The sequence below is a fragment of the Populus alba genome, chromosome 13 (assembly GCF_005239225.2).
Source record: "Populus alba chromosome 13, ASM523922v2, whole genome shotgun sequence".
Taxonomy (NCBI): Eukaryota; Viridiplantae; Streptophyta; class Magnoliopsida; order Malpighiales; family Salicaceae; genus Populus; species Populus alba.
In genome coordinates this window covers 3,343,550-3,485,049 of record NC_133296.1, presented here as the reverse complement: position 1 = coordinate 3,485,049, position 141,500 = coordinate 3,343,550, and the positions used below count along the sequence as shown (strand labels likewise).

The window sequence follows — 141,500 nt, the reverse complement described above, 5'->3', positions numbered from 1 at the left end:
AATTTAGTCTTTCAGTTTTTAATTGCTTTCAATTGTATCCCTAATTGACCTCGAACTTCTAATTTTATGCAATTTTACACCTATCGAATTTCAACATGAGCCCTGAATTTCAGTGCTTTTTTTTTATATTTTGGTCCTTGATCTTGGATTTATGCAAATTGACCATTAAACTTCAAATTTTCTTCAATTTTACCATTGTCTTTAACCAAATTGAGTTCCTAGCATTCAACGACTTTTCCATAAAAATTATTGGATATTAACTTCTTTAATTTAACCTCTAATTAATCGTAAACTTTGATTATTTTTTTTATAATTTTACCCTTGATTTCAAGCAATTGATTTTGTAAAAATTAAATTTGATCCTCTAAAATTTTAAGTTTCTCAATTAAGCACATATTAGACCCCCAAACTTAATTTTTCACCAATTAAGTCCATAATAAAATTAATTTGACTCATTAAAAGTATAATTAAGTTCTTGTACCTAATTAAATATTTTAATTGGATCCAAATTAATTTTTAAACATAATTAAACTTTTAATTTAGCCCATGATTAAATCAAATTGACCTGCTAAAAAACAATCTAATTATGTTTCTGGATTTAATTTTTATTCAGATCCATTCAAAAATCATTTGATTTGACCTTAAATATTTATTGTCTCTTTAATCTTGGATACAATATGATATAATTAGGCTTCAAATTTTATCCAAAACTTCAACTTGATATTTCTGTATATTTACAGAACCTCTCCAAGCTAACTTTTGCCAAATTATCAATTTTCATAGAGAATAATCATTTTTATTTTTTTTTGCATTTTTGCTCATGTTTTGCCCCTTTGCTGTCGGGCTTGAGTTTAAACCCATATTTTCTCTTCTTGAACTTGGTTTGCAGCCCTTTTATCTACTTCATTAGGCTCAGCCGTAAGCCCATATTCTCTCTTTCTCACTATGCTCGATGCCTGATGATTTATTAGAGAAAGGGATTTTATAATCATAGTTTAAATAGTTTTTTGAGTAAATTATAGGTTATTCTATTTTATTCTTTCTTTAATTCTTGAAATTACAATATTGTAATATATTAGAGGAAACTGATATGATTTGAAGTATTTTCAAATTTTAATTTAGTTATTCAAGCACACGATTCTATTGACAAAAAAATAATAGTTTCAATCAATCTCAGTTTTGATCAATCTCTTTGTATGTAAAAAGATATTTTTTTAATTTTGAGAGATATAATTTAATTGATCTGATTCTAAATTTGCTTTTTAAAGATTACTGATTCGAGTTTCACAAACCTTAGAATTATTGGAAGTTCAATGGTTGTTAACTTCAGGACATGTAAAATTAGTCGAGACACACACAAGTTAACTCGAATACCCACATTAATTTTTTTAAAAAATTCTTCAATCATTCCAGAACACTCAAGTCTTAACATAAAATATTAATTCTATAAATAGAAAAAAATCATTAAAATACTATAAGAAAAATTATATCTTCCACTTAAAACTCTTAGTAATTTTCTGTTATCCTTTCTCGGGATATTTCCTAATTAACTAATATACGCATCCATTTCTAGGTTCAAAGAAATATGAAAATTGATAAAAAAAACCCGATACTAATTCATGAAAAAAGTTATATACAACCGATCGAATTGAAGACACTTTCCAAGCCAGGGTTTATTTTCTGCTTGGTTGTTAACATTCTAGTTTTCCTGGCACATGTTTCATATCTGTATTATTAAATTATTCTGTTGTATTTTTCTCTAATCTAATAGGATGTTTTGAATTATGTATAAATGAATAAATTTGAAAATTTATTAAATTAAAATGTTTGATTTTTAAAATTTAAATTTATTTTGTATAAAGTTTGATAATTATAATAAAGTTAGTATGTTTGGTTCTCAAAACATACATAATATATTTTTTACTAATTTATTTATAAGCATAGTTATAAATTGAAATAATAGTTTGATATTATGATTAAAATAAATATAAACAAATATAAAATAAATAGTTTAAATATTTTTTTTAAAATTTTCATCTTGATCATCACATATATTTAGAGTGTGTTTAGAAGTGCGGTCGAACCGCGCTTCTGAATTTTTTAAAAAATTTATTTTTTATATATATTTAGATTATTTTAATATACTGATATTAAAAATAATTTTTTAAAAATAAAATATTATTTAATATATTATCGAGTGAAAAATATATTTAAAAATAATTTTTATCACAGTTTTAACAAACCTTAAATAATATTTATAGTTGAAAACTTAGTTTGAAAAAATAAATCAATAAATTAATGAAAATTATAATTACAATTACATTTACAACTACAACTACAATTATGTACAACTATATTATTATTGTTATTATTATTATGTTATTAAAATAAAATCTATTAATGTTGCTAGATAAAGTGCATCATGTAAGAAATAATTCTTTTCAACACCCATACGTACGTAATTTCAGTAAGTATAAAATCTAGCAATGTTAGCATTAAATTATATGTGGATCTTTTTAGTTTAAGGAGTACTTTTTATTTATAAATGACATAAATAGAAATTAATAATATAATCATGAATAAAAATTCTATGACTCCTTTTCGTTTATTGATTTTTTAAAAATTATTAGTTTAGACGATTGTCAAAAAGAATGGTACAAATTTTATGAGTTTTTCCCCCTAAAGGATTCAAAAGTAAATTAAGACAATGACAAGATATCCTCCGTTTTTTTTTTAAAAAAAGACTATAACTTAATAATTTCATGAGTTTTGATATAATTGTATTATTTCTAAATTTTAATATTATTAACTTGTTCTTAAGCATTGTAATATTTTTATAGGAAAAAAAATTGAGAAAATGAGATTAATTTATTTTCAGAAATTAATAATTTATTTTTCTTAATTAAAAAGGAAGTTGATGATTTATATTTTAATTTTGATGTATGTTGCAATGTTAGGATTATATTAAGAGTGTTATAATAATAAAAAAAAATGTTTAAGGAATTTGTTCTTTTACTTGTGTATTATGGAAAAGTTTTTTTGTTTTCTATTTAGCATTGTATTTTTATTTATATTTGGGTGTATTTTAAAAATATTTCTAACATGAAAAAAAAATATTAAATTGATATATTTTTAGTTATTTATTATGATTTTAATATGCTGATGTTAAACATAAAAAAAATTAAAAAAATATTTTAATATATTTTTAAATAAAAAAATATTTTTGAAAAGTATCATGATCATAATATTAAACACACATGTTTAACATTGCAACCAAAATATTATTTGTCAAAAATTTGATTTTTTTATTTAAAATTACATTTTTAATATTTTTGAATCGTTTTAATGTGTTTAAATAAAAATAAATTTAAAATATATAAAAAAATATTATTTTACGCATCAATCTATGTTTTTTTTTTACGCTATTATCAAGGCACAAAGCTTGGGAGTTCTAAAACAAAAACAAAAGAGAGTACAAAACCAAATTAAAGATGGTTAGTTAGTTGACTGTCTTACTTTCTCATACAAAGCAAAACAAAATGGATACAATGCCCCTTGAAGCCGCAATTATAAAATTCCCAAATAAAAAACATTAATTCCAAAAAACCCAAAGGGAAAAACACCCTTAAAAATTTCATTGACACAAATACCCCGTCTCTCTCTTATCATCCAGCTCTGTATTTCCCTTCTCAGCCCTTACAAACCCTACACTCCCTCTTCTGCCCTTCTCTCTATTTTCCCAATCTCGCCCTTCTCTCCTCCTTGCCCTTCTACTCTCCCTTTGTATTATTTTTCCCGATCTCTCCCTGCTCCCTTACCCGCCTTTTTTCAAATTCTCCTTCTCTATTTTTTTTCTCTCCGAACACATAATTACAGACAGAGAACCCTAATTTTATTTTTGGGTTCGATCTTTACTTGTACCAGTGTCTACACTTGACAAGTTCAGATTTTGATCGATTCCCACTTCATGTTTTTCCATGTTTAGAATGTTCAAGGTTGGTTTTTCTTTTCTGGGTTCTGATTATATTGTTTTGCTTTTGAGCTAGGGTTTTGTTTGACTTTTTTTTGTGATGTTATGGTTTTAGGTAGTTTTTCTTTTGAAGTAATTGCTTGGGATTATGTTTCATGTAGTTTTGAGCAAAACCCAGTTCTTGTTGTTGGATTGTTTTGCTATGTCAGGGTTGTTTTTTTCCTTGTCCTGATACGATCTCTGTTTCAAGTGAGGGTTTTTTCCGGTGTGTTCTTTGGTTTGTGTATTTTTAGTCTCAATTATGTTCTTGTGAGTGTTTTAACTGATGAGTATTTTTTGGTTTTTGTTTGAAGTTATTATTGTTGTTGAATAGTTGCGGAAGGGAATGTGTAAATGACGAGTGTTGTTTTCTTCTTTCACAACGGGACATAATTTCTGATTTCTGACTAAATTTCGAGTTTTTTTTTTTTTTAATGTTTCTGGGTTCTTTAATTTATTTCTTGAGATAATTGAATTATTCCTTTTCTCAGAAACCTCACAAACTTGGTTTCCTGTGTGCTGTTTTGGTGCCTAGAAACTGTGGATGTAAGAAAGGGGGGACTGTAGTTTCGGTGGTTTGTTCCTTTGGCGTGTGTGTATATGTATGATGGTCCCCGAGCATCTAATTATCCATAGGAGAAACAAAATAGTTTCCTTTTCTTATTTTGTCTGCAATTGCAATTTTCCTAGAAGGGATAAAAGGGTGACACGGTCTTTTTAAATAGCTCATTTGTTGTGTGTGTGTGTGGGGGGGGGGGAGTTACGTATTCAAACAAGGAAGAAAGTCAAAGAACAGCCAAGGGTGGATTTCACATATTTGCATGTTCTTGTGTTTGCATCTTTTTATCTGTACTTTTGTTGTGAAGTCATGTTTTTATCAAAGCTTTGAGTATGGATATGAAAGATCTGGAAGGACTCTTCAATTTACAGTTCTGTTTGCTCGACAGGTTTGCACTGATGCTGTGGGTACCATATCAACTTGAAATTGATAGTTTGTTCCGGCTCTGATTTGTTGCAGCTGCTGATATATTGCGAGTGATAGATTCAATGGCTAACCATGACTTGATACTTGGGCAAAGTCACAATTTAGGGCTCAGGCAGAATCAACAGTTGGTCTTAGGCCATGATCACAATTTGGGTCTAGGCCAGAACCATGATTTGGAACTGGGGCAAACACATGAACATCATTTAGGTATGGGACATGATCATGAACTGGATTTAGGACATCATCATGACCATGAATTGGGTTTGGGACAGAGCCATAATGATGAAGGGGAAGCTGGTCACAGTTATGGGCATGAGAACGATTTAGGTATGGATCGAAAACCTGGACAGGGAGACCATGAACTGGCTCTTGCTGCTCAGAACCATGAGTTAGCTTTATCAGAGAACAATGAATTGGTTGTTTCAGAAAACCAAGAACTTGATGACAACCTGGAACTAACTGTGGTCGAGGAGCAGGAAATGGGATTGGAACCTGCTCAGGATTTGACTATTGAGCAGTCCCAGCTCATACTATATAGTCCTGTTATTCAGGCCCGCACTCTTTCTATAGCTCCTAACTTTGAGCTGGCAGTGGGGCAAGAGTTTCCAGATGTCTTCAGCTGCCGCAGGGCATTGAGGGATACAGCGATTGCCCTTCACTTTGAAATGCAGACAATAAAATCTGACAAGACTCGTTTCACAGCTAAATGTGCAACTGAGGGATGTCCCTGGCGCATACATGCAGCAAAGCTCCCAGGTGTTCCAACTTTCACAATCAGGACCATCCATGAGTCTCATACATGTGGAGGAATTTCTCATCTTGGCCATCAACAAGCTTCAGTCCAATGGGTTGCAAACTCTGTGGAGCAACGGCTTAAGGAGAATCCTAATTACAGGCCAAAGGAGATATTAGAAGAGATTCATCGGGTACATGGTATCACTTTATCATATAAGCAAGCATGGAGAGGCAAGGAACGCATCATGGCTGCTATGCGTGGATCCTTTGAAGAAGGGTATCGCTTGCTTCCCCAGTATTGTGACCAGGTTAAACGGACAAATCCTGGGAGTATTGCATCTGTTTATGGAAACCCAACAGATAATTGCTTCCAGCATCTCTTCATATCATTTCAGGCATCGATTTATGGTTTTCTGAATGCCTGTCGGCCTCTCCTAGGCCTTGATAGAACATTTTTGAAAAGCAAGTACCTCGGTACTTTATTTCTTGCCACTGGTTTTGATGGGGATGGAGCTCTTTTTCCCTTGGCATTTGGTGTCGTTGATGAAGAGAATGATGAGAATTGGATGTGGTTTCTGTCTGAGCTTCATAACCTCCTTGAGATTAATACAGAAAACATGCCGAGGCTTACAATTTTGTCAGACAGGCAGAAGGGCATTGTAGATGGAGTGGAAGCAAATTTTCCGACCGCTTTTCATGGATTTTGCATGCGTCACTTGAGTGAAAGCTTCCGCAAAGAGTTCAATAACACAATGCTTGTCAACCTTCTATGGGAAGCTGCTCATGCTCTAACTGTGATTGAATTTGAGGCAAAAATTCTGGAAATTGAAGAGATATCACAAGATGCTGCATATTGGATACGGAGAATCCCCCCTCGGTTGTGGGCTACTGCATATTTTGAAGGTACTCGATTTGGACATTTGACAGCTAATATAGTTGAATCATTGAATACATGGATTTTGGAAGCATCCGGGCTTCCAATAATTCAGATGGTGGAATGCATTAGGAGGCAACTAATGACCTGGTTCAATGAACGCCGAGAGACCAGTATGCAGTGGACATCAATACTCGTGCCTTCTGCTGAGAGGCGTGTTGCAGAGGCATTGGAGCGTGCACGCACTTATCAGGTGCTTCGTGCTAATGAAGCTGAATTTGAAGTTATATCTCATGAAGGAACAAATATTGTGGACATTCGGAACCGCTGTTGCCTTTGTCGGGGCTGGCAGCTATATGGTTTACCTTGTGCACATGCTGTGGCAGCACTTCTCTCTTGCAGGCAGAATGTGCATCGGTTTACAGAGAGCTGTTTCACTGTTGCAACCTATCGAAAGACTTATTCACAAACCATTCATCCAATTCCCGATAAAAGTCTCTGGATTGAGTTTTCTGAGGGAGATCCAGATTCCAACAAGAATGTTGAGGTTATCATCAATCCACCCAAATCACTTAGGCCACCCGGTCGTCCAAGAAAGAAGCGAGTACGAGCAGAAGATCGCGGCCGTGTGAAGCGAGTTGTGCATTGTAGCCGTTGCAATCAGACAGGCCATTTTAGAACAACATGTGCAGCACCCATCTAATTTGTGACTGACTATGGTGATTTTTCTGTATTTGGGTACGCCACTCCTGTGCAAAAGTTCTTTAGCTGCTGCTTTTTTTCTTTCTAGTCCGTGATAGTTGTTAGATTAAGCCTATAGCCAGCTATCATCGTATATGTATGTTTACCTCAAAAGTACAATATTGTGGGTAATTGTAGCCTTCAATATAAAGATAGCGATTCTGGTGTCATGTAATTTTTAATTTCCTCCATATTTAGTTGAGTTAGTTATGTTTTCTAACGCTATTATGTATAGTACATTTTTCCTGAGCTTGAGCTGGCGATTATTTATCTAGCTAATGATTCTTACTTTTTATTGTATTTTGGAACTCTCATCTAAACTCTATGAAACTGTGACAGCATTCTGGGAAGATCAATCTGAAATCTTTGTTTGAACAAGGCTTGCAAACCCCAGCACGTAAAGTGGGAAAAGAAAACAGAAATCGGTTGTTCGTACTCCTTTGGGTGGCAGAAATGTGTATTTTTTCCGGTCTGATGTTTCCTTGTTAAAATTAAAATTAAAAAGAATTCTGAATCCCATCTTGATTTCCCTGTTCATGTGAATTCACATGGTTTTAGTTTCTCGGTACTAAAGTCCTCCATAACAGAGACTTCATTTCTCCTCGCTTTTATAGAACAGAGAAAATGCTAATAACAGAGATCGATTGTGCTGAGAGGAAAGAAGAAAAACTCACGGCGAACATGGATTTGCTAGAAAAACTGAAAAACCTAACCAACGGTTTTAGTGAGAAAAACTCAGGGCGAGAGAGAAAGTCTTGATCTCCATACATATTTTACTCAGAAGTGATTATAAAGTGGGAGAGGAGAGTCCATTCAATTGCCCTTTATGGGCTTTGTAGGAATGGGCCTTTCTTATGACTTAACTTAATCTTGTAAGCCCACACTGTTTTGAAGGAAACCCAATCCCTACCCTTCCAACGGTCGAAAATTTTGATAAACCACTCCTCTATATAAAACACACTAGTCCCTCTCACTGTCTTCGATTTTTGCTTTCAAATTTCTCTAAAATAAATTCTTCAAGAAAACCTCTCTCTCAAACAAACCCTAACTTTGTCTTAAAGCAGAGCATGAAGAGAAAGATTTCTCATCCAGTTTCACTTTTAAGGTATAATAATTCGTGCTCTTGAAATCGTCTTTTTACAGGTATGTTTTGTTTCTGTTCAATTTAAGGATTGTTTTTGTTTTTGTTTAATTTCCAGTTTAATTAGATTTTCTTTGTTGATTTTCTTGTATCCTCTATTTTGTTTTGTCTTTAAAAAATCCGTACCAGTAATTTGCCACATGATTTTCAAAAAAAAAAGTTGCCATTTTTATTTCTATATCTTTAATCTAAGTTTAATTTATTTTTTTGAACACACAAAAAAAAATCGTGAAAAGGAAAAAAAAGTTAGATTATCTTAGAGACGGAAACTGCAATTCAGGCAACGAACCATAATTACTACATTTTAATATATTTTTTGTTTTTATATTTCTTGAATGAGTGTCTGATCCTCTGTGCTTCTCTTCTTTCATGCTTTATATTTTTTAAAAAAGACTCATGGTCGTGAATTCCTAAAATCATAGGTTTAGTCTTGTTTCACTCTAATTTTCAAACTTTGTAGGTAGTTTAAGAATTCGGTAAATGGGTATGCTTTCTGTTTCTTTCATGTTTAGTGATTTTTGAATTTGGTGAAAAATGCCTACTTGTGCAGGAACATGACAACCGCCTTCAGGTTCTTCCCCATTTTCCTATATATTTCTTTTGAGGCATGTTGTATATATTTGCTTTAGTAATCAAATTTTCAGCTCAAGTAACAACCTACGTAATGATTCTTGTTTCGGAGTTTTCAAAATTATGTTCTGTAGGTGATCTATTGCGCTTTTGTTTCATATGAAAAAATTCATCGTATTCTTTTTGCGTGTGTTTTCTGCTTTAAAGAAGACAGCAGACAGACAAGGTGGGGTTCAAGAAATCTGCTACAGTAATCCAATTTGCTACCAGAAATGTTTTTCCTTTTGTTAAAGCCACCTAGCTCACGCCATTAACCAACTCACTTGAGAAATAAATGTTTTGGATAGAAATCACCATGAATTGAACAGCATATGATTTATTTCCATGTATACTCGGTGGATTCATTGCAATCCTCATTTTTCATATCTGTAATCTGTTTTCCCTTATTTTTGTTAACCTTCACACTTGTTATTTTTTCTTTCTTTTCCTTTCCCACCATCATACCTGGTATTGATTGGTCAATTAGAAAGTTGGTGCTACACCATAGATCTTCTTGCAATAAGGGGGTGCTGAACTTAGCTTGCTGACTTATAGCATCATATCATTTGATAATATTGTCTTGGATGAATTGAATGAAAGTTTGGATGATCATGGCCAACTTGTATTCCCTTTCGTTTCAAATAATTGGTCTTGGTTGATCTATTTCCATGTACGCAACATCTTTAGGTAATCCAGTTCTTGTATAGTAGCAATATCTTGTTTCTCCATTCAAATAGCTTGGATCATGGACAGCATATTCATGATAATATTGGTTTCAAAGTTGATGAAAAAGGAATACTTTGTAGGCACCTTTAGTTTCTTTTCTGATTTATGAGCATGGTTGGAGGAAAAAGCACATTGAAATGAAAGGTTCATGTGCCATGATTTAGTTATTCATAACTTAAATAGCTTGAATCATGGACGGCTTATTCATGATAATGTTGGTTTCAAAGTTGATAAAAAACGAATACTTTGTAGGCACCTTTAGTTTCTTTTCTGATTTATGAGCATGGTTGGCGGAAAAAGTACATTGAAATGAAAGGTTCATGTACCATCATTTAGCTATTCATAACTTACATTGAGACTGATCACATGATTCTAAATTTATGTTCCTTTGGCACTTCAATATCGTAGCCAACAAGTAAGAAAGACTTAGAGAAATAGACTTAGAAGATTATTTTAGAGAAAACTAAAGCTTAGATCAGAAAATGTTACCTATGAATAAATTTCTTTGTAGAATGCAATGCAATTAGGTAGCTTTTGTTAATCATCTGAGCAACTTTTAGAATCTTATTCGATTCTGAAAAAAAAAATGAATACTTTCTGCTTTCTTTAGGCAATGAAAAATCAAATAACCAGCAATATAATACACAGATTTCACTGTTTGGGAGACTTAAGTTATTGATTGGGATGTTAATGAGCAACACATATTGAATGCTAAAAGATGTGTAATTTCTTTTGCTTTCTTCAATCCATTTCATCATCATTGAAAAAGAATGTTGTGTTGATATCTCAAATCATGGATCGCAGTTCAATTTTATTTGGAAGACATGCTGCAAAGACACTGACATGGAAAATGAACCTGAAACTCAGTAGTGATTCATACATGTGATGATAAGTGAACTTAATCCTCCTGTTATAATGAACAGAAAATAATCTTTTTTGTAGTCTGGTGTGAACCTTCAAGTTGCACAAAAAAATTATATGCTTGTGCCTGCTTTCACTCTAGCCTCACACACATTTCATTTCACATTTTCTAACTTGCATGAGGTTTGACATAGGAACCAAAAGTGGAGGAAGATTGATACTCTTAATAAAACTTAATGCAGACAAACCAAACTGCATTCATATAATGAAATGATATGTAAGGAAGTAAGTTTTAATAATCTCTTTGATTTTTCTAGATATGCAGAGGCTTGGGCTAGTTATTTAGGATAGAATTTTGTATGTAATCATTTATTTATCTCTATATTTTCCTTTTGCCGAGTCTCCTCCTGATCAATGCCATAAAAAATCACTTTAACAATTGATTTACGGAAAATGATTTCTTACAAGATATAATCGGTGATTTCAACATCTATAATCATCACCTCTCGTATATTCATTACAGCTACAGATAGCATTAACCACGTCTTTCATTCTAATATTATTGCATTTTGATTCAATATCTTCTGGAGTTGTTGTCTCCATCGACAAGGCTGTTGGGCTTAATTCTTGAAGAGTTAACATGTAGTTTGTGCTTGTGTTTTGATGAGTCAATTCGAAAGCCGATGCTGAATTCTCACAAGTCAACGGATCTTCATGAGGTAAGGGGTACTAAACTTAACATGCTGACTTAGAAAGCATTATATTATTTGATAACATTGTCTTGGATGAATGTCTTGAATGAGAGCTTGGATGATCATGGCCAGCTTATACTCCATTTGATTTCAAATAATTGGTCGTGGTTGATCTATTTCCATGTATTTAATGTGTCTAGGAAATTCAATTGTGAATTAGCAAGATTCTTGTTTCTCTTTTGGTTTCCTAATCACAAAATGGGGAGGAGGATTCCATGAGTGCTAGGATAATGTTACTGTTCGTGCCAATAACGTGTGATAATTCTCTCGAATGGGTTGTAAATACCGGCCGGGTCGGGGCCTTTTGTGTTTTTGCTTCAACCAAGTCAATTATTTGAAACTAGTTATTGATTGGGCTACATGGTTTCGATCGAGCATGATGAGCCACTGAAGACACAAATGGAGAAAAGCACAGGCTTGGATACTATCAACGTGTAGCCCGTCATTACATGGGATATAAGATGGCTATTTTTTTCTCCCCCTATATTATCTCTTTGCATGGAAACCTCATAGCTAGCATGATTTCACGGTCTATAGATGGTTTAATTCCGAGTCATGATTGAGTATTATTTATGATTCGCAATTTCTTTCAACTTCTTTGTAAAGAAAAACCTATACTCTTTGTTAGTATTTACTACTTGATAAAGTTTTACTAGGTATCGAGTTTCCAACTTTAGAAACAAAACTAGAAGTGGACTCACAGCTGAATTTTTTTTTTTCATAAAAAAAATCGATGTTTGAAAAGAGAATTCTTTCTTTATAAAAATTGACCCCGCAAAAAGAATAAAAATAATTTAAGTTAACCATCTAAACTCAGGTTCATGTTATGAGATTGATATAACTTGATAAAAAAAAATCACAAAACCTTAAAAAAAATAATGTTAAATGATAAAATTAAAAAAAAATCACAAAACTCTTTTAAAAAAAAAGTTAAATGATGAAATAAAAAAAAATCAAAAAATAAATGATCTCAACATATGCTAACTTTTCAAACCTGTTTCTTGGGTTGTTAGGTTGGAAGGCCAAAAGCACCTAATTTGAAATAAACAATTAAGTTTAATTTTTAGCCAATCAAATATTAAAGAATAAAAGTGAAACAAAATCAATTATATTAAAGGATCCAAAATAAAAAATAACAATTGAAAAATAATGATTAAATTGAAAAAAAATAAACTAAATTAGAAGATAATTATAAATTCTTGATTGAATAGTGAAATTGAAGTTTCCTATATGGAAAAATAAAGAAATTCAATTTCTAATCAATCAAATGTTAAAAGATTAAATTAAATTATAAAAAGATTTAAAATAAAAAAATATCAATTAAAAGAATGAAGATTAAATTAAAAAAAAAAAAACCTAAATTAACAGCCAAAAATTTTTAATTGAAGTGTAAAATTGAAAAAAAATATTAATTTGATAAAAAGACCCAAAAAAATCAAAAGAATGAAGATTAAATTAGAAACAATAACATATTATTAAATTGGAATTGAAAGATAAAATTGAAATCAAATCAAAATTTCATAAAAAAAAATGAGGGGAAAAAAAATTAAAAACAAAAAAAAAATATCAATTCAATAAATAAAAAAATAAATTTGAAATCTTGAATGCCAACAAAATTTTTTAAGGGATGAGAGGAAAAGAAGGTCATTTTAAGAAAAGCCACGTAACATGTATATGATTTCTTAAAAAAAAAATGTCCACAGCATCCTTTATCTGCATTTATTTGGAAAAAAACACTAGAAAAATGAATCAAAAAATTGAATTAAAAAAAAATGAAAGAGTCACCCAACTGAGTTAAAAGAAAAAAAAGATTTAGATAATACAATAACTCAAAACTAATCTTCTTTTTTAAAATAAGAATGGACTCTTTATCTAAGCGTCGAAAGAATTTTATGATAGAAATCAATTGAGGAGGGAAATTTAATGATTCCCTCCTCACAAAGAAATTCAAAGAATTTTTCACTTTTTTTAAATAAGTTTGTTCATCTTATTTTCATGATTTAGATTGCAAGTTTAACTAATTAATTTGATTTTTTTTTTTCTGAATTTTATCCTTTAACTTTTGATTGATTTGAAATTAGACTCTTAGTTTATTTTCTGTAAGATTATTCTAATCTTATTGCTTAGATCACAAGTTTAGCAGGTTGACTCGAATTATTTTTTTGTGTCATTTGTTTAATTGATTTTTTCACTTTTAAATTTGAATATTGTACTAATTAAAAATTAAGCTTTAAAAATTATGTTTTATAATTTAAATCGATTTACTTTTTATGGAGTTATCACCATCACATGATCCGGGTTGTGGGTTTGACAAGTTAATCTAAGTTAACTCGAGTTGTTTGATTTTTTGTTTTTTTTTAATTGATTTTTTTTTTCAATCTTATTCTTTAATATTAAGTTGATTAGGAATTGAACTTTATAATTTTTTTTTATGGGGTTATCCCAATTCTATATTCCAAGTCACGGATTTGATAGGTTATTTTATGGTTATTTTATGTCTCTAATATATTTTCATCTTAATATTTTTTTTAAATGTCATCTTAAAGTGTTTTTTAGTCAAATTTCATTTTTAAAATCGTTAAGATTATTTTTGAACTCATGAAATTAATTAGGTCATATCAGTTCAACTCTTAAACAATTTTAATTTTTTTTCTCCCAGAAAATAAGTTTGCAACACCTGTATATATTTTTACTTTAAAAAATAAATTGATTTGAACAGCAATACAGCGCGGTCTCAAGATATAAGTCATGTGAAGAGAAATTATACGAAGTTATTCCTACTTAAATATTCGAAATTTGGTTTGACAATCTGATATGAACAATAGTTGTCAGCTACAGTGTGGTTCGCGCCAAAAACCATACAGGAATGGCGTTGGGTTGCAGCAGTAATTGATTCCTACAAGGGGAGGTCACTTTTTATTTCAGGTTTTAAATCTGCCCTTTCCTTTATTCTTCAATACTTCTCTGCATGCATCTTATCTCATCAGAATATAGTTCCTGTTGCAATGCCTACGTCAACATATTATATCACCATGTACGCCTGTAACAAGATTTATTATAAAATTATGGTGCGCGCAAACTGGTCCGGACATCCTGGGTTATAAAAAAAAAAAAAAAGATTTATTACAAAGTAATTAATGCAATCTCAAAATGTCTACAGGCTCTTCGCACGACAAATTGAAGGCGCAGAGCTGTTATTACTCCAGAGTTGTTGAGGGTCTCCGCAGGTTTTTTTTTTCTTCTGAAAATTTGAAGAGAAATGTATCTAATATCACGTCACGTGGGTGAGGTATCACATTCAGGTCTATATATTCTGACATTTTAATCTCCATTTGGCATCGGAAAAAAGATGAAGCAAACCTAGCAACTCATCAGGTTTTGAGTTTGTTTTTCAATGATCATGAATTCGAGTTTTTTTAGAGCCTTTGAAGACTTTTATAATTATTAACTTTAAAATCTTACTCACGCAAACTAATATAAATATTCTTGTTAATAATAATAAAAAAAAAAAACCCATAAAGTCGTCTGTGCAATAGTATCCAAAGAACACATGGAGCCCGGCCTTGTAGGATGGCAAGAATCAAAAGGCAACAATATCACATCCTTAAAAGCCACAAAATATACACACACACACACACACATAGACGGCACCCTCACGGAAATATTCAGCTCGGAGAGATGCTTGCAGCAAGAGTAGCAACAAAATTAGGAGTAAAATTAGGAGTTCTTCCAGATCATTTCCAGCATGACATTTCTCGTTGGGATATTGGACAAATACCAGAGGGTCTCCATATCTATGTGCATCGGCCTGGGTACACCCACCATGGTCAGTTCTTCCTTCCACTCTGACACTTGTCTCGTCAATTAATTTGTTCCAGACTCCAACAATTTTTATCAAAAATATATGCTTAATCTATGGCAGGAATATATATAGGCGATGGGAAAGTCATTCACTTCGTAGGCCCAAAAGCCGGACCCACAAGGGCTTGCAAAAAATGTGGCTTCTCAAGAAATACAGGCCATGGAGTGGTGGAAACTTGTCTTGAGTGCTTCCTCCATGGAGGATCCCTCTGTCGATATAACTATAATGTGCCCAGAATACGGCTTCGTATCACGTTTGATGCCACGTGCCCTAATTGCACCACCACTGAGAGATGGGAATCGGGGAGTCAAATTGTTGAGACTGCAAAAGAAAAGTTGAAAGAAGGTTTCGGCAAATATAACCTGCTGTCTAACAACTGTGAGCACTTCGCAACATTCTGCAGTACAGGAACTGCCTTCTGTCAGCAAGTTATACATACAGCAGCACTTGCTGCAGCCCCTCTTCTGCCGCCAGCTCCAGGTTTGCTTATGTTTTACAGGCTTTGAATGTTAGAGGATGACACGCCGGAAAAAACCATTTCAAGGGTCTGTCTAGCATCATAATTAGCAGCACTTCATCGTCATGTATTACTCATAAATCATAAAACACCTGGCTGTATGATCCAGGTCCCTCTCCCAGTCATAGAAGGAGAGGTTTCTACGTAGCTTGGTACAAGGCAAGCTTCGCACCATTATAATTTATCTACTCTCCTCTTCTTTCTCGATATCATGTTCTTTACCAGAGGAGCTTAAGGTTTTTTCAAGGACTTGTTATGGCATCGGTTGACAGTTTGTCTCGCGAAATACCTACAAGTCTTAACATTTTTTCATGTATATTTGTGATGGAAAGATCCAAGCCACCCAAACCTCATGATATCTTCATCTAGCACTTATAGATCCTCCTCTCCTTCTCTTTTATTTTCTTCATCTTACTTTGATCCTCCTCTAGAAATTGTAACACTCTCCGTTATCAAATGGCATGTCGACTTCAAATGATGCAGTTTTTGTTCTTCTTTTGGTATGGAATTTTTTGTTTTTCTTCGCCATTTATCTTTATCTCTACACTCTCCCTTATTCTCTTTTAGCTTCTCATTATAAAATTGAGATAATTTTATAAAAATTAAAATAAAATAAATTATAAATTTTAATTCTTAATCAAATTAAATATTAAATAAAAAAAAATTATATAAAAAAAACTAAAATAAATTAAATTAACCGGGTTAATTCATAAAATCTACAATCCCAACTAAAATAGCCTAAGCCAAACACAAAAAAATATACAAAAACTAAATTCAAAGCTCAAAAATTAAAAAATAAATATTAGGAAGGGAAGAGGGATTTCATTGAATTATATTAAATGGGTTTCAAACTTCCTTTTTGTAAATTAGAATTAAAGTTTGCAAGGTCCGGTCTGCTGGGGAAAAAATGTGGTGGATAAAATTTCAATTCCTAAAATGCCTTTTGAATTGAACGATCAGTACATATAGAAAAGGCTAACTTGAGAACGAACCCATCAAAATTGGTTCAGCAGTCACCTACAGCCCGTTTGGCGATGGTGCTTTCGCCAAAATTTAAATATTTAAAGTGCTGAATTTAAAAATAAATTTTATATATATATATATATTTCAAATAGAAAAACACTTTGAAAAAATCAAAACAAATCGAGTAAAACCTGACCAATTAGCCAACCATTTAAACGAAGCTCCAAGAACCTGCAGATATGCTCAGAGAAGATTACAGAAAATTAATGAGCTGCTCATACCTCTCCATTCACAGAAAAACAACTCAGTTCCAACAACTGCCCTTTTCTCTACAAAGCACACACAATCCACAGGACCAAAAGGCAAGAACAAAACTAAGATGAGTTTCTGGACGCCAAAGTACCTTAATAGTGACAATTTTCGTCCACAAATGAAGCTGTCATAGAAGAGTCGAGCATATGGCTGAAGTTGCACAAGAATTTAAAACATTCTATTGGCAACGCCATGTGGTCCAAGCATAATGCACATGAAGAATCTAACTTAGGTAATTTGTCTAGCCAAGAATCTAGAGAAATGCAAGGTACAACTACAGCATGCTTAATTGATTATTTGGTGATAATATCATCCAAGTTCGCAGAGGAAACCAACTCAGCAAAGAACAAGTCATCTCAACGAGGGAACCAACTCAGAGCTGCTGCCTAGTAACCATAGTTTGCACCATACATTGAGCCATATCCCCCAGCATGGCCGGTGTGTTCTGGATTGGATGGTGGAGAAGCATACACTGAACTGTGAGAATAAGGATTGTAACCTTGGTCTGCGGCCCCACCTGTTTGAGGCTGTGCTGGGGCTCCAGCTTCAGCCATGAAATTCTGCAATAGAAGAGTACACCATCAGAATCCAATCAAATGCATATACACTATAATTAATGCAAATCAACAGCTGGAATCTCCAGCTACCGTTATTTAGCCCAACTATTAAACAAGAGATTGCTTATATTAGAAAAATAGAAAATTTTCTTTATATAAATGAGAACAAGGATGAGTCAACATCAGCAAATTCCATCTAGTAAATGATCACCCGAACCAATCACTATGCCAAAAGAACAGTTTTTAAATCACTTGGCTGGCGTTCATCATCCATCAGAACTTCAATCTTTTTTTTTCCTGTTCTGTCTTCTTTCGTTGAACTTGTCATTCTAGGTGGAAAATATATGGTGCAGCATCATACTATGAAACTACATGCCACAACAATCACTATCTAGGAAGCCACAGAATCTTGGCCACAGGCTCCAATTCAAATGATGGAGACCTGATTAAAATTACACCTCGGTGCACATGGATGTTTAAAAAGGAAATTGTAAAGTAGGTTCTTCCTATTATACAAAATGTTTTCCTATTTAGTGACAACCATCCTGCATCAACTTCACTTTTCCCAACCTTGAAACACTAATCAATTTACATGTACATATACGCTCTGCAGAACAGATGTCATGAACCGTAACAAATATTTTATGACATTCCTAGCAGATACCACAATATGCAGCCTATAATGACAAGGTCCTGCCGCACAACCAGCAAGGCAAATCAGATATTATATTGTCCATTTGACAAACTCCTCGTTATTTAGCTTCAGTTTGTAAACATCCTTATTAAGCCTAAAATTAAATTTTAGACTAAACATGAATAATTGCGGGATTATACATGATAAATAAATGCAAGCCTTGTCAAAATCTCATGCAAGCAATGCCCATTCATATACAATCAGCAGTTTAGGAAAACATGTCACCCAAATAGGATATACATCTAGTAAAGAGAGGGGAAGATCAATTGAGCTAAAGCATGAAATATTGCCTGTATCAGCTGCTGAGCTGTTTGGACTTGAGAAGCAGTTCCACTGATTTCAACTGTCATTGCCCCAGGAACACCTCTAGTTTCTTGTATAGTAACAGTTGCCCCACTAGCACGTCGAATGTAGCTTATACTTGCACCAGCTGTCCCAATAACAGCATCAGCATATGATAATGGGATTTGCATTTGTTGTGTAATCTGCACAAGAACCCACAAAACTTGTCAGTCATTTTGAAACCTCAAAAAGTGCTGATAAGTGCCAGAAAGAAATACAAAATGAGATTATTTGGCTTGCAATCGAATAAAATAGAACCACTTCATTTGCAATGAAAGAAAAGCCTTAGAAATATTACAAACCCATCCCAACCAAAAATAATAACATATAGTACCAAGGAAAAATGATTGCATAAATCTTCTGCATGTGATTTGTATTAAAAGGTCTCTAATTCCACTCCATCAAATCTGGGATGTAAAATTACTATATGATATCTTTTATGGAAAGCTATAGCAGTGGGCAAAGCTCCCCATGAGAGCTACACAACCCTTGCCTACCTCAAGAAATTGTGAAAAAGGAAAATAAAATCGAATCAAATGTTTACATAGAACATCCAGGGGGGTGGGGGGGGGTGTTTCTGCTTATCAGCATGTCATCCCACATCCCATCTCATTCTCCAACATAAAGGTGCTAATAGCATCTCGAATTTCCTTCAATGAGGTGGATGAGGGGGAAGGAAAACAAAGAGAATAAAAGAACCTGTGTGATCATTGATGGTGCAGCTTGGGCATTTGATGAAGCATGGCTGCCCATGGGAGCTTCTCTTCCATATGCAGATATACCCTGGTGAGGTTGCTTTTCCATTAGAGGTGGCATGTCAGCAGGAGGGTAGTAATTGTCAAGCTGTCGCGGAGGTGGCATATATTGGGGATTTTGTCCATAACCAGGTCCTCCACCATGATTTGGAGGAAGGGGTTGAGGTGGACCCCATGATTGATGTGGTGGCATCTGCTCCATTGAAGGATTCGACATTTGCATCTTGTAAATTATATAAATCAGAATTTCATCAGACCAGTCATGCCAAAATTGGTAAAGTCATTCCAATCTTAATGAAGAGCAGCTTACTTGCATTTCAAATAACGGAATTATACTTCGGTCAACTAAAAATTTCCTGAGATGAGATGCAATTAACTCCACTGCTTTGTGCACTCCAGCTGCTTCCCCCAATACTTCAACAACCCTGTCATCTTGAAGAGCAAAAACTGGAAGGTCTTCTGCAGCAGTTTGATAAAAAAAAAAAAAATAGAGAGATTAGACATGCAGATAAAATTCAGAAATAAGTTGAGAGAAGTATCTGAATCCAAAGCATGAGGACTTATAAAACAAAATGAACATACGAGGCATTAAGATAATCAATTATTAAGAGTTTCATAATAAACAGCAGAAGAGGGGTGAGGGCAAAACGGTCCACTAAATGAGTATCCTCAAATAATTTTGCCACACTTTTTTTAGCAGAGAAGGTGGGACCTTAAAAGAAAAGAAAGGTAGATAGGTCAGATAGATGTTCCAGATCTTACAAAGGAATCATGAACCTCAATAATAAATTACGCAATCCTGAAACTCAGAAAAAAGAACTGCATGTGGTGGTCATTGATTAGGTATTGAAACCAACATCATCATGATACCACTATAAATAAACAACAGTGATACAATGGTGGATGGCAGAGGTGGGGTGAACAGCTGAGCTAGAGGCATTGTCAGTAATGGTGTGGTTGAGAAATTATAACAAACTGGCAACAAATAATAAAGGCACATATTACAGAGGTAAGTGAAGAAGATGAAGAAATGCAAGGAACTCGGTTAATGATGGCCTTGGTTCCGCCCTCCATTACTCAGAAACTTGATTTGTAAGTTTAGAGCATGACAACTACATATTTCAGATAGTTTCTATTTCCAGAGAACTTGGTTAATTTGCCATTACTGAATTAGTTGCAATTATAACACAATGAGAAAAAACAGCACTTGAATCCAGTGAAGCATAATTTACAAAACATGATTTTCTGAAAAATGGAATGAATTGTAAAAGACAGCCATTGATTATGGCTTCACCATGACAAACAGCAATAGCTTAATTCAAGAAAACAGATAACAAAATGAATTTTGAATCATTTCAAACTCAGAAGCGAAAGGGAAAAACCTGCACCAAGAACTCTAACTATGCAAGTCGATGCCTCTTGGATAGATTTAACGGTTCCTCCTTGTTTTCCTATCAAACTTCCAGCTTGTGAGGCTGGTACTAGCAGCCTTGTTGAAACCTTAGCTCCACTGGCTGGTGGAGTGTTAGAAGAATCACTGTCCAAACCATCAATAATGCGTTTGTGAACCCTCAGTAGGCCATCCATAGCAGGAGGAAGAGAGGAATCAGGCTCCTCCTTGGCAGATACCATTACCTATATAACAAAGTTAGTATAACAAACCAAGGAAAAAAATTATGACTTGAGTCCAAGAACACCTCAAGGGAAAAGGAAACTGAAATGAGATGGAGCAACAAGTGAGAAAAATAAAAAATAAAACAATGAAACAACTCTTTCTAAATAACATTTCAAACAATATGGTATCCCATTGTATGAAATTTTACAACTATATTACAGTTTCACCACAACCATTGCCCGTTATTCCCCTATTCTCCTCCTCTAGGGAATAATGAGTCCTCAATTTTGTTGTCAAAATTCAATAGCGCGCATGCACTATAAATTCTCCACCTGCTCCTCTGTTTGCCATGATGTCAAATCTAATGCATAACATTTGATCATTTTCTCCTCCTAACATGTAACCAAGGGTTACTATTACACTTCACTTAGATTTGATTCTTAATTTTTTTAACCAATAAAAATAAAAAACATAATCATGTATTGACAAGTTTCAGTGTATTATTTACTAAAGTTGACCAAATTTTTTGTTGCTTTTACTGTTTAATCGTGGAAGTATATTATGACAAAGTTAGATTAGCACTTTGATGTTAACATCTTCTGCATCCTCTAATGTTGATTAAAACAGGTTCCTTTGTGGAGTTTACAAGCTGCGGCAGAAATCAACCATGCAGTTTCTGTAGTTACCAGAAAGATTGCAGAGCTTCATGGAACTGTTGTTCGTGTAATATGTCTGTATATTCAAATCAACTTTTCAGCACTTTGCAATGCTCAATGCTGATCCCAGCAATCTGGATCTTTGGTTCTTCAAATTTGGGATCCTAATGATGGTTGATACATTGCTTAAAAAATTGCGGACAGAACCTGCACACATTCATTTGTCATTGCAATAAAAGTATTTCTGTTATACTTCTCGATTTCTTCTGACGAGGCTTCCTTTTTGTCTTCTTTTCAACTACGCAAACTTTTACAATAATGATTCATTCAAAGTTAAATGATCATATCCTAGGTTCTCTTCAAAATTGATTTCTTAATTCCCAATCAAATGTTGAAGCTTTAAAGGGTGACAGAATAATATGCGATATTTCTGAGAACTCTCCCTCTTAATATCATTGCAAGGTAGAGATAGATACATAACTCGGATATCCATAGAAAACAAATGACTGCCATGAAAAATACTACACAGTGGCAAGAACACAAAGGGTTGGATGAGAAACAGTTGAATCAGATATCCAAACAATTATAGATCAGAATTGTGCCACTTGCACAGATTTTAATTTGGTTTACAAATGATGCATAGAAGCTTTACAGCCTCGACTTGAAATGTGTGTTTTAATTATCAGTTCCATTTTCTTCTATATTTTAATAATTAGAAAACTCCTTAATACAAGTTATATTTACAGCTAAGGAGAAATTTATAAGCTTAAAACTTTATCAATCTCTTTGAAAAGCTAGCTTCTTTGGTATGGGTTTAAGTCAATACATAAAAGTAAGCTTGCCTTATCAATCTCTCTTCCATAAACAAGCTTCCTTTGTAATTGATGTTAATATAGCTCAAAGCACAGATTGATGATCATGTGATCCAATCACAAACAAGTTTTAGTAGCAACCGCCAAATTCCTATTAAAAATATCAGACGTGTTACGGATAGATGGCCAAACTTGTAATATTACAACACAGCCAGCTAACCCTGAGAAAATATTCTGCAATGCCTGAAAATTGCTTCCATGTTCCAAATTATCAATTTCTTAAGAGGGAAAGGAAAACATGAAAAGAAAAGAAAAACAAAATTAAAGCATGCTATGATAGATTCAGTTGATATATGAATGAAATATCAAGGGAGGTCTAACCATCAAACACTTTGCATCAACAAATTATTTCCAACCTTCCTATTTCTATATTTTCCAGATAACCTAGTTGCGCAAATAAAAGAGAAGAAAAACTTACAGCTCTTTCTGTCGTCCCTGGAGGACCATCAAGTATCTTAATGCGTGCTCTTGTCTCCTCGACTATCTTTTTAATGAACTCCCCTTTACGGCCAATGATACTGCCTACTTTTTGAGCAGGAACCAACATCCGAAACACACTCTCTCCAGGCCATCCAGGCCACCTCTTCTCACCACCTCCAGAGACTGTATCCTCGTCATGTCCTTGCTTTGAAGCCTCATTATTTTCAGGCACTTGATCGATAGCATTATCCATGTCGTTCACAGGGCGATCCACATCGTGGTCTATAGAAGGATCCACATGATGATCTGTAGGGTGATCCATGTCATCATGCTCTACTGCCAATCCAGGACCTGTGATGTGATCCACACCATGATCTACAGCATGATCAGTGCCATGATCCAATCCAAGGTCAGTGGAGTCCAAACCATGGTCTACAGGATGATCAACACAGTCAGCAGCAGGATCCACACCATGAACTGCAGCATGATCCACTTCATGCTCACCAATGCCTTGATCAACATCCGCCATGAGATATGCACTGTAAGAAAGCAAGAACGTAGTTTATAAACCCAACTATCCAAATTATAAAGCAGAAAGAAAAAGGTGTAGAAATCCTTAAATCAACAAACTCTCAACACCCATGCTTTCAATTTCAAATATAAACAAAATGGTGCAAAAAGAATCTAATGAAAAGAAGGGAAAGTTTTCCACAACCTGGAGCCATAATACAACTGCAGGGCATGGAAGGTCAAGAAAAAGGCAAGAATTATAATGACTTCCATTAAACAACTATGTTAAAGAGCCACATATACAACCTGAACAAGGGCCACTCATCAACACCACAAATACTACTACTTACAGGAACAAATGATGAAATTATATATATCCATACTAGTTTGTGGGCCCACACTATGCCGCAGTCTAGAACATTTTTTTCGTTAAAAAAAAAAAGACTCTCGAGTGAAGCGAACGTTTTTTAAAAAAAAGTTTTAAAAAAATGCAACTCGAGGCATAGAACCAACTGAAAAAAAAAAAAGGATGATACGTGAACCAACTTTTAAAAAAATCACAATAACCTACAAAAAAAAGGGTAGAATAAAAGGCTAATGAAGTTAAGATTTCAACCAATCAAATGTGGAAGACAAAAAAAACAACCTAGGTCAACCTTACCAAACATGCCAAATTTGCAAATCGTGTTATGAGATTGGGATAAACAAATAAAAAAGACTCATAATTGAATCCCAAACAAATCCAATGTCAAAAAATAAAATTAAAAAAAGGGTCAATTAAAAAAAAATAAAAAACCAAGCAAACCGAACTCTATGATCTGGATCATGTAAATGAGACAACTGAATAGAAGGCACGCCTACAAACATCACAAAACTCAAATCCAAACAACTTAATGTTGAAGGACAAAGCATAAAAAATATTAAATTTAAAAAACCCTAAAAAAATTAAGCCAGCCCACAAATTTTATAGTCTAGGCGATGGGACTAGTATAGACAGATAAAAAGAAAATACAAAGCCTAAAATCAAAAAATCTTAACCTCAAAAGAAGGAACCAAAAAAACAAATTACCAACTGATACAATGTTGAAGGATGAAATCAGGAATAAAAAATTATCAATTTAGAAAACTTACCAAATAAATCCAATACAAAACAACAAATAAAAAAACTCAGGACAACTTATAGTAGACAGATAAAGAAAAACAGAAATCTAATCACTAATGATATAAATGATGAAAGATGAAATTAAAAAAAAAAAAAAATCAGTTTAAAAGAAGGGGAAAAATTAATCATACAAACTAGGCATACCTTCTAAACTTGGGCTAAGATCTCAAACTCCCAACCAATTATATACTAGACCCAGATTGAATCGAAAAGTTTAATTCACAACTAATTTATTATTGAATACCCAAAGTAAATCAAACAAATAACAATAATAAAAAAACTTGAGAAAACCCAGGTTATTTTCAAAATAAATAAATAATCCTAAAGAAAGTAAATAAATAAAATTAACGAAACTCAATCTCCAATTGAATAAATGTTGAAAAATGAAACTTAAAAAATGTAAGCTTAAAGAACAAGGAGGGAAAAAAAAGAAAAAATTTGGCTAACCTCTCAAACCCAGGTTAATCCCTAAAACCCAAAGCCCATGAAATCATAGACTCGGACTCAGTTAAGAAATTCAATTCCCAACTAATTTAATGTCGAATAATAGAAATGAAAACAATATCAATTTAAAAAATTTATCAAAGCAAAAAAAAAAAAAAAGAACAGGGATCAAATTTGACAAGAAATAAAAAACTTAAAAAAAATGAAATTGTAAAAAAAAATTATTTAAAATAAAATAATTAGCAATCAAAAGAATATGGACTAAATTCAAAAAAATAATAAATTAAAGGAGATGGAATTGAAAAGGAATTATAATTTTACAAATTGTTTAAAAAATATATTCTAAACATTGAAGAACAAAATCAAAAAAAAATTATCAATTTAAAGAATTAGCTAAAAAAGCCCAACAAAGAACGACATATGAAAAGGACTTGAGATAACCAGTGTCATTTTCAAGACCAACAAAAAATTTTAGATAAATCAAATGAATAAAAATAATAGAACTCATTTTCAAATTGAATAAATGTTGAAGAATGAAAAAAAAAAAGCTTAACCAAAAGAAAAAAAAAACAAACAAGCTCGACGCAAACCTCTTAAACTTGGTCTAATCTCTAAAACTCGCAACCTTTAAAATTTAAACCCAAGTTTAATGAAGAAACTTAATTCTCAACCAATTTAATGTTGAAAGATAAATCGTGAAAAAAAATATAAATTTAAAAAAACTTGTCAAGGTAAAAAAAGATAGCAATAAAAAAAATAGAAATCAAGTTTGATAGGAAAAAAAAAACACGAGAATGAGATTGAGAAAAAAAAACAATTTAAAAAAACCTCAAACAAAATAAATAATGATCAAAAGAGTAATAACTAAATTTAAAAAATAAAAAAAAGGTTGAAATTGAAAGAGAATTCTAATTTTATAAATTATTGGCGCAAACACCTCCCCATCATGGAAGGAGCATCGAGACTTTTTAAACGCCGCCGCGGAAGGCGGGGTTTGATAACTGATTACCCTGCATGTGTTGCTCCAAGAGCATGGGGTCTGACTACATGCTGGCACGTGCCAACAAAGTTTATTAAAAATTTATTAAAATACTAAAAAGTCCCCGTGTTAACTTGACAATTAACTAAAAAAAATCATGATGAACCAGAAAAAACCCTAAAAGATAGTTTTATTAATTTTGAACCAAGGGGTAATTAAGTAATTTAACTTTAATAAAAAATAAAAACATAAAAACCCCTAGGCTTAAGCCATCCTTTTTTTTTGTTCCGAGGGTATTTAAGTGATTTAAATGTTCAAAAAAATTGAAAATACTTATCCACCACAGATAATTTGAAAATTACATTGAATCGTGGTAAAAAGACCCTCAAATCCTGCCCAGGGTCAGATCACAATTCCATGAATAGTGTTATGAGTCTAGGGATACATTACAACCTCCTCCTCCTTCTTTAGTTTTTTTAATTAATTTAATATTAATCCTCTTTTTAAGTTTTTTATATCCCTGAAGCAACAATCAATGTGGTGAAATCAAGAGGCATGTGTTTAATGGGAGTCTGGCGCCGCTGTCATCACTAGCATTCGCCTATACACCTTACCCTGCCCCCTACATATTTGAGTTTAAGAGACAGGCCTAGTTTCTTCTTTCTTTATTATAGATAGCAGTTCCACTGCCAAAATTCCATGAATTCTTTAAAAAAAAAAAAAATCAAACCCAATAACCCCTCATCAATATTCAAACATACACACAAAAAAACAAACAAAACAAAAACACGTATCTTATAGGATATATGGAAAACGCGCCCAGGCAAATACCAAGCACTATATACTATTTCAAAACCACCCATAATAAACAAGAAAACTGCGAACCCTAATTCCTCAATCTGAAAAGGAACCCTTTTTGAGCAAGGGAAAAAAAATGGAAAGAAAAGGTGCATAGGATCGTTAATCAACAAAAACCAATAAAAGGGTCATAGCCAAACAACCTAAATGACTTGAAAACAAAGCATTAACGAAATAACCCAACAACAGTGATGCAAGAAATAACAACTAAAACCCTAAAGCACAGTAATAAAGCACCAAGAAGACGAGATGAAGCAAGAACTTACATTAAGAGACAAGCAGAAAATATGGGTTTTGAAAAGCAGTGAAAGTTGGACAGAGTTGGTGGATTTTTTCTGTTTTAGGTCCGGAAAAGTGTGCAGCATATACGGGGAGCGTGAGGGAGACAGAGAGACTGTGTTCTGTGTCTGAGGTGTGTGCGCTTGTATAAGAGGAGTTTCCGTTTTAAGGAGATTTTCGGGTTTTGATTTTGTGGCCCAGATAAAATCTTGAGTTTGCAATGTGGTCCTTGTTCTGACTGGAAAATGATGAAAATAACCCTAGTTGGGTGGGGTTATAACTTATATAATGGGCTAAACAGAAGCACACAACAACCTCTACTGTCTAGACAATGAAAGATATAAATATTACAGTTCACCAGGAAGAGATGAACAATGCATGCTTAGAAATGATTGGGCGGATCATTACAAGTGCTGACCAAGGCTGCAGCTTCTCCGATCACTTTCATCTTTATCACTCATTAGAAATGTAACCGGAGATTTCGATACAGTCAAGATCAGCATATTGTTATTATTTAACAATGAACTAGATAATTTGCAGAAAAATGTTTTTGCTAATGGATATATCTCAAAGAATCATCTCAATTCAATAGCGTAAGCTATTAGGTGAGGTTCCAGGATATGATTTATATTATTCTCTAATATATTTTTTCAAGTTAAAACTCTTTGGGCTTGAAACTTGTACATGCTCATATTATCTTGTGCTTGATTTTTATCAAATAAATGGGGATGGTAAGATTCGAACTCGTGACCTCTTGGTTATAAGGCTCTGATACCATGTTAAAAAATCATCTCAATTTAATAACTTAAGTTGTTAGGTAAAATTTCAAGATATGATTTATATTATTCTTTAATACTCTAAACATTACTTACAAAAGAGGAGAAAATCGGTTTCGCTTATGGATCTAAAAGAATGAAAGCACCCCAAGCAATGGAGCAGATGCAGATGTGGGGGGGGGGGGGGCCTTTGGGTTGGAGGAAGCATTAACATGATTTCCTTTGCACAGATACTAAAAAAAAAAAAAAACTGGATCTAACAATAACAAACATGTTTGCAAACTAAAGCATGCATGAGTTGTACTACAAAATGAAGAAAACAATCGCTATTGATAGGCAAATCATGGACAGCATTAAGATCTAAACATACCGAATGTAATCCTGAAAATTCATTATTGATTGCGAAACTTCTATCGTATCGCTTATTGAAACCTCGAACAGAACCTCAACGGCGGTGAAGCGATTTCCAAACAAATTCTAAGCAAAAACTAATTTCAGGTCAAGAAAAGGGATTCCAATCCTTAAATATAAGTCAGCCGATTATACATGTTCATGCATGAACGACAGATATGGTTACATTCATGAATTAATTACTATCCATGTATGACATATATGGCATTGTTAGAGAAAATTTATGATGGTCAAATCCTGACCAAACATTTTACTATTTCTTACCATCTGTAAAGTGAAACTGTGCGAGGTTTACTGTCCCAACAATCCTTTTATATAGAATACATTTTATAAGTAAATTTAGCAGAGATTAGATGCTCACACAATCCTTTAAATGCAGATTCACCGAAGGAGTACATGTGAACAAAGAAACAGTATAATAACATTTATGATCTCTACAGGTGTGTAATCAGAGCAAAGAGAGGCATATATATAACTGCAACGTCCCGCTATGCCACTGTCTCTCTACTCCTAAATTATCCATGATAAAATTCTTAAATGAAAAATGCCACTATTAGGCAGATGGAAAATAAAAAAGTGGATACAGAACTACAACAAGAGAGCATCAAATTTCCTTCACTGTTTCTCATCATCCTTGTTATCTCTCGCTGCCTCCTCCTCTGGAGCTGAACTAACAGCATTCATCAGACTGTCAAATTTCTCCGACTTCTCCAACACGATCTCAATCTAGAAGCCAAGGAAAAATAATCAATCAGTTACCATAAAGAAAAGGATAATAAGAAAAATTCGTTTTTAATTATCATACGTGAGAGGACGATGAATCAAATCAAGATTCATAATGAGATTAACCATACCTTGGCCTTCTGAATCTGTCGTCCTTTGTTCTCATCTTTCATGCCAACAGTAGATGTCAAAACCTCTGTTTGGTCCACGAATAAAAATGTTATAAATCAGATATCCTCATCATGAATCCAAGACTCGGTATTAGAAGGAGGAAATTCTTACTCTTCTCGATGGCAAGTCCATTGTTCTTCAAAATCTCAGCAATTGTAACAACTGTGGTGATTGCTGTAATAAAATGTAAAATAATTTTTAAACAGACATGAAAACCATAATACAAAGATATCGTTTCCTTCCATCTCTTATAAAGATTTTCCGCTACCTCTATGGAACGGATTTTTGTTTGAAACCAAAAACAGTTCTTACACTAACATGATTATAAATGCATTTTACATAAATCATTTTCAACTGTTAATTAAAAATGCTCTACATTCGTATGGTCCTGATAAACCAAAGCTTAAAGAACCATTTTCGCAATTCCTTCTTTGGTCCTGTTACACTCATGTCTCTACGGTATTCTTCATGATACAGCAACAATTGCTCAATACCAGCTCATACCATTCCGTAGACTGTTAATGGCTTATTGTCGGCAGAAACTCCACCAGAAAGACAAAACTACTACTCCATAGACAAATAAGAAACATATCAAAACTATGAGATGTGGCTTTGTAGAACATACCCATGCCCAAGGCAGAAAGCTCGACCTCATTATACTGCTGCATGTACCTCTGCAACAAAATCACAATGCATGATTAAAATAAAAATCATAAACACAGATCCAGGAGCTGTACAATCTAAAGGAGTATACGAGTCTCAACATTATAATGTTCACATGATCAGTAAACGTTAAGATGCCCTGTTAAATCACATTGTAGGCATGATTTTCTTGTAAGAATGACATCACTTCCGCATTAAAGAAGAAAAGGAAAATAATGACAAAATAATCTCAATTTAATTATTTAAGTTTTGTCTACTATCCCATTTCAAAGAGTTATACCAGATGGATGACCACATAATTAATCCTAACATACGGACGAAGAAGGAAAACTTTAAATCCACTTAAAAAGGATCTAACTACGATTCTTTTATCATATAATTGAAGAGATCTATGACCAGAAAACAAAACCATTTCTACAAGAAAAGTAAAAACAACTCATCTGTATTTAGGCAGAAAAGTTTCAGATGAGATATATATGCTATAGCAATTGAATGACAGTAAACTAAAAAGTTTTTTTGCTACAGAGAGGCATTTACTTGATGCTCCAAAAATTCCCCCGTATCAGAATCTAAAACCATAAAATATATTGATCACAAAACAATGGAAATGTTGAGCATAGACACACAAGACTTGATCACTTGAATGCTATTGGTAGATCAAAACAAATCCAGTAAGTTAAAAAGATAAATTGAATTGTTTTTAATAAAATAAAAGTATACCAAAACAACTTTTCTACTTAAAATGCAAGATTTGATTATGATCCATAACAAATTATAAAACTAACTTCCAAAGATCCTATCAAAAAGAAAAAGAAAAAAAATTCCAAACAAAAACATACATGTAAAGATAGAAACAATCAAATTACACGTTAATTAATTATACATTATACCAAAACATAAAAAAACAAAATTAGCGATTCAAAACATACATTATTAAAACAAGAAAAGACAACCCAGCAAAGAAAAAGTGGGAACCTTGGCGAGATTGACATAAAAGAAGAGAGGTTTCTTGGTGTTAGACACTTGTATCCTGTTCTTCTTTTGCTGGGCAAGTGCGATTGCTGTGTCATTGCTGACTGTTTCTGTTGTTGGCGTTGGCGCTGGCACTGGCGCTGGCGTCGGCGTCGGCGTCGGCGTTGGCGCTGGCGTTGGCGTTGGCGTTGGCGTTTGTGTTGGTGTTGGTGTTGGAGTGGGTGCTGCAGCCACAGTCTCCATCGTCATTGTGTGATCACTCTCTTTCTTTATTTATTTCTTCTTCTTCTTGTTCTTCTCCTTCTGGTCTTGTAATAGTAATGTTTGTGTGTTGTTTATAGAGCGGGAAAGTTGGGTGGTGGAATGTTGAGGGGGAGAGGAAAACCGTTATAAATAAAGGGGCGTGAATTTTGGGTCTGTGGCTATTGAGGATTCTGACATTTGTTGGGTTTTTAGCGGTTCTTGACATGGTAAACACAGAAATTGCAGGCTTCTGTATTAGTGCTTCTCGTTAATCCCTTCTTTTTATTTATATATATTCTTTTGGATAATTAACATTAACTATTGATGTTAAAAAAAAATTGCTAATATTTATATTATTTAATCTGACCCAACATATTAAATACAAATAATGTAGATATTATAGTTGAAAATAAGTTAAAACACTTGAGAGTTTAATATTACGAGACGGTTAGTTGGACAGAAAAAATTTAAACTTAATCAACTCAATCTAACTTGTATAACTTATACAGCCAACCGATAAATAATATAACCTCTCAAGAAAATATTTAAACTTAATTAGTTTCCACCACTCCAACCAATTCTACAAAAAAGGGTCAAATAATAACTTTTCACCACTTTAAAGTCAAGTTTCGGATTAATTTATTCAGCTTGAATCTTAATTTTAATTAAGCTAAACTTATAAAAATTTGTAATATAAGATTAAATAATGGATATTTATAATATCAATATAAAAATTATTCTAACTCAATATATTCAAGTCCATCCAAATCCAAAAAAACACTGAATGAATTGGATTTATAATTTATAAAATATCAAAAATTAAATTACATCCAATTATAAACTCAACTTGACCCAAGTATATCCATAAACACCACCCAACATTAATATTAATATTAAATAAAAATTGAAAAAAATATATTATACATCTCCTTACCAAATTTTCCATCCTTGGTCCCCAAAAATTTGTCTTTTCATTTTAATCACTGGATTTTATTTATTTTCGTTTGCATCCTTCCAAGTCATATGACATGGTTTTATTTTTTGATATCTACTTTAGGTTATATATTCTTGCATGTCCAATTTGTTGTTAAATATTTCAACATTAAATTTGAGAATAATTTTATAAAATATAATTTCAAGTTATTCATAAAACCAAAATTAAAAGATGAAGGATTAAAATTGACATTTCAAAAAAACACTTTCCGTGTGTTTGTTGTCTTAAAAGTGCAAAACAATTCAATTTGGTCCTCAACTTTTATTTTTTATTATTATTCAGTCCTTTTTTAGGATTCTTATATTTCAGTCTTTAAGTTCAATTTTTTTTTCATTTCAATCCTTCCATGTATAAAGAAAAGAGAAAGTTGTTGAAATTAAAAAAAGAGAGAGAAAGTTCTCATATAGCCAAATTTAAGTCGCCAATAATTGTTAGTTTAGTGATCTTGGATTCATCTTTAAGAGGAGAGCTACATAAATATGATTTTTACTTTCAATGATGCACGATAAAGTTGATCAATGCTCAAAAAATTTTAATTTTGATTTGATTTCGTCATTGAAGCTAGCTTTGGCGGTCCAAAAATGTTGCAATTAGATAGCATGTTTGTTTGTTCTTTCATATATATATATATATATATAAAGGCAAATGATACATTGTTTTTTTTTTCTTTGGAATCATGCACGCAAGCTCGGCTTTTCAAGCTTAAGAGCCTTTTGTTTTCGGCCCAAGCATTTAGGCTAATCTCTCATGCCCAAAATAGTCTAGCTCTATTTTTAAATGGCCCTAATTTTTTTCTTAAATTTTATAATAGGATTGACTTTAAATAAATTTATTCAAATCATATTTAATTAATTATTTGATTATGCCTTGGTTTTAAAATAATATTGTAGCTTTTATGGTAATACTGACAATTAGGTTTTTAAATAATTATATATGAAAATAATATACTTAATTTAAAAAATATATCTTTATAAATCTTTAATATAGATAAAACATCTATTAATTATTTTTTATTATAAATTTTGTATGGTTTTTCTCAAATTATGTATTTTTATATATTTCTCCTTGAAATCATTGATTTATTATTTTTCTTTTTTTTTTCATTCAATCTTTAAAAAAATATATGATATTTTTTAATTCAAAAGGTGTTACTTCTAAAAAAAAAAAAGACATGTTTTTGTAATAAAGAAAACTTGTCGTGGGGACATCTCGACTAAGTGTGAAAAAGATAAAAATAATTATAGGCGAGGGTCTTGCTATGCTGAGAGAAAAACAAAAATCACTCTAAAAATCAATTTTTATTTCCTTCTTCTCAATTCACTCCCTAAACTCCTCTTTTTATTATTTATAAAATTAAATTAAATAGAAAAATTATAGGTAAAAAATGGGTCATGAGAAAATCAATGAATAAGAAAAGATATTTTTTATTAAAGAGATACATACTTACTACTTACTTCATATCAATAGAATTTTTTCAAATTTTCTAGTTGCCTTTTTTAATCAAAAAATTATACTAGTAATAAAAAATATTGATTTTTAATAATAAAAAAAAAGTAACAAGAAAGCAAATTTTGACTAGAAAACACTTTTTTTTCATAATATAAAGCATTATGTCTCTTATGAATATCCATTTTTAATATCACATAATCAAATAAAAGAATTGAAAAGTTACCTAAGTGACTAGATCGGTTATTTATATATGCATTTATCTGTTAAAAAAGATTAACTTCTCATTTTAGTTTTTAATTAGTATTAACAACTCTCATTGCAATTTATCCATTTATAAGTTAATATATTTTCCAATTTGTTTTATAAAACGCAAACATCATCGTTTAGGTTCTTAAGATAATATTACTATAAAAAACCATAAGATTTATCAAATTGGGCCAGGTTAGGCCTTGATTAAGCCCAGTTTGTTATCACTGGAGCTACAGCACAGGATTTATCACTTTGGGCCACCATAGTTATAATTCTTCAATTGCGTATGTTCGTGAAGGCCCACACATGGATTTGAGATTAAAAAATGGCAGATCGAGTTCATCGTCCCAATCGAGCCACAGAGAAGGATCTGGTGAGCAAGAGACGGTCCCTTTTTGTGCACAAATTCGATAATTCCATGGATGATCATCACACGTGTAATAAATTGTCGGTGCACGAGGGTGCCATTTGACTATAATAAAAATGGGGACGGTCGTATCTCATGAATGGTCCTTGTCTTGGTATAACATATTCAACCCATCAAAAGTTGAGGGGACAATGCCGCGGATTGTACCTGTTTTTTATTTAAATTTAAATTGTTCATTTTAATTTTTTTAAATGTTTTTGATTCCCAGATATCTTTTAAGAATTCCCATGACATTGTAAAAGCTTTCAGACTAAGAAGATAAAATTAATAAAGTGTTTGTCTAATAATTAAAATATTACTATATCTCTCAAAGTATAGAAACACAAATTAAAGTTTTATGAAATGTATTTATTGAGAAGAGCAGTTACGAACCCCGAATAAAATTAATTTTACTCTTTAAAAAAAATATAACTAGTTCTATTCAGAGTTTGTGAATACCCGGATAAAAAAAAAAAGACTAAGAAAATAAATGAACAAGCTAGTTTTGTCTTCTAGATTGGTTTTTATGCTTTTACACTTAAAAAGAGGTTGATTAATCTCTCTCTTCCTTAATCTATGCTAATAACAAAGGGGATTGACATGATTAAAAAATTGAAAAATATTAAATAAAAAAAGGGATTGAATGTATCGATTTCAAAGTCCTAACGAGAATGATCTTGATATGCTTCAGGCCATGATGTAAACAAGCTATTTCATTATATATATATATATAGTTTGGGATTTTTTTTTATTTTTTTATAAGACGATATTCATTAATAAACAAAAAGAAACACCAGAACAAGAGACTCAATGATGGATCCTTTGATCTTCCAAACCTAGCCCATAAAACAACAAAAAGAAACAATTCCGTAGGCATGATAGGGTGGTCACGCAGCCTCGAGTAAAAAAATAGGATTTCTCTTGTCATAAATATGTTTTAATAACGGAAAAACTACTCTCCGTATCATATGATTTATTTTATTTTATAATTTATCCTTATTATTTTAAATTTTACATAAAATATTTTGAATTTTATAAATTTAAAACCGTTTACATGATTAAGAAAAAGCTAACAGGTTATGAAAATAATTAATAAACTATTTAAATAAGTTTTAAATAAAGGAAGAAAATTTAAAATAACAAAGAAAATTAAAAAAAAAAACCTAACTAGAAAAATAATAAAAATTCCAAAATAGCATTAATTGGGCTTAACTTGGGTATGTGTTTTGATCTCATTTGATGATTAACCGAGTTGATGTAAAATAAAAATGGATTTATAAAACATCCTAATCAAATTTCAAATTTCTCTTATTCCAATCATCAGATTAAAAATTATATCTATTTTCCTTAAAAAAACTTGTTTGATGTTAAAAAAATTTCTTAAACTTGAACCTCTTATGTCCGCTACGACCAATTCCCTGGACATGATAGTTTGGGTTAATTGGGGAATTTTATAACCTATGGTACAAGATCCTTGACTCTTAAACCTAGAGGTTTTTTTTAAAAAAAAAATTACTACTCCAAGACAAGAGGATTACTTGAAACTAGAAGTAATTATTTATAAATTTATTAAATTTCATCATGAATATGACAGAATTGAAGTTATAAAATAAAACAGATCTAATATAATTTATAAATGAGAATACCTTCGAGCATCGAAATTGAGGATTTAATTAACTATTTTTATGGTCTTGGTCTCTATTAACTATTACATGATATACTAAAAGGGCTTAGTATCATTGTTTATATAAATATAAAGCACTGTAGATTAAAGCAATGTAATGGTAACTTAGCCCTTAATACAAAGAGGTGCAATACTAGCGAGGTAGGGATAAAGTTGTCTTTTCATTGGAGTGCATTTGTCACCACAAGTTTTGGTGAGGTTGCAGCTTATGGGGAGTGGGCACCTGACACTGCCCCGTGCAAGGATAGTTGGTGCCTCTACTGCACGGCCCTTGCGCGGAGCAAATTGAGCGCCACATGGCATATATGTGGCCCTGCCCTTGTGTGGGACAAACTCAAGCGCCACCTAACTCTCGAATCTTAACAAAAGGCCTGATTGACATGTCATATCATAGTATAGTTTACTTCTTCAAATTTCTGAATTTTTATATTACAAATTTTTACATTTATTTTTATGAAAATAAAAGGTGAGCTTGTCGTGCGGCCCAAGCATCCACCTAGTAGTAAACTATACTATGATGTGACATGCCCACTGTATTTATCATTTTTTTTTCTTGAATTATACTGTTCATGCAAGGAATTCAAAAAACTTTATATTATGTTTAAGGTTTGTTTATTTTTGCATTTTAAAAGTATTTTAAAAAAAAAATAAAATTTTTTATTTTATTTTTACTTCAAATTAATAGTTTTTAATGTTTTCATATAATTTTGATATGTAAATGTCAAAAATATTTTTTAAAAGATAAAAAAATATTATTTTGATATATTTCTACATAAAAAACACTTTGAAAAAAAACTACTACCATACTCTCAAATATCATTTTAAAAAAATTAATAGTGATTAAGAAGATTAATCAAATTGAATAACAAGTTTCCTTGAAGCATCATAGATTGGACTAGCACGCGGCACAAATAGTCTAATATGTTGAAAAAACCATGCCATGAGCCATTAATTAGTGTGACGTGAATCCAGCCACATATGTGGTTAAAAAAAAAAGGAAGGGCCGGAGGAAATGGAGGCCAAGAAATTCCAAGATTTAGGAATTGGTTTAACGTAGAAAAAAAGAAAACGCCAGAATAGTTCTACAGAGGCTTGATCGGTAAGAACAGAAGCCGATATGGTAAAAATGACAAAAATCCTATGAAACCAGAGGAAAACCCAGACCCAGACAAAACCAGAGGAATCCAATGACATGGGAAACTTCTGAAATAGAGCCCAACGTGCCAAAAACAGAGGATGGCAGCAGCTTCCCTGCATCGCTCTAGATAAGATCATCGCCTGAGCTTCACTGTCGTATTGATCTCGGAAATGGATCCCATCCCAGTTGTAGAGCCGGAACGAGCCGTTGATTTAGCCTCTTTTGGTAGGCATAAATTGAGACCGGCCCTCCAGGTTTGAAAACTTAAATCCAAGTTGTTTAGGGTTTTTTTTTTATTAAAAATAAATAAAATAATATTATTTTAATTTTAAAAAAACTTTAAAATTTTAGGTTAATTCGAGTTAATTTAGCTAACCTTTAAGATTTTAAATTTTTTTTAAGATTTTAGGTCAATTTCTTTGTTAAAGATACATCTCCTTTTCTATGAGGATAGTCTAAAATCCAGGTGTATAAATACATCTAGTTACCAAGCATAATCTAGATCTCATCATTGATCACACAAAAATAGTCATAAAAAATCATGCTATAAAAGTCAATCATATAACGTCATGTCATTCGAGGCTATAAAAACAGGCCATGCAAGATGATGTCGGGCCATAAAAGCCAACCATACAAGTTTATGCCATTCTAAACCATACAAAGCCAATCATACAAGGTCATGTTATTTTAGAGCAACCTTATTCTTTCTTTTCATATATATTTTTTTCTTATAGTTTTTTTACACACCACGTCTTTTTTATAGTTGTTGACTTAAATACAGAAAGATTTTATTTTTCAACAAATAATTTGTCTTGCAAAAAGCTCGTGAACTCACAGTCAAGCCCAATCACAACGGCAACATAGAAAGTGACCATAAAAAAAATAATTTTTGTCTAAATTTTTTCTTGATTTCATCAATTCATTAGTGATGTGAAATTAATGTTTTTGAAAGTTGGATTTGAAATTGAATAGCAAATGAGATGTTGTGGGCAGCTTCTGTGTAATGGGAGAGCAATCACACATTGTTTTCGTTTACTGAAACAAAAACGCAAGTTGTATACAAATTGCACGATGGATCTTTATGCCTCCACAAAATCTCCATGCAACAGGTGTAGTATTGTATAATTGGAGGACAAAATCTCACGAAACTTCCTAGGGTAAGTTAAAAGTGTGGTGAGGATTAAAACTAGGTTTCTCGAGTCTTCTTTAAATTGAAGAGAAATAAATAGAGAAACTAAGAATTTTTTTGAAAATCTCTTAATTTGATAATTTGGAAAAAAAAAAATAATACATCGATTACTTATACAAAGATAAAAAAAAAAAATTAACCTCACTAAGAAAATCTAAAATTAAGTAAAAAAAATAATTAAAATACAAAATTAACTAAAAAAAAAAAAAGCAATATCTTGTAAGCCTAACTTCAGGGTCATTTGCAACTTAACTTGTTAAAACTAGACATGCATATTAATTTTTTTTAGATTAATATAGGTATTCGGATTAATTTATATGCATCTCGACTAATTCTAATGGTTTTGAAGCTAACGACCATGTAAGTCTCCAGTGTTCATGAGGTTTGTGAGACTCGAATTAGTGATTTTTAAAGAACAAATCTAAAACCTGATAAGTTAAGCTATACCCATCAGTGTTACATGCAAAGTAATTTGATAAAATTTAAACTAAAACTGATGATCATAAATAAAGTTAAGATTTTCTTTTATCAAAATGTATATTTGATATATGTAAACTTTGTTTTATGAATTATCGAATTAAGTGTAGTCGCAAGATGTACATATCTCGTCGGAAAGAGATACCCATTCCTTTATAAATGATGAAAAACAAAGTTGATAGAAGCCTCACGATGAAATTATTCCATAAGGTGGTCTTTGGGTGCCTGATCTTGACTCATCTTATGCTTATCCTCTATATATCCAATATTAATTAATATCCATTAAAGAAAATAATATGATGAAAAATACAACACACCAACTGTTTCCGCAGAGGTAAGAAACCGCCCTAACAAAAACATTAACCTAAAGCTAAGTAGAGAAAAAGTAATTAAAATTCAAAATTAACTAGTATAATAATTAAAAAAAAATTGGATCTCTAAGCTGACACCTCTAAGCAAAATAACCTCAAACTAAGTAGAAAAAAAAATTAATCTAAAATTAACTAGTAAAATAAATTTTTAGGGTATACAACACATCTCGGCTAATAAAACTAGATTTTTATAATTATAATACTTAAGATTATTCAAAAAATCAAATCTAAAATTATAATTATTTTTATCATAATATATATATATATATAAAATAAATTTGTGAGTCTTCCCTTATCTTTTTTCGTCCATGAACGCCATGTAAGATACTTGTCATGCTTGTCAATTATGAAAACAAAGTTGATCGAAGCCTCACACTTCAATTATTCCATTAGGTTGTCTTTGTGTGCACTCATCTTATGCTTATCTCAATCTTAGTCTTCACTGAAGACAATATCAGCCATGGATTTATAGAAAAAGATGCTTCCTTTTTTTTTTTGTTTAATTAACATGGATGTCTAGGTCAGCTTGCGCGCATTTCAACTAATCCAACGGATCTTGAATTTAACGACCATATAAATATTCAGTGACTATCATATGAGCAACCACAAGGCTCAAACCTAAAACTACAGAGAAAACAAACTTCTTAGTCCAAAATTCTTATCACCGGATCACGTTCTAAATGGTTGAAAGATGCTCCCTTCTTGTATATTGCAGAGATGGCCCAACATCAAGTTCTAGGTGGGAGGATAGTCACCTTCGTGTAGTTTTATCAAATTTTGAACAACATAGAGGAAAATTCGAAGGTCCATCAACCTCATGAAAAACAAATATACTAAAATTAATAACCATGTAAATTTTCAATGACCTTGATGTTTATAGAATTCAAACTAATAACTTTTAAGAAGTAAATTTGAGACCTAATCAATTAAACTATATCCCTAGAGTTTAATAATCTACACTTTAAGTTCTTGAGATAATGCTACCAAGCAATTCAACAGGTTTACCGAAGTCTTTGAGGCAATGCTTGGTCATGTTGATTTGGCAGGTTCGAACTCGTAAAGAAAAACTCTTCGCTAATATTGAATTGCAAAGCCCAGGCGAAGAGCCGAAGACCGATGTCAGGTCTTTATTTTTAATGGCATGACTCTATGTTTTCTTTCTCTGGATTTTATAAGTGCATTTTTACGTCTTGAACAAGATAAAACCTTTATTAAAAACATGCTTGGTCACCGTTGTTGTGTTTGAGCATGTTTTGTAAAGCGATGTATATTATATTTATTAAATTTTTGAATTTTGTTTGTTAAAAAATATATATATGTTTTATGTTTTTAGATCGTTTTGATGTGCTAATATCAAAAATATTTTTTAAAAAATAAAAAAAATATTTTGATGTATTTATAAGCAAAAAACATTTTAAACCGTAACCGTTACCATAATACAAAAACACACCATTTAACTATTAAAGGAAAAAAAATCCAAAAGGATTAATGAATCATTGTGGCCATGAATTCTTTTTAATGTAAATTTTAATTACATAATTATTTTGCTTTTCTCAAACAAATTTATTAACTTATTATGAGAGTAATACATTATTTTGATTATTATATATTTTATTTTAAATTATTTATAATTTTTTTTAAAAAAAATTCATTCTCTTTTAGTTTCTTTCATATATCAAATTTCATCTCTATATTTTTATTATTATTTGTTTGATTTAAAATAATTTTTAAAATTAAATTTATTTTCATATCCATTTTTGGGTCCCCATGAAAAATAAAATAAATAACCAAAAGAGGTTAGAAAAATAACAGGGGGCAGAAGCGCTCGGAAAACAGTCAGAAAATTGGTCAAGGAATTTAAAAATACAAGGATTGAATTTTTTGACAGCCCTATTGAGAAGGAAAATTTGAATTTTGAGGAGAAAGCCCAAATTTGGATGTTTATGGACTTAATTGGTTTTTTATTTGAATTTATAGAAGATTTGATTGCAAGAAAAATTGATTTTAAGTCAATTTGGGCTTTAATTAGAAGAAATTTAAGTTATGGGGCCAAAATATATTTTTTAGGAATTTATTGGGTCAAATCAGGGGCTTAATTGCATAAATATTGAAGTTTAATGGCCAATTAGGGGCTTAATTGTGAAAATCCGAAACCAGGGACCAATTTGGAGAAGGCGCAAAGATAGAGGGGGCTGTTTGGAATTGATTCAGGGGCTTAATTGAAGAAATTGGAAGTTTATTGGTCAATTAGGGGTTTAATTGCATAAATCAGAGGCCAAGGACCAAAGTGAAAAAGTCGGCCAACAAGAGGGGCGGCGACCGAAGGTGAAATAATGGAGGACTGATCTGGATTTTGGCTCCTTTAAATGAAACGGCGCGTTTTATCCAAAACGACGCCGTTTCATATATAATTATTTAAAAAAAAAAAAAAAGGGGTAACCGAACGGTGCCGTTTTGAACGGCACTGTTCACTGTCTTCTTCCCCCCGAACGTTACAGCGGGGAAGAAGAAAAACATTGTATTTTTTATTCTTTTTTTGCAGGTCCCCCTTACCAACCGACAGAGACCCCACGTCGGTGGGCCACCGACAGAAACAATGGCCGACAACCCGCCTCGTGGCCGAAGCCGAGGGAGCCCCGCCGCTCCTCGACAGCCGCTCCTCAACCCGCTCCTGGGTCCACGATGAAAAGCCACGCCCATGGTTCTATAAATAGAGGACTGAAAGGGAGAGCACGGGGACGAAAAAAGAGGAGAAAAGGGGAGACCCCGAGAGGAATAGAGAGAGAGAGACCCGAAGGGAGGAGAGAGAGAGAAAACCGCCTGAACCGCCGTCCGTAAGCCAAGCTGCCACCGTCTCCGCAGCAGCACCGCCACCAAGCCGTCGTCTCCGCCGTGCCAGGTACGCTTCTCTCCCCCCTGCACATTTTTTTTCTTTTTGTTTCTTAAATTTCGTCTCCTGCATGCAGAGGCGTTCTGCATGCAGGGGACGAGGGGGGGAAATAATTCCCCCCCCCTGCGTTTTTTTAATTCCTCTGGGCCAGATGTTGTCTGGCCCAGAATTATGTGGACCGGGCCAGAGAGATCTGGCCCAGTCCGGCGGTCTGGGCCGGGTCCGGCCCATACCGAGGTTAATTATTTTTTGGGCCGAGTTCGGCCCAGTACTTTTGGGCCGAGGTCGGCCCAACGCTTGTGGGCTGGGTCCGGCCCAGTTTAGTTTGGGCCGGCCCAGCCCTTTTAATATATAAATATATTATAATTATATTATATTATTATTATTATTATTATTATTATTATTATTATATATGTGTATATATGTTATATATATAAAAAATGTATTTATATATATAAAAAAAATATTTTCGAAAAAAAATAAAAATAAAAAATATTGTTGATTTTTCTGCATATGTTTGTCAAAAATGTTTTAATTCTGGTTTGTATTTTTTATACTGTAAAGATACAAAACCAGTGTTATAAATACCCGGTTTTCGTCAAAACATCAAAGATTTTCAGAATAAAAAATGTTTTTGCTTTCAAAAAAATTCTAAAAAAGTCCCTAAAAATGTTGTTGATTTTTCTGCATATTTTTATCAAAATGGATTAATATTGGGTTGTATTTTTATACCGTAAGGATACAAGCTCAGTATTAAAATACCTGATTTTCGCCAAAGCATAAAAAAAATAATATTTTCCAAAAATTGTTTTTGTTTTTAAAAATACGGCCTAGTCTCTCCAATATATATATATAAATATTATAACATCATATTTTCACACAATAAAAAAAAATTTTAAAACAATATATGTATTAACATGCATTTTGGCTTTAATAACCAGTTTATTCAAGCCATGAGAACTAGGCCAATATTTCAAAAATTCTAAAAAAAATCTTTTTGTTTTCTTTTAGTATATGGGATTACGAATTTATACGTAAAACGTATTCCTAAATATTATTAATAAAGTTTGGTATGGATGTTAGAATGGTTAGGATTTTTACCCAATAAGATAAAGACCTCCTTACCGAGGAGGATTTTTCTTGGACCATAGACAGACCAACCATTAGGAAAACACAATAACACTTTAGTTTTTTTTTTATCAGACAGTAAAACAATGCAGCTTACCTTAGGTAAGGTGTATTTGGGGTGCTAATACCTTCCCTTTACACAACCAGTCTCCGTACCCGATCTCTGAGACCAGTTAGGGTTCCTAGTGACCAAAATACTAGGTGGCGACTCCAAAGAACCAAATCAATCAAAACAAAAAAAACATTCGCCAGTCGAACCCGCAAATAGTGCATTTTTTTTGGGGGGGGTGCGACAGAAAGATGCCCCCTCTTTATAATACTTACGGAGCATGAATTTTGCGCAGTAAGTGTTATAAAGATAAAATCAAAACGGAACTCCCGAAACTGATCCGGTCAAAGCTTGATTGATCTGAAACTTTGTCATTTATAACAATCCTCCTTAGCCCAAAAACTATGATCAAAACTTAGTCATCTCGAGATCCTTATCCAGCAATCCTCTGAATTCTTACTTTAGTTTGATCAACATGGCAATCCATCTGAGATCCCATCTGGCGATCTCCTTTAACCTGGAATCCCATCTGGCGATTCCTTTACCCATAACCAATACAAAAAAATGCGTGTGTGGTCTCATTATGATGGGTGACCTGCCCGAGTGGAAAAGGGAAAGAGTGGTCTCATTCTTTAGGTGACCTACCCAGAGGGAAGAATGGCCTCATTATTATGGGTGACCTACCCAGGTAAAAAAAAAATAGAGAATGGTCTCATTCTTATGGGTGACCTACCCAGAGAAATATGGTCTCATTGTGATGGGTGACCTGCCCAAGGAAAAATGAAGAGTGGTCTTATTCTTTGGGTGACCTACCCAGGGGAAGGAATGGCCTCATTCTTATGGGTGACCTACCCAGGTAAAAAAAGATGAAGAATGGTCTCATTGTATGGGTGACCTACCCAGAAAAATAATGGTCTCATTGTATGGGTGACCTACCCAAGAAAAATGATGGTCTTATTGTATGGGTGACGAACCCGAGAAAAATGATGGTCTCATTGTATGGGTGACGAACCCAAGAAAAATGATGGTCATTGTATGGGTGACCTACCCAGGAAAAATGATGGTCTCATTGTATGGGTGACGAACCCAAGAAAAATGATGGTCTCATTGTATGGGTGACCTACCCAGGAAAAAAAAGATGAATGGTCTCATTGTATGGGTGACCTACCCAGAAAAATAATGGTCTCATTGTATGGGTGACCTACCCCAGAAAAATGATGGTCTCATTGTATGGGTGACCTACCCAAGGAAAAAAAGAGGAATGGTCTCATTCTTATGGGTGACCTACCCAGGTAAACAAAAAGATGGAGAATGGTCTCATTGTATGGGTGACCTACCCAAGAAAAATGATGGTCTCATTGTATGGGTGACCTACCCAGGAAAAATGATGGTCTCATTGTATGGGTGACCTACCCAAGAAAAATGATGGTCTCATTGTATGGGTGACCTACCCAGGAAAAAAAAGATGAATGGTCTCATTGTATGGGTGACCTACCCAGAAAAATAATGGTCTCATTGTATGGGTGACCTACCCCAGAAAAATGATGGTCTCATTGTATGGGTGACCTACCCAAGGAAAAAAAGAGGAATGGTCTCATTCTTATGGGTGACCTACCCAGGTAAACAAAAAGATGGAGAATGGTCTCATTGTATGGGTGACCTACCCAAGAAAAATGATGGTCTCATTGTATGGGTGACCTACCCAGGAAAAATGATGGTCTCATTGTATGGGTGACCTACCCAAGAAAAATGATGGTCTCATTGTATGGGTGACCTACCCAGGAAAAATGATGGAGAATGGTCTCATTGTATGGGTGACCTACCCAGAAAAATAATGGTCTCATTGTACGGGTGACCTACCCAAGAAAAATGATGGTCTCATTGTATGGGTGACTAACCCAAGGGGAATAATTCTTAGTAAACTCCATGCTCTTCTAAGAAATGGTTTCAATATAAGGTCCCTTCTGGCGACCTTCCTTGATGAATGTCGAAGTACGAGATCCCTTCTGGCGATCTCAAATAACTTGGAATCCCATCTGACGATTCGTTTTATTCAAAGCTGAAATATTAGGTCCCTTCTGGCGACCCTTATCGAAATATGAGATCCCTTCTGGCGATCTCCTTTAGCCAAACAACTTGGAATCCCATCTGGCGATTCCTTTTATACCAAAGCTGAAATTTGAGGTCCCTTCTGGCGACCTTCATTGGTGAATATTTAAAAACGAGACCCCTTCTGGCGATCTCAAACTACTTGGAATCCCATCTTGTGATTCCTTTTATTCAAAACTGAAATATGAGGTCCCTTCTGGCGACCTCCATCGAAATACGAGATCCCTTCTGGCGATCTCAACAACTTGGAATCACATCTGGCGATTCCTTTTTACCGAATGCTATCGATGTCGTTCTTCCTGCTGGCAGGGTTTGAAAACCATTATCTTCTCTTCTTGTTGTTCTAGAATTAACTCAATGATTTTCTTCGTCCATAATCTTGTTGGAATGCGCTAAGATCTCCTCCTGTAACGATCCAAAAAAAAACATATATGCAATGATTTATGATTAGATGCAATGCATGCATTCGTACCTGGTTTTGAAACATAGGCCCCATCCTCTTCTTCTAGTTCATGGGACTCCCTCTTAACATGAACTTGCTTTTGAAGTCGTATGCTGGATTCATCTCTCGTGTTGCCTATCATATTCTTGGAGAAAAGGTCTTTGACTTTCTTCAAGTAGTCCTTTTCTCAAAATGTATGACTTGTATTTGCCTCTTTGTCATGCTTTTGTCAAATGCTTTAGCTTGGTTTTCAAATCAATAGGCTTTCATATCCAATTTTAAACATGTAAAACTTTTCATAAAACATCTCGTCTTGCCCCCAGTGTAGGGGTGCGATATTAGTCTGGGCTTTTATATAGAGAAGAAATTCATTCCGACTCAAAACAAAACCACCAACAAAAAAACTCTTTAGAGAGTGAAAGGACAATAATTTTTTTTCAAAATGCACATTGTTAGGATTGATAAACTCTATTTTTATCTTGAAAGAAAATTTACAGGTGATGTATCAATTCGTTATGTTATCCAGAGGTGAGGTTGTATTTCAAGGGTAACCATTTTATGATACTTTATTTGTAACCACTCAAACTTGTTCAAAAAGTGCATAATCTCATCATTTATTTAAAGAAATGGTAGGCTCAAAGACAAAATAAAAAATCTGGCTGACATCATGAGCTCTGACTGCTCACTAGAGAAAATAAAAGCAATGACAAAAGCAATGACAAAAACATGTTAAGGCAAATAAAGTTGTTTTACATTTTGAAAACTACGAGAAGTTCTTGGGTCAACCCGTTCTGAAACTTCTTCTAGTGTGTGGAAAGTCAACCGAGGCAATGCTTCATCTTCCTTCCCCATTTGCGTTTCCTTGTCTTCTCCTTCGATCTCGCCTTCTTCATTATTGACGATTCTTGACCAAGGTTTTCCAACCTTTATCCCCTATCACTTTTGTAATGACCAGGCAATGGATTTGAACTGATATTGGGTGCGTCTTCAAATGACACCCATCCTATCTTGATGAGCTTCAACAACTTGTTCTTGAAACCATAGCACGTTTCAAGACAATGCCCGGGAATACCAGCATGGTACTCGCAAGTCAAATCAGGCTTATACCAGATGGGGAATGGTGGCTGTAGTGGTAATGTAGGGATAGGAGCTATTTGTCCAATGCTCAGTAGTTTGGCATATATGTCCTTTAGAGGCATGGGTAATGGCGGTAGTTGTTCTGAAATGTATCTTGGGTTTGGTCTTTGGTAGTTGTTTTGGGTGTTTGACTGGCCATTTGCTCGATTAGGGGAAAAAGGTTTGTTAAAGTTTATGTGGGCCACATGGGAGGTAGGTATTTGTGGGTTATATGAATCCGTTATCTTGTCATTGGACCCACCTTCGAAGTTGTTAACGGGACCTTTCAATTTTCTTCCGAAAAAAACCTTTTGTCTCCAATGGCTCAATTATGCGTCCAGCTTTAATCCCCTGCTCTATTCTTTCCGCTATGCGTACAGCATCATAGAAATGTTGAGATGAGCTACCCATTAAATGCTCATAGTAGGGTGCCTTGAATGTATTGGCGAACAAAGTCACCATCTCCGTTTCTATCAAAGGGGGTTGCACATGCATGGCCTCGTCCCTCCATCTTTGCGCATAAGCCCTTACTGATTCTTGGCTTCTCTTTTCCATTGACATAAGGCTCGTTCGATCTGGAGCAATTTCCAAATTGAACTTGTATTGCTTAAGGAAAGCCTCAACTAAATCCTTCCATTTCTTGATCTTGGCATTATCCAACCTCATGTACCAACTTAGCGCCGACCCCGATAGACTGTCTTGGAAAAAGTAGATCAGTAACTTATCGTCATGAATCACCTCAGCCATCTTATTGCAATAAGATCGAAGGTGAGTGTTTGGGCATTCCAACCCAGTGTACTTTATAAACTCCGGTATCCTAAATTTTTTTGGTATCGTGATGTTTGGTACCAAGCATATTTCAGATGCTCGCATGGGGTCAAACCAGTCATTTCTCTCGACTGCTCTTAACCTTTCTTCCAAGGCTGATATCTTGTCATCGTTCATAAATCCGGTGGACCTATTATCGGGAGGCCCTTCCACAGTGATGTGAGCTTGAGGGGGCTGAATGGGAATGGCAGGTGCAAAGTGCTGCCCCGTTGCTGAATCTGCCCCCAAGTTCTGAGATGCCCCCGGAACATGAACTGATGGTGCTCCTATATGTGGTTGGGTAGATGTTCCCTCCCCATTCTTGGCTCTTAAAAATTGCTCAAGCAGACTGGTCAGTCGAGAAACTTCATTTTTCACAGATTCCAACTCGGTCTGGTAGTGCGACTCTAATTGAGCTCTTTCTTCATTTTCCATTCTTGATCTGGACCGGGTTTGGTGGACTCTGGATGTAGGACCTATGTTTCACGATCTGTAATGCATATGATAACAAAATGCGTGATGAAAATGTGATGCACAAGTGATGTGCGATGAGTATAAAATCTTGATGCAAATAAGATACATAACCTAAGGACAAACTCTATTTATTAAGTGATAGTGGGTAAGTTTTCTATCTGGTCTCGAAGGGTCTCATATCTGCCCAGTGACGTTCTTCGTAAAGAAGTATGGGGGCGTTGCAAGGAACAGTTAAGACACGTATGTCCACCATTACCAAGCAGGCACTCAGATATGAGTTGGGTGTTTCACGCATTTAAACCCTGACCAATAGTCCTAGGGTAAATCGCTAATTCCCCACTTAACTTAAAGCTTGTGTGTGCTTTTCAAAATTAAGGCAAGTGATGCATGAGACAATTTTATACAATGCATGAATAATATGCGTAAAATAAAAATAAATATGCAAATAAACGGAAAGGCATATTAACAATAAACACATAAAAACAAAAACAAATCAGACAAAAACAAAGCTTAGTCTACAAGGTCCCCAGTGGAGTCGCCATTCTGTCGCACCCCCCCCAAAAAAAATGCACTATTTGCGGGTTCGACTGGCGAATGTTTTTTTTTGTTTTGATTGATTTGGTTCTTTGGAGTCGCCACCTTAGTATTTTTGTCACTAGGAACCCTAAACTGGTCTCAGAGATCGGGTACGGAGACTGGTTGTGTAAAGGGAAGGTATTAGCACCCCAAATACACCTTACCTAAGGTAAGCTGCATTGTTTTACTGTCTGATAAAAAAAAAACTAAAGTGTTATTGTGTTTTCCTAATGGTTGGTCTGTCTATGGTCCAAGAAAAATCCTCCTCGGTAAGGAGGTCTTTATCTTATTGGGTAAAAATCCTAACCATTCTAACATCCATACCAAACTTTATTAATAATATTTAGGAATACGTTTTACGTATAAATTCGTAATCCCATATACTAAAAGAAAAACAAAAAGATTTTTTTTTAGAATTTTTGAATATTGGCCTAGTTCTCATGGCTTGAATAAACTGGTTATTAAAGCCAAAATGCATGTTAATACATATATTGTTTTAAATTTTTTTTATTGTGTGAAAATATGATGTTATAATATTTATATATATATATTGGAGAGACTAGGCCGTATTTTAAAAACAAAAAAACAATTTTTGGAAAATATTATTTTTTTTATGCTTTGGCGAAAATCAGGTATTTTAATACTGAGCTTGTATCCTTACGGTATAAAAATACAACCCAAATATTAATCCATTTTGATAAAAATATGCAGAAAAATCAACAACATTTTTAGGGACTTTTTAGAATTTTTTTAAAGCAAAAACATTTTTTATTCTGAAAATCTTTGATGTTTTGACGAAAAAACCGGGTATTTATAACACTGGTTTTGTATCTTTTACAGTATAAAAATACAAACCAGAATTAAAACATTTTTGACAAACATATGCAGAAAAATCAACAATATTTTTATTTTTTTTTTTTTTCGAAAATATTTTTTTATATATATATAATACATTTTTTATATATATAACATATATACACATATATAATAATAATAATAATAATAATAATAATAATTAATATAATATAATTATAATATATTTATATATTAAAAGGGCTGGCCGGCCCAAACTAAAACTGGGCCGGACCCAGCCCACAAGCGTTGGGCCGACCTCGGCCCAACAAGTACCGGGCCGACCTCGGCCCAAAAAAATAATTAACCTCGTATGGGCCGGACCCGGCCCAGACCGCCGGACTGGGCCAGATCTCTCTGGCCCGGTCCACATAATTCTGGGCCAGACAACATCTGGCCAGAGGAATTAAAAAAAACGCAGGGGGGGGGAATTATTTCCCCCCCTCGTCCCCTGCATGCAGAACGCCTCTGCATGCAGGAGACGAAATTTAAGAAACAAAAAGAAAAAAATGTGCAGGGGGGAGAGAAGCGTACCTGGCACGGCGGAGACGACGGCTTGGTGGCGGTGCTGCTGCGGAGACGGTGGCAGCTTGGCTTACGGACGGCGGTTCAGGCGGTTTTCTCTCTCTTCTCCTCCCTTCGGGTCTCTCTCTCTCTATTCCTCTCGGGGTCTCCCCTTTTCTCCTCTTTTTCGTCCCCGTGCTCTCCCTTTCAGTCCTCTATTTATAGAACCATGGGCGTGGCTTTTCATCATCGTGGACCCAGGAGCGGGTTGAGGAGCGGCTGTCGAGGAGCGGCGGGGCTCCCTCGGCTTCGGCCACGGAGGCGGGTTGTCGGCCATTGTTTCTGTCGGTGGCCCACCGACGTGGGGTCTCTGTCGGTTGGTAAGGGGGACCTGCAAAAAAAAAAGAATAAAAAATACAATGTTTTTCTTCTTCCCCGCTGTAACGTTCGGGGGGAAGAAGACAGTGAACAGTGCCGTTCAAAACGGCACCGTTCGGTTACCCCTTTTTTTTTTTTTTTAAATAATTATATATGAACGGCGTCGTTTTGGATAAAACGCGCCGTTTCATTTAAAGGAGCCAAAATCCAGATCAGTCCTCCATTATTTCACCTTCGGTCGCCGCCCCTCTTGTTGGCCGCCTTTTTCACTTTGGTCCTTGGCCTCTGATTTATGCAATTAAAACCCCTAATTGACCAATAAACTTCCAATTTCTTCAATTAAGCCCCTGAATCAATTCCAAACAGCCCCCTCTATCTTTGCGCCTTCTCCAAATTGGTCCCTGGTTTCGGATTTTCACAATTAAGCCCCTAATTGGCCATTAAACTTCAATATTTATGCAATTAAGCCCCTGATTTGACCCAATAAATTCCTAAAAAAATATATTTTGGCCCCATAAACTTAAATTTCTTCTAATTAAAGCCCAAATTGACTTAAAAATCAATTTTTCTTGCAATCAAATCTTCTATAAATTCAAATAAAAAAACCAATTAAGTCCATAAACATCCAAATTTGGGCTTTCTCCTCAAAAATTCAAATTTTCCTTCTCAATAGGCTGTCAAAAAATTCAATCCTTGTATTTTTAAATTCCTTGACCAATTTTCTGACTGTTTTCCGAGCGCTTCTGCCCCCCTGTTATTTTTCTAACCTCTTTTGGTTATTTATTTTATTTTTCATGGGGACCCAAAAATGGGTTACAACATATATATATAATATAATAATAAAATTAATGGTTTTTTTTATAATACATATAAAATTTTAATAATATTAATTACAAATATATAATTTTATATACGAGAATATTGTAAATTTTGAACAATATTATAAAGATTTTTTTAGGAATGTAGTATTTTAACAAAATAATTCTTACAAATATTTTCAAAATAATCTATACAACAACAACCAATAATATCAACTACAAAGTCCATTTATCAGTTATAAATTATACAAATATTATTTAAGGACCTAATTTGTAGTATAGTGATTCATTTACATAAAGTTTACGTTTATTCAAAACAATGGAGAAGATATATTAAGATCACATTATCCATCTCTCTTTCTCTCTTTCCATTTTCAAATAAGAAGATCACAGAAAATGGAACCATGCCGTTAAGTAACGTCGTTAAAACGGAAAAAAAACTTATCTATGTATAAAATCCAACATCTCAACATTAAAAAAAAGCTATCACAACAAAAACCTTCCTTAGCTGTTAAAAAAGCAAAATCACAGAAAACATTTTGGCTTTGTTTATATTTTTAGAGAGGGAGGGAGAGGGAGAGAGAGAGAGAGAGAGGAGGGGGAGCTCAAGATCTTCCCAGATCGGACCTGAGTTGTAAGAAATCTTATTACATTCTGGCTGTTTAATCCGGGTTTGTGTCATGTGTATCAGTTTTTGTTTTTGTAAACAAAAAAACAATGTAGCTTGATCTAAAAAGGTTGTTTCTTTGATCTTTTCGTTCATTGTTTCTTTATGGTTTCTCTCTAATAAAAGGTTTGCTCTTGGATTTCTGCTATTTGGGGATGGAAAAATGATGTCTTTCTCAATTTTAATGGATTTTTAAGGGGTTTTATTGGTTATTTAGAATGGAGAGATTTTAGCAATCTTTTGTCTTTCACATTTTTATGGGGGGTTTTGAAGTTATTAGATTCTCTCTGTTTTGGTTTTGATAGTGAAAAAGACGGGTCTTTTGCTGGTGTTTTTGTTGTTCTTCTTGTTGCTGTTTTTGTTCTCTTTTCTTCCATTTATATGAGGTATTCTTTTCCTCTTACATGCGTTTCTTTGGTTTGGGAGGATTGTAGGGATTTTGGGCTCTTGATGGTTTTTTTTTTTTTTTTTTTTTATCGAATGAAGTTGGTGGTGGTGGTGGTATTTTTATTCTGGGCGGTATTTTTTTTCTCTTTTAAAAAGGTCTTTCCATATTTTTTGTGATTTAGATTTATTTTTAAGCTAGCTTGAGAAATTCTTTTTCTTTTTTAAACCAAGAAAATTGGTGATAATCTTTTTTTTTTCTGCCTTCTGCATTTTGTTTCCCTCCTCTTTAATTGACTTTTTTCTTTTGTTTCTACACATGCTCTTTTCATTTTTGTTTTTTGATTCTCAAAAGTATCTGTGGAGTTGGTTCTGTCTGGATAAAATACTCTTCTGTTTGTTGTGGTTTGATCTTTAATTTTCTTAAAGTTTAATCACCTTCTAAAATTTTGATGGAAACACAGTGAAAAGAATAGGCTATTTACTTTTTAAAGACAACTAGTTTTTTTATTAGTTATACAACAAGTTAACCTAATGTAGATGTGGTGGTTGATGGAACATTTGGAACTGTAAGGCATGGGATCTGATACTAAAAATGAAGATAGTAGGACAACTAAATGATACATACTAGGCATGCATAAAGATTGCTGATGTTTTTAGCTTTACCAAGGAAAATTACTTTTCACATAATGTTTAGGGATCTTTGAATTATCATTCTTATATATTTTTTTGGATTATAGAATGTTTGCACATTATATCATGTTCTAAACTGGTTGTCTCAATCCTCATCTACTTATTTTTTTTTATGTTAGTTATAAATTAGTGTTGATCTTCTCTTTCCAGCTTGAACTTTCTGCTGTTTTTTTTTCTTCAGCATATCCGTTTGACTCTTTAAATAAGCACTGTTTTTGCAATGAGATATGCCGTCTTTTCTTCCGTCTAGGCACTGTTTAGGTGTCTTGGTTGAGTTTTACACATTTGGCAATTTCAAAGCTATAAAAGAATTTGAAACCTTTTGGCATCACATGCAAATAGTTCTTGCTTTATATAATGTTGTTTTTCGTATTATTATAAAGAAGTGGTACATTTTTCTTGAGCTAAAAATGTCTTCTTCGTGAAGCATCAAGATATTAAGACTATCTGTTTTGTGCAGTTTGATGGGGCGGGAACTTAAGTGTGCAGACATGGAGAAGAAACCAAATGGTCTTGCTGTCAAAGTTAATGGTGTATCGCATGATAGAGTACATTTTGCTCCTAAACTTTCAGAAGGCGTCATCAAAGCAAAGGAATATGTGGAGAAAGAAACTGCTGAAGAATCAGAGAAGCAAGATGTGCTAGGTGTCAAAAGCACAAATTTTGATGCTGATGTGTCTGATGAGAAAGATGAGAAACCTGAAGCTCAAAAATCAAGTGATGATAGAAATTCAAGTTCTCCCTCACTAAAAGCTGGTGGTGCTGGAAATGCTCGTATCCGTCAAACTGTCCCTCAGCCATTTGCTCTGGCAACTGACAAACGGGTTGGCGGGAACACTTCCACAAATTCACACAATCCTCAGTCCCCTGCTACTATGAAGAATTCACAGGTAATTGGAACTCACAACATTGCATTTGGTGGATGCTGCTGTCACACTCTTGTTACTTGGGTGAAACTGATATAACTTCTATGATGAACTAAAATTTGTTTTGTGTCAGATTAAGCTAACCTTATTGTTATAAGTGGATGTGGCAGAATTGGGGAATAAACCTGACTTCTTGATAAGCTACTTTCATGCTTACCTTGTGCAGTAGGGTTAGGGAAAAGGAAAATCTACTGTTTTCTGAAGTAATCTCTAGTGACAGTGTAATGTTTTCTCCAAGTAGAACACAGCTTGGGTTCTCTTTTCAAAAGTTTGGAAACACCTTTCTTTGGGGGATAAAGGGATGTTCTTTTCAGATATTTGGAACATATTGCTCAGAAAAATAGTGAGATTTTCTGTTTTTGTTTCAATGCACAAGCCATTATCCCCAACTCTTCCTAGTGATAATATTGTGGTTGTGAGCGCGTACTTTGTTACTTGATCGATTCAGGCTTGTCCACTCCTTGGATAATTCTGTTAAGTATTTTACCTAACAAGGGGATTCTCCGTAAGATGTAGCTTATATATTTCAAACCTTCACATGCTTGATTAACTTGGAGTCAATTCAACGCTGACAGTAAATATGACCCACTTCTTTGTTGTACCTTCAAGTTGAGTGGTACCATAAACCATGCAGTTTAATTCATTTTGGCATCCGGAATGCATTATTTGACCAACCCCATCCCAGCACGCACGCACACTAAAAAACTATTTTTGTCATTTTTTTTGTTTGACAATTGCCCTGATCTTTGGAATTATGCTATTTCCTTCAGCAAAATTCACCTTCTACAGCAAGGAAGCCTTTGCAACCTGATTACAAAAAGCATCATGATGAAGAAGATAGTTGGTCTGTGGCTTCATCGTATCCTGTCTGATTTGAGCAACATTTATTATTTTAAACTGTGCTTTAATCCTAGAAGTTAAAACTGCTTGAATTCTATTTAATAAATTATATCCAGCTATATTATTTTTACCAGTTGGCAGTCCTTAGCTATGTGTAGTACTGCTGCTTCTGTGCGAACCATGAAATCTGTAACTGTTGGAACAGCCCCCACATTTAGGTCTGCTGAACGTGCAGCGAAGCGGAAGGAGGTATTTTTTTTTAATATAATGATTATGTATAACGTTCTCCATAACACTTTTTCTTAATTGATAGATTTGTATTGATCTTGTTTTCTTTGTTTTTGTTGTCTAGTATTATTCAAAATTGGAAGAAAAACACCGAGCTTTGGAAAAAGAGCGAAGCCAGGCTGAGGAAAGGACCAAGGTAGACTCTTTTCTTATGCCAGTTTGTGTGCATGTAGCGAAGTATTGCGCATGGTTCTTTTCAAGTAGTCACCCAATGAACTTCTCTGCCTTCATTTTTAGGAAGAGCAAGAAGCAGCCATCAGGCAGCTTAGAAAGAACATGGCGTATAAAGCAAATCCGGTACCTAGTTTCTACTATGAGCCACCTCCACCCAAGGTTGAACGCAAGAAGGTATTCTGCCAGATCTTATTCTTAGTTCTTTGCTAGTCCATGAATTTGAACATGTAAATGAAACTAGCAAAAATCCATGCATTGCTTCCCATAGATAAATCAGGACAAATAAAGGATACCAGATGCTTTGGTGTTAATTAGTTCATTCGGAAGGCAACTGACCTATTTCCATGAACCAATGCTTTATCCATGGCATTCAAGCAAGAAATCTATTCTTCTCTGTACAGAGTTTTGATTTTGTTCAAGGCTACAGTTTTTTTAGAGTTTAGACCCTCTTGATGGTACAAGGGGAGGGAAGGTGGCATGTAACTAGCATTTAGTTTAGGGGGGGAGTTTGTCTAAAAGCATTCTGATATGGTGTCTCAGGCTTCATGGTTTAGAACTGCCAGAGTAAACAATTTTGTTATTTTAAAATGCTGTGGTGCACAGTTGCACAAGTCAGCCATTGATTTCAATTGACCTTCACCCCCCCCCTTTTTTTTACAATACAATTCAATTCTTGATTTTGTTTGGTTGCAGTTACCATTGACCCGACCACAATCACCAAAATTAAACAGGAGAAAAAGCTGCAGTGATGCAGTTCAAACATCTCAGGAAGAAGTGGGGAAGCATTGTGCTCGCCATCGCCACAGCATCGGTAACCACAAAGATTCAACTGCCACCAGCACTGCCAAAGCTAAGGTTCAGATCAGCTCACAGACTGCTAATGGCATTCGCAAAGTCACAGGCCGATCTAGACTGGAACGTGTTACCGCAGAAGCAGTTCCCGAGAAGACTGCTGAGCCAACAAGTGCAGACATCTCTGTTCAGTCATGAACTGCTGGTTCTTACTAACTCTTAAGTGGGAAAACATCTTGAATTTCTTAAGTTATCATATTGGATGCTTCGAGAGGAGATAGCCTGCTTCTTTTCAGCTGCGATGACCTTTTCTTCTTGTTTTTTTTTCCAAGTGGTTTGTGTCTGTGAATTGTATATGTTTTGTAAGTTATATCAGTACATATCATGTTATATATCGAAAGAGTTACTGATTCTAATATGGACCAAATCTGTTCTCATCTGATTTATCGTCACCCAAGAGGTTTTCCTGCCTATGTTATCTAGAAACTCAAGTTATTAGTTCTGATCTTATCAGTTGTAAGTTGTTTTCCTCATTTTGAAACATTAACTTGTAGAACCTGTACTTTCGTAACTTCTATATTAAATTGTACACGGTGCCAGGTTCTTGATGTTTGAATGAAGTTTTTACCTAATTGTTCTATGTAGAACTGATTCAATGTTGGAATCTGCTGCAAACTGGTAACATGCCAATATTAATGTTCCAATGATTTGATTTCGGTTGCAATAAGTTTCTGCCTGGTGTCAATATACACTCCTCCGTTAATGTCTGCAGGGAAGGACAAAAGGTGGATTAATATCTCTGCAAAAGGTTAAGAAAGTAACGTTCTTGTTTCCAGAATGAATTGAAACAAGGAAAAAAACTTCAATTTTTTTTAATTTTTTTGTAGGAACTTTTAGAATGAATAGCCATGGATTGCTGTGATAACAAAATGAGCAGTGCTTCTTATTCAAGTTCTGTAGAAAAGGGGTAGACAGGTATGCTTGAGGGTGTTGAATCTGCACCTGGACTGCCAAAAGACTCACTACAAGCTCTCAAAGGCCCTTCTTATTCAAGTGTATATGGCAATTTAACTTTCTTTGTAGAGCTAGGGGTGCTGGTAGTGTATTTGCCAAATCGCTCAATTTGGCATTCCTAAAGCAGACGTGTCTTCCCGTTTGAATTTCTATCACTTTGTGACACTAATGGAGCTCAGTTCAGAGTAGCTAGGAAATGTTGGTCCCTTTTATGGCGGTTTAGTTGATCTCCCCTCTTCTTTTGTGGTGCAGCGCTTCCAACTAACACTCCAGGAATTCCATGTCATGGAAGGGCTGGTATATGTGGTGATTGGCTGTTGGGTTCAAATTTAGAATCTGCAGCCTGAAGAGGGATGGCCCTCGCTAATCACGCAAGCAACAGCACAATTATTCCTTTTGCTTATTTTTTGCCCATGCACACCAAACACGCATATCTCGATAAGAAAGTGGAATGCCAAATCACGCGTCTGAAATTCACAGTTCATAGTCCTGGTTGCACCAAGATAAAAAACAACACATGTTTATATGCGTTCACACAGTAAATTTGTGATTTTAGGATGATCAAATTTGAAAAGCTTGGAGAGTTTCTAGATGGGATATGTTACTAGTTAGTAAATGCATACACGGGGCTTGTGATGCAGATTATTTACAAAGTGGTGGAGCTCGTCCCGAGGAATTTGCTCTTGGTTTGGACAATTTTCAGGGCTGGAGTCGGCAACAAAAGCACTTGAATCCAACTGTGACAAGGACATCCATGATTCTATCATCAACTGTAATGGGGACATAACTGCAACTCTTCAAGTCCACGATTCTCTCATTTGTAATGACAGGGGCAGCAGACACCAGAAGCTGTACCTGCCTGCGTTTTAACAATCTAATAGTGGTTTTAGTTCCAAGATATCATCAATTCATCGTTTGTTCTGATATTGATCATCCTCTGTAACCTCAAGGATTTTAGCCCACATAGCAATGTACACGTCATCTAGCAGCGGCAGCAGTTGTGCTAAGTGCCTGTTTTGCATTCAGCCAAACCTGTTTTTTGAAAAAATTTTAATTTTTTTTATTTTTTTGTTAAAATTAACTACGGTTTGTATTTTTTGGATCGTTTTGATGTGCTAATATCAAAAATAATTTTTAAAAAATAAAAAAATATTATTAGCATGCTTTTCAGCACGAAAAGTTATTTAAAAAACAACTGTACCACATTTCCAAACACCCTCTAAACTTGTGGAAAAATCCATCGCAGAAGACCCCTCCCACCTTTACTCTGGGGTTCCTATAGTTATTACTTGTGATTACAAAAACCATTCTAGAATATATTAACTAGTTAAGTTCACAAATCCAAACCCATCACCAGTTTTCCCTTTCTCAGCGACCAAGCAATCAAAAATACATTCCTTTGCGTATCAGTTATCATTAACGTGCGCTTCATAAACACGGAAAGCAGCTTAAAGCGGGCAGCTGTTTGCTACGGCACGCCGTTAAACAGAGCGCAAGATATGCATGACGCCATTGAAGAACACCTTTAGAAAGACATGGCTTTTATAAATAAAACAGATAAAAACACCGAAATTACATAAAAAAAACAAACTAATATTTAATTAGTCAAAGCTGAAAGATAAGCTAGAAAAAGCAACATTCCTGTTTAATGTAAACTAACTACCATTAGCACCCTCCCTTTTCTTTCAAATTTACAATCACTACCCCCCATCTACACACACTATATCAAAATCTTCACTTCTTCGCTGCTTTTCTCTTCACACTCTTGAGCTTCACCACTACAGCCTTCTTCCCCGGTGATGCAACCTTCTTTGTCCTCGCTACCTTAGCTGGTTTTGCCACCGCCTTCTTTGGCTTAGAAGCCGGCTTCGCTTTCACAGGAGTTTTCACCTTCGGCTTGGCTGCAACATTGGCTTTTGGCTTCGGCTTCGGCTTGGCAGGGGTTGCTATCTTTTTCAGCTTCGGCTTGGCAGTGCTTGTTATCTTTTTCAGCTTAGACTTCGCAGTGGTTGTTATCGTTTTCAGCTTCGACTTCGCAGTTTTGGCCTTAGTGGCTTGTGGTATCTTAGCAGGAGCAGGCCGAGCCGAAGGTAGTTTGAAGGAGTTCTTGACCTTGACAAGCTTCTGAGAAGCAACAAGTTTCTTGAGTTGAACTAATAAAAGTTTTCTGAAATTAGCAGGCAGCTTTTTCTTGTGCTTTTCTTCTAGAAACTTCGTTATCGCATACTGGCTCGATCCTGTCCTCTCCTTCAACGTCAAAATTGCATCACTAATCATCTGCAAAAGAGAAGAGATTCAAATAATTAATCAAACAAAAACAAAAATATTAGGAGTGGATTAAGCAGTGATTAGTTAATAATTACCACGTGGAAAGATGGATAAGCGCGAGGGGATTTGGGTTTCTTGGCTTTGGTTGTTGCAGACATTTTGGGATAATGATGATGGTGAAGAAGAAGAAGAAGAAGAAGACAAGAAGAAGAAGAAGACAACGACCAAGTGGGATCTAAAGAGATACGAGCTGTTTTAGGGAGACAGGTACAGTTTCTTGTTTCGGATATGAAAGAGGAAAGTGTTTATATAGAGAGGGAAGGTGGGTTGTGATTGGTAGAAAGGGAGTTGAAGAGGATTGAGATATTTTTAAATTTGGGCCGTTGGATTAGGGGGGTTATTGACGGTCGAGAGTGTCGTTGGGAAAGTGAAGGGCGGGGGCGGTGGAAATGAGGTGTTTTGGGTGTGTTTTTGGGGTGATTTGAAATGGGTGTAACTTGGGGTATGGTTAATGGAATTTAGTGGGATTTTAAAGGGTTTGTAGATTAGGAATTAGGGTTTCTAATGAGTGTTTAATGAGGTTATTTTGTTGAGTGAATTGGGAGAATTTTGGGTTTGATCGTGAGGTGGTCGGAAATAGAGTTTTCCTTGAGTTTCCAAGGTTTTAGATAATTTTAGGAAGATGTTTTGGAGAAAACTGTGATTTGTTCGCATCATATGATTCTGCTGCAGCAGAGGAGTAGATCGGATCAAGAACCATGGGATTTGGATGAGAAATGGTTGATCAAACGCTGATTGAAAAGTGACTCAAGTTGAACACACTTGAACATGAAATTAACTACTGAAATTTCAATTCAGACCTTGATTCATTGTTTCCAAACATAATTATACAAGTTTCAAGACTGTCAAGGATCAAAATTTAATCAAATCTCTAGCATGCAGAAGGAAACGCTCTGCAACTGAAGGTGCGAGGTATTGGAAATGCACGATACAAGAAGGTAGCCATGTTTAAAGCACTTTCTCCGAGCTATAGATTAACTGTATGCCAGAAGGATCACAGTTCACTTTGTCTAGACATTGATGATTTCTTATGCTGCCAGCAATACTGTTCAGGTCAATAAAGTGATACGTAAATGAGGAAAGTTTGTTGAAGGCTTAAAGCCTTGAAGAGGAGGAGCTCGTTTGTACATTAAAGCCTTACCGGTCTCAGGCAGCAAAATGAAAGGGCTAAGAAAGATCCAAGCTGGACGATGGCAAAGTTAAGTGAAGGAATCTATAATGGTGTGCTTGTTAAGTTTCTAGTTTGAAATTGAAACTTCATTCCCTGCTTTTTTCTAAAGAAGAAATTCTCAAATTCGACCTTCTTCTTCTTTTTCGTGTCCTTTTTCTTCTTGTTCTTTTTTTAAATTACATGTCTAGATTATCTTGCGCATATCTCAATTAATTTTATGATCTCTAAAATTAACAACTATATAAACCTTCAATAACCATCATTATATTAATAACCATAAAATTTAAGACTAAGATCACAAAAAAAACAGATTTTTTGATTCAAAGTTTTTATAATTAAACCATCTATTAAATGGTTCAAATCCGTTTATTTTGAATTCAAAAAATGCTAGTCTAGATATATTTTCTTGAACTTTTAATTTAATATTGTAAAAGTAAAAAGAGATGGGAGATGTAAATGAAAAATGAACCATGAAGAAGAAGAAGAAGAAAAGAATGAATCAAAATGATTTGGTAAACATCAGTAAGAGCATTCGAACAACACAATCATGGCTTATTAAACTTGAAGGTTGTCTCCATGGCCGCTCCGCCAAAAACTTGCACCCAATTTTTACTTTAACCAAATCAAAGTATAATACCCAATTTTTACTTTTAACCAAATCAAAGTATAATAGTTAAAAAAAAAAAAACCATAAACAATTCAAACTAAGTGTTTGGGGTTGGGGTTTAACTTGTTTTTAGTTAAATTTTTTTAAAATTAATATTTTTAAATCAATTTAATATTTTTAATATTAAAAATAAATTTTAAAAAAACATTGAGATTGGTTAATATGGTATTTATAAGTACGGTAATGAAAATATTCATTACCGTACTTATAAATACCATATTAACCACTCTCAATGTTCATATGAATGGTTTGACCGCTATACCTTTGTTGTTTTGCTAATTAGTTTTTCTATATTATGATATGGTTGTAATTTAAAGTGTTTTTCATTTAAAAATACATCAAGATAATATTTTTTATTTTTAAAAAATTATTTTTGATACTAATGCATCAAAATAATTTAAAAATATTAATTTTAAGTAAAACATCAAAAAATTCATTAAAAAAAAAAAAACATGAGTTGAAGGCATTTCCATTTGCACCCGAATAGTTTATCTAGATAAATATTCAGGGTGCAAATATGGTGATTGGTGATGTTTTGAAGGGGACTTTCCATAACTGTGCATGTTTTGTGTGTTGCATAAACTTTGAAACTTATCAAGCTAAAGTGTGTTCCATAAAATCTCTCCTGGGACGACATAAGGCTTATCTTTCCAGGCTGAAACCTCCTGGATTCAAGCTCAAGGGTTGATATATAGTAGCCATGTAGGTCAAAGTGTCTTCTACTTTTCCTTTTTTTCTGTTTATGGGCTTACTAGTTCTCTTTGAATGGTTTAATTGCATGTAGAAGCAAACGATTTGTTTGCATCTGATGGTTCCTTGTTGATCAAATTCGAGCCCTTACAAAAGGTGTCTTAGGCCTTGTTTGTTTCCTGGAAAGTAGTTTCCGGGAAACCATTTTCCAAACTTTCATGTGTTTGTTTGTCATTAGAAAAGTTGGTCAACGAAAAACAATTTCCGGTCAGCGGAAAACACTTTCTAGTCAACGGAAAACACTTTCCGGTCAACGGAAAAAACTTTCCAGTCAATTTTAGTCAAAAAAAAAATTTGACTTGGTTTTCAGGAAAGTGTTTTCCTTTTAGCTGTGTTTGTTTTCCGGAAAGTGGTTTCCGGGAAATCACTTTCCAAACTTTCTTGTGTTTGTTTGTCAGTAGGAAAGTTGGTCAATGGAAAACACTTTCCAGTAAAAGAAAAATTTGGCTTGGTTTTCAGGAAAGTGTTTTCCTGAAAAATTTGAGGGGAAAACACTTTCCGGAAGTTGTGAAAAATTTAGAAATGTCATTATTTGCTGATTATATCAAATTTGATCCTCAAACTTTTGATTGCTATATATATTTTGTTTTGAATATTTATTTTTCAATTTCATCTCTTAAAATTTTATTTTTATATTAACTTTGGTCCTTATTTTTATAATTGCTAGTTGCTTTTTCCTTATCATTTTTTTATTGAAATTTTTTATTTATCAAATTTGATCCTCATTTTTTTGATTGTTACTTATTTTATTTGAAATAATTTATGAAATGTTGATTATTATTATTTTTAATTTCTTCATTTTTAATTTTTTTTAATTTTTTAGATTTGATCCCTATTATTTTGATTATTATTTGTTTTATTTGAGATAATTTATGAAATTATATTTTTTTTTCAATTTCATTCTCATTCAACTTTTTAATTTGTAAGATTTGTTCCTCATTATTTTAATAAACTTGAGAAAAATAAAATATTAATAAGTTATTTTCCAACTCATTTTCCATGACATAACCAAACACTAGAAAGTGTTTTCCAGTTCATTTTCCATAACACTACCAAACATCGGAAAATACTTTCCCGGAATTCACTTTTCAGGAATTCACTTTCCCCGGAATTCACTTTCTAAAAGGAATTCACTTTCCTGCAAACAAACGGAGCCTTAGCACACTCTTATGAACCTTTTGGATTTCATGCTACCAGAGAATTTGCCTGAGAATCACTTTTTAGCTTGAATGGTCTGGATTTTTTGGATTACTTCTCTTTTTTTTTGGTTGAAAATTAAGGCTGAAAACCCGAGGAAAAAAATTATATTAAACGATGAAGAGTTGATCCAATAAAATCATAGTATGCAGTTAAAATGAATAATCTAATTATTTCTATTAATTGAGTTTCTAATAAGACCATAATTTGCTAACCAATAAGTTGCATTCTTTCTCTTTCCAAACAGGTTGGCTTTCATTTCAGACCGAAGATACATTTTGGCATAAAATCACCTCCAAATTAAGGTTGCGGTTATGGAAAAAATAAAATAGCTGGTGATGTTTTTGTGGGGCCTTCCATCACTCATTGGTCATATATTTTTCTAGAATCAGTTCAATAGAATTTTGAGGGAAATATCATGTTTGGCTTGCATGCTTGTTTCTCTCAGCCACGAATGTTTGATAGCATGAGAAAATAAGGATTTATCTGGGTTTTCTGCTTGAGAAAACCTGTGGTTTTTATTTAGAGAACTATGTTTCTTTAGAGTAAGCACCATTCAATCACGCATGTTCCTGGTTAGTTTCAGGTGCAAGAGAAATAAGTGAAGTTTTTTGTTAATAATTCTCAAATCTCATCCAAGAGAATACACTGCAAAATAATTAAAGGTTTGAGCTTTGAAAACTTAAAAAGTTGTTGAAGAAGAAGCTCATGAGTTCATATATATATATAAAGATTGGTTTATTTTATGGCAATTAGAAACGATACGTAAAGCAAGTAATTGAATAGAGTTCTGATGACTACCTCTGTGGTGTGACCATTCTGGAAAACTTATTCTGGTGTAACTGTGTGTATGTTCTGATGCTGGTTATATTTTGAATATAGACTGATGTCTACTGGGTTTTTTGGTGGGTTGGAGCAGAAAAGGGAGGCCCCACCTGGTGAGAAGCCAAAACCTGTCAGGACCCATCTTAGGAGTATGATCACTGTGCCTGAAATGATCGGAAGCATCATTGGAGTTTACAACGACAAAACCTTCAGTCAAGTTGAGATCAAGCCCGCGATGATTAGTCATTATCAATTTCATACAAGCCTGCTAAGCAGGGAAGACCTGGTATTGGTGCAACACACTAAAGTGAAATTGGAAACTTTATCTGAGTGGTTGTGGATTTTTCAGCACTTTATTATCAGTGAAAGCTGTTGCAAAATACTCTTTTCCAACTCTCTCTCACACGTATTTTCAATTATTGTTTGGAAAACTTTCGTTGGTGATTTCAGAAGATTGATTAGGACAGTTGCTAAACCCAAAATCAGAACTATGCATGAATCTCACAAGTAATAATATGTTGATAAAGAGAACTGGATGGTTTCATGATGGCGATGGCCATAAAAAGGAGCCCTTACTGAATTCCTTGGCTTCTATCTCTCAGATATCAAGGAGTATCGTTCTTTCTTCTTCCTTTAGTTGCACTCATGTAAAGAAAGGCCAACGTGGCAGCTATCTCGTAGCAAATTAGCTTTGTCTTTGGGTAGTGTGTAGGTGTTGATTGAGGACTATCCACCTGAAATCTCCACCATTGTATCCTGTATATCCCGCGAACTTGAGCTTTCATCTTGAATAACTTTGAGTTTCCTTTTTGAAAAAACATGCTCATAGAGAGGATTATTGAACTAATTAAGAGCTGGAGCAGGTTAATGTTATCTACAGAATCGAAGTTTGGTTTGGCTCATCGAACACAAGACAGAGACATGCGTGAACCTGAAATCCAGTTTCAAATAAAGGCTACAAAGTGTTTCATGGAACACAGCCGAACAATTTGTCGTGTGCCATCCGTGAGCTGGGAACCCTAGACTACGGTTAAGGGTTGACAATGACCTTACAGTCAAATGGTAGAAGTGGAGAGTGGGGGATAAGGTAAAGGTTTGTTGACGGCTGAAATGAGAGAGTGTGGGAGAGGGCCATGCCTGGGATATGGAAGTTCGATTTTCATGGTGGAAAGTGATCGGGCAGTTCGGGAGAAATGCACTTGGTTCTTAGCTCTCACGGCCAGGTGATTCAGGAGTGGTCCACTCCTGGATCATATGAACTTCACTAATTTGCAAATAAAACTTCACGCATGGGTGCAAAATTCGCTATTGACAGGTTGGGTTTGGCACGGTGGAAAGGAAAAGTTGCCCATTGCTCGAGGCTTTGATGGGGTTGCTTTCTCTGCTTTGGACTTCGTTTGAAAGCTGCCATGCCACATTAGGACTTGCTGAGAAAAGCATCCTAACGTCCTCAAATCTTTCTGATAACAAAGTGCACAGAATATCAAGTTCTACTCTTTTTTAGTGATTTTCCTTGTGACTTTGTGTTTCCCGGGCTGGTTTCCAACGATTCACAGAAGAGGGAGCTGCTCGTATGACCTCAGGACAGTTATAATGATTTAAGCTGTTTGATGAACTGTACATAGCTCAGATTTTTGGGGAGGAATAGAGAAATGAAAATTTAACGGCAACCTTACCAAACTCTTCAAATTCAACAGATTTCAAGATGAAAACTTTAGAAAATGCTATTGTTGCTCGTAGTCCTCATAATAGGCTGCTCAAATATGGGATATAGGTGTCAATTTGAAGATTCCACAGGTTATTTTACTTGTAATTCTACTCCACGATGAGTCTGGCAAAGCAACAGAAATGGCCTGTTCACCGGATTATAATAGCTGACGTTCCCAACCTAGTATGAATCACTCTGCGAGCATTGATAGGTTGCTCAGTGTCTCATCATGAATGAGCTTAAAGCAGCTCAGAGAGGGTTATGAGTTGCCACAGACTGTCATGAGAACGATTTCTGGGTAGACAGCTTTGGAAAAGCAGGCGAGTTGTTTGAAGTTGTTCTGGATACAGGAAACTAAGGAAATGCTTTTAACAATTCAGCATCTTAATAAAAAGTGAATAGAATTCCTGTTTATCTCTTTATTTTACTGTACAATCATGAGCAAGTCTCTTTATTTCTCTGAAGATGCCAACGACATGTTTGTAGCAGATTAAAAAGCATGCATTTAATTACACTTTATGAAGAGCGCTGAGAAACGCAAACACAAGGATAACGCATGAGTCAGCCGCATCACCATCTGGATAATGTAAAGCCAAAAAACTATACTCAAAAAACATGCTGTCCTATTTTGCCTACAAGAACTATGAACAGAGGAAAACATAGTACAAAAACAACCTTTGATTTGCAAATAGAATGATAAAAAATACAACTTGGTTTTAAGGAAGTACAAGTTTACAATTTGTAATCCCTATCCTATATAAGAGCAGTTCAAACCAGACTCACCGAAAAGCTTAATACTTGGAAAACCGGTCAACTAATGACAGTTTGTTCCATCACATCCCATCTCACCTTTGAACCACATGTTATTTACAGTAGTAATTCACAAAGAAACTCCAGATGGTTCTGGTTGGATTTGTAACCTATTGGATGTTGAGTTCTTGAAGTGAGATCAAATGAAGATATCCAATATGTTTCATGTATGAGCAGACTGTGATGAGATCAACCTGGAATGGTTATGCTCACCTTCATAGGTGACAATTAGCATTGAAGGGTCTTCCAGGCACCTCTCAACGTGCTTCCTTGCCGGGCAACCCCTCAGACTGCTACATTTATAGTATCCCCTGCATTATAAATAGTTTTGGATGAACCAGATAAATATGCTTATCTAAACAATTAAGACTTTAGCAGTATCGAAAGACAGTTTCTGACTGCTCACCCAGGTAAATGCCAGTGATAAATAACATTCGTACTTTTAATATGCACTATGATACTTATTAATCGGCCATTTTTACCATAACACAAAGATGCATACAATTATGCTGGATAACTTCCACAAGTTAAAAGGGAAAAAAAAATGCTCGGACTGGTGAAAATGTAAATAGTTGTCCCAACAAAACAAAGGAAAACTAAGACAACTTAACATAATGACCAACTGCAGAACATGAACTACACATACATGAGGATATTGGAATGAAGCTTAAATCATAAGTACCTACCTAGGATGCGGAGAGCCCTTAATTGGCTTTTGTCCATACTTCCTCCATGAATACTCATCAGGAGGAATATCTGCCACCTTGTTGCTAATTGCAGGAACTTTGATAGATCTCTTCACCCTCAGTTTCCTTAAGACAAAAACAAAGGTGATTACAGATAAAATCAACAAAAAGGAAAAATATACAATATAACACGGGATTTTAATCTTACCTCCTCTTTGAACAATGGCATTTACCACTGCTAGAACATTTGGCATTCCCATCTTCTCCTCTACCAGAACACCTCCTCCTTGTTTGTTGTGAGATGTGATCAGATGAGTGAGGCATACCAATCAAATGGAAAGAGTCTCCATCAAAATTAGACACAGCACCATCCATGCTCAGAGATGATATGAAAGATCTTGTGGATGACATGGTTGGTGTGCAAGTAGACCCATCAAACTTAAGGTTTATCCCACCATTACTCCTAGAATACACCCTATCAGCCTGATACTTCATTTGTTGCTGCTGCTGCTGAAAGTGCATCCTCTGTATCGGCTGATGCTGTTGGAGAAGCTGGAAGTTTTGTGGTGGTTTTGTTTGCATAATTTGCACAGGGGGGCTGATATTTGAGTTCAACTCAAGAACTGGGTTTTCAAGAAACATTTTCTGGGAAATTTGGATAGAAGGTTTAGACTTAGCATCCATGTCAGTAAGTGGGGTTTCAAGAAAATTAGGAGGCACCATTTGGAGAGGTTTTGGCGATAAAATTGTTTTGCAATTAGGACTATCTAGGAAGATGTTTTGGGGCAAAGATGGTCTAAGCTTCTTCATCTTTCTTACTCTTCCATGACCTAAACCAGTGCTTAAAAGAGATATAACTCTCTTAAACTTAAACACAGTCTCTCTAGTTTCCACCATTAAGTTCCTACCCTGGACTTGATCTTTTTCTTGACACAAAAGGCCAATAACTCTACTGCAGCTCTCAACAGCTGCCTTGTGCACCTCCTCAACCTCCTCCATTCTAACTCAAAACTCAAAGAACCAAACTTTAATTGTCAAAACCCCTCAAAACCCAAATACCAAATTCATCACTTACCTCAAACAATCATCACAACACAAGATGGCACCTACCCAAATGAGGTGTTGACAATTTTTTTCTTTTTTTGCAACATTAAAAAGTTGCTCAAAACACAAGCAACTTGAAGTTTAAAGCATCATAGGAGAATCAAAGACTTCCCGGATTAAAGTTAAAATTAGCCATTCTTTCATGGCTTATTATGGGCAAGAACTGTGGTAATTAAAAAAAGAAGAAGAACAAAGAAACAAGATGAAGGCAACAACTTCAAAAACAAAAACAAGTCCAAACCTAGTTAAATTTGATAAGTGGATCTCTCTTTAACTTGAAAACAACTACTGCTACATAAATAAATAAAAAGAAGGAAAAGGAAAAGGAAAAGAATCTAACAAAGGGAGAGGAGAACAGAACTGTTCAGCGCAGAGCTCAGCATAGAAACAGAAAAATGAAATTCATGTCTGTGTCAAAGATCCTATGTGGGTACCACCATAAAAAACATACTAGCAGTTATTCTTCTTGAGTAAATTTTAACTTAATTCCTACTAACCATGTGCCCTTGATATATTTTTTTTTCAAAAAATAATGTAAATTAAAAACTTTACACATGCATTTAATTAATTAGATAAAAAAATATATGAAATAATAAATATAAAAAATCATGATAATAGCTAAGGATTTAATTGAAAATTAAGAGATAGATTTGTATAAACATGAATAATGAATCTATTGTATTTGATAATTTTATTTTTTTAAATTATTTTTTTATTAAATTTGATAATAAAAAAAATAAAAAAGAAAGAGGGTTGTATAATGTTTTATTAGAATGCAAAAAATATATATTTAGATATCATTAATGTGTTTTCTATGAGAAAAAAATAACCATAAATTTAAAATTTAACACATATTAGACCATGTTTTTTTATAAAAGTATTGAGACAATAATAAATTGAATTGACTTTGGCAAATTCGAGCTAATCAACTATATCCATGACTCGAGTCATGAGATAATAATAACCTCATTAAAAACAAGTCTAAACAAATTACGATGTCCAATTCTTAATCAATTTCATGTTAAAAGATGAATTTGAAAAAAAAACAAAAAAAAACCTCAAATAAACATGAGTTAATATATCAAACTTGTAATCTGAATATGTACTCTGATGAGTTTAAAAAATTTTATTTTCAAAATTACTTTTATTTAATTATACGTCAACCAGGTGCATGAGATTTTTTTTTTTATATCAAACAATAAAATATGTTTTTCAAAAAATAAAAAAATAGGGGTGTCATGTGGAACTGAAATAAAAAATAGTCTTAAATTTTTAAAATTTTTGGTAAAATAAGGCTTTTATATATATATATATATTATAATTTTAAAAGATTGAAAATACATTAAATAAATAACAAAAAAAGAAAAAGATCAAGTACTTAGGCATACCTACAAGTCTGATCTATAAAAAAGGCGTGGTTCATGAGCTGACCCATAGAAACAGGCACAACCCATGCATTAGGTCTTTTTTGTAATATTAGAGAGTGGACAAGTGTCATTTAATTTTTTTTTTTAAAATAAAAATATAGAAAACTTATCATTTACTAGTTTGATTTTCGACAACTAAATAGAGGTAAATATTTTCAGTTCAATTTGTTCTAAGTTAACAAATCAACAAAATTAAAATTTATATTTTTTTAAAATTATAAACTGACTGGTTCGCCTCGATTCATCTCAGTTTTTTCTTTCAAAATCAACTAAACTTGTGTCAATTTAATTAGGTTTTTTTTTTATTGGGCTCGGGCTTTTCTTTACTTGTTTAGGGTTTTTTAATGCATTAAATGCCATACTATTTTATTAACAATCCAACATTATTATTATTTTTTATATATATTTTCTAATAATTCATTCCTTTTTATCCAACAAATAATTAAAAAGGAAAAACCAAGTAACTTCACATCATTAGCTATTTCACTTTCTATATTCTATATCCAGTTTGGTATTTTCACCCTCAATAGCAAGAAAATCACAAAAACAAGAGAAGTCTTAGTTGCATGCCTCGTAACCATTTTGTCATAATTGTTGTAGCCATCATCATCTTTCATAGTTTTCAGCATCATCACCCTCAATGCTAGTTTTCATTTGTAGAATTGTCACAAAAAAAAAAATTCTTCATAGCATTACAATTTAAGTATCTACATTAAATTAATGGATAGAAATGGGCTACGCATATAAAAAGCTAAAGAATGCCTGATTTATATCAAGTTAATATAAAGATTTAATAACAAGAAGTAATTTAATTGGTCAGATTTTGAATTTATTTTTTAATGATCATGAGTTCAAATCTTTTCAAAACCACCAGAAACTTACATAATTGTTAATTTTAGAACTCATGGGATTAATCGAGATCGTAAGCTGACCCAAATATTCATGTTAATAATAATAATAATAATAAGATAAAGTTGTGGAATAAGGCACGTAAATGTGTACTGAAAATGGATTCTTTTTGAATATTTTCCAAGTATATTATGAAAAGTGAAAACAACCCAGTATAGCTAATCATGTATGTATAAAATGGAAAAATAAATTTCTCATTTATATTATAAAGGAACAAGTATATAATTGATGCAGTTCTTTTGTGATATATAAAACAGAAGTCATTTGAACAAAAAGGAAAAGCATAAAAAAAAAAAAAACTATAGATGCAAAAACAAAACATAAAAAAAAAACTTACAAAAACATGTATATCGTAACATACCACACAAAATCCACACATACCATTTTAGAAAGGAATTGTTTAAGGTTATTGCGAACCTTAACAAATAACAAAGAAACAAGATATAATTTATTATTCTTTATTAGATGAAAATTAAAGATGAAGACGAACTTAAGTTTTATTATCCCTTGGAGGAGTATCTCTAACAGTAAATAAAGCTTAGGAAGAAACTTACGAAGAAGAGAGGTTACATCATTATATTTATACTAGAGGCAAAGAGAAGAGACCAAAGATACAGGGGGAGGTGAGGAAGTTGCGAGATCTTTCGAGACCGAAGATGATGTAGGTGGAAGTAAACATAGAAATAAATAAAAAATATATAATTTTTTATGAGGTTGCTTCAAAGATTTTCATCTGTGATTTTTTTTTATTCAAAATTATTTACATAGCACGTTATCTTAGGTAAAAATTAAAAGATTATCTATTTATTAGTAAATTTAGGGTTAAAGGATTGATCTATGATTATGGAAACTAAAGAGACTGATTATTAGTTTTTAAAAAAATATAGGGACTAAAAAATAATTTATTCTTCCTTTTTTTTGTATTTTTCTCCAACGTCATCGTATTTCTCTAATAAGAAATTTCACTTCCTTTCTACGATGGGATTATTTTTTATAATTTACTTTTAGTTTTTTTCTTGGGCTATCAATTCATAGGTTTACCTCTTTCTCTTTGTCAAAATGTCTGCCAAAGGTGGACCCAGAAGTCCACTGTGGACAGTACATACATACATCCCAAGATAGCCACTGGGAGATAGACGTCCAAGATTGTGCCACGTGGATATGGGAAAGACACTTGTCCCAATCGTTTCGATTGGTGCCTCCCTTTTGTTGTCTTTCTTCCGTAAACTGTTAAAGTTATAAAAAAAATATTAAAAAATGTATAGTGGTCTGTGGTGGGGGCCAATCAGGACATCGTTGACCTGAACAGAAATTCTTTATTCCCTTTACATAGCCAATAAGATGTAATGAAATTTTATTTGGAATAGCGGTATAAAAAGAGGGTGGTTAAAATTTATTTTTTTATTTAAAATATTTTTTTATATTTTATAACAAAACAATATTTTAAAAAAATAATAATTATCTTCTAGAAGCTATCACCATTTCTCCACCTTCGATAATGGAAGGTAAATGATTATTCTTTTGAGGTACCATAATTATTTACAAACACAAAAGGAGGGCTCTGCTTGTTTTATAAAAAAAAGTTTAATGTTTGTACCTCAATTAGTCCACTCTAAATTTATTTTTTAAAAATTATTAATTTAAATTTTATAAATTTTAAAATTATTAAAAATTTTAAAATTATTAATTTCATTTCAAGATTACTAAAAATTTATATAATAAAAAAATTTATTATTCAAAACCAATTAAACAACACCTCTCTCTCAAAAATAGAAAATGGTCTTCTAGATAAGTATGAGGTTGTCAATTAAACCAAGTAAAATTGACTTCTCTGAAAATTAACCCTTAAAATATAAATAAAAAGGAGACATTATAATTATCTTGACTTATGTTTTCCTTCTTATTTTCCCGAAGCCCCACCTAGGTTTAGGGCATGGCTAGGCTCCTCGCTGGCAATCCTACACCTAGCTAGCTAGTGAAGCACCTCACGATTCCCGGTTTAAACTCTTGGAATTTACGAAATGGTAATTAGATTTTGAGTCTTGATATAGACACTCCTTTTATAATTATAATTATCAATGGTAACTATCAATTCAAATAAATCAACTTGCCACAAAAGTCAAAACTCGAAGATTATAATAATGGTTGGATTAATTAAATTTATCATACTTGACCATTAACCATTATGATATATATATATATATATATATATATATATATATATATATATATATATATTTATATATCCTTCTCCAAAGGGGAAGTGATATTTTCAACCATGGCTATCCTCAACTACTACCTACATGTGGTGTCTTAAAGAAATAGGAAAGCAGCCAAGATCATGCTTCTTTAACTAGCTTGACCAAACCCTCTTCCCCAATTTTTCTTTGGGGATGTTTGTTTTTTTTAATTGAATATGCTTTAAATGTGTACTTGATTTTAAAAAAATATTAAATTAATATTTTTTGTGCTTCCTGATGGATTTGTGGTTGGTACCATTTGTTTTTGTACTTGAATATGTTTTGAATGTGTATTTGATTTGAAAAAAAAAAAAAATTAATATTTTTAGCTCTTCCTCATTGATTCGAGATTGGTACTATTTGTTTTTATATTTGAATGCATTTAAAATGTATATTTTATTTGAAAACAATTATTAAATTAATATTTTTAGTGTTTTCTAATTTATTCAAGGTTGGCATAGTTTGTTTTTGCATTTAAATATGTTTTAAATGTATATTTGACTGGAAAAAATATTAAATTAATATTTTTAGTATTTTCTAGTTAATTTGAGATATTAATGTTAAAAATTAAAAAAAAAAAAATTGAGCTTGCATTTCTTTTTCCTTGTTTTCTTTTTCCTACTTCATTTATAATCTTAGGAGCTTATATTTGGCATCCATCCAGTACCTTACAGCTCTCGAGGGCATAAGCTAAGACAATTGAATTAGATTCTTATGAACACACCTCTCTTTGTAGTTTATCATTACTTCAACAGTGTTTAAGGTTCTTTCAACACTACGAGGATACCAAATAAGTTATTTTCAAATGTGGTTCTTTTTTAAAATTTTAAATTTTTATAAATTTAAAATTAATTTTTTAATTATTTTAATAGTTGATATTAAAATATATTTTTAAAAAATATAAAATATTATTTTAAAATATTTTTAATAAAAAATATTTTAAATTATAACAGCGAAGTCTCTAAAAACACACTGTAATATACATTAAGATTAGGCAGCACTGGTAGTAGTGTGACAGTTGATAAGCATGTCCTAATGACCCCATCAAACCTAAAAAGAATTGATTTATTCCAAATAGGTTCATCATTGATATTATATATGTCCAATTGTTTGTTAATAATTTGGAAATCTATGCAGCCTTTAACGATACCCTCCACTGAACACTGACAAAACAAAAAAGAGTAGATGATAAGCTTACTTTTGTTTTAAAAACACTCAACAGTTCCATTAACTGCATGCTTATAGGGATATTTTTTAAAGTATTTTTAGTTTTAAAATAATATATATATATATATTTAAAATTTTTTTTAATTTTTTTTAATATTACCATATCAAATCTGAAAATATAAAAATAATAATTTAAAATAAAAAAATAAAAACTTTAATTTTTTTTAAAATACTTTTAAAATATAAAAATAAATTGTTATTGCTGACGTCTCTGAGCATTATTGACTTGTAAGTAAAACTGTTTAATATTTAGGTGTGACATTTATCAATAAATAGTATTCCCAGGTCATTTCATAAAAATTGTCTAATAGTGAGGTCATCTCAAATTATTATTAAACTATTCACTGATTATTCTAGGATTTGAGTTCGTTTTAAGTGACATAATGCGCTACCAGTTATTTTTTTTTATTATTCTTTTTATTAATGAAATGTTAATGTCAGTTTATATATATTTTTAACTAATTCTATGGATTTTAAAATTAACAATAATATAATATTTTAGTTATTATTATATTTACAATTACAAGATTCAAACTTAAAACCACATGTTCTTACCACTAGATCACCTATTAAATAGTTAAATTATATGACTAAAACATGTTTTATAATTATATTCTTAACTGTATTTTATAAAAATTTAAATTTATTATTTTTATATTTTTAGATTATTTTAATATATTAATATTAAAAATAATTTTAAAGAATAAAAATATTATTATAATATATTTTTAAATAAAAATTAATTTAAAAAATAATTGTCAGCTATACTTCTAATCACTCATAAATATCAACTAAATTATTCATCTACTAGAAATATGGAAGAATCCATCTCTCTCGAGTAAATAAATAAAATAGAAAATTCAATTCTACAAGAACCCAATACGCAACTACGACTTCGGTGGATGCAAGCAATATCAAGATTTTATTTAATGAAACATAGTCAGCAGATAAGATTAATCATATGACTACCAAAAAGTGGGTCCCTGAAATGTTTTACAAATCAATGCTCGATTATTATTATTATTTTTTTATTTTGAGATTAAATCGAATGCAAAGTTTGATTGATGAAATGGCACTAGTTGTGTAATATATGAATAATTTGGTCGTGGTTGTTTTTTAAAACATTTTTAATGTTGAAATGTATTAAAATGATATTTTTTATTTTAAAAAAATTATTTTTAAAATCAGCGTATTAAAATAATCCAAAACATAAAAAAAAATTAATAAAAATAAAAAATAAAATTTTTAAAAATACGGGTATAATAATATTTTCAAATACTCATAAAAAGAAAGAGTGTTTGAGATTGAGCTGTGGTTTGAGTTTTTTTATGTGTATTTTTTTTTAAAGTATAAATTATATGTTATTAGAAGTTAAAAATACATATTTTTAAAGGTTTTATTTTGACATGGAAGAAAACTAATTTTTCATTAATATAATTTAAACTAATTTTCTATATTTTCCTTTTATCTTGATGAAATCATGTGTTTTTAAAAAAGCATAATAATTTCATTACAAAATAATAATAAAGAAAACAAAGAGAAGATGGAAAAAAATCCACCATGTTAAAACTAAATAATTTCATGTAATATATTATAAGATATCATACATAATTTAGACCTTAGTTAGCTAGTTGTTTGAGTAAAATTTATCACAAATCATTTGAATTGAATTTGACTTGTATATATTCCATGAAGAAACAAGAGAAAAATGAATTAGCTCTCATGTGATTAAAGACTCATTAAAACAATCATCAAATGATTCAAAATTAATAAATATGTAAACAACAAGCGAAAAAATGGCAATCCGAGCTTTAATATTTTTTAAAAAAATACTTCAAGCAAGTTTTGAACACGACATCCATATAAACAATGGTAGATGCATGGTAAAGGTTTGGGTGAGCTATAATTTAGGTTAAGATTTTATCAATATTTTTTGACTAATTTTATATAAAAAACTTTATAATTCTCGATTGAGTTATTAAAAAATTCTAAAAATTTATGTGGAGCCTTCTAATATGATGCTTTAACTTGGATCAAAATTTCAGAATATTTGAAAAAATTCAGAAATTTGATGAAAAATCACAATTTAACCAGTTTTACGTTATTGGTCATGATATTCAATCCAACCATCTGATTAAGCTGAAATTTTATGAGAGATCTTAAAATATATTGAATAAAATCCGGTTAAAATTTTAGAATGAATGGAGCTTGATAGTGCTAACAAAAAAAAAGACCGTCAAATAAAAACAAAACGACTCATTAAGGGTAAAATGATTATTTGCCATTAAAAAATAAAACAAATCAACTCTTTCTTCTTTTTATATGTTGCCGACTGGGCAGAAGCAGAATAGAAAAAGAAAAAAAAAAAGACAAGAGAGAGACAAAGAAAAGAAAGGGAAAAATAAAAAAAATAAGAGAATAACCTTGTAAATTTACAAAGTCCAACTTATAAAACACTAATTTAAGGAAGAATTAAGTGAAGGAAAGAGGAATTGAGAGAGAAAAAAAATTTAATTATTTTGTTTTTCAGTTGACATGAGATTGTTATTTTATCCCGGCTGAGAGATTGTTATAATATTGATTCAGATTCGATTATAGATGAATTATATTCCACAAAACATCGAAGAATATAACTTCAATAGTGGATTTAGTTTTACTTTTACTTTAATTTTATGTATTTTAAAATTTATTTTTTAATATTTTAGATAGTATATTTAAATTAAAACTTTACTATTAATTTTAAAAAATTCATGTACATAAGTTAATAATTAATTTTAAAAAATTTAAATATTTATTTAATAATTCAAGATAGAAAAAATTCCTGACTTGCCCTTTCCTACACATAGGATGTTCAACCCCACAACAGCAGACACGGCCAAGATCAAGAAGAAAATAAATGAGAAATCTTCTTGTTATAATGAAAGACAAAGTGGCCGGAAGAACATATATCAGAACAAAGAAATTCCCAGGAAAATCTTTCTTTCTCCTTCGCTTGGCATTGCATGACCTATCATATTGTATGCTTCAAGGTTATTATAACAAATATTTCACTAACATTGATATGAAGCAGAATTCAAGCAAAGAAAAAGCTGAAAAAAGATTCAAAATCTTCTATGAGATAATACATCTTTAACGCACAAGTGAAATCATAGATTGAGAAAACCATAGAGTAGCAGGCATGATGGACTTGGCTGTGTGTTCATCCTGTCTGTAGAGTACAAGTGCTATGAATTTAAACAGGCCTCACCATTATGTAATACTAATAAATCGCAACAAATAGATGATTATGTCCAAGAAAACTTGTTTTATATGCTTGAGTTTCATGGCCTCAATTGATCCCGGGTAGCAGAGCTATTACCAGCAATGTTATCTTCATCTCCCTTTTGGATTGACAATCTGAGAGAAGATTTCCACAGAGTCATCTGATTCTGCAGTCTTTTCACTATTGCTTCCGAGGCTGAGATTGCTATAATGCATTTCCAAGTTGCGGTTTCTTACACTCTCTTCAGAAGTTTCACTTCCCTCACCTTCTGAGCTACGCTTTGAACCTTCAGGGCTGTCCTGCAGCTGGAGGGACAATTCAAGATTCCATAGGACATCACCCATGTTAGGGCGGTCGGGTCCTGATTCAGCCAAGCATTTCTCAGCTGTATCTGCGAACTTCTTCAGGCATTCAGTGGTGATTTTTCCCTTGACGTGAGGATCAATGATGTCCTCAATAATTCCTTTTCTTTGACAATGAAGAGCCCAGTCAGCGAGACTAACTTGTTCCTTCGGTAGGTTCGGATTGAGGGCAGGCCTTCCACATAGAGCCTCGAAAAGGACAACTCCAAACGAGTAGACGTCAGACTTTTCAGTTAGTTGTTGCCTCCTGAAGTATTCAGGATCCAAGTAGCCGAAGCTGCCCTTGACCACAGTACTAACATGGCCCTTGTCCATGTCAGGACCGGTTTTTGAGAGCCCGAAATCTGAAACCTTGGCAACCCAATTCTCGTCCAACAGAATGTTTGTGCTCTTGACATCCCTGTGAATGATTGTGTACTTAGCCCCTGTGTGAAGGTAGTGAAGTCCCCTTGCTGCTCCAACGCAAACCTCCAACCTTTGCTTCCATGACAGACGAGGTTTCTTGGTATTGTAAAGATGCTCCCTCATCGTCCCAAGTGCCATGTAGTCATAAACCAGGCACATCTCACCATCTTCATCGCAGAAACCAATCAACGAGACCAAATGCTTGTGTCTCAACTTCGAAAGCATCTCAATCTCAGTCATGAACTCATTAACTCCCTGTTCTGATTGCGGGTTTGATCTTTTGATGGCCACTTTGGTTGTTCGATCAATAACACCTTTGTACACTTTCCCGAAGCCTCCAACACCAATGACATTAGAATCATCAAAATTTTTGGTTGCCCTTAGTATCTCTGGAAGCGTGAAATGGCGACAAAGACCTTGAGCCAGTGAAGAGAGGTGACTGCTTTGAGTACTCTTGCCAGAGATAGTTGATTTGGTACCAGTGTGGGAGTTTCCATAGACTGGTAGCCAGCTAGATGTATGTGAATCAAAGCCAGGAATTATCTTCTTCCTTCTATAAGCAGCAATGCAAGCCGCAGCAACAAAAAAGAAGCCAACTCCACCAGCAGTTCCTACAATCGTTAATGTTTTGTGATCTTTCTGAAATTTCTTGTTGCTAGCTTTAGCTATATGTTGAGCTTGCATCTCTGACAACACAGGGTTAGGTCCCGCCAAGTTATTGTCCCTATCACTCATCTTGAATACCTCTATTCCATTGATTGTTGCATCATAAAACTCAGGCTTCGAATAGGTTGCTGGGTGCAAGTCCACCCGAATTTCTTCATCGCCTGGCCTGTCCTTCACAAAAACTGCGTAGTCTTTATATGTTGGCACTCCGATTTCTCCTGTCCACCCGATAATATCAGCTGCATTAGGCTCAACCTGGGCAGTTTGATTGTTGATGTATATGTTGAAGACTTTCTGGTTGACTTTAGTTAATTGGAACTCACAGAAATGCAGCCTCACAACATACGTGAAATTGGCATCTGCCTGAAACAGCCATGTCAAGTTGAAAGCCAAGTTGAGGTCCTTGTGATATCCCATGCCTCTCGCCGTTCTGTAAACATCAGGAGGTGCTACAGACTCTGTCAGTTCTCCGTACTGGACTTTAAAACTTTCATTAGTCTGCAAGTTAACGCCAGTTGCCGCACCAAACAAATAAGGCGCGTCATTATACCAGGTTCTTGTAAGATTACCGGAGTCTTTAGTGGGTGAAATATACTGCCCTGCTACATTCAATCTATACATTGTCTCCAAATTTGCACTCACCGCGTCAAAATTTTGGTCAGAAAACCCCACCATTGTCCCCGAACCAAAGAGGTCAGTCATTGGAACCAGCTCTATGGCGTTGATAAAAGCAAAAGCATCAGGCCTATCTGCTGGCTTAAAGGTGACATTGAGAATCTGATGATTCATGGGAGCTAGAGAATACTCTTTGATGAGGTAAGCCTGGGTGAGAGCCTGAGCTGTGATCGAAGCACTGAAATTGTTCAGGAGAGTAACCCCTCCTGCGACCACAGAGAAATAGGAGTTTGTGATATTGAGACCAGAATATTCTGAAGGATAGAAATAGAGCCTGAGCCAATAGCGCGTTTTCAACATGATGGGGAGGTTATAGGTTACTTCGGATATGAAAATCCTGGCATCCATGTATGGAACCTCAGAGACAATTGAAGAGTCTTGGTATTGAGCTCTGGCGTGTGGATAATTTCCAGCAATGTATTTGACATCTGATTCCCATTTTCGCCCATCACCATCAGTGCCACCATTTTCTGATCCACAGCTCAAAGACAAGCTCCGTGGCTGTGACCCTATACCTGACACATAAAGGGCATTGAAAACAAGAGCAAAACAAGCTAGAGAAAGCAAAGCATGGATATTAGAATGCATGGCTAGAGAGAAATGGACAGGGAGGGACTGCAAAAGGGCGTACAGGAAAGGAAAAACGAATTTTTCCTGTACGCCGGGACTACTTGATTATCTTTTATGGAGGGTTAACCAGCCTAAGCCATCTTTAATCTTCCAGGGAGACTCATGCCTGGATCAAATCAGGGTATCAAACCAGGCAAAAAGAGGTGATGAAACTTTCCCTGTTATTTTATTGAGCAAGTTTTGTTTGGCTAAACACCCATTGTTGGGAACTGGCAGGGAGTTGGAAATTGATGAAGGGGAGCAAGAATCGTAAATCCTATTGCTTTGATTGGTTCTAAAGGGCTTGGAAGGCTAAAAAACATGCTAAATTTAGCATTTGTTTCCTTCAGTTGTCTATGGCTTAATGAAGTTCTTGGACAGTTGTTACAGGTTGTCGAAAGAGCCACTGAAATTGAATAAAAATAACTGGCTTGTCTAGCTGACAAGTCCTCATAATTTTTGTCATTGCAAGGGTTGATAACTTGACGAAAATCTATTTTTTTTTTTTTTATGATATACTCTTGCAGTTAAATCAACAAGCAAGCTTGCTTCTACCGGATTTGACAGTGCCGCCGATAGAGAGGAGCTTCAAACCGGAGCAGGTGGAACATGGCCTCATATGTTCCTAAGCACCTGGGAGTCGGGTAACTCCATCATCAAAGCCCTCTAATGCTGTGAAAGAAATGGTGTAAGGCAGTATGTTGGGCTGTGGCAAGTCTACTGATAATTAGCCATCCTTAATTGCTTTGTCTTGCTTAATCCCAGTTCATTACCGAGAGAAATTCATTATCCAAAAATTAAATTTTATATCCTCTGAATTTATATAAATTTTAGCCCTTTTTCATCCCATCACTTCTTAAATCTGAAGGACATGAAAATGACTTGTAAATCTTTTTATGCAACTAAGGTCAAGGGTAAGATTTATCTTAATTAAATCTTTAATTTCTATTTACTAACAGAAAATTTGGTTATGGCAGGTTCATTCTAACTATAAATGTTTTGATAAGAATATATTATATTTTTATATTTATTAATGTGAATGTCTGGATCAGCTTGCATGTACCTCAACTAATTTTACAGGTCCTAAAATTAACGACTATGTAAGCTTCTAGTAGTTATCATATTGACAACCATGTAATTTGAATTTGAGATGATCTAAAATTATATCATTATCGTAATGACACAGTATTTTTTACCTCAAAAAAAGAAAAACAACTAGCAATTTATTTTCTTAAAAGTATTTTCCTATCAAATGATATATTGTGTTGTGATTATACAAGAACAATTCCACGAATAAAAAAAATTGTTTAATAAAACAAAATTGTAATTTTTTTAATAATTGAGAATGCTTGTAGTGATTAATTATTGAAATGGAGGTATCTTAATCAAAATTTAGGATAAAGTTACAGTGGAAAAACAGTCTTGTTAAGATGGATAGAGAAATTTAAAATCTTTTTTTTTTTTTACCAAAATTACCATTAAAGAGAAATTCAAAAGTTGGCATCTTGGTTGATAGTTTAGACAATGAAATTCAATTTGTTGAAGGTGACTATAATCTACAAAATAGAAAGAACATTATTACTATTAAGAAGAACTAATAGAAGAGTAGAAATCATTGTTACAAAAGCATAGTCAATGGAACGATTTTTACTTTTAATTTTATTTTATAATATTAGATTTATAATGGATTAATCTTTATAACTTATTTCAATTTGTTTTTTATGAGGTTATCGAAGTTTTATGATATATATTGTGAGTTTTACAAGTTAAATTAGTTGATTCGAGGTATTTTTAGTTTTTTTTCGTAATTAATTTTTTTTTCAATTCCATCCTTTAATATTTAAGTTGATTTAGAATTAAACTTCATGATTTATTTTTGTTTGTTTTTCTATAAATTTATCCTAGGCTCATTACCTGAGTTAAGGGTTTAAAGGGTTTACTCGGGCCTTTTTTTAATTTTTTTCCCTTCAATTTCATCCTTAAATATTGATTTTTTTTCTATTCAGTTATCATGATCTCATGATCTAGGTTTAGCAAGTTGACTCAGATTTTTTTTTTATTTTTTTATTTTATTTTTTAATATGAGATTGATTGAGAATTGAGTTTCAATATGATTTTTAATTTGCCTTATATGAGATTATCACGCTCTCAAAATCAAGGTTATGAATTTGACATGTTAACCTTGGTTGACTTGAGTCAATCTAATATGTTTTCATTTCAATATTTTTTATAAGAACATGTCATTTTAAGATTTTTTTAGTCGATTTTTTTTTTATTTTGTCCAGATTATCTTTAAACTTGTCAAGTCGACCGAGTCAAATCATATTAATTCCTATATTGTTCAATTTTTTTTATTTCTTGAAAGCCCGTTAGGATGCCTAGATATTTCTTTAATGTACTTTTTTAATAATCTAACTTGCAATATAACACAAGTAAATGATCTAATAAACAATATAAAAAAAAGTCTAATTCACATGTCAATAATGTGCACCTGTCATGATTAAAGTTATTAAACCCAATCTAATTCATGGTTTGAATCATGTGTTGAACTAATTAATCTAAATTGATTGATGAATCAAAATAACATTATTTTATTTTTTTAAAAAAAATCAAAACAATATTATTTTATTTTATTTTTAAATTAAATTAAATTAAAGATACCATGAGTTAACCTTTCTAGTAAATCTATTTAAGCTAAGTCAATTCTAGATTGACCGTTATAGTTAATTAGATCAAGCCCATTTAACTCTGGGTTGACTTTTTTTTGTTGTTGTTGAAACTCAGCTTGAATGAAAAGTCACGTAAGCTATCTTAGATCAACATGTTGGCTGGGTTAGATTTTATTTCTGTGGTAAGGATTAGCCGTTGGTTAATATTAGTATTGTTAACTACCCAAACTCTAGCTTCTAGAAAAAGATGATTTTTTGTTTTTTGTTTTTTTTTTTACCTCAGATAACAAACATCCAATCTAGCTTAATCCGAAATAGGTGGCAGCAATATAGCTTAAATTCCAGAACAAATCCAAAAAAAGAAGCTCTCCAAGTTTCATATAACAAACATTACAGAAGAAGAAGAAGAAGAAGTGTCGTACGACAATGTGCATAAAAATGAGAAGGATGTCCATATAACAGAAATCTTATATTCTTCTGTTTGTCATATAAATTCTCAAAAATAGAAACAAAATGACCAGAATTGGGTATTGCCCTCTCCAAATTTAACAAAAAGTCTCCAACTTGACACTTATAAATGAATGGCTGACAAATCCTCCCTACAGAGGTGTTGCAGCCGCATCCCATTTCCCTCTCTTCGCCATTAAAGCCAGTTCTCAATCTATTCCAGCCTGACCTGGTTGGGCTGGTGCCTTTCGTTCCTTGTTGAGAAAGCTTTTCAGAGGCGCCCCTGTCCCTGTCCCTGTCCCTGTCCCACACTGCTCCCATTTTGGTGGCGCGACAGACAGCTTTTCCTGTCGCTGCTACCTCCATATCTTAGCCCCTATGATATAGTTGCTGTGCCTGGACTCCTTCGCTGTCATTTGTAACTTGTAAGATGATCAACGGCAATGAGATTACGGCTAAAAACCAGACATTGCTATCGTCTTCGTCGTCGTCAATACCATCGTTGAACTCCTCAGATTCTGAAGATTTGGAGCGCATGCCTTTGGCGCCCCTGATATGGAAGAACAAGAAACGCCTGTCCAAGCAACTTTCAATGTGCGAAACTCGACGTGACAGGGCATGGGAGAGACGTCGCCGCCAAATACTAATGCAGGAGGGGAGGAAAAACAAGCTGCTAGATCCTGATGACCTGACAGATGAAGACTTGAATGAGCTCAAAGGGTGCATAGAGCTTGGATTTGGATTTAAAGAGGAAGAAGGGCAACAATTGACCAATACGTTACCAGCACTGGATCTTTATTTTGCCGTTAACCGGCAACTATCGCCAAGCCCGGTTTCCACACCTCATAGTGGAGAATCACCATCTTCATCAGCAATGGGCACACGTTCATCTTCATTTGGAAGCCCTAAGGGCGATCCAGATTGGAAGATATGTAGCCCAGGTAAAGAAAGTTTCCACGACTACATTGCATGTTGTTAGTACTTGAAATTTGTTGGCTTTCTAATATATTTCATATATTTGATTCAAAACAAAGAAAGATTCCCTTCTCATATTTGATTTCAGAATTATATTAACTTGGATTTTTCTGATTCTCTGCATGCAGGTGATGATCCAAAGCAAGTTAAGACTAAGTTAAGGCACTGGGCACAAGCTGTAGCTTGTTCGGTGAGGCAGTCTTATTGATCAAATTGTGGGATACATTGTACAGTGAGAGATATATATAAAGAGCTAGATCAGACGAAGACATAAATCCAGAAGGAGAGAGAAGAGAGAGAGAGAAGAGAGAGAGAGGGGGTTGGCTTAAATTTTCATTAGGGTCTTGATAGAATTTTCTACCATTATAGAGGCCATAAAAAACACGAGGAGGCGTTATGGGCTCAATATTTACAAGGTCAGTGGAGTAGAAGTTGCCATTGGCTCTTGATAGCTTGGTTAGAAATTGATGCATTTCTCTTCTTATTTATTTTTTTTTTTTTTTACCAGAGTTTCCATGAGGTATTGCAAATTTCATTCTAGTATTATTTGGCCTCTTTTTTTTTTTTTTTTTTTGATGTCTAAATCCCCATTGAAGGTTCTACATATAATTAGTTCTACATATTTTGATATTTTTAGATTGTTCATTGAGTGATATGTGTTCTTCCACCATCAATAAGAATTTAAAGCTATGAAAATCAACTGAATTTCATTAAAGAGATTACGGATTGTTACAAGAGATTGTATACGGTTAGAACTGGATAAAGTAATAAATTTGAATATTTAAATCAGAACTCAAATATTTAGTTTTTTTTTTTTTTTAACATATAACATTTTTCATTCTTAAATAGTGGGGTGAATGTCACATTTTGTCCATCTATTCTCGATTTCTTGTTAAAAATAAAAGCAGTGGGAAAAAAGCAGATGATATGCTATATGGTTTTGCTCAAATTCTAGTAATTGTGGCTGCTAGAAAATTAAAAATTTTTTTATTCAAAAACTTGTTTATCAACTCATTTGTAGCCCAAAATAATTAGAAAATACCTTAGAAATCATGATGAATCTATCTATAACCTCAAAAAAATAAAAAAATCATCATATAAACTAAAATTAACTTGAAATAAAAAATCAACTCAAGTTCAGATCTATTTTTTCAAGAATTTTAAAGGTAAAAAAACACCTAATATGAATTCTCCTCATCAAATAGAACCATTTGACACAAATATTGATTATTTTAATGGTTTAAATTGGTGTCAACGATATTTTTCTCTCTTTACTGCTACAACTAGCGGCCCTTCTCTCTTCTCTCTCAACCAAAGACTATAAAAATAACAAAAAATAAATTTTTGTATTATAATTGAATTAAAAAAATATTGAGGTGTCAAAAATATATAATTTATGTTATTTTTAAAATGTGAGGACCAAAGTGTATCTTTCCTGGAACTTCTAGCACACCACTCATGTTTGATATCTTTTTCATTATGGTCCTTGTTCTTCTAATTCCATCATTGATTAAGAAATCAAAAGTATTTGGCTTTTAAATAGGATTAAATTGCCCAAAACTAAAATTTAAAGGGCAAAATAAATTGTTAAAAAATACATAATAAATTTGCAATGTCTTATGTGTGGGTGAACAATGCTGACTCTACACCCATGCTTTTTAGATTTTTACTTAACATTTTTTTTTAAATCCTATCTAAATTCACATGCAACATTGCCTTCGCATCTAAAATGAAGGAATGACTTTTTTCATAGATAAAATGAGACCAATTGATAATTTTTTGTTTTTAGACGATCTTTTCTCTCATTTCTTGAATCAGGGACTAGAGCATGAACACACAATAAAGTCTTAAATTAAAAACATTTATTCTCCAAACTAAAATGACAACAAAGAAACTTTGCTAAAATCCTAATTAAAAAGTTGAAAAAAAAGTAGAGGGACCAATTTATTTTTTATATAACAAGGTTGTCATTTTTTCTATTCTTTAATTTTTTCCCTAGAACTTTCAATTGCAAGCAAACAATAAAATCAAATAGATGGGCATCCACTAAAAGTCGTGGCTTTTTTAGACTATAATAGCTTAATACCAGTTTGATATTTTTTTTTTTATCTAATCTTATACAAGGCTTAGAAAAGGCTTAATACCATGGAGATTATCTGATTAAATTTTCCATGCAACAAACTATAAATCATCATCCACGAGTGTTTTAAATTGAAAGAAAGTGTTGGAAAAGACCGCTAGGGTTACAAAAAGAAGGAAATAGATAGTGAAAGGTTATGTAAAAAATAGGGTTCGTGTTAAGGGTATTTTTGATTTAATGTTTTTTTAAAATGTCAATTCTAAGAGGAATTACTGTAGTAAATCAGAGGGTTTCCTCTTCTCATTTGTTTTTGGTTATTTTTTAGTAATTGAATTTCATTTGGAATTTAAATAAATACCCTTAAAAATATTTTAAATTAAAAAATTGATTTAACTATTGAAATTAAATTTAATTTTAAGATTTTTTTAAAAAAAGGATAAATAGGATGAGATTTTTTTTTCCTGCCAATAAGATAATGTTTGAGGGAAGACTCAATAATCAAATGGTTTGGAATTCAATTGATTACGAAACAATACATTAGGGGCTAGATCAAATATGTGTTTTTTCATGTGTATCGTTTTTGGACATGAATGCAAATTAGAGGACCTTAATTTTAAACCCTACTCCGTTCTTCACTATCTTTGCCTTTTCCCTCTGGAAGCATAAACAGGGAAACGTTATAGGGACGAAGTGCTTACTGTCCTTGCGTTGTGCAACAGACCCTCTCAGTATTCTGTTTCTGTTCTTTCAGACCGAGCCCGGAAAACCCATTTCCTTAATAATTGATATAAAACGACTATCGACAAAAAGATAAAATTGTTTGTGGGTTTTGAAACCATTTATCTGTGAAACTCACTATGGCTTCTGAAGCCCTTACAGGTCACCTCTCTCTCTCTCTCACATCAGTGTTTGTGTGTATATTGTAACATAACTAGCTATAAAGATGTAAACTTTTATACAAAGTTCATTTCATTTTCGAGAGTTCAGCAATATCTTTTTTAGGGGTTTCTCGTTTTGTCTATATGCAAGTTCTTGAATTTGTTTATATTCGGTCCTGAGTGATTGCAGCGAGGCAGAAAGTTCAGCATTTTCTTACTGCTGCTTGTGTAGGGAATCTTGATCTTCTTAAAAGTAAGTTCTTTACTTTTCTTTTCTTTCCTTTTTTTTTCCCCGGCTTGCATTGCTTTTTGGTGGAGTAGGTTATTATGTAATTGGTATTCTGGTTATATGGGGTCTATTGTTTTTTTTTTTTTTTTTAAATGTTTAATTTTGATGATTGATGTTTGGTTAAGCAGATATAGCTTCACAGCTTGATGAAGGGAGCGGAATGTCGAATACTGTGGCAGATATAAAGGATGCTAATAAACGAGGGGCACTTCATTTTGCGGCAAGAGAAGGACAGACTGAGGTTTGCAAGTATTTGCTTGAGGAATTGAAGCTTGATGTTGATACAAAAGATGAAGATGGTATTTTTCTTATATCCACACTGACCCTACTCATAGTTTTGAGAATACCCTTACCTTATTATTCTTGAGAATCCCTTCATTTTATTTAATTAAGTAACCCTGGGCACCGTTTTACTGAGATGAACAAAGGCTGACTAAAACGCACTAAGGAGACCAGCTTTTGGTTTGACTGGCCATGTAATTGAGCAATATGAGAAATCGTGTCATTGTTTTTAGATATCAACTTTGCAGGGACAATTTTAGACTATCCTGTTGCTAGAAGAAAATTCATAAGAACTCTTAAATATCCTGATCCTGGTCTATTAGTTTCAAATGGGTATCATTGTTGGCGGGTCTTCCTTACAGTTTAGATTATGGAACATGGTGAGTTGGCAACTTGGCTGTTAGATTGGGTACTTGGTGAAGGTAATTCTCTCGGTTGTATTGTTTATGCATATTAGATGTATTACATGAACAATTTTTCAAAGCTTTACCAGTTTTACCCCATCATTTTTGAACATAGTAAAGCTATGAATGGAATTAGGTCTTGAAAAGTGCTGTTAGAATTAACCCCCTTGTGATTGGACACCTGAAAGAGATCCAAGAAAAGAAGAGCACCATAGGTATCAGCCATCAGGGACAGAATTAATGTATGAGAAAATAAACTGGGGCATGCACAAAAGTTGAAACCTTTCAATCTGCTTGTTTAGAAAACTTATGCGAAATCATGTTCATATGATTCACGTTTATATTTGCATCTCATTACAGTATTTTTCAGAAATTTAGATGACATGCATTTGTCTTTTGCAGTTATTGATACCTTGCTGTTATAGATCATCTCAAGGAAATTGTTACCATATGCAGGTGAGACTCCTATTATTCATGCTGCTCGGCAAGGACATACTGCCACTGCTAAATATCTTCTCGATCAGGGTGCCAATCCTGTTATGTCAAGTGATTTAGGGGCCACAGCCTTGCACCACTCTGCTGGGATAGGTATGTTTGGGGTTTAACTGGGCAAGTCTTGCGCTTCTGCATGGTAATGTTTCCTGCTTGATCTTTCTGATGATTCGCACTGTGATGCTTAGTGCAGAAAAATCAGTTTCACTCCTAGATTCATTCCACCTGCTTCTTCTGTTGAGATTTTTCTTTATTGCATTGCATGCTTTTGTTTGCAGGAAATAATGAATTGATGGAGTATTTACTTTCTAAGGGTGCTGAGGTTGATTCACAAAGTGACGCTGGTACTCCTTTAATCTGGGCTGCTGGGCATGGCCAACAGGATGCTTTGAAAGTGTTGCTGGAGCACCATGCGAACGTAATTTCCCCCCTTTTCTCACTGTATTAACGTTATTCATTATCAGTTAAATGTGTCACTACTTGTAAAAGCAAACGAGAGAGAGACAAAAGGAGTGAGATACAGCCATGAATTGCATGTAGTGAGAGAAGCCATTTTAAATTTGGCAGATGTGACAATCCAAGCTGAACACATATCATGTAGTGACACTTGAAAAACTATATAGGTCATGTATAACCGTGTAAAAAAGTCATCCCTGTGATATCCAAGTCTTTGAATAACAATTATCACATTTTTGGTATTTTCCCATGTATAGATTTCTCCAACAGGTTGTTTGCTATGTTCCAGAACTTCCACAAATCTATTTAAATATTTTCTGATTCAGGACATGCTCTTATGTTTCTCAATGATGTGTGGCTAGATTGTTTTTGTATAGTGTTATTTTTATCTTTTGATATTCTTTTGCAGCCTAATGCCGAAACAGAAGATGGTGTAACTCCATTATTATCAGCTGTAGCAGCTAGTTCATTAGCATGCCTAGAGTTGTTGGTTCAGGTATTTCCTAAATCATTAACTATTTTGTATATGGCTATCAAATTTTTTGAACTTGTTGGTTGTGTCACTGGTTTTATAGCAATTTATAAAGTGAATGGATTTTTCTGTAGACCAAAGCGTGGGAATATTGTTTAGGAGATCACATCCATTGGTGTAGAAGCATCTTTAATCCTACTTGTTATGCTTACATGCTTATAGCTTCACACCATTTTAGAGCACCGACCTTTGTGATTTCTTCTGTGCAGGCTGGTGCAGATGTGAATGTTGCTGCTGGAGGAGCAACTCCGCTGCACATTGCTGCTGATATTGGAAGCCCAGAAATTTTGAACTGTTTGTTGGAAGCTGGAGCTAATCCTAATGTCACTGATGAGGTAAGGCTATGACTGCATCCAGTTACTTGAGGGATTACTGTAGCTTTCTGTATAGTGTTATTTGTTGTTTGTCTCTATGCTTTTACAGGTTGGGGTTCAGGAAATATCTTTTTGATGAATATATTTTTATTTATTTTGATTTTCAATACTTTCTTATGGTTGGCTTTGGGTAGAAGGGTAGCAATACCTGATTGTCTTCATGAATTTAGAGTTTTCTCCTACTCCTTAAGATTTCTATCTTATCAAACATTGTTAAAGTTCCTTTTTTTCCCGTAGAAATTTCCAAAGTTCTTAATGTTGCAATTTCATGGTAAATGTAATTCATTTGAAAAAGAAAAATAAAATGTAAATGGTGCTTCCTTTCATGGAATTATTTTTCACCTTTATTTTAACTTGGAATGATTATGAATTTTCCTTGCATCATAGGATGGTCAGAAACCAATACAGGTTGCAGCTGCAAGAGGTAACCGTGCTGCTGTTGAGATTCTTTTCCCCTTGACAACAAAAGTTAAGAGCATCTCTGAGTGGACTGTTGATGGAATTCTTGAACACATGCAGTCTGAAGCTAACAAAGTGGTATTGTGATCCTCAAAAGATATTGTTATGAATTTTATGCGACTTAATAAGCTTTCCTATTTGTTGCTAAAGCCACAAATACATGTGCTCCATCTGCTATCACTATTTAACAATTACTAATTTACATTTTCTGTCTTATTGAGGGGTCGAAGTTTGTGGACATCCATGCATACTCACATGAGGATCTGTTGTACTATTAATGAATGAGCTCTTGGTTGTGAATGTTTTATTTTCACAAGAAATCACATCATCTATTGCTATGGAGATATTTTCACTGAACAGAGAGAAATAATGACCTGATAACAGGCTAACTTGACCAGATATTGTTATTCTACTCACACAGCTATCTTTATTTTATCCTTGGCAGTTTCCTGTTGTTAATTTCCCTTTGATTGGGTTGGAAATTCTTTGCAGGAAGAAACACAGAAAGTGAAGGAAGTTGACGCTTCAGGGGACACAGAAACACTTAAAAGAGATCTGCCTGAGGTTCTGCTTATGCTATCATTTAATTTTCTTGCTGGTTACATGTTGCTTTTGTTGTGATTTTTTTGTCATGATGCTTTTTGAGTTTATTCCTTGACAATGGATCCTTCTTCCTTGCCAAAGTTTTACTGAATAGCTTACAATTATCAGTTGTGTAACTTCCTCTCATTGGGTGCAATTATGTTTTTTAGAATTCAGTTTTGATTTACTTGTCAATTTTGCAGTCAATCATAAAAGTTGTTTCTAATGATGGCAGTTGGTTATCGCATGTGATAAAGTGGATCTGTTTTGTTTGTTGGTTCAAATGCTTCAATTGTGCTCATGGCTTTGGCCGTTCTGTTTATTCTTATTTTGAAGTGAGAAATCATGGAACCTTCAACCACATGCAAGAAATAATGCTAATTGCAGACCTTCTGTAGCTTTCTCAGCGCTGCAATTTAAGATATATGTACTAGTTATATGTAGGCCTCATACCAAATTGGTTGGATCAGAACTGTCACGTTCAGAGCTAAGCTGACCTTATTAACTCCAAAAATCCTCCCCAGAATTGACCTGCAGCTGTTCAGATTGATTTGGCTCTTTGCTCCACTTATCTTTAGCATTTTGAAGCTTGCTCAGTGCGGCTAATGCTATTTAAGATTTATGTATCTGATTTGAATGGGTCTGAAACCAAGTGGGTTGGATCAGAACTGTCACTTTTCAGACTGGGATGACTTATTAACGCCAAAAATCCAACCCAGAGTTGAACCGAAGCAGTTCAGATTGATTTGGCTCTCTGTTCTCCTTATCCTGTAATCTTTTGCATTTTGATAACCAATTGGAACACAGGGAAATTAGATCTTGCAACCTCCTAACCTGTTTGTTGCATTTATGCAGCTTTAATGAACAAGGGAAGAATACATACACATATAGATAGATATAAGTTTTTTGTGTGTCAAATCCCAACCTGATCATTGAACTGAGCCTGTCAATTAGTTACAGGGTTGGGTTGCCAGGCAACATGAAGCATTATCCCAAGAGCCAACCACAACTAAAATCAAATCCAGAATCTTACTGTTATAACATGAACAGACCAATCTACCCCAAAATTGGTTGGTTTCCATAGCAGAATTGAATGGCATTACACTAGCATTCATAAAGTTTTTAGGGGTTTATGGCAATTCACTTGGAAATGTACCTTGCACCATGGCTTGTCTTTTATGCCAAGGCAAAGTGATCCCACAACTCAAGCAATTTGGTTGGAATTATATTTCAGTGTGTTTCTCACCATAATAAATGTCCCAACAACTTTTTCAGGTGTCACCTGAAGCAAAGGAGAGAGCTGCTGAAACAAAATCAAGAGGAGACGATGCTTTCAAACGAAACGAATATCTTACAGCAGTGAATGATTATGCACAAGTATGTCATTTGTTCTGTATCCTGTTTAAGAGGTTTAGAGTTTTTATTCTTTTTCTTGTTCTTTTATTAGAGTTTTCGGTCCTTATGCATGAAATTAGTTTTTTCAAATAACATGCTATTTGGCATTTGGAAACTAGCTTTTTAATGACTTTTGTCCTGTTACTAGATATTTTGAAGGGTTAAGGACTCAATCTGTCCTTATTAATAAGGTAATTCTCCAATCTATCCTTATATCTTCAGTTGAGTCAATTGTCCTAGAATATTCGTTAAGTTTCTAATATATCCTTTTGACAAGATTTCAAGGCCAGACTACTGGAATTAGTCATGTGATGTGCATACAGCTATTTTTATTCTTAAAATGCCCTTCCAAGCTAGACAAACGGAAGTTTTTCATGTGCAAATCACGTGACTTTTTCCTGTGCTTTAGCCTAAAAATCTTGCCGAAAGGATTTATTAGAAACTTAACTTATATTCAAGGATAAAATTGAATCAATTAGGGATTCAAGGACAGATTGGAGAATTATCCTGATATACAAGGATAGATAGTCTAATCCTATCTTGAAATTTTATCGAAACTCATTTCATACATTGGATCTTTGGACACCCTACATGAGTCATGATTGTCTAAAGAATTAGTGTTAAAATCTAAATTTGTGTTTCCCTTTAATATGGAAAGTAGTTGAATTGTTTGTGGAATGGGTTATATGTCAAGATGGGATATTTAATGGAGCAAATTTTGTTTTAAAGTAGTCAAGCCTTAGATGGAATGCCAGAAGATCTAGAAATACACAAGCAAATGTTCCTTTCTAGTTGCTTGTGGTTGCTTTCTGATACTTTATTATTAAAGTTGTATACCCAACATTGAAGAATTCTTAGTTGACAAACTGACCATCGTTATTGGATAGCTTTCTGGATCTTGACTGAATAGAAGGTTGATGTTACATTTGCAGGCAATTGATCTGGATCCCACAAATGCTGCTGTGCTTTCGAATAGAAGCCTGTGTTGGATACGATTGGGGCAACCTGACCAAGCATTAGCTGATGCAAAGGCCTGCATAAAGCTAAAACCTGATTGGCCAAAAGCTTGGTATCGGGAAGGCGCAGCTCTGCGCTTGTTGCAGGCATGCCTTTCCTTTTTTTTTCTTTTTTCAATGGGTGTGGTACTAATTTACATTGTCTAGCATTTCTTGATTGCCTTCTACTTGCAGAGGTTTGATGAAGCAGCAAATTCCTTTTATGAGGGTGTGAAGCTTGACCCTGAAAATACGGAGCTTGTGAAATCCTTTAGGTATGTGATAAAAAACCACGTTACAAATTTTTGCTTCTATGACCCTTTAAACTTCTGTTCCTTTTCCATTTAAGTCAAGATATGCTAGTATATCAGCATATGGATTCTGAATTCTTAACTGAGCATATTAACTGTGGAACTTACAGATACGCAAATTATCTGGCAAAAACTGTATTAGGAAGAAAAAAAAGAACGATGCAAGGCCCATTGAAATTTGAAAATAACTCCTTTGTGTGATTGTTGAGGAGTGGAGGGATGAATTTGTGTAATGAACATAGAATACAAACATTTCTGGTTGTGAATCAAATGTAACCATCTTTAGGATAAATTTATTTGTAACCATGCAACTCGCCTCTTCTTTCAGGGAAGCAGTTGATGCTGGGAGAAAGTTTCATGGCACAGATCAGGGAAAACCATGACGTGTGCCTATGGCAAATTCATCAGTACTGAGAAGAGGGACATACCGACATAGTACTTGACATAAATTTAGTATGTTGAGTTCTTTTCCTGTTTTGCTATGAATCCCATGTAACTTGATAGGTTTTTTTGGTTATAATAGTACGAGTTTTCTAGTTGAAATTCAACAATATTAGAATTTTCTTTTACCCTTTCTTTTGAAGATAGTTTTCTTCTTCCGTTGATTTTCTAAAAAAAATAAAAAATCCTATTCTCTTTGTTGCACGTAATTATGTAATTCATCACCTAGCTTATCAACAGATGAAGTTGTGGAAACTTTAGAATTGGATTGGGTTTTTTACGAGCAGTCTTGGTTGAGAAGTGTGAGCTTACTTGGTTCTCCTTGCAAAATAGGTTTTCTGTTGAATCAAGGGATTTTTTTATGCTTGAGATAGTAAAATGTAAGAGAAAAAAATAAAAAGAATAAATTGTGCAAGAAAGTACATGTGTGATTCTGTTTGTTCTTGCTAGAACTTGTTAAATGTATTTGTATGAAGCTTTTGAATAGATTTAAAAGCTTTTGACTAATCTTAATCTCGGTTTTATTACCTCAATAATGTGATTTCAAAGATGAGTTTATTTTGGTTTTTTTTTTTTTAATTTTTTTTTAACATTAGATTTCAGAGCCTTAAATTTCTTGATTTTTTTTGTATGTGTGGTTATTTTAATTTTATATTTCAAATTGTGAGTTATTACATGATTAGATAACAAATTTAATATATTAAATTGAGTTAAGTTTTTTTTTTTTTTCCAGTTTATCTTTTAATTTTTGATTTGTTAATAATTAAGTTTTAATTTATTTTTTATGAGGTTATTCTATTTTTATTTTATTATTAAATAAAATTGTTGAGATATTTTAAGGGTATTTAGAAGATATTTTGTTTTTATAATATTAACAAATATTTATTTATTTTTCAAATAATTATTGGTATTTTTTAATTATATTATTAAATTAATTAAAATTATTGATTCCATAAGAATCAATTCCTGAATTTTATATTTTTTCCTTATTTAAAAATCCATTAATGTCTAGACATTTTTTTTTTTATATTAGAAAAGAATTAATCCACAGCATATGACACATCAATCTAGTCAAGAACTATTCTTTATCTTATAATTCTAGATTGAACTGGAAGTTTAAATAGCAATGACTAAATCGAAAATTAAATGGTAATCGAAGAAGTAGCATATCAATTTCCACAGATTATGGAGTCCATGTTTAAATGGTGGGTTAAGCTTGGTCCTTAATCGACACTAATTTTTGGCTGGCAACTATGATTAATTATAAAAAGAAAGAAACCATCTTTTTGAACATGACGTTCTTCTTCCTTTCTTCTTCCCTGGAAGAAAGGAAGCACAGTTTTTCTCTCCAATTTTTCTCTGGTCTTCTTCTTCTTCAAAAAAAAATCCAGAATCCCAGAGAGAACCTATACCGAACAAGATTTTGTTGTTCTTAGGTAAGAATTAATTTACCATAAAGGTCTCACCTTTCTCTCTCCAAATCAAAACCCATCTTTGATTGCACTCATAAAGTCTCAAACTTTCTTTCAATCCTCGAGATCCAAACAAAAACCCTCCATTTAAATGTCACTAAAACCACAACCAGGTTATGGCACCATCCCCACCACCATCAGCACAACCACAACGAGCACCACACAACCCCCCCGACCACCAACGACCCTGACATTCATCTCACGCGCCACCACCACAACTCAAACCCTCATTGCAACGCGCCGTCCTTGGCAAGAACTTATAAAGTTCTCATCTTTCACTCGCCCTTACACTTATGATGAATCCATTTCACGGATCAAATACAACGTCAATTACTTTCGCGTAAATTATGCAATGATATTTCTTGCAATCCTGTTTTTAAGTTTTCTGTGGCATCCAATTTCTATTATTGTGTTTATTGGGGTATTTGTCGCGTGGTTGTTTCTTTATTTCGAGCGTGATGGTCCGGTTGTGCTGTCTAATAGGAGTTTTGATGATAGAGTTGTTTTGTGTGTTCTTGGATTTGTTACTATAGTGGCATTGGCGTATACTGATGTGGGTTTGCATGTTTTGATTGCTTTGATTATTGGGGTGGTTGTTGTTGGAGTTCATGCTGCGTTTAGGGGCACCGAGGATTTGTTTCTTGATGAGGAAAGTGCTGTTGAAGGTGGGTTGCTTTCAGTAGCTGGTAGCCAGCCTTTGCGACCCAAAACGGGTTGTACTCGGAATCTCATTGTTTGATTTGAAGCTTGTATTGGTGGAATCCCATTGTTTTTAGGAGATTTGAATCGAGGTTTTATGCCCAAGATGACGATGGAGTTTGTTGCTGACGGTGGAATTGGGGAATGGTGACTTGGTTTTGGTAGTTTGGATTTTTGGTTTGTAACTTGTAGCTTCTATTCTTGTGATGCTATGAGGGAAGGCCATAAGAATGTTGGTTGTTAAGATCGAATTGGGAACGTGTCGGTTGGCAGCAGTTACAAGGAGGTGATTTTTGTGTCTTTCTTGGGGAATTTTTCCTTTGGTAGCCAGCTTTACTGTAGCAATTCAAGCGTGATTACTAATTTGTCTGTTTCAATTGACTGTTAATGGAAACTTGTGTTTCTTCAGGCACAAAGTGAATCATCAAGATGATTAACCAACTTAAAAAATTCTCGTCTCCTGTTGGTATTATATTGAAGAATGGTAATCATGGACTTGACATATCTGATTGTGGCGGCTTATGCTCAAAGTCATTAAACCAGCTCGTAGTCGAAGCTCAAGTAAAGTAATGGTTGATGATGAGTGGATGACAGACTGTTTATATATGCAATCCTTTTTGCTCATTAAACCTTATATAATTTTCTGTATTGTCTATGTTGTTGTCTTTATTAGCTTACACCCGGATCAATTGGTATAAGAGCTCAACAATCCTAGATTTATTGCTTGATGTGTGTTGTAATCTCATGGATATTTATTTGCTTGATGTGTGCTGCTAACAACCACGGCAGGAGAAGATTGTGGAGCGGGGCATGGTCAATGAGAGGATAAGAAGGCTCCTATTTAGGGGAGAAATGTCCAGGTGCTCGGCATGCAGGACATGCAAATGCAAATCATAGAGTTGACTTGTAGGTTGAAAGAGATGGACTTATTAGGCTAGAACCAGAACCAAGAGTGTGACCATGGGTCATTGACTAGTACTGAATATCAAAAGAGACAACCTCTTAAGCTAGAAGATATCAGATTTAGGGATTATAATTTTCATGTCAAAACTCCTGAGTTTGTTGGAACTTTGCAGGTAGAGGAGTTTATAGACTAGTTGAACGAAGTTGAGATGATTTTTTAGTATAATGAGGTTTTTAGCAAACACGAGTTAAGATAATCATAATCATACTGAAGAGTCGGTTATCATCCTGGCGGGAACAATTAAAGAAGACGCATAAAAAAACAAGGAAAGTCACAAACTAGTGATTGGGTCAAGATGAAAAAAAGGTAAGGGGTCACTTCCTTCTTTTCAGCTATTTCTAAATCTTATACCAGAGGGTTCACATGCCAAAACAAGAATGTATGTCTATCTATGATTACACTATTGATTTCTACAAGTTAATAGCCTGGAATGATTTGATAAAAATGAAAGAATAGTCTGTGACAAGGTATCCGAGTGGTTTACAGTAGTTTATCCAGGGTGTACCGTGTCTTCAATTTCCATGGATAATTTTTAAGGCATATCAGAGGGGCTTGGTAGTAGAGAAGCAATAAGTTGCTAGGGCTGCTAGTAGAAACTTCTAGGTAGGTTAGAGCAATATAGAAGGGCATAATAATAATATTTAGAGGATAAACACCATACAACCTAAGCCAACCCAATGAAATCATCAGATGATGGGTCTTGACTTTATAATTTGTTGCTTTAGATATGGTGAACTAGGACACTAGAATAATAAATGTAGTAAAATAGAGAGTTATCTAGGAAAAAATCTATTAATAAGGGAACCTATTGATGAAACTAATCCTGCCTGTGATGATAACTTGGATAGTGATGAGGAGATTTTGCTAAGAGATGGAGGTACTACTTTTGTTATCATAAAGAGTTTATTGACACCCAATAATGAGTCAGGAGAAGATTGGTGTTATACTAGAATGCACCATCAAAGATAAAGTTTCTAGCGTGATAACGGATAATGCAACTACAATAATGTGGTGCCTGTGGAGGCAGTGAGGAAACTCTATATAGTAACTGAAAATCACTATATAAACCTTAGAAGTTGACGTGTTTGAATAAAGACATCGAGGAAATTATTCACAAACAATGCCTTGTTTTTTTTTTTTTTTTTTTCCATGGGACAAATATTTTGAAAGACATTAAAAATGTAGTGTTCGAGGAGGTAATAAGGAAACTTCAACTTGCAACTGAAAGTCACCTTAAGCTTTACAAGTTGATGTGGTTGAATAAAGACATTAAGATAATTATTGAAAAACACTGTCTTATTTCCTTTTCTATAGGATAAATACTTTGATAGGGCTTGGTGTGATGCGGTATTTATGGATGTGTGCCACGCCATGAAAGCCATAGTAGTTTGATAGAAGTTTGGTATATGATGATAGAAAAAGTACGTATACCCTAAGCATTAAAGGGAAACAAATAGTGTTTACACCTATAAAAAAGAAGTTGGAGATGAAAACTTTAAAAAAAAAAAAAAGAGCTTGTTTTTTTTTTTTTTTTTTTTAATCTTTATCACAATTTATAGAGGAAATAAAGGGTGAATAAGTAGTGTATGCCCTAGTTCCCGGTAATAGAACAATTAGGGAAGAAGATGATGTTGATAATAGTCCCGAGAAAACACATTGGTGTTTTAACATAATTTGCAAAAATGATGCTAAAAGAGCTTTCCATGCGAGATATTCAACATAAAATTGACTTGGTTTCAGGTTCTAGTATCCCAAATAGACTAGCTTAAATAATAACACATATTATTTTAAGCTAATTTTAAAAACTTATTCAATTAAGCCCTTAATTGATTGTTTGTAGGTCTAGAATTGTAATCCCTTGTATCAATTACATTCTGGTTCTCAGTTTCTAAGACTTATTTATAATAAAATTATACTTGATTAATTAATCCATTTTAATTTTTAGCCATTGTTTCTTATGTGTGTGACCCATTAGGTTCCCTAATAATTTTGTTCAAATTTAATTTATTATCAATTAAAAAATTAACTGATTTATATTTGAAGATCAAAAACAATGTCTAATAACTTGTCATGATCCCCCAATATTAGGAAAGTCATACGTTGTTTAACTTAACCTTTTAGTGACTAGTTTCTCAATATAATTATTATCCCTTCATCAATAACATTTCTTTTTAAACATTATAGTATGAAGTATGTCTTCTTTGTTAAATTATTTTAGTTCTCAACACTACAATTATTGATTATTTGAATGAGATTTAAAACTTTTTTCAAATCTAATTTTATATTTAATAATGATTTCATAATTAATACTATTTGAGAACAATAAAATATTTTCTCTAATTTACCTAGGGTGATGAATCTTCCCTTAATTACTCAGATATTTTTATATAGTTTATGTTATACTCAATATCTGTTCATTTGTTACCCTTGATTATGATAATGTATGGTTAGGATTAAAGCATAACATTCTCTATATAAGATAACTTAGTGATATTATGTCTAAGAATCACTTACACAATAATCATGTGAGTCTTTTTTTAAGAAAAAGTGATCTCTATATATGAAACTCTCTTGTGGGTTAGTTCAGAGTGTATGTAATCTGACAAGTTCCTGCATATTAGTTTCAGAAATCTTTTATACCTTGGTTTATGAGAGAAGCTGCTTTCATAAACTAAAAAAAAATAATATACATTGGTTTTAATTACTCTAATTAACATCTAGTAATAAAACATTGATAAAAAAACATTTAAGAATAATACTTTGTTGCAATAAGAATCTCATAATTATAATATTTTTATAATTTTCTATATAAAGCATTTTTGTTTTACAAGCTATATCTTTATTTTAGATTCATTAATCAAACATAATTGAATATTAAAGATAAAGAAAATCTTTTTTAATAATAAATATGTTTTACATTAATAAAATCAATGTTGCATATAATCAATTGATTGGCTATATGATATATTCACTAACATGTGCAGACTCAGCTCTTTTAGTCCTTAAAAAAGATGGTTCATAGCGTATGTGTGTAGATAACCGAACCATTAATGAGATCACAATAAAGCACAAACTTTTAATATCGTTTTTAGATGACATGCTAGATTAGTTGACAAGTTCTAAAGTGTTTTCCAAGATTGATCTCAAGAGTGGCTACCATCAAATCAAAACAAAGCCAAATTAAGGATGAATGGAAGACAATATTTAAAACACAACTTGGGTTATATGAGTGGATGATGATATTGTTTGGTCTATTTAATGCTTTCAGTATTCATGAGGTTCATGTATTATACACTGAGACTATTTATAGGCACATTTATTGAAGTTTATTTTGATCATATTTTAGTTTATAATCTTACTCTTAAATCTCATTTAGAGCATTTGCGAGCTATTTTCGGCACTTTAAGGAATGAGTAGTTATATGTGAACCACAAAAAGTGTAGGTTCTTCATTAGTATTGTCACTTTTCTAGGTTTTATTGTGTATATTGATGGTGTTTAGACTAATCAATCTAAGTTTTCTACAATCATGGAGTCACCGATTCCAAGGAGAGTTATGTTTAAGGTTGATGTCTAGTTTAGGCAACACTCACTCGTGGCAGGTTCCCAGTGGACGAGTACAACAAGCTAAAGGAAAGAAATATAAGCTCTTATAAGGTGTTACAGAAGATAAATGGCAATGTTTATAGGCTACATCTTGCTAACCATCTGAAGACTTTTGATGTCTTTAATGTTCAACATTTGACACCCTATTTAAAGGAAGAGCATAACTTAAGGGTGAGTTCTCTCTAACTCAAGGAGAATGATGTAGCTGGACTTGTAGAAACTGAAGGTTCTAACGATTCAAGTAGGGATTTAACACGAACAGACTATGTGGATGGCTTAGTAAATGCTGTTATGAACCAGCACAGATCTAGGTCCAAGAGGAAGTATGGTCTCGCCAGACTAGACTATCACCTTAAAATTGTGATAACAAGAGATCAGACCATTGGATCTCTTAGAATTAGGTATATAAGTTGATGTTTAGGCTAATTTTGTTATTTTTCCTAGTTTTTTTTTAATTTATTATTTTATTATGAATTTTGTTTTAATTCCCCTTATGTTTCAAATCTTAAGCTATTTTCTAGTAGATGTAAGGTTTTCTAACATATTTAAAGATCTTGTAAACCTTTAAGGAGGTAAACTTCATTATATTTATTTTCAAAGAATAAAACTGCAAATATAGAATTCATATCTACAACTCTTTTCACTTATTAAACCTTCTATGTTTTTGTGTTATTGTTGTCTTTATTAACTTTGGTCTACATCACTAAGCCTATAGCTGAATCTTTGAATCTAAAAGGCAATTGGTGGGCATTGTGAATGTCATATCATTAAGAGATAAAGTTATCTTGCAACACCTTACGCACATATACATACCTTTATATTTCAAGAAGTCTTTTCATGTTCTAAAACTCGAATCATATAACAAATCTTAACCTTTAACAAATTATTTTCATGTTATGGCAATGATAGTCACGACCAATTCCTGCTTTGCTGACTCTACAATAATATTTGACTCCTGTCTTGATATGGAAGAGACAAACAATGATGACAAAGAAAACATTTTTATTTATACTTCATGTCTTCAAAATATAAAAATTCACTTTAAAATTATTTTGAAAACACGATTATTTATACTTCATGTCTTAAACAATGATGACAAAGAAAACATTTTTTTTATCTTTGTCTCTGTCTCTATCTCGTCAACTAAACACGATTATATCTCGTACATATCTATTTCTTCTATCCTGAAGACTAATTAAAAGTAACCTGAAACATCGTCATGCTAAGGCTATGTAACAAACAATTTTTCTTCTGTCCTGGAACACTATGTTAAGGCTGAGTGACAAACAATCAGGGGCAGAAAATAGGAAGTGCCTTGCTAAAAGCATGTGACATGCTCTCCCATCCATGGTTTTGAATATCTTGCCCTTAGGGCATATGAAGATAACGTGGATGCTTGTAAACTATACACAAATGAAGGCTACAGAGTTGTATCAAGTGATCCCCAATGGTTAACTTGGATTGGAAGAAAACGCCGGGTGCTTATGATCAAACAGTCCGATTTGTTTAATCAGCATTTCTAATTTTTTTTTCCAATCACATATGTGATCTGATCATTGACATACATCAAGCAATTGTAAAGGAAAATTCTGCAATGGCCTTCTGATTGCCTAGCAAGTCCATTGTCAATAGTTTGTTGCTAGAAGGAAACTTGAATTTTAATTTTGTTGGGGCTTCTACTACTTTTATTCATTAAAAGATTAAAAAAAAAAAATAAAAAAAAACCCTACTTTTAAGCAACTCGACAACTAGCAGAAGAAAAACCAACTTTCATAACTAATGAGACATAAAATATCAAAATTTGAAGAGAACAGTTCACTTCATAGCAGATACACCTGGGAGTAAGAAACATACACCATCTACATTCATGAAGCTTGGACAACAATCTAAAATATCCAATTACCATTTGAAGAAGTTGATTCCCTGATATTTCAACGATAAACAAGAGACTTCTTTAATGTATAACATGGCAAATCAGCAAGACAGCTTCTGTGGAATAAAACAAAAACCTACCTCACTAATTCTCCTCTAAGTTAATGGAGTCCCCAAACTTTCCATACAAAATCTTCTTTAACTTGGCCATCTGTGCAACCACGGACTCTTTCTCTTCATCAAGTTTTTCCATGTTCTTACTAGTCACCTCTTTCATCTGCTCTATCCTGGTCTCAACCTCATCCCTTGGAACATGAGCAAAGACTTCTCCAATTTGGAACCGAACCACCTCCTCATCAGTAAGAATTAACTCGTTGCTTGCATCCTCTAGATTATCATTGGTTTCCTGAAGAAAAGGAGCTATTGCATAAGTAAAAAAACTCAGCATGATAGAGAACAGGATTAAAAACAAAATTACGCATCCCTATATGCATTTATAGAATGGTTGGGGCATATTAGGTCCAAGAGCTAGGTTACACAACAAGATGGGACTCCATTTAATCCCTCCCATCCCAGTTTGGATGGGATTCAATTTCAGGTCTTCAAAGACAAAGTCAAGTGAATTTACCGTCTAGGCTACTGAAATCCACAAGGCCAATATGAATAACTTGCTGTCATTTGCAAAAGATGGCTATTATGCTGTGCTGTTGAACTACTACTGGCAATGTGACAAACTGTCCACATAAAACTATGGTAATCCTTGCGCTTTGTTTATGTATAATTAAGTCAAGGAGACAGGTTTAGGAAAAAAATGTCTGAAGGGAACACTATGCACAAAGCATCTCGGACTGGATGGACCTGGGTGGTAAAGTATTTGAACAACCAAAATGGAAATTTGAAAAAGAGTTTGTGGAGTTCAGCGAGTCTTAAATATGATAACAGCATGTTATGTTTAACTCTGATGGAGGAAACTAGGGGCAAATAAGAAAGAGAAATGTAGGGGAGAGGAGCAAGAATTTCGTGAAAGAAACCAGTAACAAAGGTGGAAGAAGTAAAAGTAAGATCTTAACATAGAAAATGCATTCTTAATTTGGATATTGAATTCTATGAAGTGAGTTTACCATCTAGGCTAGCTGGAACCCACAAGGCCAATATGAATAACTTGCTGCCATATGCAAAAAATTGGGATCGAAATCTTTTGCAGTCGGAAAAATAAAATAAAAAATTATTCCACGTCTCCTTCCTTTCCATTCTCAATTCTAAATCAAACTAGGAAACAGAGAGGGAAATTAGAACTTCACTTTAGAGTTTCACTAACTTAGTTTTGGCATGGGAGACCAAGAGTATGCCTGCACTATCATAATTTTCTATGAACATGGTCCATCGACATGCCCAACAACTTGCATGTGACCACAATATTTGGACCTATGACGAACCGATCCACTCAAGCTTTAATCCAGATCAGCAAGATAATATAATTCCTCAAAATCTTTCACAGGCTTAGTCTTAACTTCAGTTCCCATTGAAAGCATAGGCAAAAACAAACCCAGTAACTTAATGCAATCTTCACTCAAATTAACATATTCAAGATCATCCATTTCAAGATATACGAGGCAACCTCAACAATCTTTAACATTCAACATAAGCTAAATTAGCTCACTTTAGCTTGCAAGCACTGGACTTTTTTTACCCTACATTTGCATAAGCCCTCCCACTGTACCAAACCAACATACCCTTAAACGTACAAATACTAAGACAGAAAATTGAACTTCCATTTCATATTCAAATCAATCACATTTAGCCTTTTAAACGCAAACTCCAGTTGCTGCACACTCTGATCAACAAGTGCAACAATCTTTTTATTTTCTCTTTTTTATCTACCAATAATACTCGGTAAAACTATTAACCTCTTACTCAAAACATAAAAAACTAACCCAAAAAAGATGATAGAACAAACCCATCAAATAAAACACAAAATCAAAGCTGCCCTTGTTACAAATTCAGAAAAACCATCTCCACATAAATGCTAAACATTAATAAGAGTGAAATCAAAGGCATATAAATACAAAAAAAGATGGTACCTTGGCAATCTTAATTTCGTCTTCAAGCTCGTGCAATCTGTTGTTTAATCTGCCAAATTTGTTGATGTTCTGCTGATCCTCCCAAGTCACCTCCTTGTCAGATCCACCACCCTTTCACCATTCACCTCATTGTTATTTACTTAATTATCAAACCATAAAAAGATAGCAACAACGATAATAATGGAGTTGTTTGTAGGAGGGTTTTCGATTGATTACCTGCTGCATGTTTTGATTTTGAGAAAGCTTCCAAGTAGACAGACCGACCGACCAAGGTTTGATGCGCTCACTTCAATCTCTCAGCAACTGCAAACAACACGCTGAAGAGTTTCCAGCATTAAAGATTGTCTCTCATTAACGGTTCTTGAGTAGATTATTAATTAGTCCCTTTATGTTTACAAAACATACAATCTAGTACTTTTAGGTTTGCAAATAACGAGTTAGTCCCTTGACCACAGTCTTACATTCAATTCTTCTTTAAATGTCTGAATTACCCTTGCTAAATGGGATTTTGTCTTGTTTTTAGTTGGGAGATTGGATAATTTCCAAAGGAAATAGAGGACGCTTTAGGGGGGAAATAATTAACTTATTGAAATATAGTGAAAGGATTAGGTTGCAGATGAATATAAAATTATAGGAATTTAACATTAGGGTTTTAAATTAACGGAATTTACTAATTATTTTGCTAGTTCATTTTTTCTTTTCTTCTGAAATTCTTTAGTTGGTTTTTGTATACTGAAATTAAGTCCTTTTCGCATGAAGATTTACATGCATTATTCATCCTCTACTATCTGACCAAATCCATAATTAAATTTGGTAGAGAATCACTCTGCTTTTGATTATGATGATGCTACTTGGTACGAACAAGAGATTTAACGACAGGAGTTGCAGAGTCCGAAATTCATTATAGATTTTTCCTATGATTGAGGCTCTTCAATCCAGAGGTCTGGACTGGTCCACGGTTTAATAATCTTATAACTCCAGCATATGGAGCTAGATTAAGCTTCGATTTTATATGGCTGGCCTTAAATTTGAAGAGTGAAATAAGAAATCATCATTTCATGTCTGTTCCAGAGATAGTGCCGCCATGAGCAAGCCTGCATTTAGCAGACAGTGTTCAGGAGTTAATATGCCATTGGCCAGTTCGGAAAGAGGAAACGTTTTACAAGTCTCCTAACAGCTTCAGCAACTTCTCACTCTCACAAACATGCATTCTCCTCTCAATTTGCAGCTTTCAACAGCAAATTAGTAACTTGGTAAATTCAAATAGCGATATGATCATTAGAAACTTAAATTCTGGATAAATAGGAGACAGTGTTGACAGAGAATACAAACGTAAGTGATGTGGCTCTCTATTATAATAAATGAAATATATATTCATACATGTAATCACCTGCATGAAACAAAGCAGCATGCATGTGATGATTTGATTTAAAGATCACAGAAAGGTTACAGATGTTGAAAATCCAACAACATAAATATTTCATAACTGAAAATGTAAATAATCATCGAGATGACAGGCAGGTTAAAGGTATATTTTAAGACTCTTGGACTTTCCGACAATATGACAATACCATCACGAAGTCCTTAGCTGACGAACCCACAGAGGCTGGTACTTTTTTTGATGTCGAACCGGTTCGAAACCACAAGTCTACTAAGTTCTGTAATTGCAAAGTTGGCCGGACAGGCTGACCCCGGCAAAATATTTCCACCTACAAAATTAAAAAGAAGAAGAAGAAAGAAGCAGCAGCAGCAGCAGCTAGTGTTCATTCCATTATAAGCACACAAATCAAAAGTTCTGATGCCATTTCTAAAAATCATGACTTGAAGTATTAGGAATGTTCACGAACAATTTTATCAAATATGCAACAACAATTTTAGGAAACAATGAACTGTCAAGAAAAAGTGGGGACCACATATCCAAGCTTCCTAGCAAAGTCCCTAACATAGTTCAGATTTTTTTTCCCCACAAGACCATCAAGCAACTATGCCAGTATTTACTAAAAGTTATGTAGATTTGATTTTTATTCAACAAGCAGAGGAAGTGCTTTCATAGTGTCACGAGAAAACAGAAGTGATATAAGAAAATATGAAATATGAAAGCATTGACTAAGTTGATATAGAATGCACTATAACACTCCATCTTGTTAGCCGGAAATTATCTAAAAATTTAAAACTACTTGTTTTGCATCTGGCTAAGAACATCTATGCTCAAAGAAAAATATAATGCTGTATGACATCCATAGCCCTGGATACTTGATATCATTGTTTATCACTCATCGGTATATGTATCTCCCTTCATTCCAGTAAAACCACATGTTACTCAAAAGATAGAGTTGAATGTACATTGATTGAAGACAGAGTACATTTTCTCATATGATTTAAGATTCCCTAGCAGATCTTGGTATGACAATATGAAGCCTTACTGACACTTGACAAAAGGTGCTGTCATTTTGATTCTTGAAGTTTTAGGAATTATTCAAATCATTCCAACTAAACTTCCTAGGGTTAATTGAGCTGGTATCCTCAGGCACAAAAGAAGAAAGGAAACATGCCCCCCTCGGGATCTTTCCCTAAAAAAAATTAATTTCAAGTTACACCCAACAGTTGTTACAAGCTCGATATCTGTTCCTGACCTTTTACAAGCAATAATAAAGAGCTAGCAAATCACAATAGAGCTGACAAATGAAAATCACAGCAATTTTTAACGAGTAAACCAACAAGGAAATTATATTTTGAGGAAGGCAAGAGAGATGAACACACCTCAGTCTCACTATCGAGATCAAGTTTCTTTACAAGGTACTTCTGAATGAAAGACACGGGCATTTTACCATCCCTGTGATCAGAAAAATCAAGAACAATAAAGCAAGGGGTAAATGAGGATGAGTTCCAAGTTAATTGATGGCTTCATCATAAAAGACCATGATTTGAGCAAACTCGGAGGTATAACCATCAAGTGAATACACCAAAACTAAGTCGATCAATGAGAGCAACAATTTGATTTTCAATTACTAAAAGCAAAGTAAGACCAAACAGATTCTAGAGTACAAAACAATAAAATCCGCACATTTACTGAAATAACCAACACATGAAAAGCCTAACATTTCTCTATTATAGCAGATGGATATAATATGTAAAATGTTTATCCACATTTTGGGGAAACAAATGCTTGGACCATAATATTATATCATCTTATGTAAAAATCGTATTCTTTGTTTCTGTTTGACACCTTACAAAAAACAAAGACCCATTTTCTTAACCTGTCAAAAGAGATTATGAGAAAGCATGGTGGCCCACTTCAAATTTACCCTTTCAAAAACTGAAGAAGTTTTCAAATACACAAATGCAGAGAAAAATAATATATACATATTCAGAAGAAAAAAACAAAATGGAACATAGTTTTGAGGGTAATGAGACTAAAGAAACTCACTTAATCCTCAAGTAGCATGTGGATATCTGCGGCAAGGAAGCATATTCTTTCCTGGAGACAATTTCCACAACATTAGCAGCAAATATTGAAGTAGTCACAATCCAAGCTTCACAAAGTAGACAAAGTAATATAAATTAGAGACAGCCTGGGAAGCATCTTACTGGTCTTCAGAGGCAACCAATGAGAACCATATTGGACCATTTCTTCTATTGCTCTTAGCTCCTGCAGCATCTATCATTGCTTGAGCTGAGGCACTCAACCCCTCAGACAGAGCTGCCCTTTTTCGTGCTGCAGTTAACCTTCTCCGCTTCACTGATATGGGAAGTGAATTTTTCCCATTCTTGTCATCTTGGACTCCTATTCCCTGTCCATGCTCCTTATTTTTTGTTTTTGACATATATACTTCACTGTGATGACCACCGGGTGATTCTGCTCGGGATTTTGTTTCATACAGATGAGGTTCACAATCAGGATCATCAAGCATGCCAGATTTGACTAAAGACAGCCCTTGTGAATGTGATTTGGAGGACTTGGTTCTGTTCGCAGCTTCAACAAGACAATTCAAGGGGGTCCATAGATCAGCCTTCCCTTCAATTATTTCAACATCATCATCCTCGTCGTCATCATTACGTCTTTTCTCAGTAGAAGGTTCAGCCACAGAGGAATCCTGCATGAATTTACCAAGGAAAAAAACATCATTAATGTAGTAAAAATGTTTTTGGCTGCAACTAGCTTACACAACATCAAGGTGGAATTTCAACTCATCCAAGCACAAGAATGAAACTAATGTCTCCTTTACCAGCCTTCTCTTTTGAATACTTTTGACAGGAGACCCTGTTGAGCTTGGGCTCATCGGATTATCTTCAGCAGAATCTTCTTTCTTGGATTCCTCGACAGTAAAATTGCATCCTCGTAATGCAGCGGCCTTTCTGGCACCAGCTTTGGATCTCCTTCCTGTCAAGCCATTTTGAATTGGCACTTTGGGAGTGCTGACCACCAATGATGATAATGATCTCTCCTTTCTTTTTGCTGGCAATGCAATCGAAGGCATAATTTCAGGGGCATTAACTTTTCTTCTCTTAAAAGGAAATACTTTGGCCCTTATATCTTGCAAATTATGGTCTGGCCTGCATACAAACATGAAAATCCCAATGCATGTTATTTTTCTATAAACATGAGAAAACTTCATACCATGTGTTCTCATCTAAATGTTTTCCTGGAAGTTTGTCAAAATGCATGTCATGGGCATGAACAGTTATTTAACTAAAATATCATCTTGAATTTTGCAAATTCAGGATTTCTTGGATTAAGAAGTCTTGCTTCACTTTTAAGGAAGAGTGACCAAAACAAATCAATTTATGTTGGTTAAGGTAAACAGTATTACAGTTAGTGAACATAAAATCACGGGAATGGATTTGCAGAGAATTAGTTTATGTTTCCAAAAACAATACCCCAATCCATATCAAACTCAATTGAGAAGCAATTCATTAGAACAGAAGTATAGTGATTTGTGGCATTTTGAAAAGAGAACAAGTGCTTGTAAGTATGCAAGTATGATTGTGTGCATGTTTACGGGTGTATGGCTTCACAGTAAGGCTAACCTGAGTTTCTCCACTGGCAGACAACCCAGATCAATGTTGCATACAGGACAACAATCTACCTCTTCATCTGAGAGCTTTTCAAATATGCACTTCCTGCAGACTGGTTTGGAATTCATAACCAACTCATCAGAAACAGATCATTGAACAATCAAAGATTTCTATGTGGTGCAAAGCATGCATTGCACAACTGTACCACCTGAAGCCTAAAGGACCAAACTTACAGAGAGTAGTTGGAGATTCTACCCGACGCAAGATAACAAATTCAAGTACGCATATCGTCGTGACTCAATTGACTATGTTTATTTAATCATAATACTATACCGGTAGTGTACAAAGCTGAAACTGAAATCACCAAGAAAACACTATTCAACACTACGTGACAAAGGTCATACAGAACATGCATGAACCAGAACCAGAACCAGAAATGAAAGCAAAAATACACGAGTAACAGAGAATTTGAAAACTACAATAATCCACCATATAACAAAAATGAACACTATTAGAATTGCACTCCATATCGATTAATACAAATCAAGACAAACCCCATCACGAATTCAACGACATTGAATCATCAAGTTGCAACATCCATACAAGCCATGATACGCAAGCTAAACAAGAGATTGAAAAACAAGAAAAACCCAGATCAAGAAACCAAAAGCCAAAAACAACCCAAATTTTATCATCCAATTCCACAACAATCCCAACAACCCAGATCAAAAAAATTGAAGACAACAAATTACACGAGGGGCAAAAAAGGAGAGAAAAACTTACAGGAATGGAGACACAAAGAAATCGTAGTAGCTTCTTTTAAGAGCTTGTTACAAAGAGGACATGTCATGCATGCCTCGAGCACCTGTCTCTGGACTTTGACAATCTGTCCCGCCATATCCACAGTACATTCAGAGGAGGGCTGAGAAAAACATAATAATTAAGAAAGATCTAATATTACAAAGTGAAGAAGGAAGAAGAAGAAGTAGTAACAACGTGTGGGTTAAGAGTTTGTTGGAAATTTAGGACACAAAAGGGGGGTGGGGATATGGAGCTGGAGCTTTTTTTCTTTCTTCGACGAAATCACATGAAAGGAAAGGTAAGGCCGAAGCGAAGAGTATGTGTGTGTGTGTTTCGTTCTTTTTCTTCATCATATGTTTGTTTGTTTGTTTGTTTGTGCGTGTAAATGCGGAACACGCTTCGTTCGTGTTTAACGTTCGGCGAGTTTGGTTTTATTTTTTAACTGACCGTATTATTAGGTTATTATATTGGAATGACGGAGATAAACAATAGTGAAAATAGATAGTAATAAATTATTGACTCGCAGCATGGAAAAATATTAAATTATATAAGGATTTGATATAACTTGATTGACTTTATGGTTTAAAAATATTTTATATAATTTGTGAAAACAAATTTTAATTAAAAAAAATTTAAGATGATATTTTTTTTAATATTAAAATAACAATATATTATAATGATCTTAGACAATTCGGGTTAACGTGTTAAATTTATAACCCAGGTTACGAGACTATGATAACAAAGCAAATCAAAATAAATTGATAAGCCTAATTCTCAATCAACCTAATATTGAATGATGAAATTGAAAAAAAAATCAATTAAAAAAAACCTAAAAATTGACTTAGGTTAACATGTTAAACTTACAACCTGGATCATTTGACCAAGATAACCTCATAAAAAACAAATCAAAACAAATTATAAATTTCAATCTCTAACCAGCCTGATATTGAAAGATGAGATTAAAAAAATATAAAAAAATAATCCAAGTCAATCCACTAAACTCATGATCCAAGTCATTAGATTAAGATAACTTTATAGAAATAAAAAATAAAAAAATAACTTAACTTAACTTGAGTTAATATGTCAAATTTGCGACTTTAATCTAGAAACTAAGATAATCCCATAGATAAAAAGTTAAAACAAATTATAAAGTTCGATTCTCAATTTCATATGTCGGATCTAATATTAAACGATGAAATTTATAAAAATCTTAATTAAAAAATAACATAAAAAATAAGTTGAGTTAACTGTTAAACACTATTACTGAGTTATGAGATTAGAATAACTTAATGAAAAACAAACAAAAATAAATTATGAAACCTAATTTCCAATTAAATACAATATTAATTGATGAAATTAAGGGGGGAAATCAATTACAATAAAAGAGAAAAATGAGTCAATTAGGTTAATTCACGTCCCGGGTAATGAGACACAGACAACCCAATAAAAAGCACATTCAATGTTCAAGGACTCGTGACCCAAGTAATGAAAACAATATAACCTCTTAGAAAGAAAAGAAAAATGACTTGATTTAACTGAGGTTTAAATGCCAAAACTGATGACATTGATTTTAAAACCAAGATATTCTCATAAAAAAAAAAAATCAAAATAGATTATGAAATTCAATTCCCAACCGATCCAATGTTGAATGATAAAATAAAAAAAATCAATTAAATAAAAGACATAAAAAACAACCTGAGTTAACTCGGGTTAATCCGTTAAGCATTATTCTCGTATCATGAGATCAGGATAATCTAAATTTAAGTCAACTGAGTTAATCCATAAAACTAAGTTAACCCATTAAACTTGGAATACGTGTCATGAGAGTGTGATAACTAAATAGAAAAATATAAAATATTAAAAAATAAAATTAAAAAAAACAAGTCACTATTCTAATGAATAGTGTTTATGAGGAGAGGTAAGTAAAACCCCCCATTCTCTTTTAGTTTATAATTAATATGTCTTTTATATACTTTTTTATTTTGAAAGTATATAAATTATTATAAAGATAAATTTATTTATATTTTTAATTTTTTAACTAAAAATGTTTATGTTTTTTTTTTGGTATTTTTCTTTTCTATTCTAAAATATATCTAACATAAATATGAAACTTCTTTCTTACATTAGTATTTATTATTATTATTTAGATTTGGATATGGCTGATCTGTGGGACAGAACCCATATAGCTATATTTTGTTATTTTTGAAACTAGGGATTTAAATATTTAATTATTGTGTTACATTTATTTTAAGATTCAGTTAGAAAAATAATTAAATTTGATATACAAAAATAATTGAAAAACAAATTGAACTTTGATGTTTGAAAAATCAAAAACTAAGTGGGATGAAAGAATACATCATTTTTAGAGTCTATTTATTTTTGTATTTTAAAAGCGTTTTTAAAACAAATTTTAATTTTTTTTCCTGGCTTCAAATTAATTTTTTGGTGCTTTTCAATCGTTTTGATATCTTGATATCAAAAATAATTTTTTTAAAAAAAATAAAATATATTATTAATTTTGAATCATTTTTTAACGAAAAATATTTTAAAAACAACCACTTCCACGCTCTTAAACACTTTAAAAAGCAATGTATTGGTTATGTTCATTAACTTTGTTTTTTTTTTTTTAATTATTATTTTTTAAATTAATGATATTAAAAATAGACAAATATGGAAAAATGCTAGCATAAAGTTTAAAGAAAAATTAAAAAAAAAATTATGGACTATTGTATAAAAAGAGTTTTAAAAAATAAAAAAAGATATAATCTTATTTGAAAATGTAAACCCCCATCTTTTAAAAAAAAAATTAATTTATTAATTAAGTACAAGTGACTCGATAATAAACTAGATTAATTTGAAAAAAGGTAAATATAATAGTGATAAGTAGTTAGAGATTTATTTTTAGAAGATTGACGAAATAAGATAACCAGTTAAAGAAAAAACATTCAAATAAAAAAGGAGGGGCATTGTCATAAATTGCAGGATATTGGTTAGTATAAATACACACTTGGCTTCTTGCCAGCCATTGAGAGAAGAAGAGAGGTTGATGTTTTCTTAAATTTTCAGAGTTATTTTTTCAAGCTTGTCTGTGGTTATGATTAGTTTTTAAATAATTTTTTTTATTAAAATATATATTAATAATATTTTTTATTTTTAAAATATTATTTTTAATATCAACATATCAAAATATTTAAAAATATTAAAAATATATTAATTTAAAATTAATAAAAAAATAAAAAAAATTTAATTTCTTTTAAAATAACTTTTAAATCATAAAAATAGATAAGCAATCAGACCATACAATAAAATAGCCTCTTTTTTTTTTTTTTTAGTTTAACGTGGGTATCCGGGCCAGTTTGCGCGCACCTCGACTAATCTCACGGGCCCTGAAGTTAACGACCATGTAAGCATCCAGTGGCCATCATATAAGCAACCTAGGGCTCAAACCTGCAACCATAAAAAAAACAAACTTCTTGATCTCAGACTCTTACCACTAGACCACCATCTAAATAGTTAATAGCCTCTTGTCTCTCGATGAGTCAAAGCCTCATCCAATACGTAAATAGAGAATTTCCTTGGACCCTCTTGAATAAAGTCGGTCAAAGCCCCATCCAAGAAGTGAAGAATTTCCTTTGCCCCCCTCTGGGTACGTACCTCCCCCCTGGATAGATTACATTTGAAAACGACAACTTCTCTCGTGATTTGGAATTTTTCTCTTTAAGCTTTGGGTTTAATTTTGGCTGAATACATGGAACTGAAATCCTCTTGAAACAGTAGGGCTGAGGTGGATGCTTGAGTCACAGGGCAGCGCAGCACATGGTGTGGTTCAGATTTGCATTATGGCTAGCCATTAGGCTCATTAATTGCTGCTACATACCTTCGGCTAAATTGATTTCCATTCTAATTTTAGGGCTTTAACTAGAATATTTTAGTCCTTAAATAGGATCATCTGCCTCAACTTTGTTTATTTTAACCCTTCATAGCTTGTTTATCAGTATAATGTATAATTATGGTTTTTTTTAAATAATTTTTTGTGTTAAAATATATGTCAATTATATATATTTTATTTTTTAAAATTTATTTTTAATATCAGCATATCAAAATATTTGAAAACACTAAAAATATATGAATTTAAAGTAAATAAAAAAATAAATTTTTTTAATTTTTTTCAAAAACACTTTTAAAACACAAAAACAAACAGGTCCAATACTATTATCCCATCTCGTAAAAAAATTTTAAATTTTTATTTTAAAACCCATGTTAAGGTTTATAATAAATACATTAAATCTATCTAGTTTATGATCGATGAAAGGTCTAAATAATGGATTGAATAAATTAATTTGGATTAATAATAATAATAATAATAATAATAATGTTGTTTTATTATTTAAAATTATTGGGAATAACACTGATTTGCAATCATTAATAATTTTTTTATTATTCAAACCTCAACATATGTATTGCATTATTGGGAATTGAAATTATTTAGGTGCGGATTTCTCTTATTTTCATCATAGAACTAGAGGGCCATGCTCTAGTCCCCACAATCCACAAATTGGTAGTTCACAATGAGGTGGCCTTGAGCATTGCCCCTTCCATCAGTATCTATTTGCTGGAATACTCCAGCGTCCAAGTCTAGACCTCCATTGCTGCATTGGTCAACAATCCTCACAGTAGCTTGTGCTCCAGTCCCAGTGTTTGTCACCTACATAAATATATGTGAAAATATATTTAATTTATTGAATTTGTCTGTTGATGTCCATGGGAATTCTAATACGTACGTAAAGTAATTTGTTCTACATTAACATCTAATGCACACACATGAGAAGTTATTAGCTAGCTACCCTAGACCATGGCGAGCATATCCACATTCAAGGACTCGACTCAAATTCATCTTCTTTTTTAGAGAACTTTTTTAAACTTCAAAACTGTAAAAGCAGTGATGAGCTTCCAGATTGTTATTGGGCATCACTAGTGAAAAACAAAGAGTAGGAGTAAAGCAGAGAACATCAAGATATATTTCATGGTGTAGTTAACTCTTACCCTCAAGCACCTGCCACAAGAAGCCTGTCCAGTGGGTCCAACCGGTCCACAAAAGGCGGTCCAACCATATTTCCGACGCCATTCCAGAGGCTTATTGGCATCCCATGTAGAACAATAAGCACTCACAGCATTCAAGTCCCATCCATTTTGGTCAGGATTGTAATAATGATACGTGGCTCTAACATTTGAAGCACTTTCACCACCACCACCACCACCACCACCAGGACTACAGTTGCTTTGACAACTCTTGGAAGGATTACAATGATCGTCACTTGTCCCACAAAAACCCCATTGGCTACAACAAAGATTGTTAGCGCAGGTTTGGCCTCCAGCCTGCCGGCCACAATTTTGAGCTATGGCAGTAGCTACCAAGCATAGGAGGAATACAACGAAAAAGCTTAACCTCTGCATTTTGTTTTGGGTATGTTTTGTCTGCCCCAGTTGCCCTAGGACGCCTGAGTTTATAATGAGGAGAACACGTCTGTAAGTACACAAATACCCTTGTTTGTGGACAAGTATGACACGATCACTTCCATGTCGCATTTTGACTGTTACTCGCATCCTCAATATTTTCCTTCATTGATTTGATGAATTCTAGAGTCGATCCTATGAAATAACGAAAATCTTCGTGAATGGAGGCGATGGTAGTTTCAACGCTCCTTTCGACGTTCTAGATAGCGCACTAACTCTCAGGGACAAAAGGCCTTAGGAGGGGATGGAAGCCAAAGAAAACTGGCATTGGAGTTGAGAGTCAAGATACGCAACTCTTCTATTACAAGTCCGACAATTGTGCCCTAAAATGTGGCTCATCCATAACCTCTCACCTCTTTTTATGACCTCCAAGTCGAGTCAATTTTAAGCCATGAGTAAGAAAGTTACACGTGAATGAAAACTAGCGAGCATACTTTTTACACCCAGTCTATATTTTAACTGAATTATCAAGTTTTAACCAAATTATTAGGTTATTAGAATCTATTTTATTTTTTTAATTAAAATGATATCGTTTTAATTAAAAAAAATAAAAATCAGGTCGACCCACTAGGTTACTCTAAGTTTTGTTACTCTAAATTTTATCTTTCTCTATTTTTCATAAACCTGGCCTGATTCAAACCTTTGATCGATCCAAGTTTCCAAACTATACTAGTAAGTGATAAAAGAATAATTAAAATAAAAAAATTAGACTTCAAAATTACTAGTATATTGTCCGCGCTCCATAAAAATTATGTTTGTGTCTATATTCAAAAAATTTAAAAATAACACATAAAATTAAAAGATAATTAAAATTATATTAACATTCAACAAATTATTAGATTCAACCTTTGTTATTATTTTTCTTTGCAGTGGACCCTTGATTTATATATATATATTATTTCTTACCCTTCTAGAGGAAAGGATTTATATATTTTGACAAACTCTACTAATATTAAAATGGACACATAAGACAAAACAAAACGTATTATAATTTTTTTACTCATTTTTATATCTTTAATATTTTCCTCACATATATTAGAAAAAAATATTTAAAATAAAGATATTTATAAAAACTATAATGCTAGTAACCATGACAAAAATTTAATGGAGCCTTGAATTAAATTTTTATTCACATTTTTACCCCCCCCACACACAGTTTTATTCAAATTTTATTCATACATAATATTTATTGATTTTTTTAATTTTATTCTTTTAACAAATTAACACATAAATACAATTATTAAAATTTATGGCTTGATCCTAATACATAAAAAATAATTTCTTGAAAGTTTTTAATAAAATTTTCTCAACTGAATGAATTTGTAAAGTTCATGACAAAAATGATCATGATGCATGTGTCCTGTAATGATTATTAAGAAGGACAGACACAATTAGATGAACTGGGGGTAATTTTATTTGAAGGAATCTCCATGATAATTACAACAGCTGAACAATAATTTGATAGTATAAATCACAAACTAAGGTGAAAACTTTTACACTGGGGATAAAATTTCATTTCAAAAAGAATTAGAGTCTCAAGTCTGAACTTCAGTTGACAAGACAGAACCTAGAAAGAGCTGGAGCACTTCAAAGCGGAGGTAGAAAATTTGCAAGAGAATTTAAACAGCATCGAGGACAAGTATAGGACTCTTTTGAACGGAGCAAGGAAAGAACCTGATTGATATAGAAAAACAGCTGAGAGGTTGGGGATGGAGGCTGCAGAATCGCTTCTGTCATGGAATGCGAAAGAGACTGGCTTGGTGGATTGTATCAGAAGAACTGAAGATGAAAAGTCCTGTCCATGGGAACAGAACAGTAAACTTCTTGAATTGCTTTAAACAGCTGAAAGCACGAACACAATAAAGCCTGAAGAAAGAGACTCAGAAGATGCGTGATATGCTTCAACAGGACCTGAATAAAGCCAACGTTGCAGAGAAAGCTGCAGGAATTGCCGGGCTGAAAATTCCCAACTCAAAGACATCTTAGCTGAAGAAGACAATGCTTTGGTTTTCATTACCCGTGAAAGAAATCTTAGGATTAATGAAGCTGCCGCTGTCGGACAGATAAAAGAGTTGAAGCAACTGCTCTCTGAAGCATCAGAAAAGGAGTTTACAGTGGAAGATAAGGAAAAGCAAAAAAAGCAAAAGCCATAAAATGCTATCAAAGTGTAGATGATAACTTTTTGTGCATGTTTGATACGAACAACAGCTCTTATAACGTCTCTGGCAATAATAATATCATATAAAACATTCATAGTTTAGCTATTCGATTTATACATTTTAAAATGCTATTATTTGATTTGCTCTGCAGCGTAGTGTGAGCAGAATTTGCGTTGTCAAGAAAAAAAAGAAAAGAAAGAAAAACCTTCCTTTGACAACTTGCTGATGGATTTGAAGATGTTCTGCATACTCTACGCCCTGCTTTCCCTGTTCTTCTCAAGCCCCTGTTCCTCTCAAGCCATGCAACATCATTTGTTGAGTCTGGTTCAATATTCCAATGGACATGCAGAGGTAAGAAACAAGAAGCAGCTAATACCAAAGCTTTCCTGATTACAAAACCTCTGTCTCGTTTGGGTCCTTGATACCAGTTGGCAAGAGAAGGCAGAGGTTTCCTTTTGATATATACTTTTACGTAAGAAGCCTTTCAATAGAAAACTTTGAAACTTCTGCAACTGATTACTGTTTGAATAGACTTGGTGAAATCAACCAATTTTTTTTATTTTTATCATAGCTTCAATGACTTGTTTCAGATATTTGAATTCTTAAGAGAGAAAATAGAGAGAGATAAAGGAAGACAACTGGGAGCTAATCATATTATTATGTAAGATGAAGGTAGAATTACAAGACAGAAGATGTAATAATCCTTCATAAAATTGCAGTGCATCAGCACAACCATCTATCCATCAAGAACAATGGTCATTTTACATTTAGAAAATTCAGCTTTGAAATTCTCTTTCTGCCCCAAAACATTATCAACATATATAACCTCGTAAAAATTGAATTTTTAAATGTTAAAAAACAAAATCTAATGTAAAATAATAGAAGTTGCATTGCTTACAGATAAAAATCCACACCCATGCATGCCCATATTAAGCAATACTATCTTCGAGATAAGCTAGAAGCTCCATCCAATTTTTTACTTTCTGAAAAATATACCGATGGATGAACATATTTTGTATACAAATCATTTGCTTAAGAGTCCCATGATTAAAAGGGAAGGGGATAAGTGATGACCTAAACATAAAATTGATGAGTCCAGTTTTATTTTTAGATTTAACACTATTGGATTCAGTTATACGTTTTAGGGTCTTTCTTGTTTTGTGTTATTAATTTGAATTTTGAGATGTTAAAGAAACGTGGCTTTGATTTATTTCATTTCTTAACGATTTTTTTACTGGGATTTTCAAATTTTGTGTTCTTGAATTAGAGAGAGAGAGAGGTTCTTGTGTTCATTTCATCCATCCATGTTGCGTAATGTCAAATTCTGTTACAGCTTAATCATCTAGGTGGTGGTCAGTGATAAGAGTTGGGACCAAAAGGTTTGCTTCCTTTGTGGTCTCAGGTTTGAGCTCTGGAGTTGCTCATATGATGGCTACTGTAAGCTTACATGGTCGTTAACTTTAGGGCCCGTGGGATTAGTCAAGGTATACGCAAGCTAGCCCGGACACCCACATTAAACTAAAAATAAAATTATGTTACAGCTTAGCAATATAGAGAAGAGCTACGTACAATTAATATTCTGCAACATCCTCTCTATCTGACACGTATAAGGCTACTAATTACAGAAATAACGGACTTAACTACCATCAAATGGCCAACAGTAATCTAGCCTTCAATTTAAAGAGCACCAGTTAATTAAGATTTTCCCTCCCTCTCAAATTCAATTCACAACAATGAGCTCTTTGAATTTTTAAAGAAATTGAGGTATCCAATTGTTTTTTCAACAAATTATTTTTCTTTCATTACAGCCGGACATTCTTGAAGAATATATTTTTGTATTTTATTTTTAATTTTATATACAACTTACAAGTTACCGCCTATAAATTATTTGTTTTTAAAAATAATTATATAACAGTTTTATTTTTTTATTAACATGAATGTCCGGATCAGTTTGTGCGCACCTCAACTAATTTCACAGACTCTTAAATAATGATCATATAAATCTTTAATAATTATTATATATAACAGCTTTATTTTGTTGGATTGTTGTTGTTTTCTTTCCTAAACATTGAATAATATAAAAAGAATCATAGACGATCTCCACCGATCTTCTCCATTCCTTCTCTTATTAAAAACAAGGGTGCATTGTTGAAACTATCCAATTCCGTTACCTTTTTAAGTGTATAATAAACTGAAATCCAACCTTAAAGAGAAAGGATCATAGACAATATCCAAACAATGGAAGATCATGAATTTTAATTTAGAATTCATGTAAAGATAAGAGTTGTTGATCTTTGTCCAACGTAGAGACTAGAGGAGGAGTACCACAAATAGCACACCAACGAAAAAGCTTGTGTGTGTGTGTATATATATATTCTTTCAGATATTAATTATTTCAAGACGTACAGGGTTTACTTTCTCCAATTCTTCTATTAATCCAAAATAATTGGGATTATTAAGATAAGTATTCCCTTTTATTTGATTTATTTGGCCATAGAATTAACTAGAGGGTCATGCTTCAGTCCCCGCAATTCACAAACTGGTAGTTCACAATAAGGTGGCCTTGAGCATTGCCTCTTCCATCAGTATCTATTTGTCGGAACACCCCAGCATCCAAGTCTAGACCTCCATTGCTGCACTGGTCGACAATCCTCACAGTCACTTGAGCTCCGGTTCCGGTATTGGTCACCTACATGAAATTCAATTAGGGTTTCGATGTGTAATGAATTCATATAAAGATCTATGCTAGCTAGCTAAACAAGTGAAATAATCATCACAGAATAAAAGCAATATTCCTGCTAAAGAAATTATCATGCGCTTTGTTCTTAAGCACATCTATTGAAAAAACAAAAAAAGAGTAGCAAATAAAGCAAAGGGCAATATATAACATGTGCATTTCATGTCTATTTAAATAGCTCTTACCCTCAAGCACTTGCCACAGGAAGCCTGTCCCCGGGGTCCAACCGGTCCACAAAAGGCAGTCCAGCCGTATTTCCGACGCCATGCCAAAGGCTTATTGGCATCCCATGTAGAACAATAAGCACTCACAGCATTCAAGTCCCATCCATTCTGGTCAGGATTGTAATAATGATAGGTGGCTCTAACATTTGAAGCACTTTCACCACCGCCACCAGTACCGCCACCAGTACCGCTAGACCTACAGTTGCTTTGACAATTCTTGGAAGGATTACAGTGATCGTCACTTGTCCCGCAGTAACCCCATTGGCTACAACAAAGATTGTTAGCGCAGGTTTGGCCTCCAGCCTGCCGGCCACAATTCTGGGCAATGGCAGTAGCTGCTAGGCATAGGAGGAACACCATGAATAAGCTCAACCTCTTCATTTTGTTTTGAGTACTTTTTGGTTGCCTAAGCTGGCCTTGGACGCATGCATTTATAATGAGGAGATGACTACTATACGTACAAAAATACCCTTGACTTTGGGAAAAAACTGCATGTTCAAGCATCCGATCTTGACCACGAATTGGAGAGTCGAAAAAGGCAGCTATCTTGCCCCATCTAGAACTACACAGTTGTCATGGAGGGTGGCTTCTCTATCAGTAGGTATGGCTCATCTTTCAGCATTTAATGGGTTTCAAAATATCTATTCATCACCACAGCTTTAGTCAAATGAAACTTTGGCCTCAATTACATCACCCCATGCTTACTAGCGGAGTCCGGAGCCATAAGATCTTAATTTATCGTATGTAGTCAGGCATTTAGTCCATTGATTATCGATGATAGAGAGCAGAGGTTTGGGGCTGTAGACAGAATCACTACAATCAACGAACTGTTAATTCTTCTCTTTGCTAAAAGAACTAGAATCTGAATTATTGATTACGGTGCTTCACTGTTCATATGAACAGTGAAGCACCTTAATTTTTTTTCCTTGTTCTTTTTTAAACTCCTACTTCTCAAATTTTTTCTTTCAATATTTTATTGGTTTTGAATTAATCATCATAATTTATTTTAATTTTCTTTTTATAAAATTATTATACTTTTTGTCATAATCTAATTTTGAATTCTCAAAATTTATCCAAAAAAAAATAAAAAAGGGGTAAGGAGAAGTTAATTGAAGGTTGAAAGACCAAAGTAAACTTGTTAGGAGCCCAATTGCAACAATAAATGGTCTTATTAAAGAAAACGTACAATGAGAATTTGGGATCAACTTAAAGAAAGATATTTAAGATTGGGGAAGACTTGTCAAATAATTAAGTTTAGAGAATTAATTAAATTTTTGATGAGCTTAATTGATTTAATCAAGAGCTTAATCAAAAACAAAATTAAGTTAAAAGGTTAATTTGACTAAAATAAGAAGAATTAATTATGCTCATGGACTTAAATAAACAAGATGACAAGTCGTGTAATTTCAAATCCTAAATCCTGAATAACATGTCATTTAATACTATTCATTGTCTTCTTTCTAAGAACAAAAGAAAAAAAATGTCCAGGTACCCATTTTACAGCTCTGATTATTCATTGCCTTTGCACGATACGCGGATTCTTTCCAAAAAAACCTCCACCCAACATTGCTCAACCCTCTAAAAAAGTCATGTGTCCTTCGTTGGCAAGTGATAAAGTAGGACAGGGTTTTCTACTTACTTCAATGGATGGATAGAATCTATTCTTCAACATCAAGAATCAAGATCCAATTAACCTATAAGAACTAGAATTTGAATAGATTATGGTGCTTCACACTTCATATGAACAGTGAAGCATTTTAATTATTTTTTTCAAAAATAATTTTCCTTATTCTTTTTCAAAATCCTAATTTTTAATTTTTTCTTTTTTATATCATCATTCAATATTTTTATTGATTATCAATTAATTATCATGATTTGTTTTAATCTTCTTTCTATTAAATTATTGTAGTCTATGTAATAATTCAATTTTGAGTTCCAAAAATGTATCCATAAAACATGAAAAACATATAAGGGGAAGTTAATTGAAGGTTAAATGACAAAATTAAACTGAGTGACGAAGGTTAGGAGCCCAATTGCAACCATAGAGAGTCTAATTGAAAAAAACAATTACGAGCCTAATTGATTTAATCAAGGGCTTAATGAAAAGCAAAATTAAATTGGAAAGTCAATTTGGCTAAAATCAAAAGAATTAATTAAGTTTAAGGACTTAAATAAATTTTTTATGGGTTTAATTGACTTAGTTAAGGACTTGGTGGAAGAAAAATTAAGTTTGGAAACCTAATTCGGATCAATTTCAAAAGGATTGGAAGATTAGGGACATAATTAGAACATTGAAAAGCTAAATTGATGCAATAAGGGGCTCAATTGAAAAAATTTAAAGATTGAATGTTGTTGGAGGGTCAAATTGAAGAATTTCAAGACTAAGGATCAATTTGTAAAAAGCTCATGAATTTGAGGTTCCAATTGAAGAAGATTAATGGTGAAATTGCAAGAACCACAAGCTTTGAGGACCAGTTTTAAAATTTTATAAATTATTTAGTGAGGATGATGAAAATCTTGGTGTGTGAATAGAAGAATGAGATGGAAGTAAAAGTGTAAAACCTCTCATGGTGACCCGATGGTGCCAAAAATCCAATCTACATTTTAGGCTATGTAGTTCAATACAGTACAAGTTAGTCCTTAAAGTGTAACATAAGTTACATGTAAGTCCCAATTAGGCTGGGTTTCACAACTATAAGCCTAACCCCCGTAATTCCAATTCATCTTGATTCATGCAACTCAATTCTATTAGAACTCCTTTGCCATTGGCCAATTATTAAACAACACAACACCCAGCTGGGCATGCCATCTATGGTAGCATCAAAACATAATACCTTCAAACTACCTCCACAAAACATTCACAGTAAGAAGAAAACACGGAGGGACATAAATATTTATTCATCGCAGCTTTGGCCAAATGAAACTTTGACCTCTCTACATCACCTGATGCTTATTGACAGAGTCCCAGCCACACATACATTTAGTCTATTGATCATCGACGATAGAGAGCAGAGGTTTAGGGCTGTTCATAGAATCGCCACAATCAACGAACTGGTAGTTCACAATTAGGTGCCCTTTTGCGTATCCATCCCCGTCTGTGTCTATTGTACGGAAAACGTTCACGTCCAGATCTAGCCCTCCATTGCTACATTGATCCACAATCCTCGCTGTTGTTTGAGCTCCTGTCCTTGTATTTGTCACCTACATGCATCAAATTAGTTAGGATACTTCAGTATTAATCACTTCCCTTCCTTAATTATATATGATATCAATTAACAGTGGTAGCTAGCTAGTTGTCGAGATTTCAAGAAAGAAAAGCAGACAACAGGTTCGTGTATGTCTTACCCTCAAGCACTTGCCACAAGAAGCCTGGCCGCGAGGACCAGCCGGGCCACAGAAAGCAGTCCAGCCGTATTTACTTCGCCAAGAATAAGGCTTGCTAGCATCCCATGTAGAGCAATAAGCACTGACTGCATTCAAGTCCCATCCGTGATCTTGTGGATTGTACAGGTGATATGTGGCACGCACATTTGACGCACTTTCGCCGCCGCCGCCGCCCTTGCAATTGCTTTGACAGTTCTTGGACGGCGAACAATAATCATCAGTATCTCCACACCACCCATATTGACTACAACACAGGTTATTAGGGCAGGTCTGGCCACCCGCTTGCTTACCACATTGCTCACCGGCAGCACCTCCTATTAGACATAACAGAACGATCAAGAATGTATCATAAACCCTCCTCATTTCTTAACCCACCTAGGTACTTTTCTTCTGTTATATATATATAATCTTACATTTCATGGGTTTTTATAGTAAAGGAGGTTGATTATTATTTTTTTATTTTCTTGGACATCAAGTGGGCTGATTTGTAATCCCAAAAATGCCCTGCTTCCTTTATGAAGAATATGACAAATTATATAGTAGAACATGTTGATTAGGTTTGGACCATTGATGGTTCTTGGATTGTTGTTGATATTAGAGATTGATTAACTAAACGGCAGGTGATTAGTGTGGACAATCCAAGTTAGTGATATCTACTTGGTCTTGACTTTTGATCAGTTGTTAGTGAAAATGATATATGACTTGAAGACCGGCTGCTACTTGTTAATAAATAAGTTTTGTATTTTCTCCGGTGATTATTATTTAATAAATTGTTATAAAGCAAGTTTTTTCTTCACCATAATGCAAATTCTATGTATCTGTGCCAGCAGTCAATTAAATAAATCAATCAAGCTATCAAAATCAGCCTTTAATGCACCTTTCAAATATCTAGTCTTCGATGTTATCTAAAAGAAAGAGAGGAGCCCTAAATTCAAAGTGATATTGATTATTGTGAGGCGGCTACATGCATGCGTCTGAGCTGTCCTGACTGCTTCTTTTATGGATCGATAAAGAAGGTAGTGCCAAAACTTATATAGATAACCTTAGCTTTATCCAACATATTTTTGACGAATTGTGCTTGCATAGACTTCAGGTTATCTGTAACATGGGTGAGAAAAAAACTGAAAAATTAATTAAATTAAAAAAAAAATTATAAAATTGAATTATAAAAAAAATTGATTAAACTGATTTAAATTTAAAAAAAAATCAAACTAAACCGAACCTAAATAGAAAAAAAACAGAGTTAAAATCGGGAAAACCGAGTCAAACCAAGCCAAAACCGAGAAAACCGAGCCAAACTAAAAAAACCAAGCCAAACTGGTTTTTGTTATAAAAAACCGAACCGAATCGAAACCGGCTGGTTGGAACCAGTTTTATTTTTTTTTGAAAATTTTTTTTTGGTTTGATTATTTAAAACAAAAAACCAAATCAAATTTAACCGAAAATGATGTAGGAATATCTAGATATTAATCTTGTGGCAAAAATGACAAAAGCAACATGTCGAACGTAAGACATTACTACTAGGCGTGCCTTGACCGGAAATATAATACAAGCAAGAGACTATGAACACCACTTCTTTCGAACGCTGTCTTTTTTAATAATCAATATTTTAACTAGGCGTGCCTTGACTGGAAATGGGACTTGTCTACCACCTGTTTGGTTATGGGTCTGTTAAGGTCTATTGTTTGATTGTAGGTTTGTAGGTCTAAAACTACTGTTTTTCTTTACCTGTTTTCACTTCTGTGTCTGGATGGCTGCATATTGTTTGATACCATTAGATTAGCTATGGATGGTATTTTTTCTAGACATTTACTATTTTTTTTATTTTTAAAAATATTATAAAAAGTTAAGATACAATAACATTTATCTATAAGGCCTAACTCAACAGTTTTAGATTTGGCTAAATATTTTATAATATTAATTATAATATCAATAATAATATTTATAATACAAATAATAATATTAAACTTACATGAGTCGTGTTTAAGTGAGCCCGGTTACAACACCAGACCCAAGAGCCTCCCAAAAGCCTTGGATATGAGTCTGGCTGTAAGGTCATGTAATGAAAATATAATAAATAAATAGAAAGAAACAAAATAATATTAAAGAATGAAATTAAAAAAAAAATAATTAAAAAAAAAGAAGCAAATCACCATTCCAATGAATAATGCTTTGCGATGAGGTGTTTAAGAAAATCATCTAATGAGATCACGATAATTTAATGAAAAGTAAATAAAATAAATCACAAAATTTAATTCTCAATTAAATCAATATTTAAAAATGAAATTGGAAGAAAAAAACTAATTAAAAAAAAAAATCTGAATCAATTAGGTTAACCCACCAAACCAGGTTAACTTGTCAAACCTGGGATTCGTGTCATGAGAGTGTGATAACTAAATATAATTTTTTTTTAATATTAACAAACTAAATTAAACAAAAAAAAAGGATTAATTAAAAAAAGAAAAAAAAAACTATAACTAAAAGGTATTTGTGTTTTATTATGGATTTGCACCATACAACCCACATTGAAAGGTTAACCTTTTTTTAATTATAGTTACGATATTAAAAGATGAAATTGAAAAAAAAAAAATAATAAAGAAAAAGAAAAAAAAATCTGAATCAATGGAGTTAACTCGTCAAATGTGGAATCTGTATCATGAGAATGTGATAATTAAATAGAAAAAATTTAATATTAACAAACTAAATTAAATAAAAAAAAATTAAAAAAAACTAATTAAAAAAAATATATGAATTAACTGAGTTAACTTATGAAACCTAGAATCCATGTCAAGAGAGTGTAATAACAAAATAGAAAAAATTTAATATTAACAAATTAAATTAAATAAAAAATTAATTAAAAAAAAACCTATATCTAAAAATATTTGTCTTTTACTATGAATTGTAATGTGCAATCAACAATTTAAAAAAATAATGCCTTTTAGTTTATAGTTAATAATTAGCTGGAACCTGGCTAGGGATGACTTAAGGATAGTTGGCAGCTAGTATGGACTTACTGCAGTGGTTTTTTGGAAAAAGTTTTAGACCTCATGCTTTGCTTTGATTAGGATGGTGTTGTAGTCAGGATTTTGTGGTTTTGCTGTTGGGAGAGTTTTGATTTCATCAATAGGATTTGTGTTTCAGTTATTATATATAATGAAACATATAAGTCATGCCCTTTTATGATACAAATTTGGCTGATTTGCAGTCACATCTACATGATAATAACACATTGTTCTAGGACAAGGCTATTCAAATATAATAGTTGTGGGAATTGAATCAATCCCTTATATATCTGACATGTTTTTTATTTTTATTTTTTTAATTTAAATCCATATAATATTTCATTGCATTCTCTTTGTGAAGGCTTGTAAACAAAGTTTAAAGAAGAAATCATAACTTATCTCCAAATTAATGGCACCGACCTGAGTACTTCTGTAGATGGATGATTCTGATAAGATCAAGATGTTAGTGGATTGTTATGCTTATGGAGGAGGGTGGAAAATTGTGAAAAGATCATGATGTTGGTATACTTTGTGTATATATATGTGTCCATATCTTAGGAGGACAACTAACAGTGATATATGTAGAGATTTTGCAGGATTATCAGTACTGCAGTTCAAAAAATCTTATAGGGTCTTAAGAACACTGATATATGTAGAGATTTTTTTTAAGATTTCAGCAAGATGCATCTATTTCATGTTATCATCCATGATCTCTCTCGTTATGTTGTGATTTCTTGACAACTTTTTTCTAGGTTTGTGTTGGCATTCATGTTGTGTTTAGATTGTCTGAACTGTTGCTCTTGCTTTTCCTTAAACTTTGCTGATTCTTCTACAATAATCCTTAATATATACACGCTCCCTCGTTTATTTAAACTTTTCCTAATATTCTTGTACGATGATCCAACAACTCCATCAAGCTCTAGAGCAGCTCCTTCGTTAGATCCCACAACCTCTGTAAATATCACGCCCCCTCACATTGACACTGCTGCTTCACTGTAGGCATAGTCCCCAGCAATGCATCCATCGCTTACCACTTCTTCCTCCTCATCGCAAACAAGGAGAAAATTCATCTTTTTGATATATTTTTTTCCCTTTTGCTTTGGTGAGACATTGATGCATTACTTATGTTTCTTTGTGTTGAACAGCTCTGTAGAAAAACCTGAGCATCTCTCTCTTGAAGAATCTGAACCATCAGACTAGGTCCCGTCTTCTAGCTACAAAACATCTGAACCACCAAGCCTGTTACTATGAACATTGCTCCTTTAGGTCTGCTGTCAAATTTGCAGCAAACCCGGTTCATCTTTCTAATATTTTTTTTTCAACTACTTCTTGAACAAACTTTATTATATTTTGCTTGCAGGATCAATGCCTTTGATAACACATGGGCGTTTTTTTTTTTTTGTATCCACAACACCTAGGCTGGCTGTCTGTTTTTTGCAGAACTTTCATGGCTTCACCCCCTACTCAAACAATTTACTGCTTCACTCCCTTGCGATGCCACTGCTATATTCCACTTCTTTTTGTTAGTATACTTCCTTTTTGTTGTGGATTGATAGATTAATGTGTATTTTACATTGATGCAAGCTTTATTATTCCACGATTCATGTATTATTTAAGATTCGCATAAGCCTGACTAACTCCTTTTCATCTGTCCTTTATATTGATTTATCTCTTGATTACTTTGCTTCCTAAACAGTTTCAGTCTTATTTCGAGCTTTTAAATTCCTTCCTCTTTTTCGATTGCTCTGCAATTCGAACATTAATGGACACATTTGCTTCTGCTACATCTGGGCTGCTGCCCAGATGAAGAACAAATTAACTATCTTCATCTCTTATCACTGTAATGAAACACTCACTTTTTTAACAACGATTCACACATTTGCTTTTGTTGCCCCTTGACATGATCCATGTTTCTTTATTATTCCATTGCTATTGGACGTTGTGGAATATGAGACGTTTTTTTCATAGCCATTGTTGCTTAGATTGCAGTGTTGATGGATGTTGCTTTCGATTTTTAAATGTAGGAACACTTTGTTCCTTCGGTTCATATCAACTACGCTCCAGGAAACTTTATGCAAGTTGGTTCGTTCACTTTTTGTGTGGCCTTGGGTCCTTTTGCTTGGCACCAACACAATTAATTTTCTTTTGTTATTAAACAAATTATGTGGAGCTTAGCAGCCATTGTTGCTGCTTCAGGAACACCAAACTCCCTTCTCAAAAAATTGCATTAATATGCTTTAAACTCATTCTATGTGCCTTTCCTTGCAAGAAAAAAAATGGTTATTTTCAGTCTTCACTGGATTAGATTCTATCGTAGATTTTTTTTCTTGGTGCAAGACTCTTGATAGTATGAAATCTTCAAAGTAAAAAAAGAAAAGAAAAGGAGGAGAATGTTATTCATACATCCATACCATGTTATTATAATGTAATATTCTACCTTTATGTTATGAGTTGTTTAATTTTTATTTTCTTATATGATAAAAATGGATTTTGAGCATAATAATTAGAAGAAAAAAAAAACATTAAAAGTGAGCATAATTGATCATCGTGGCTACAAAATGAAGTGGAATTAATAATTAATTGAGTGGATATAATAATAATAATAATAATAATAATAAATAAAATGAATTAGCTTGTTAACTCCTAGAATAATGTTCTTCATTATAAGTTCCATTTTTTTTTATGTAAATACTACTCTTGAAGTACCTAAGTAATTCCTACGCTCATCAATTTCGCTGTGAAAAAAGCCCAGAGTACTCAAATTGGGCTTGGGTTCGCTCAATATGACTTAGTGAATTGGGCATTTGGGCTGCTTTCATGGGCTCGCAGGAGAAGAAAACACATTGATTCTTGAAGAAGGATTTGTGTCCCCTGCACTTGAACGATGTGGGTCTGTTTGCATTTTGTCAAAAGAGAGTAAATCCCAAGGTTTCAGTTCTGAACTAAAATCTATTTTAATAGAATCATGATATTTAAATGAACATTAAAATTATTGATTTTTGAATGATTTTTAATATATATGTACCTTTATTTTAACCAAATCTAGTTTGATTTGAAATCCATGTTGTTGGGTTTATATTTGGTGTTCTTGTTGTTTTTTATTTTTTTGTGGTGTTTAATCCATTTTATTCAAGTTTTTTTTGGGTGTTTAATCTATTTTTTAGCTTTGATTTTATTTTTGGATGTTTTCCGATCAAACCAAAATTTTTTTGTTGGTTTATTGTTGAACGAAAAATTCAAGTCAACCTAGTTGGGTCAACTCAATCGAGTCAACCCAATAAAAAAAATCTAGGTCTTTAATACCCTGTTTGATTTGCCATGTTTTTATTAAAGGGTCTTTTGGTTTAAGGATGTGTTTGGCAAATATTTATTATGTTTATTTTAGGTAGTTTTATTATAAAAAAAAATAAGTTTTTGCCAAGCAAAGTCTAAATAAATAAAAAAAATATATATTTTCTTTCTTTCTTGCATATGGCCACATAAATCCTAAAGTTATTTGAGCATCTTTTTTCAAAGAAAATTTAAAATATTTTTGCATATTTTTTTTAAAATATTGTTTTGATTTTACAACAAGTTTGTAAAATTTCAAAGAATTTTAGCCTATATTTAAAAATTATTTTTGGCAAAAAAATATTATTCACTTTTGATACGAAGATTAAAAAAACTTAAAAGGGATCAATATCCAAAATATTTTTAGGGATATTGTTTTTATTACTCACTTTAATATAAGGATAAAAAATATGTATAAAGTTAATATCTAAAATATTATTATAAATAATACAACTCATTCATATAGAATATAAGGATAAAATCCACAAGGAATTGAAATATTATTTGGAATGATATGGTAGCAAAAATATCAGATTTACCTAGAAAAAGTCTCAACAATAATTAAGGATATTTCAACTTCCCATATTGAGTTCTTAACCTAGAAAACTAGGGTTTGTTCATTGTAAAAACCCATCATAGTAGGTTAGTAGAAATAGACATCATCAGATCATAGTAAACAATAAAATACAATGTAGTTTACCTCATGTAAAACATACTAAGAGTGTTAATACTTTCTATTTAAACAAGTAATCCCCGCCTATAATCTCTAAAAAAAGAACAGTTAAAGTTTCTAGTAGCTAAAATATTAGGTGACGACTCCCTTACCAAACAAAAAAACCTTCCATATCCCTACCCGAAAAGGTGCGATTCAATGCGTATGACAACAATATTGAACACACATTATTTAACATGAAAAAGGTAGAGGAAGATTTTGAAAGAGAATGAATAAGACTCACACACTATGCTTAAGGTGTGGCCGCCGCAACTTCAATATCTAGAAGAGTGTTTGGGTTTTTCTTTTAGATTTGTGTTTAAAAGAGAGAATATAAAGATTAGCATGAAGAGAGAATGAATTATGTAGTAACGACTACCTTTAATGTTTTAATTTATATGGTGGCATTATTATACTTTTAATTATTGTCAAAATCTACTTTGACGAATGTTGCAAAGTGTAATATTCAAAGATTTGGTTGCAAAGTGGAAAAAAAAAAACATAAAATATTTGGTGTATTTGGGAGTGCGGCTGTTGTTGCTTTTCAAAGTGCTTTTCATTCAGAAAAGTATGTCAATAATATTTTTTTTATTTTATAAAAATTATTTTTGAGATCAACACATTAAAATGATTTAAAAACATCAAAAACATACTAATTAAAAACAAAATAAAAAATTCAAATTTTTTTAAAAACGCTTTAGAAACGCATTAGTATATAACATCTATCCATACAAGAAAATTACTAATACGTAATGATATGATCTAACATGTATATATTTTAAAAATAAAATTACATTTTTTCTTTATAAAAAAATAAAGAAAGAAATTCAAACCAAAACTTATATAGGAGGGGGACATGGAAATCGTTAAGCATACAAGGTTTATCGCTTGGACTAAAATACCTAACAATTAGGACAGCACGATTGATTTTGATAGAGAAGTTGGGCATGCGCGCGCCCATTCTCTATTTTAATTATGGCCGCAGCACTCTCAATGTGTGTTATTCTCCTTTAAAGAAGTATATCTCTTAATCCAACCCAACATGATAATGAAGTTGTTATGATCTTCTAAATCGCTGAATAATAGCAGAATCTGTAAGTTTGATACGGTTATAATTTAAAGTGTGTTTTATTTGAAAATATTTTAAAATAATATTTATTTTATTTAAAAAATTATTTTTAACATCAGTATATCAATCCAAACGATTTAAAAATATAAAAAAAATTAATTTTAAATAAAATAAAATAAAATAATTTTAAAAATACAGTTTAAACGTAGTTTTAAAACACAAAATAAATCTTTTTATAATGATGATCTGTCTGACCCTTCTTTCATATCCTTTCATTTTGATAGGGCATAAAATCAAGGACCGCATCATGAGAGCCCTTTTGTACTTGGGCTGCGCATGATCCTACAGTAGGAACTTCCTTTTGGCTAAGTGGGGAGATGCCCATCATGATCTTCAAGAATCCTAATGAATGATCAGAAGAAAGGATTGGTTGGTGTGATCTCCTAGGGCTTGCTAGCTATCATGATCAGACAGCTAATTAAGCACCCTTTTTAAGTGCTTACTGTTGAGTAGATCATTCATCACTACTATTATTCGGAAAAACCAGGTTAAATACATTTATATACTCTCTCTTTTCATGATTTATAAAGAAAAAATCCGATCTTGAGATATCTTCAGAAAAGAACTTTTTATTATTATTATTATTATAATAAGTATCTGAGCTAGCTTTTATGTATCTCGACTAATCTCATGAACCCTGAAATTAACGACCATGTAAGCCTTTAACGACCCTGAAATTTATAAAACTTAAATTGATGATCTTTTTAAAAAGTAAATTTAAAACTTTATCTGTTGAACTATTTCTTTCAGAATTAAAAAAAATAAATATTAATATTAAATAAGCTATACCTTATCGGCTATAATTATATACTCGTTCACTACGATATATATATATACACACACACACACACCAGGAAATTGAGCCGTCGAGGGCTAATTTGTAAACAATGAACACAAAGAAATGTTTGTCTAATTCTGTATACCACTCTTCCATATGAAACCTACAAGTTGTGAACAAAATTTTCTATATACCACTCTTGTAAATGCCAATCTTAAGTAGTTTTTTTTTTCTTTTCTTTTTTCTGATATATTGAAAAAGAAAGGGATTTTATTGAGCTCCAGCTTTAAGCTCAATAGGCATTAAAAGAAGTGGAATCTCTCTGTCAAAGAAAGCCCGAGCAAGTAAGTTTCATCAATCAACATGTTTTGCCAGCAAGAACAGAAGCACATGGACTAACATGGGGATTAGCAAAATCGTAATATTCATACGATGATTTTCTCTTTTAAAACATACTAAATAAAATTAAATGCGATCATTTTTGATGCATTAATATGATTTTGTCTAATCAAGATATTGATTTATTCTTAAATAAATAGACACTTACTAAAGAAGGGAAGATGTTTAAAATATTCCTGAAGTTTTTTGTGTCAAGAATCTTTGAAAAGGAGATGACAAATCTTACAAATCTCCACTTTAATGTTGGAGAGATCAAATGAAAGAGCTTTATGTATGCTTTCAAAGAAAAAGAAAGCATAATACCCTCATTAAGTTATGGCTTTAAAAAATTTTTAAGAGGAGAAGATAAGTTCACAAATCCCTAGTTCTATGTTGGAAATCTTACCCACATGGCTCCAACCATTTCCTCCTTAAAATTAATTAGCTCCAAGTTATATATATATATATATATATATATATATATATATATATATATATATATAAGAGTTTAAAATTTTTTAAGAACATTTCTTTTTCCTGTCTTCTAGAATTCTTAGCATCATTGAACGTTGGCAAAACATATAAATAAACCAATGCTAATGATACTGTGAGCTTGACTAAACTACTACAATGATTAAAATAATATAATTATATTTTTAAAATTTTATTTAATAGTTTAAATTATTAAATTAGATGATTTTTTAATATGATATCAGAATCTTTATAATCAAATACTCATGAGTTTAAATCTCACTATTCTCATTCTCTTTTATAATTAAAATCTTATTAATTAATAACACAAAGTAGTATATACATATACAAGTTTTAAAAAGTATCTATTCTCATTTTCTTTTATAATTAAAATCTTATTAATTAATAACACAAAGTAGTATATACATATACAAGTTTTAAAAAGTATAAGGTAATGTAGATATGTATAACTTTTAAGAGTGTAAATATATATATGTTTTAGGTTTTTTTAGATTAAAATAATTCTTTAATATTAAATTCGAGAAAATATTAATATGTGTTAGAAACATGCATGCCCCATTATTATTTTACAAACTATTCTTTTGCAAGTGATTCCTTCCCATCTTCAAATATCAATCGACTTTCAACGGTTTTTAAAGGTACAAAGTGGGAGCAATGTGCCAACAAAAAACAATGGATGGCATGAATGCCCCACAGCAGCAAGCACATGGCCTTGCTCCTCATCCTTATCACTTTGTTCATGGATCATATTCTTTGCCTCCTCAACCAATCACAAAAAAAGGGAAACAAAATATAAAAATCTGCTATGATGGTTCAAAAATTGCAGATTATGCAGAGAATCTCATGATGCATACATTAGTTAAATAAAACCTTGCCACCATTAAACAAAAAAGAAGGGGGACAAAAACACACTCATGACAACCTAGAAACAATAATTAAGGACATTATTAAGCAAGCCATATTTAATTCTGATAATAAACATTACACATGATCAAACATAATAAAAGAAGTTTTATAAACATCTTCTTCTATTATTACTTCATGCTCCTAGCTAGTTAACAAATCCCTTCAAACATATTTCCTCATATACTTGAGACTTACTATGTATGAGAAAAAGAAAAAACTAAAAAAAAAAAAAAAACAATACAAAACATGGTACATAGACATCCAAACTTCAAAGCTCAAATCCCTTTTTAGCCTGTTCCTCTTCTCTGTGGACGATTGGATCAGCTGACCAAATTGACTGGGAAAAAAGCACTTCAAATTCTGTTCTTGCACTTCTCCACAGCTCTCGGGGCTGCAATTAGATCAAGATCAAGAAAATTTCATGTTAGTCTCACCGTACCAATTTAAGGTATGGTTTGCAGATTAATTTGAATTTATTCATGACAATATTGCCATGGCCCAGTACTAACCAAGTCCAATAGCCTCAGACCCTTTCATAATCCTCAAGCGCTTGCATGAATCCACAAACATTCTGCCAAATTAATGAAGAATTAATTAGTCGGCGTAATTACCTTCAATGATCAATTAATAATTGCTTGATGTGGTGAGAGATTAAAAATTATATGAAAGAAATTAATTAAGAGCTTACTCCCATGGAACATCTCCTACAAGCATCCAATCTCCATCCCTGTCTTCATAAGTTGGCACATACTCGGAACCATTCAAAAGATCTATCAATTTGCTTTCATTCATGAAATCTTTCATTCCTTGTGAGCCACAGTTACCTTTTGAAAAAAAAAAAAAAAAAAAACAAAATGGGTGTGAGTTTGTAAGATAATTATTTAAATTCATATGTTACACTTTAATAATCTAATTTGGAATTTATGTATGTAGCATTTTATTACCAATGGTGAAGGAGCTGAACATTTTGCCTAGAGCGTCAGAGAGTTCTTGGTAGCTCTTGTATAATTTCAAGTCCACTTTTCGTAAATACGGAGCACCATCCATGCTAACCTTAACAAAAGCCACACCGGCGCCACCGCTACCGGATTTTTCACCGTTGTCATTGCTGTTCTTCTGTACAGCCATGACATTCTTACGGAATGATCTAATGGGTGGCCAACCCACAACTTGTGCCCTGAAATTGATTTGAAACACATATTTATTAGGGTTTTGGTAATATTTAACACTCTCAGAATGATTAGGACCACAAAAAAAAATGATTAGTATGATCATATCTATTCTTAATCTCCTCTTTCACAAAAAACGTATCACCTGTGTTTTTCTTATAAATTTAACTAAATAGAGGATAACCTTCACTTTTTTTTTTCATTCCCATTTCCAAACAATTTTATCCAATAAAAATAAGGCAAGCATGCACCTTGACATATATCTTATATGGTCACCATAGTTTTTTTTTTTTAAAAAAGAGAAGTAATCTTTACGAACAAAAAAAGCACCATATATTTTTATGTGTATCTCATGGTCCCGTTTGTGAAAAGGGGATTTTTCTTATATAAATTATGGTGCACAATGGATTCGGACAGCATAAAATTTGCATTCACGGGTGTAACGTTTGGTAGCTTAGCCACAGACTATCTTTTTCCTTTTCTCTATCCTTAGTTGTTTGGTTGTCGAGAAAAGTAAAGATTCCATATGTTTTGTTCTATTCCTTTATTAGACACCAGCCAAAGCCATGAAAGATCCAGCTAAGAAGGTCGAAACAATGTAGCACATCCTCTTGCAACTCTTCCATTAATAAGATTAATTAGTATAATAACTACACAACTGCAGTAATATATATATATATATATATATATATATATATATATATAAAAGACAATGAAGGGAAAAGACAATTTTATGTGGGAAAAAAAATGTAGAAGAAGAATTTTTCACCAGGATACTTGCTAGATGATTCATTAAATCCAATTTTCTTGCTCGCCTGAATTAAGTATTTCTCCTAGTTAAGCTCAAATAATTATTAAATCACATCTTGCTTACCTGAGCTGCTATTATACACGAACGTGACTAACATACAAATTGGGTGGGCATTAATTATTTAGGCTTATTATCTATTTCTATAGCTTCCTAAACACAATAAATTTGTCAAATGTATGCTTCTCTTTATGTATTGGGGCATGCAATTAAAACAAAATATATAATAACCATCATAAGTCCATCAGTGGTGTGATCAGAAATAGAGAAATAAATTAAATGAAAAGAAAACTTACTTGGCCGGTGGCTTTGCAGGATCAGTAGAGGCCGGAGGAGCAACGGTTTTCTCCTTCATGACTTTCTCCTCGTCGCCTCCCTTTGCCGATTCCTTTGTAGAGAGGTTGAGCTTCAAATCAACAGTCTCAGAAAACCCTCTCTTCCCATTACTCTTTGCAACCTCACCATCATTTCCGTTACCAATTCCTCCAGGTAACCCTAGACGTAATTCAGTCTCTTCGAAGTTAATCATGCTATACTTTTCAGGTTCTGCTCCCATTATGCTAGTCATCCTTCACAAACAAAAAAAAAAGCTCCAATACTTGAAAATAAGTAGTACCACTACGCACCTCTCTTATCCCCTCTCTCTCTCTCTCTTTTCTTCTTGTTGGTGTTAATTTCTTGCTACTAATTATCTTGATGTAGAGAGATTTATGGTATGCACATGTAATAAAGGTTGAGGAATAGTAGCGCGAGGAGAAATAGAAGGGCCAAATTAGCTATAGGGTGCTATAATATATGGTTTTTTGGGGACATGGTGATGGGGGACTTTAGAGGGTGGAGATGATGACACGTGCACGACTAAATTAGTTGGACGGACCCCATGGGTTGTCGGGGAAGTTAGGTCATGGATGATGTATAGGATAGAATGATTGCGGTAATGCAAGTGGACAGGCCTCGTTGGCTTTTGTATGCCTTTCCACTTTGTTTCCTTAGGCTCCACAAAATAATAAACGCTGGCATTGTTCCTCGTATAAAGAGGGTGAAATCATATTAAAGCTAGTCTGATATAATGTTGGGAGTGTTTTTTTTTTTTCCTTATATTATATCATAGTTTTTTGGGTATTTTTATTTTTTATTATACATGTGTGCTGTGGCCTGTGGGTGTTTCAAAAAAAAAAAATTGATCTTTTCAATATTTTCACACAACTTTATGGACCATATATACTAGTACAACATCTACAATATGTTCGAGGCAGCAAAAAGTTGTCTTGAAGAGAGTGTTGAAAGTATAAAAAATTCTGGTTCGAATATTATTGTAAAGAGAGATTATTTCATTTGTATATGAGTATAAAAAAAGTATGAGTAATTTAATTGTATACTTATTTTTATCTTTAAAAAAAGTATCGGGTATTGTTCGAGAATAATATAAATCATATTTTGAGACCTCACTTAATAGCTTAACCTATTGGATTGAGATTATTCTTTAACATGGTATTAAAGTCTTGCTGACCAAACAGTCACGAGTTCGAATCTCATCATTAATCATCGATCCCTATTTATTTGATAAAAATTAAGCACAAAGTAATGTGGGTCTGTGTAAGTTTCAAACTCACAGAACTTTTACTTAAGGAAGTGTATTAAAGAATAATATAAATCATATTTTGGGACTTCACCTAATAGCTGAATTTATTGGTTTGAGATGGTTCTTTAACAATTACTTTACGTATAGAAAGAAAATCTTAGATATTATAAGGATATCTTAGACATTGTTTTCTTTATACAAATTATTATAAACAAGATTAGAATATTTTTAAAAGGGGATGAATAAATTAAAATTGCAGATTAATTACATGCTTTCTCAAATTATACACACACACACACCATTGAAATGTTAACGAATCACACAGCCTTTATGCCTAATATATGAAATGTTTATAAAGTAGAGAGAATCCTACATAGCAAGATTTGCCCGCATGCTGTTTGTGAGATGAGACCATTTCCAAATCCAAAAAAGGAGGTATCCCTGTCATTCCAAGGTTACTTCAAAATCTTTTCGATCTTCATCTTGTTTATGCACTCTCCACTTCCAGTGGTAACCATTCAAAGCACATACATATATAATGGCAAGGATGCGTGCCACTAAATGCTCACTATATAATAGTAGAAGAGAGAGGAAATGTAAGATAGAGAAAGAGGTAAAAAAACAAAGGCATGCTTGAAGAAATAAATGTGTATATTCGCACCTTAATGCGTTAATGTCAGACATTGTATATGTTCTTCCACGTAAAAGTAGAAACTTGCCTTAATTACCTCTTTTTTTTTTTTTTGTCAATTGTATATTTTAAGACATTTGGGGTCAAATCCACTTCACATCATGTATAGGAGAGATTGAGAGGAGGAATGGACCTTTTCTATTTGTATAGAATGAAGTTATAAATTAGAATCGGGTTTCCCTTTTCCCTTTTTTTCTCCCTTACAAATTCTATGAATTTGTTTATCTTTTGCTCTGGGAATCTTAAAGTGATCCTTTAATCCAGTTTTTGACAATTTTTTAAAAAGAAAACAGAAAAAACCAATGAACAGGTTTAAATATATATACAAGGAAACTACAATACAAATACACCATCTCAAATTAATATATTATCTTAAAATATAAATAGATAGGTTTGCTTATTACAAAAAAAAGAAAAAGAAAAAAAGTATATATATTCTTGACTTGTTTTATTTTGATTTATTACATTTTTATTTTTAATCAAAAAAATATTTGTAGGAAAATAAATTTATGTTTTTTCGAAAATGATTTTTAAAATTTTTTTTGTTTGATTGTACTAGAAAAAATGGGTTTAAATATATATGTTTGCATATATAGTTGGTATACAAATAACTTATTTTCTATTTCTAATCATTTTATAGTTAGTATGATAACATATATGAGTAATAAAAAAACAATAAAGATGAAATGTGATATTTATTTTTATTTTTATTTTTCAAAATTGATTTTTTTTTTTGAGAAAACAATCCGCCCCCCCCCCCAATACAACATAAATTTTTTCCTTGATAGAGGAGCATTTTTTTTTTCTAATTTAAAGTATGTATCTTTGTTTCATTTTAGGCAAGGTGAATTATTAAGGGTATAATAATTGCTCCTAAATTAGTGCTTTTGAAGGTTAAATTTTACATATTTCGTGTTTTTACAAATCAAATGGTTTTTTTATTTCTTTTTCATCAATAATTACTAATAATTTAATTATTTTCTTCCTTTCACTAACAATTTACTCTTCAATTAAATATTAACACACGAAAGAATCAATTTTATATCATCAAAAAAAAAAAAAAACTTTTATAGTAATTGATTCTCATTCTATCTTATCTCCTAAAGAATCGCAGGAATCAAGTCTATAGTCACGATAAAGGCCAGCAAAATGAATTTGTCAAAAAAAAAAAAGTACCAAAACAATTTTCATAACCCAATTTTGAATCCCTAAAATTATTTTATATAAAAAAATATACAACAAATTTATTGAACAAGATGTTTTTTTGGTTAATGAGTTACCAAGGTGATAATGTTGTGCCTTCCCCCGCTATAATTTTCTGAATTTCATAGTCCATGAACATACTGAAATGAAATTTATAATAAATTTCACTGCCCTAATACTTTCAGCAGCCGTTTTCTTCTTCTTCTTTTTCCTGCAAAACTTATTATGTGGACCCTGCCTTTTCACTAACTTATCAAAAGTGTCCTTCCATTATCAATTTAGTCAAATAAACCCCTGTATTTTTTTATTTCAAGCAATCAAGTACAATTTATCAAAATTGAAAATTTATCTCAATCAATGGAGTAGTCTTCTTCAAGTTAACCTCTCTTTTTTTCCATTCATATTAATTTCATCACTCACCCCACCATCTCACCCTTCTCATTGAGTGGTATCTTTTTTTTCAATTCCGTAAATTGTACTTTATTGGCTGAAATTGAAAATATAAGAATTTAGTTGACCTAAGTGATAAAAAAAGGGGCTTTTTATGAATTAGTAAAAACATAAGGTGTAAATAATGAGTTTAACCCCATTTTATATCCTTGTGCTGGAATAGTTTTGTACAATAGCTAGAAACAT

General features: G+C 33.1%; 15 protein-coding genes, 2 long non-coding RNA genes and 2 other non-coding genes across 19 annotated transcripts; 7 read left to right on the top strand and 12 right to left on the bottom strand.

Moving 5' to 3' along the window:
• Positions 1-3,604: 3,604 nt before the first annotated feature.
• LOC118044018 (uncharacterized) lies at positions 3,605-7,644 on the top strand. The gene is made up of 2 exons (XM_035052161.2): positions 3,605-3,995; positions 4,957-7,644. Exon 2 carries the CDS (start codon positions 5,057-5,059, stop codon positions 7,304-7,306), a length of 2,250 nt encoding a protein of 749 aa, XP_034908052.1. The 5' UTR covers positions 3,605-3,995; positions 4,957-5,056; the 3' UTR covers positions 7,307-7,644.
• A 7,284-nt stretch (positions 7,645-14,928) lies between these two features.
• Positions 14,929-16,073, top strand: LOC118044019 (uncharacterized). The gene is made up of 2 exons (XR_012167735.1): positions 14,929-15,259; positions 15,356-16,073. It is a non-coding gene; the product is annotated as an uncharacterized protein (transcript).
• A 955-nt stretch (positions 16,074-17,028) lies between these two features.
• Positions 17,029-27,380, bottom strand: LOC118044020 (flowering locus K homology domain). Its single transcript, XM_035052163.2, has 7 exons — positions 27,218-27,380; positions 22,997-23,537; positions 20,818-21,070; positions 19,746-19,894; positions 19,380-19,658; positions 18,629-18,823; positions 17,029-17,647 (listed from the first exon to the last, which is right to left on the bottom strand). Exons 2-7 carry the CDS (start codon positions 23,525-23,527, stop codon positions 17,474-17,476), a joined length of 1,581 nt encoding a protein of 526 aa, XP_034908054.1. The 5' UTR covers positions 23,528-23,537; positions 27,218-27,380; the 3' UTR covers positions 17,029-17,473.
• A 1,434-nt stretch (positions 27,381-28,814) lies between these two features.
• Positions 28,815-31,419, bottom strand: LOC118044070 (uncharacterized protein At2g34160). Its single transcript, XM_035052231.2, has 5 exons — positions 30,950-31,419; positions 29,937-29,985; positions 29,423-29,485; positions 29,272-29,336; positions 28,815-29,143 (listed from the first exon to the last, which is right to left on the bottom strand). The coding sequence occupies exons 1-5, from the start codon at positions 31,193-31,195 to the stop codon at positions 29,033-29,035; spliced, it is 534 nt and encodes a 177-aa protein (XP_034908122.1). The 5' UTR covers positions 31,196-31,419; the 3' UTR covers positions 28,815-29,032.
• Positions 31,420-51,761: 20,342 nt separating this feature from the next.
• On the top strand, positions 51,762-56,669 carry LOC118044022 (protein WVD2-like 2). The gene is made up of 7 exons (XM_035052165.2): positions 51,762-51,923; positions 53,494-53,923; positions 54,730-54,818; positions 54,958-55,048; positions 55,152-55,223; positions 55,325-55,435; positions 55,955-56,669. Exons 2-7 carry the CDS (start codon positions 53,498-53,500, stop codon positions 56,249-56,251), a joined length of 1,086 nt encoding a protein of 361 aa, XP_034908056.1. The 5' UTR covers positions 51,762-51,923; positions 53,494-53,497; the 3' UTR covers positions 56,252-56,669.
• A 1,970-nt stretch (positions 56,670-58,639) lies between these two features.
• On the bottom strand, positions 58,640-59,615 carry LOC118044023 (histone H1). Its single transcript, XM_035052166.2, has 2 exons — positions 59,431-59,615; positions 58,640-59,344 (listed from the first exon to the last, which is right to left on the bottom strand). Exons 1-2 carry the CDS (start codon positions 59,491-59,493, stop codon positions 58,802-58,804), a joined length of 606 nt encoding a protein of 201 aa, XP_034908057.1. The 5' UTR covers positions 59,494-59,615; the 3' UTR covers positions 58,640-58,801.
• A 6,758-nt stretch (positions 59,616-66,373) lies between these two features.
• LOC118044024 (probable WRKY transcription factor 74) lies at positions 66,374-68,678 on the bottom strand. Its single transcript, XM_035052169.2, has 3 exons — positions 67,418-68,678; positions 67,210-67,335; positions 66,374-66,834 (listed from the first exon to the last, which is right to left on the bottom strand). The coding sequence occupies exons 1-3, from the start codon at positions 68,206-68,208 to the stop codon at positions 66,687-66,689; spliced, it is 1,065 nt and encodes a 354-aa protein (XP_034908060.1). The 5' UTR covers positions 68,209-68,678; the 3' UTR covers positions 66,374-66,686.
• Positions 68,679-77,359: 8,681 nt separating this feature from the next.
• Positions 77,360-80,074, bottom strand: LOC118044025 (receptor-like protein kinase ANXUR1). The gene has a single exon (XM_035052170.2). It carries the CDS (start codon positions 80,072-80,074, stop codon positions 77,489-77,491), a length of 2,586 nt encoding a protein of 861 aa, XP_034908061.1. The 3' UTR covers positions 77,360-77,488.
• Positions 80,075-83,641: 3,567 nt separating this feature from the next.
• On the top strand, positions 83,642-84,394 carry LOC118044071 (uncharacterized). Its single transcript, XM_035052232.1, has 2 exons — positions 83,642-84,152; positions 84,315-84,394. The coding sequence occupies exons 1-2, from the start codon at positions 83,642-83,644 to the stop codon at positions 84,392-84,394; spliced, it is 591 nt and encodes a 196-aa protein (XP_034908123.1).
• Positions 84,395-86,920: 2,526 nt separating this feature from the next.
• LOC118044026 (uncharacterized) lies at positions 86,921-94,436 on the top strand. The gene is made up of 13 exons (XM_035052171.2): positions 86,921-87,145; positions 87,335-87,397; positions 87,562-87,732; positions 88,576-88,707; positions 88,890-89,029; positions 89,477-89,563; positions 89,809-89,934; positions 90,361-90,510; positions 90,925-90,996; positions 92,290-92,391; positions 93,342-93,512; positions 93,600-93,679; positions 94,044-94,436. The coding sequence occupies exons 1-13, from the start codon at positions 87,124-87,126 to the stop codon at positions 94,096-94,098; spliced, it is 1,371 nt and encodes a 456-aa protein (XP_034908062.1). The 5' UTR covers positions 86,921-87,123; the 3' UTR covers positions 94,099-94,436.
• LOC140954394 (uncharacterized) lies at positions 87,504-88,621 on the bottom strand. Its single transcript, XR_012167601.1, has 2 exons — positions 88,532-88,621; positions 87,504-88,300 (listed from the first exon to the last, which is right to left on the bottom strand). It is a non-coding gene; the product is annotated as an uncharacterized lncRNA (long non-coding RNA).
• Positions 94,437-96,363: 1,927 nt separating the features above from the next.
• LOC118044027 (uncharacterized) lies at positions 96,364-97,472 on the top strand. The gene is made up of 2 exons (XR_012167622.1): positions 96,364-96,613; positions 96,737-97,472. It is a non-coding gene; the product is annotated as an uncharacterized protein (transcript).
• A 5,266-nt stretch (positions 97,473-102,738) lies between these two features.
• LOC118044028 (probable prefoldin subunit 4) lies at positions 102,739-105,224 on the bottom strand. The gene is made up of 3 exons (XM_035052173.2): positions 105,066-105,224; positions 104,850-104,960; positions 102,739-103,174 (listed from the first exon to the last, which is right to left on the bottom strand). Exons 1-3 carry the CDS (start codon positions 105,072-105,074, stop codon positions 102,914-102,916), a joined length of 381 nt encoding a protein of 126 aa, XP_034908064.1. The 5' UTR covers positions 105,075-105,224; the 3' UTR covers positions 102,739-102,913.
• A 952-nt stretch (positions 105,225-106,176) lies between these two features.
• LOC118044029 (E3 ubiquitin protein ligase DRIP2) lies at positions 106,177-111,041 on the bottom strand. The gene is made up of 7 exons (XM_035052174.2): positions 110,649-111,041; positions 109,878-109,977; positions 109,076-109,403; positions 108,438-108,943; positions 108,277-108,327; positions 107,610-107,682; positions 106,177-106,558 (listed from the first exon to the last, which is right to left on the bottom strand). Exons 1-7 carry the CDS (start codon positions 110,761-110,763, stop codon positions 106,385-106,387), a joined length of 1,347 nt encoding a protein of 448 aa, XP_034908065.1. The 5' UTR covers positions 110,764-111,041; the 3' UTR covers positions 106,177-106,384.
• Positions 111,042-115,078: 4,037 nt separating this feature from the next.
• LOC118044031 (pro-hevein-like) lies at positions 115,079-116,267 on the bottom strand. The gene is made up of 2 exons (XM_035052175.2): positions 115,710-116,267; positions 115,079-115,371 (listed from the first exon to the last, which is right to left on the bottom strand). The coding sequence occupies exons 1-2, from the start codon at positions 116,250-116,252 to the stop codon at positions 115,201-115,203; spliced, it is 714 nt and encodes a 237-aa protein (XP_034908066.1). The 5' UTR covers positions 116,253-116,267; the 3' UTR covers positions 115,079-115,200.
• A 4,311-nt stretch (positions 116,268-120,578) lies between these two features.
• On the bottom strand, positions 120,579-121,720 carry LOC118044032 (pathogenesis-related protein PR-4-like). The gene is made up of 2 exons (XM_035052176.1): positions 121,262-121,720; positions 120,579-121,028 (listed from the first exon to the last, which is right to left on the bottom strand). Exons 1-2 carry the CDS (start codon positions 121,679-121,681, stop codon positions 120,858-120,860), a joined length of 591 nt encoding a protein of 196 aa, XP_034908067.1. The 5' UTR covers positions 121,682-121,720; the 3' UTR covers positions 120,579-120,857.
• Positions 121,721-124,164: 2,444 nt separating this feature from the next.
• On the bottom strand, positions 124,165-125,095 carry LOC118044033 (pro-hevein-like). The gene is made up of 2 exons (XM_035052177.2): positions 124,646-125,095; positions 124,165-124,501 (listed from the first exon to the last, which is right to left on the bottom strand). The coding sequence occupies exons 1-2, from the start codon at positions 125,045-125,047 to the stop codon at positions 124,286-124,288; spliced, it is 618 nt and encodes a 205-aa protein (XP_034908068.1). The 5' UTR covers positions 125,048-125,095; the 3' UTR covers positions 124,165-124,285.
• Positions 125,096-127,743: 2,648 nt separating this feature from the next.
• LOC140954435 (uncharacterized) lies at positions 127,744-130,762 on the top strand. Its single transcript, XR_012167669.1, has 2 exons — positions 127,744-129,208; positions 129,711-130,762. It is a non-coding gene; the product is annotated as an uncharacterized lncRNA (long non-coding RNA).
• Positions 130,763-135,428: 4,666 nt separating this feature from the next.
• LOC118044034 (auxin-responsive protein IAA16) lies at positions 135,429-138,143 on the bottom strand. Its single transcript, XM_035052179.2, has 5 exons — positions 137,685-138,143; positions 136,356-136,588; positions 136,100-136,235; positions 135,921-135,982; positions 135,429-135,802 (listed from the first exon to the last, which is right to left on the bottom strand). The coding sequence occupies exons 1-5, from the start codon at positions 137,954-137,956 to the stop codon at positions 135,765-135,767; spliced, it is 741 nt and encodes a 246-aa protein (XP_034908070.1). The 5' UTR covers positions 137,957-138,143; the 3' UTR covers positions 135,429-135,764.
• Positions 138,144-141,500: the final 3,357 nt, after the last annotated feature.

What these genes read in the sequence shown, in the direction of transcription:
- LOC118044034 (XM_035052179.2), bottom strand. Translation starts at nt 137,956, where the DNA reads ATGACTAGCATAATGGGAGCAGAACCTGAAAAGTATAGCATGATTAAC. An exon ending in CCTGCAAAGCCACCGGCCAA is followed by an intron (nt 136,589 to 137,684) that starts GTAAGTTTTCTT and finishes AATCAATTTCAG; the next exon opens with GGCACAAGTTGTGGGTTGGC. An exon ending in GTCTGAGGCTATTGGACTTG is followed by an intron (nt 135,803 to 135,920) that starts GTTAGTACTGGG and finishes ATCTAATTGCAG; the next exon opens with CCCCGAGAGCTGTGGAGAAG.
- LOC118044023 (XM_035052166.2), bottom strand. Translation starts at nt 59,493, where the DNA reads ATGTCTGCAACAACCAAAGCCAAGAAACCCAAATCCCCTCGCGCTTAT. An exon ending in CTTATCCATCTTTCCACGTG is followed by an intron (nt 59,345 to 59,430) that starts GTAATTATTAAC and finishes TCTCTTTTGCAG; the next exon opens with ATGATTAGTGATGCAATTTT.
- LOC118044071 (XM_035052232.1), top strand. Translation starts at nt 83,642, where the DNA reads ATGATCAACGGCAATGAGATTACGGCTAAAAACCAGACATTGCTATCG. An exon ending in TTGGAAGATATGTAGCCCAG is followed by an intron (nt 84,153 to 84,314) that starts GTAAAGAAAGTT and finishes CTCTGCATGCAG; the next exon opens with GTGATGATCCAAAGCAAGTT.
- LOC118044028 (XM_035052173.2), bottom strand. An exon ending in ACGAAATTAAGATTGCCAAG is followed by an intron (nt 103,175 to 104,849) that starts GTACCATCTTTT and finishes CCTTTTCTTCAG; the next exon opens with GAAACCAATGATAATCTAGA.
- LOC118044022 (XM_035052165.2), top strand. Translation starts at nt 53,498, where the DNA reads ATGGGGCGGGAACTTAAGTGTGCAGACATGGAGAAGAAACCAAATGGT. An exon ending in GTGCAGCGAAGCGGAAGGAG is followed by an intron (nt 55,049 to 55,151) that starts GTATTTTTTTTT and finishes TTTGTTGTCTAG; the next exon opens with TATTATTCAAAATTGGAAGA. An exon ending in AGGCTGAGGAAAGGACCAAG is followed by an intron (nt 55,224 to 55,324) that starts GTAGACTCTTTT and finishes CTTCATTTTTAG; the next exon opens with GAAGAGCAAGAAGCAGCCAT.
- LOC118044026 (XM_035052171.2), top strand. Translation starts at nt 87,124, where the DNA reads ATGGCTTCTGAAGCCCTTACAG. An exon ending in ATCCTAATGTCACTGATGAG is followed by an intron (nt 89,935 to 90,360) that starts GTAAGGCTATGA and finishes CTTGCATCATAG; the next exon opens with GATGGTCAGAAACCAATACA. An exon ending in AGTCTGAAGCTAACAAAGTG is followed by an intron (nt 90,511 to 90,924) that starts GTATTGTGATCC and finishes AATTCTTTGCAG; the next exon opens with GAAGAAACACAGAAAGTGAA.
- LOC118044070 (XM_035052231.2), bottom strand. Translation starts at nt 31,195, where the DNA reads ATGACGATGGAGACTGTGGCTGCAGCACCCACTCCAACACCAACACCA. An exon ending in TTTATGTCAATCTCGCCAAG is followed by an intron (nt 29,986 to 30,949) that starts GTTCCCACTTTT and finishes ATTTTGTTGCAG; the next exon opens with AGGTACATGCAGCAGTATAA. An exon ending in GCTTTCTGCCTTGGGCATGG is followed by an intron (nt 29,486 to 29,936) that starts GTATGTTCTACA and finishes ATTTTATTACAG; the next exon opens with CAATCACCACAGTTGTTACA.
- LOC118044025 (XM_035052170.2), bottom strand. Translation starts at nt 80,074, where the DNA reads ATGCATTCTAATATCCATGCTTTGCTTTCTCTAGCTTGTTTTGCTCTT.
- LOC118044032 (XM_035052176.1), bottom strand. Translation starts at nt 121,681, where the DNA reads ATGAAGAGGTTGAGCTTATTCATGGTGTTCCTCCTATGCCTAGCAGCT. An exon ending in CCTGTGGCAAGTGCTTGAGG is followed by an intron (nt 121,029 to 121,261) that starts GTAAGAGCTATT and finishes AATTTCATGTAG; the next exon opens with GTGACCAATACCGGAACCGG.
- LOC118044018 (XM_035052161.2), top strand. Translation starts at nt 5,057, where the DNA reads ATGGCTAACCATGACTTGATACTTGGGCAAAGTCACAATTTAGGGCTC.
- LOC118044020 (XM_035052163.2), bottom strand. Translation starts at nt 23,527, where the DNA reads ATGGCGGATGTTGATCAAGGCATTGGTGAGCATGAAGTGGATCATGCT. An exon ending in TTCCGTTATTTGAAATGCAA is followed by an intron (nt 19,659 to 19,745) that starts GTAAGCTGCTCT and finishes ATAATTTACAAG; the next exon opens with ATGCAAATGTCGAATCCTTC. An exon ending in CACCATCAATGATCACACAG is followed by an intron (nt 18,824 to 19,379) that starts GTTCTTTTATTC and finishes GTTCTTGTGCAG; the next exon opens with ATTACACAACAAATGCAAAT.
- LOC118044031 (XM_035052175.2), bottom strand. Translation starts at nt 116,252, where the DNA reads ATGCGACATGGAAGTGATCGTGTCATACTTGTCCACAAACAAGGGTAT. An exon ending in CTTGTGGCAGGTGCTTGAGG is followed by an intron (nt 115,372 to 115,709) that starts GTAAGAGTTAAC and finishes ATATTTATGTAG; the next exon opens with GTGACAAACACTGGGACTGG.
- LOC118044024 (XM_035052169.2), bottom strand. Translation starts at nt 68,208, where the DNA reads ATGGAGGAGGTTGAGGAGGTGCACAAGGCAGCTGTTGAGAGCTGCAGT. An exon ending in TGCCATTGTTCAAAGAGGAG is followed by an intron (nt 67,336 to 67,417) that starts GTAAGATTAAAA and finishes TTTTGTCTTAAG; the next exon opens with GAAACTGAGGGTGAAGAGAT. An exon ending in AAGGGCTCTCCGCATCCTAG is followed by an intron (nt 66,835 to 67,209) that starts GTAGGTACTTAT and finishes TTTATAATGCAG; the next exon opens with GGGATACTATAAATGTAGCA.
- LOC118044033 (XM_035052177.2), bottom strand. Translation starts at nt 125,047, where the DNA reads ATGAGGAGGGTTTATGATACATTCTTGATCGTTCTGTTATGTCTAATA. An exon ending in CTTGTGGCAAGTGCTTGAGG is followed by an intron (nt 124,502 to 124,645) that starts GTAAGACATACA and finishes TGATGCATGTAG; the next exon opens with GTGACAAATACAAGGACAGG.
- LOC118044029 (XM_035052174.2), bottom strand. Translation starts at nt 110,763, where the DNA reads ATGGCGGGACAGATTGTCAAAGTCCAGAGACAGGTGCTCGAGGCATGC. An exon ending in TTGGTTGCCTCTGAAGACCA is followed by an intron (nt 108,328 to 108,437) that starts GTAAGATGCTTC and finishes AATTGTCTCCAG; the next exon opens with GAAAGAATATGCTTCCTTGC. An exon ending in ACATGCTACTTGAGGATTAA is followed by an intron (nt 107,683 to 108,276) that starts GTGAGTTTCTTT and finishes TTCTGATCACAG; the next exon opens with GGATGGTAAAATGCCCGTGT.